Source organism: Pinus tabuliformis, chromosome Q, assembly GCF_031772625.1.
Source record: "Pinus tabuliformis cultivar Carrire ecotype Pingquan chromosome Q, CPIR1, whole genome shotgun sequence".
NCBI lineage: Eukaryota > Viridiplantae > Streptophyta > Pinopsida > Pinales > Pinaceae > Pinus > Pinus tabuliformis.
In genome coordinates this window covers 999,288,471-999,413,983 of record NC_142296.1, presented here as the reverse complement: position 1 = coordinate 999,413,983, position 125,513 = coordinate 999,288,471, and the positions used below count along the sequence as shown (strand labels likewise).

At 40.8% G+C, this 125,513-nt stretch overlaps 2 protein-coding genes and 6 non-coding genes across 8 annotated transcripts; 3 read left to right on the top strand and 5 right to left on the bottom strand.

The window, feature by feature from the left end:
* Positions 1-18,280: 18,280 nt before the first annotated feature.
* On the bottom strand, positions 18,281-19,453 carry LOC149222843 (uncharacterized). The gene has a single exon (XM_089387691.1). The coding sequence runs from the start codon at positions 19,451-19,453 to the stop codon at positions 18,281-18,283; it is 1,173 nt and encodes a 390-aa protein (XP_089243817.1).
* Positions 19,454-22,482: 3,029 nt separating this feature from the next.
* LOC149222842 (U2 spliceosomal RNA) lies at positions 22,483-22,679 on the top strand. The gene has a single exon (XR_016249853.1). It is a non-coding gene; the product is annotated as a U2 spliceosomal RNA (small nuclear RNA).
* Positions 22,680-28,301: 5,622 nt separating this feature from the next.
* LOC149222841 (U1 spliceosomal RNA) lies at positions 28,302-28,461 on the bottom strand. Its single transcript, XR_016249880.1, has one exon. It is a non-coding gene; the product is annotated as a U1 spliceosomal RNA (small nuclear RNA).
* Positions 28,462-53,632: 25,171 nt separating this feature from the next.
* LOC149222840 (uncharacterized) lies at positions 53,633-54,805 on the bottom strand. The gene has a single exon (XM_089387690.1). It carries the CDS (start codon positions 54,803-54,805, stop codon positions 53,633-53,635), a length of 1,173 nt encoding a protein of 390 aa, XP_089243816.1.
* A 3,029-nt stretch (positions 54,806-57,834) lies between these two features.
* On the top strand, positions 57,835-58,031 carry LOC149222839 (U2 spliceosomal RNA). The gene has a single exon (XR_016249852.1). It is a non-coding gene; the product is annotated as a U2 spliceosomal RNA (small nuclear RNA).
* Positions 58,032-63,655: 5,624 nt separating this feature from the next.
* On the bottom strand, positions 63,656-63,815 carry LOC149222838 (U1 spliceosomal RNA). Its single transcript, XR_016249810.1, has one exon. It is a non-coding gene; the product is annotated as a U1 spliceosomal RNA (small nuclear RNA).
* Positions 63,816-80,468: 16,653 nt separating this feature from the next.
* On the top strand, positions 80,469-80,665 carry LOC149222837 (U2 spliceosomal RNA). Its single transcript, XR_016249835.1, has one exon. It is a non-coding gene; the product is annotated as a U2 spliceosomal RNA (small nuclear RNA).
* Positions 80,666-84,228: 3,563 nt separating this feature from the next.
* Positions 84,229-84,388, bottom strand: LOC149222836 (U1 spliceosomal RNA). The gene has a single exon (XR_016249892.1). It is a non-coding gene; the product is annotated as a U1 spliceosomal RNA (small nuclear RNA).
* Between the last annotated feature and the right edge of the window lie 41,125 nt (positions 84,389-125,513).

Genomic DNA, 125,513 nt, shown 5'->3' with positions numbered 1-125,513 from the left:
CAGGACCGACATTTCCATGGAATTCATAGTGGACCTTCTGAAAACAGACAACCAATATGTCACCATGGTGTTCTTCGACCACGTTTGCAAATGTGCTCCCTTTTGTACCCTATCGGACCCATTTACACCTTCTGTGGTTACTCATGTTTCTGTGGACCCAATGTTTAAGTTGCATGCCATCACACTTTCCATTGCATTGAATTGAGATCCCGCACTCACCAACAATTTCAAGCAGGATTCGTTTAAACTTTAGGGTACTCAATTGAAAGTGAGCACTGGTCGTCATCCCCAAATTGATAGCCAGATAGAGGTGGTCAATGAGTGCGTGGAAATTATTTGAGATGCTTTGCCTCGAAAGGGCAACACCAATGAGAATGATGGCCACCCCTTACAGAATTGTGGCGTAATACCTCTCATCACGGTGCTACCTCAATGACGCCATGTGTTGTTGCCTATGGCCAAAAACTCCTAGCAGTGGCTTCCTATTTACCAGGCCCACCCTAGCTACAAAAATTTGACTTCACGCTTCACACCAAAGAAGCCATTCTTCGCCCGCTACGGGACAATTTGGTTTTACCCCAAAATGGAATGAAGTGGCGAGATGACTAACATCGCTCGAAGAATGCGAATGGGTGTTTCTATTTGGACGAGGCAATTAGCTCTGATGTCTTTGACAATATAAGTTCCAAGTCTAGTGATTTCCAATTTTCTCATCTTGCCCTTAGTTTTACTGCCATATATTGGTACAAGGTCTCCATTCTTGAATTGCTCATTTCTTATATTTGATGATGGCGAGATTTCAGTGTGTCTTTTGTTTTTATAGGCATTGTAATGCATGTTGTGAAGTCGTAATGTCTATTGGTCTATCTTCCATAGGCGCCATCATGTCAAGTTTAAGCACGCATGTATTTTTTTTTATCGGAGGCATCGAGTGCCACTACTTTTTGTCCTTGCGTATTTTGAAATGGGATATGGCATGTTTGTTCTTGTGGGTTTCCCCATATGCTCTTAAGAATCTCAAGTCTTTGTCATCCTATTTATCCCTGCTGATGTTTCAAATTTTGGTCGGCCTCTTCATCGAAATCTCGTTGGAAGACGTTGCTACTCCTTTGGCCTAAGGGTGACAAAGAGAGCTCTTTATATGTTGAATGATGAATTCTTGCATTAATATCTTAATGGTATTATTTAAAAGTGGGTCCCTTTGTTAGGCACCTGTACTACTAGTGTAACCCCCTATTGTTATTTGTACAACCCCGTTATTATATTGATTTACCCATGCAGTCCCCATATTGTTACTAATGTGCCCCATAGAAGCCCACTATTGTTATTGTTGTGCCCTTACATTATTATTGTTATGTCGTCTCCGATTATATTATGACCCCTTAGACTCCTATATATAGAAAGGAGGTCTTGTCATTTGTGTGATGTAAAGGAGGTTGCCCCCTCGAAGAGGCTGAATTCTAAGGTGTTTATCTCACTTTTCTATCTTTTTTTGAGTTGGTTTCATAACACCTTTGATAACATATTATTAACTAGCACTTGCGCCATATGTTGCAAAGGAAACGCCGTAAGGCAATAGATAGAATATAACACTAATTAATGCTTCTTTGGCAACTGTTGAAAGAGAAAAGGCAAGGACTGTGATATAATGAAATCTTACTGCTTCCTTGGGCCTTAGAAATCACGAATCTTATGTTGTAGAAAACAAATCATGATTCCTATGTAAGGCAATAGATAACATATAACACTAACTAATGCTTGTAAGGCAATAGATAGCATATAACACTAATTATTGCTTCTTTGACAACTGTTGAAAGACCAAAAAAATAGAAGGACCATGCTATAATGAAATCTTACTGCCTCCTTGAGCCTTACAAATCATGAGTCTTATGTTGAAGAAAACAAATCATGAGTCCTTTGTTGAAGAAATAGATCTTGATTTGCTACCTAAGGTTGTTTTGGTACAATTCGTCCATATTTATTCTTGATCACTTCCTCGTGCTAGACAACAGTACAAAGAAATTTTTTATAGTTTAAAACATGTGTGTACAAAGGACTATAACAATTTTGTAAATAAATTTTGAATTTCTCCAACAATTTGGAAAAGGAAATATATATTTTTTGTAGGGCATTATCCTACCTACAAGTCTAAGACTTTTTTGTTTTTGTTTTAGGGAACTCATTTATCTTCCTCAAACACATACAGTTTGAAACAACGACCAGAAATCTCAAATTATAAGCCAAAATTAGAATTTTGGTTGTAAATGAATGAAAAAAAAAACTAAGATTCCACATGCAACATAACAACAAATTGGTTTTCCCCCGGATGCGGGTGTTTAAAGCGATGGGACGGGAGTTGGAAGCTGGCCACATTCCGCTCCACGGGCATCACGTGGCACTCCATGCGAGAGGACGACGCGTTCAATCCTGGTTTAATACAAAGGGACGGGGGACGGCAGCAGTGAATGCCCGGAGAGTGCACTCGATCCAGAGCATTGCTGCAGTAATGGCGGATGGGAATTCGAGGTGGGTAGGTGACGATGAAGAGCTTATATCAGGTTTGGAGCAGGGAATTTTGGTCGTGTTGCATTTGTTTGGCCTCTCTGTCGTTGAAGCGGTCCCTTCTCATGCGGTTGGGTATACCGCGGAGCTGGTTCTGGTAATCGATAGTCTGGTTCACTTGGCAGTTTGCAGGGAGTCTCATATCATTATGGTGAAACCCAGACAGAGATTGCTGAGTCGTCGTGGTTCTTCCAGAGGCGGGGGTTCGAGCAGACCTGTGCGAGATGAAACGAGGCATTGCTGCCACTGTAATCTGGCAAGCTCCATTGGAGCCATTCCCCTGCACTCTGGCCAACATATGGATGCCGGGGCATCTAGCTCGGCCTCCTTGCCAGCCTTTGGCTCCACTATTTTCAACTTCACCAGCTCTACGGCAAACCCGAGAATTAGTGCTCATGTTTCCATTCTATTCATCGAGAACCCTCCTGAGGTGGATGATCTCATAGAAGCTCAGGAACATGGGATGCAGGACTACCATGGGGATGCAGAGCAAGCTCCGACAGCTGAGTTGGAGCAGGAAGATAAGAGCCGGGCCAACGTCGAGGAAAATTCCAAGCATTCCCAGAATGCTCCTAATGCTACTACTGGGGAAGCGGAAGCGACCTCGCCTACTCATGCTGTGCCGGATTGCTACGGCTGGTACCCAATTGTGGAAGAGCAACCAGATGAGCCGAGTGAATAATCACGTCGGCACCCTCGCTCCACCAGGTCGCTCCAGACTCAGTTGCTGTCTCCTGGTTTGTTGTTGTTTCAGTCTATGTTTTTTTAGGATGTCAAAGCTGTTGGTTTTCTGTGTCAATGATGAAAGTACTTACTGTTTCCCCTGCGCGGGATGACTTGAACAATTCTTTTTGTCTAAGACCCCTGCGAGGGCTTGCTATGAGGAATTATGTCTGGGTCTTTGTCAGGCTAAGTTTTTGTCTATGTCTGGTGGCCCTCGAGGGCAAGAGAATACTGGTCCTACCTTATGTAATTTTGCACTCTGTATATATTTAATAGATTAGACTTGTTACCGAGAAAAAAAAAACAACAAATTGGTTTTACTCCCAAGCCAATTCGACTACCCAATTGGTGCAATTTGGTAGATTAGGACTTAAGATAGATCTATGTTTATATTTGCATATCTTCCTAAAGCCTTTAGATCTATGATTGACCATGGTTGATCTTCATATTGAAACAATGTTTGTCACAATGAGACGTTGGAACAGGCAACTAGTCTTCTTCTTCACATTGGACCATGGTTGACCATGATTATAGACACGAGGGATTTATATTAAACCTTACGATTACTATTATAAACCATGTGAATAATATTATACCCTAGGAATTTGAACCCTTGGATTAATAAACCCAAGGGATTGAGACAATATTTTTCATATTTTGATATTAGAACCAGAGGGATTGAGACAATCTTTTTCACAATATGAGGTCGGACCATGGTTCACCATTACTGATTTTCATATTAAAATAATCTTTGTCATAGTACAACGTTGGACCATGGCTAACCATGGTCGACCATGGTTAACAATAATGAACCATAGTTGACCACACTTGACCCAATAACATGGGACCCTAAGATAAATATTATAAACCCTACAACGTTGGACCATGGCTAACCATGGTCGACCATGGTTAACAATAATGAACCATGGTTGACCACACTTGACCCAGTGATATGAGACCCTAAGATAAATATTATAAACCCTAAAATAAACACAGTTGACCATGGTTGATTTTTATATTGACACAATCTTTGTCACAATATGACGTTTGACCATGGTTGGCCATGATTGATTTTCATATCGAGAAAATCTTTGTGATAATGCGACATTCGACCATGGTTGATTTCAACCATATTTCAACTATTTTGTCTCTATAGTTAACCATGACTTCATTATGGTCACCATTGAAATGGTGGTTATGCCTATTCGTGCCCATCCACTATAGGCGTCCATGGTCAACAATGGCCATGATTATTTATAATAACTAATTACTTAATTATTATAATTATAAATAAAAATAATTAATATTAATCTCAATATATATATATCATAATGGTAATAAATTAAGATTATAAGTAAAAATCAAATTTATTTTCAAAGCAACGGTAATTCCTCCTTGCCTATAGATGTTTCAAACTGAAATTTTATGCTTATGGACATTACATTTAGAAAAAATATTGTATATTGTTTTCTTAATAAATATCGTTTTTTTTCAAAAATATTTGAAGTTTCTATATTACATAACAATTTGAATAATTATTATTAATGGCAATAAATTATTAAATTAACAAACAAACAAACAAAAACATTTTTTTTTATTATAATAAAAATTATAATTAACAATAATAATTAGTATATCAACCACATTTATTAATGTGATTGTGTTAAGTTGTTAAGTCATTATATTGTTCGTTCTAATTTATTTTTTTAAATATCATATATATATATATATATCTTAATTATAAGTATTTTTACTTTTATTTTTGTTGTTATTGTTTTTTTCTGTGGATACTATTAATAATTCACAAATCTAGATTAATAATTTGCAAAATCAACCAAGATTTAATTATCTATGGTTATTTTAAATAAGTTATAACAATTTTCTTTAATTTTAGCATCTTGAAAAATATAATTTATATGGCTTCCTTAATTATATTTCCATGCTTATTATAATTGACGCTATATAATAACTGCTCTAATTTGTGGATTGATACATAAATATCATTTTCCTATGAAATAGGTTAAGAATTAACCAAAAGAAAACATAAATATTTTGTTAAACACAACATTATATAAGTTCGCTTCTGCATTTCTACTGCCCATGCTTCTCAGGAGTCTCGATTCTTCGACCTACTACTGCCTTTTTTAATGTTTATCCCCTGTTGTGTGTCTGATAAAGATATTTTACTTGATTTTGTGGTGCAATCCATTCTATATCTATCTATAAGATTCTAAAATATCCTTGAAATTTACAGTAAAAATAAAAATAAGTGTAATTCAACCTCAATATTTTTATTTCCCATGGCCATATTACGATACATGGAAGAAACGAGTAGAGGAAATATTGGTATGGAACAAAATCCGAACACATGTCTCCAAGAAAAGAACCATGTCTAACCAGAATAAATTACTCTTAAGTTGCCTTTTCTCTGTAAACAATAAAAGAACAGAACAAGCTCTTCAGTAAGCACACATTCCAGGAATTGGGCTACAAATCTTAAAGAAGAAAAATGAAAAATTACCTCGAAGATGCCATGGATCATATTTGTAGAGGTCCACATCTGCTATTACTTGAACAGGGGGTGACTGAGAGGTTGCTTTCTTGCACAAGTAATGCACTACCAGCTCTCCCTCTATAGGGAAGAATCTGAATCCAGGAGGAATTATCTAAGTTTGCTTCTGCATTTCTACTACCCATGCTTCTCAGGAGTCTCGATTCTTTGACTTGCTACTACCTGTTTTTAATGTTTATCCCCTGTCCTGTGTCTGTTAAAGATATTTCGCTTGATTTTGTGGTAAAGATATTTCGCTTGATTTTGTGGTGCAATCCATTCTATATCTATCTATAAAATTCTAAAATATTTTTGAAATTTACAGTAAAAATAAAAATATAAAAGTAAGCGTAATTCAACCTCAATATCTTTATTGCCCATGGCCATCCATTCTATATCTATCTATAAGATTCTAAAATATTCTTGAAATTTATAGTAAAAATAAAAATATAAAAATAAACCTAATTCAACCTCAATATCTTTATTGCCCATGGCCATATTACGAGACAGGGAAGGAAAGAGGAGAGGAAATATTAGTATGGAACAAAATCCGAACACGTGTCTCCATGAAAAGAACCATGTCTAACCAGAATAAATTACTCTTAAGCTTCCTTTCTTGTTTGTAGGCCTATTAAGATCAGCAGGACGGTATTCGTACATGAGCAAATTGGTCTTTGAGTCCATGGATCATATTTTTATAGGTCCACATCTGCTATTACTTGAAGGGGGAGTGACTGCGAGGTTGCTTTCTTGCACAAGTAATGCACTACCAGCTCTTCCTCTGTAGGGAAGAATCTAAATCCCCGAGGCATTATCTAAGTTCGCTTTTGCATTTCTACTGCCCATGCTTCTCAGGAGTCTTTATTCTTTGACCTGCTACTGCCTTTTTTAACGTTTATCCCCTGTCCTGTGTCTGATAAATATATTTCACTTGATTTTGTGGTGTAATCCATTCTATATCTATCTATAAGATTCTAAAATATTCTTTAAAGTGAACATAAAAATAAGTGTAATTCAACCTCAATATCTTTATTGCCCATGGCCATATTACGAATTACGAGACATGGAAGAAATGGAGAGAGAAAATATTAGTATGGAACAAAATCCGAACACATGTCTCCAAAAAAAGAACCATGTCTAACCAGAATAAATTACTCTTAAGTTTCCTTTCTTCCTTGCATTTCTTGCTTGCAGGCCTATTAAGATCAGCAAGACGGTATTCGTGCATGAGCAAATTGGTCTTTGAGTCTTTGGGTGCCTTCCCAAAATAGAAGACGAGAGACTTTTTGATGCGGCACGCCTACTCTTTTCTTTCCTCGTTTAGCAGTGATGGGCTTATAAGAACCAACAACTTTCTAGTATCCAGAACTAGCCGCCCTATTAGGCTTTGACCCATTTTGGTACTTTCTATCCGGGGAGTGAAGAAGTACGATTCCTTCTATCCAACAAGGCTTTCTCTGTAAACAATAAAAGAACAGAACAAGCTCTTCAGTAATCCCCGAATTATTTCTATTTACACATTCCAGGAATTGGGCTACAAAGCTTACAGAGGAAAAATGAAAATTTACTTGGAAGCTTCCATGGATCATATTTGCAGAGGTTCACATATGCTATTATTTGAAAAATTACTTGGAAGTTTCCATGGATCATATTTGTAGAGGTCCACATTTGCTATTATTTGAACATGGCGTGACTGCGAGGTCGCTTTCTTGCACAAGCAATGGACCACGAGCTCTTCCTCTGTAGGGAAGGATCTGAATCCCAAAGGGAAATGTAAGTTCACTTCTGCATTTCTACTACCCATGCTTCTCAGGGGTCTCAACCCTTTGACCTGCTACTGCCTTTTTTATTGTTTATCCCCTGCCCTGTGTTTGATAAACATATTTCACTCCGTCTTGCCGTGTAAGCCATAACCAAGCTTGCGGTTTTTTCCATAACCAAGCTAGAAAGTTTTTCAAAGGATGGCTGAGGCCATTGGGTAACGAATTGTAACCGATAAATAATAGTTTTCAATCAATCTGATGGCTGAAACCATTTCTATCGTCTAACATGAAAATCAATGACTCAAAATTATACAAGTGGCATAAGAAGGGAGTTAATTTCAAAGGGAAACGCCTTACGACGTAACAAGGGGCATCAAAACCTTATAATGATATTCCCATAAATAAACCTACTTGTTGTCTCTGTGATATAGTCCCAAACTAGTTCCATTTCCACCCGCTTTGTTCATGTCATAGTTCTACTTTTTGTCAAGTTTAAGCACGCATGTATTTTTTTGTTGTCGAAGGCATCTAGTGCCACTGCTTTTTGTCCTCGCGTAATTTTAAATTTGATATGGCATGCTTGTTCTTGTGGGTTTTCCTACACGCTCTTAAGAATCTCAAGCCTTTGTCATCCTATTTATCCCTGTTGATGTTTCAAATTTTGGTCGGGCTCTTCATCGAAATCTCGTTGGAAGACGCTGCTACTCCTTTGGCCCGAGCGTGGCAAAGAGAGCTCTTTATATGTTGAATGATGAATTCTTGCATTAATATCTTATTGGTATGACTTAAAAGTGGGTCCCTTGATAACATATTATTAACAAGGGGCATAAAAACCTTATAATGATATTCTCATAAATAAACCTACTTGTTGTCTTTGTGATATAGTCCCAAAAGTAGCTCCATTTCTACCCGCTTTGTTCATGTCATGGTTCTACTTTTACGTCAGTCGCTTTAATCATCCTCCTCTCTTAAAAAATGGACCAAAAAAACTCAATTGCCCACATCTCAAATGGTGGCTATGGAAGAAGGGGTTATAATGCGGTCTCATATCTCTATAGAGATCTACCCACTCCTTGAGAATTACGTCAAGTACCTACACAAGTTCTATAGTCTTTGTAACCGAGGGGATTAGCTCGACCAGTTGTCACAAATTTTTTGGGCATTCCGGTAGTTTTGTGCCAGCAGGTGCTCAGTGTGAATCCCCTTGGGCGAGGTGTACTAGTCTATGCCAATGGGGTTACTAAGGAAGTCGTCCACAAATGTGAGGAAGCATCCTTTAGGTTTCCCTAAGAAGTCACCAACGAAAAATAAAGGCATGCAATCTCTATGCAGATTAGACTACCACGTTATTACATGGGTGATATGGTTTGGATCATTATATTAATTTCCATCCATCTTGATGCTTTCAGAGTTGGAGAAGTGGAAGAATCAACTCACGGGACTATTTTTACGGGTGGTCCCATTTCGAAAAATTTCAAGTCAACAACTTCTAGAACCATTTTCATGCGTTAAATGAACACCTTTTGTCGTCCTGACCTTACTATGTGCCCATATTCCATAATATACATGCCAATACCTTTCTAATGGCGCAAGAATCGCCTCAATCGGAGCTTGTACGAGAAAGTTATGCAGGTCCGGTAATGTCCACCCGAAACCTCACCGTGTGCTCATTCGTTGATTCCCAACTTTCATGACCAGGGACACATCTCCTCAAGGTATCATTCGCTCCCAATTGTACAAGTTTCCATGAGTCAATGTGTAGCAAACAACATTCAAAACGACGCACATGTCTTATGTTATTTCATGTCTAAGTTTACTTGGCTATCACGAAAGAATGAAATCTACACTAGATCCTCTACGAAATATTTGACTTCAACTACATGTGCACATGGAATTCCATCATCTATATCGTTGGTTCTTCTCTCGAGTTCATTCTTAGCAAGTGGTCTAGGTTGTGGCAAAACTTACGCGTCTGTGCGAGAATTTGAAAGTTGAATTCTTGGAAGAGCAAGAGCCACATGCAAAGGTGGTCATGATGCACTCACTTGTTCACAAGGTAAATCGGTGTAACTTGATACGCATGGACAATAAAAGAGTGCCACGAGATGTAATGTTATAACTCATGCAGAGAGAGTGATGTTCCAAGGCCACCTCTTTTTATCGTCAAATAGTTCCTTTCTGCCTTATTCATTTTTTTATTGACATAACGATGTGGATGCCAATATTTCCCTCCTCGGTTTGAGGTAGGATGACACAAAAAACACTATTTGTGGCATCAACTTGCGCACTAAACGACTTGTTTCAATCATGAATTCTTAGAGTAAGAGCCTCGCCTAAATTTTTCTTCAACAAATCAAGGGATTCTTGGGAATCGTTTGAGAATGAAAGTTCAACATTTTGTTGGGGAAGTTCATCCATAAATAAAGTGACGTCATAATGACACCTTATGAACTTCCTATAGTGTGTTTTGTTCTCGATGATATTCAAATTTTCAAATTTGCTTCTGGTTTGTTGGTGTGATCTTCATGTTAGCCATGTCATAATCTAAACCATCATTGCACCTGGCACGACCAATTAGGATGCCTTTGTATACTTTTTTATTCAACAAAGAAAAAACTAACAACTTTATATTAAGATGAGGTTGTTTACATGTAGCATGTGTCAAAAGTCCACCATTTCCAGCATACATCCTAATCCGCAAAAATATATTCTAGTCACAGATCTAAACTAGCTATGTTTGAACAAACACATTTGCTCAAATTTTGTCACTCGTACAACATAACAATAGAAAGCCATAAAAAACAACTCTAAAGAAAAACAAACATATCCACATCATGAAAAATATTAGCTTATGTGAAGTAGATCTTCCCCGAACCCTAAAATGTGTTGTCTATGAAGGCCGATTATAAGATCTCCTCGGGCAATTGGGGATGCCCCTCCTTAAATTTTGCATCCACAATTCTATTTTTCTCCCTGTGTATATGAGAGAAGTTCACCCCCTTAAAAAAGTACCTCCGAATTCTTTGTAACCAGCTTGTCATTAATGGAGGATTGAAAGAAGATTGCTTTGCTACCCACTAAATAATCACCTTAGAATCTCCAAATACCTCCAAAGTCTCTTTAGATAGCCACTTAGCAGAGTATAACAATCCCCATAATGCAATAATCTACGCACGAGTGTTGGAAACTTCACCCCCATGCCAACAAAAATGATAATGTGCACGAGGACTAACAATGATGTGTTTGCCACAACCACATTTGTTATTCTTGGCAGCTCCACCAAAAAACCCACCCGGACAACAACCACCGATATTCCTGAGTCATAGATGTCTCTAAGAGGCCTTGTCAAGAACATGCCCAAATTCTCTGAAATAAGCAAAAAAGATAAATAACAGATACTATTGATATTCTGAACCTGCACTTAAAAAACTCATGAATTTCGACATCTCCAAATACCCCAGATGATAAATAGAGGCAAGGAATGATATCCTTTACATTCGTACATCCATTCCTACAAGCATAATTCCAACGTAGATGAGTTCAAATCAGCGAAAATGTTTAACTATGCGTCACATCAAACCAGATAGACACCACGAACTGACATTTAAAAAAAAATGTGCCACATCTTCCAGGTCCGATTTGCGCAAGGTACATCTGACAGGACCACAGAATCCCCCCCCCCCCCCTCGCCGACAAAGATTGTCCCAAGTGAATATCTTGTTATGCCAAGCTAACCAACCAAATCATTTGAGCTTTAATGAAATGTTCCAACTCCATACCTTTTTGAACCATCTTTTAGACATAGAAAAAGGAGACGTCAATGTGATGTGCAAATATGCTTCCTCAACTAATACTTGTCCCAGTAATGTATTTCCATCCCACGAATAAATATCCTCACGACCACTTAAACATATCTCATTTGTATTAAGATTGTACACATATATGTCCCAAGCCATAGCCAGTGTATCAAATAAGCCAAGGTCCCACAAACCAGGCCACATAGGATGGAATATAAAAGGGCTGGTTGGGACCTGCAATTGGTTAATGTAATAAATACCGAGATTGTGAAGATGTTGAATGAGTGGGAAAGGTAATATATGCTCACCGACAAAACCATAGATGGGATCTAGACCGGTATCCACCCCGAAAATAGACCCAATATGCCATTTTAAGTTCCCCAAGAGCCAATGTTTAATTTTCATCTTGCGCCGCCAAATGTATGAGATAGCACCTGGGACACCAGCCCCATCCTTAATCCAAGTTACCAAAGACTGGTTTTTCAGATACTTATCCTTAATGATTCGTTTCCAAATACCAACACGATTTAAAGAACGCCACAAACTCTTCATTGATAAAACCCAACTGGATTTTCCAATATCCATGATTCCCCAACCCCCACCCTCCTTACTTGAGGTTATATCCTCCAGTCAAACAAGTTGAATTTTGTAACCATCTTTAGTACAAGCCCAAATGAACTTAGACATAATGGATTTAATCCTCTCGATGATGTATTTGGGCATCAGATATAGATGCAACCAATATACTGCAATACTCTGCAAAACCGCTTACACCATAATCAACCTTCCGCCAATTGTAAGCCACTCGTGTGACCATGATAACAACCTATGCTCAAATTTTCTAGTTATCCAAACCCAATATTTAATGCCATAATTATTAGGTGTGAGGGAGAAACTAAGATACTTAAACCCTTTGCACAATGAAACCTTCTCAGCATCAAATAATCTCGTTGTCTCCAAAACATTGGCCTCTGCCTGAGACGAAGAAATCAACTGAGATTTAGCTTTTCTCATGTATAGACCCGTGGCATCACCAAAAGTGCATATAATATTTTGCAATACATGTCATTCCATAACAGAAATATTCCCAAATATGAGGACATTCATATTAATTTAACATATTAATATGAATGGAATAGAATGTCAATAGTGGAGGAAGATATAGATCGAATCCTCCCGGTCAACTCTCCTCCGGTCGCGGCCAAGTCGCGGCTAAATTTTATAGGCCAGACGCCGTTCTTGAAGGAAATCCAGCCACAAGAGGACGCGACGGTGGAGGTTGATGAGCAGACATCAGCCCTCATCATCAATGGAGAGCAGGAGTGTAAGGACCTGCAGTCCTTGTCATGCCCACCGGCACGGAGAGCGACTCGGTTGGTGAGCAAACGAGTTGGGGAACATAAGCGAAGGCAAGTTCAGACTTAAAGTGCGCGAAGGTATATTATAACACGCATGAAAGAAGGTTGAAGAACGTATGTATACGATGGATGAGCGTGGGAAATCCATCTATGAAGCTGACGGTTGGAAGTTATGGTTGACGGCGTTGGTCGACGGGCCGACCAAGCCACAAGCATGAACATAAACGTTGGTTGATGAATTGAATGGGTCAGCCAAGGGAATGGCATAACCGTTGGACATCGTACATATTGTATGCGAGTTTGGCTCATTTGGCAAGCGAACGAACTCGCTCATCCAACAAGGAGAAGTGCGTAGACAAAGAGTAGCCGCAGCAATAAAGGGAAGACGCAGAACAGTGATGCGCCCAACCTTGGGCGAGGCTACACGAAGAGGAACGCATTGTCTTGGTTTTGGGTGAGGGCGCGGGCAGAGGAGCGCCCACCGGTCGGAGTAGGGCGTGCACGAGTGTGGGCGCCCGATTGTGCAAAGGAGTGCCCGATGGTTGAACAAAGGCAAGTTCAGACTTAAAGTGCGCGAAGGTATATTATAACACGCATGAAAGAAGGTTGAAGAACGTATGTATACGATGGATGAGCATGGGCAATCCATCTACGAAGTCGACAATTGGAAGTTATGGTTGAGGGCGTTGGTCGACGGGCCGACCAAGCCACAAACATGAACAGAAACGTTGGTTGATGAATTGAACGGGTCGGCCAAGGGAATGGCATAACCGTTGGATAGCGCACATATTGTATGCGAGTTGGGCTCATTTGGCAAGCGAACGAACTCGCTCATCCAACAAGGAGAAGTGTGTAGACAAAGAGTAGCCGCAGCAATAAAGGGAAGACGCAGAACAGTGATGCGCCCAACCTTGGGCGAGGCTACACGAAGAGGAACGCATTGTCTTGGTTTTGGGTGAGGGCGCGGGTAGAGGAGCGCCCGCCGGTCGGAGTAGGGCGTGCACGGGTGTGGGCGCCCGGTTGTGCAAAGGAGCGCCCGACGGTTGAACAAAGGCATGGGCGCCGGTTTGTGCGAGGACTTGGCACGGGTTCTTGGGAAGCTCGGGTGAGCGGTCGCCCGTCGTGTGAAGACAAACGCAGAGGTGGAGAAGGGGACTTGGGTGAGGTCGTCCATCGTGCGGAGGTAAACGAAGGGTGTGTTAGTGACTTTGTGGAGTCACCCGCTCGTCATGCACGAAGAAACAAGATTCGGTTGTGAAGTGCGGAAGGCAGCTCGTGTGAGGGCGCGCCCGCCTGACTTGGGCAAGGAAATCTTGGTTATCACACGGAGGTGTGATGAAGTTGTAAATTTGGCTAAGTATGAAACTTGGTGTTTCCAAGTATACTTGTAAAGCATTGTAACTTTGTAAAGTTGAATAATATATTATTCAGGCAGACTCATTGTTTAGGGAGTTGCCCCTCCCTTTATACTGTGCAATTGTGTTCTCTTGTATAATTGCTGATGTTGATGAATGTGTATGGGTGTTCATTGGTATAAAGGAAGCATTAATAATTACTTGGTTGCGAAACACAAACTAAATAGGACATATGGTTAGGCGTAGTCCACGAACATAAGTATTGGTGAAAAGAAAGTGTTCGGTGGTGCCGCACCTCGCCAAGCGCGGTTGAAAGACTATCGAGGCTCCGGCATCGTGACAAGGAGGGTCCTATTGGGGGACAACGATCTACATCGCATTCTTGGTGTTCTCGTAGGGGAGCGTCGCAGTCTCCGACTTCTCGAGATCCACAATAGAGATGCGGTTGCCCATGGGCGTCGGACGCTATTTCATAGGATCGCATTTTTGCCCCTGTATGGGGCATGGAGCAGGTTCTTAACCTGTAATTCATGCCTCTCTCTCTCTCTCACAGGTAAACCAATCACAATGGGATTTTGTAGGGCTCTCTGAACCGAAAGCTTGCTTCATTAGGGTTTTGTAAAAATGGTTAGCAACACATTTTTGAAACAACGCAGATGTGAAAATTACTCACGAGCAGAGTTTTGAAAGTGTTGTACATTGCACACGAACTTAAACTTTGACTAGGCTTCTGTGCGAGAGAGCTTAAACTTTGACGAGTGTTTTGTGTGAGTGAAGCACCGAATAGATTAAGTGTTATAACCCAAGAACTGACTTAATAAGTGTATAGCTTTAACTCTTCTGCTAGTTTAGTTTATGGGAGTATTAGTTTAGTTTGTAACGTTGAATTATATATATATATATATATATATATATATATATATTCATCGCAGCGAAATTAGACCTTGATATACCTTTCGTGAATAGCCAAAATCAAATCATGATATACTCTCCACAAGTAGTTAATATAAATGTCTCAGTGGATTAATCTTTCAAAACCATTAATAAATTTGTTTTATGTTAACTTGGTAGTAAACTCATTATGCTTTCTCAAAGACAACTAAACACGCTATATTGTATCATAATCAACAACTACAACATGATCAATACGTTAACGCGGTGGGTGATTAAATATGGAAAGGCCAACATAACCATAGGTTGTTGATTAAATTTGACTAAGTTAAGACACATCCCGGTGAATTTGACTTCAATGAATGGGTAAGCAATGATCTCCATTGATTATGTCCAATGGCATTAAACATCACATTGAAGGATTTTTAGATAGTGTAATTTTTTCCTTTATATTAATATATAAATTATTATTATGTTACGATAACATCCACCACAAGTTTAATATAACATGGAAAGGGAAAAAATAAAAATAAAAATCTTTAGTGATTCTTTCCCATATAATTAATTATTTTGATTTTTCAGACAGAAAATAAGGATATATTATATTAAGGAAATATAATGAGCAGGTACATTTAAAGCCAAAAACATTCGGCCAGCTGATACATAGGCCCTGAAAATGAGCTGTTACCTGTTCTATATGAGGAATCCAGAGAAAACAAAACATAACCTTGACAAACATCCAAAAAGGGAAAAAAGATCCGGAGGAAGAAGTTCTGCATAATGCGCATAAAACTTATATGAGAAGAAAAGATAGACCCTGATAAATAAAACCATGGAGAGAGGATCCAAAATTATTCAGGCTTGTTGAAGCAGAGCAGATATATCAACCAGAGTAGAGGCGATAGGGGACTTGGAATCCTGGAAGATGCAGGCGTTCCTCCACTTCCAGAGACACCAACACGAGATGATGAACAGAGATCTCCATTCTGGACGCTGGGCACTCCACCACATGAATCCCTCCTGTACAGAAGTGAAAATCTGGAAAGGAAAACCATGAGTAGCGGAAAGATCATACCATATTTGCGCCGATACAGGACAGAGAAAGAACATATGAATATTAGTTTCTGAAGCCTGGCAACACATGGCACATCTGCCTGGACCAGACCACCCTTTTCGTTGAAGAACCTCCCCTGTGAGGTTGCGATTGTAAAACATCAGCCACGAAAATAATATTGCCTTTAGCGGGCCGGTGGCTTTCCATAATTTCGTTGGAAAGATAGGAGAGGGACATGGCTGAAGGTCTTCCAAAGCGGCTTCATATAATTCCTTTACCCGAACTAGCTGTGATGAATTCAACGCTGACCAAACCAATTCATCTCTGGACCCTGTCTGTTTTATACCCCTGTCAGTGTAATGCTTGACTGCTGCCTCCCAAATCTGTCGCAGAGGGAGAGGCAAACGTAGTTCCTCTGCATCCTTCCATATTGGCGATGTTGAGGACCATGACCGAATCAGTGAACTCCATGTGAAATGACCCCTTGTTTTCAGAAGAGAGATGAGATCAGGGGTAAGCTTTGTTTCCAAACCACAAACCGTGGCATCGAAGCCAATAAGGATGCTGGAGCCTGAAGAGAAGCGCCATCAAAGAAATTCGAAAAAGAGATCCTGGACCTTCCTAAATCCGCGCCAAATAGATGACCCCCTTTCCAGACCGAGAGATTTCTTCCTGTACCAATATACTATAGGCTTGCCTTTTAAGTATTTCTGATTAATAATTGAGCTCCATTTGCCTTCTCCACAGATGCCTCTATGGAGAGAATTACAGAGGAGGGCCTTACCGAAATAGCGCATCTGTAAGAGACCCCATCCACCAGATTTCTTCGGCCGAGAGATTGATTCCATTTTAACTAAGTGGATCTTGGAACTGTGAGAACGACCACCCCATAGAAACTTTGCAGATATTGAGGTCATTTTTCTAACAGTGGAAGCAGGCAAAAAATATAGATGAGCCCAGTACACCGCTAGCTGAGAAAGAATAGATTGAACCAATATAAGTCTGCCTCCCAAGGATAAAAATCGCATATCCCATCTGGAAATTTTTTTATAGTACCGATCCAGCAGCCAAGACCAATCTTGTCTACGATTCCCTTTAGGCTTGAGGAAAAAGCCCAAGTATTTAAAACCGGCTGAAATTGAAGCCAAATTAATACCGAATAATGCTGCTATCCATAGCGCTAAATCCATATTTGATTCGTTGTGATACAAAAAGGATTTGGCCTTATTGATGACGAGGCCTGTAGCAGATTGGAACTTTTGAAAGATACCATGGAGGCATGACCAGCTTGATTTAGAGAGCATGGCAAATGTCAGAATGTCATCGACAAACAGATTGTGAGAGAGAGAGATATTTTTGCATATCTTGATCGGAGTACATCGATGGTCATCAACTGCTTTGTTGATCTGTGTGCTGAGGGAATTCATGACCAAGATGAATAGAAGTGGGGAGAGAGGACAGCCTTGGCACAGTCCTCTCTCAGCCTGAAAAAAGATGAGGGGGATCCATTTATAATGACTGAGTATTGAACATTCTTGACGCAGGCCATCACCCAATTAATTGCTTGAGACCTCAGACCTATCTTTGCCAAGAGGATACGAAGGAACCCCCAATCCACACAATCATACGCCTTCTCCAAATCGACTTTTAAAATAGCAGCATCAATGTTTTTTGTTAAGACAGTGTATAAGCATTCCTGAGTCGAGGCAACTGCATCTAGAATGTTCCTGTGTTTTAAAAAGGCATGTTGATCCCTGGAGATGAAGGAGTTGAGGACCGGCTTCATTCTTTCTGCTATAATCTTTGAGATGATTTTAAAGAGAATATTACATAGTGCTATTGGCCTGTAATCAGCAAACGACTCAGACCGCTCCTTTTTAGGGATAAGTGCAATGAAAGTAGCTGTAAGGGCGCTGTTTATATTCCCCGACATGCGGGAGGCATCCACCATCCCCAGCAGATCGCTTTTGAATATGCCATAGAAATGTATGAAGAATTCGATCGGCCAACCATCCGGCCCAGGACTTTTGTCCTTTTGAAGCTTTTTATAACTCCATGAAGCTCCTCGTCCGTGATAGGCTTTAAAAATTCTTCATTGGCGGCTTCATCAAACATAACAGGGACCTGATCTATCATCCCGAAAACATCATTTATGTCATTTGGCCGCCTCTTGTACTGCTTGTGGAAAAACCTTGTAGCCTCCATCGAGATATCCTGTTGTGAATATTAGAAGCCTCCATTTCCATCTTCGATCTTCCAGATCGAGTTCATGTGCCTCCTTGCATTTGCAAAGTTATGGAAAAACTTCGTGTTGCGATCGCCCTCCTTAAGCCAAGTCGCCCTGCTTTTAAGCCTCCAGGAAAACTCTTCTTTTAGCAGCAAATCTTGTTTCATTTTCTCACAGATTCTGATATGATTTTTCTGTTCGAAAGACATTTGATCAAAGCGAGCCGAAGTAGCTGATATCCTTAATTCTGTTTTAATATCTTCAAGCGCCTGTTTATCCTTCGCCCTCTTCTTAATTATCCAATCCTTGGCCGCTCCCCTGAGCGTTTCAATCTTTTCACGGAAGGTAGAGAAAGAAGTCCTCTCCTCTTGTTTTAATTCCGACCATTTTTTGGTTATCAGATCATTGAAAGACTCATCGGTGAGAAAGATTCTGTTAAATTTGAATGAATAGCCCAATTTGAATTCCGAGTCCCTCCATTCAAGGAAGATGGGGCGATGATCAGATGTATAATCGATACCTGTGCTGGCGACTGGCATACCCCATTGGTCGATAACTCGAACCTTAATGATGAATCGGTCAAGACGCTTAGCAATGAACGCCCGACCAACTCTGTTGTTATTCCACGTTGGAACCATCTTAGAATGAATTACGTCGACGAGATTCCTGTTTAGGAGTTCCAGCCGTAGACTATCAGCAACAGGGTTGGTCTTCCTGCAAAAGCCCCAACATTCATTAGAGTTCAGAGTTACATTAAGATCCCCAGCAATCAGTAAGGATTCAATGTCTAGGGCGTCCGATGCAAACAACAATTCCCAGAATGAGGATTTGTTCTTATAAGGCGCGTAGATGTTCAGAATATTTATGATTTTTGGACGGCCTCTGACCGAAGCTGAGATTAGAATGCCTGCACAACATTTGTAGGCTTTTGCTTTGATCCTTGCCGGGTTCCATAACACCGCCAATCCCCCGGACAATCCATCGGCATCTGAAGCAACCATATGCCAGGACGAGAACATTCTTCTGAAGTAAGCTATTGAAACCTCACTTGAGTGCATTGTTTCCTGAATGAATATGATTTGAGAGCGAGCAGATACAAATATCTCCTTTAGCGTCAAGAATTTTGGGGTGGCACCCAAACCCCTGATGTTCAGTGAGGTCAGAAAGGTCATTTTGATGGCTGTCCAGCCATGCATGCTCTAAGAGGCTGTGGAGAAGTAGATTCATAGATTGGAACTTCAACAAGAGAGAGATTTGTGATGCCAAATTATGTAGCAATGGTCCTTCCTCTAAAATGACGAGAATCTCCTTTTTTCTTCTTCTGGACAGTTATATTCTTAGCAGAATTGGGGCTGATGGTGGGGAAAGAGGGCTTATGGATGGTTAAAGGCTCGAGAATCGGTGGATTCCTCTGGAGGAGAAAGTCTATGTCACTGTCGGATTTGTTCACCGGCGATTCTGTCGGGGAATTATAAGGCGTAGGGGTAGGCATGGGCTCCTTTCCTCGAGAGAGACCAGTAGGGGGCGTAACTGATGAAGGAGTCGATGAGCTGAGCAAAATAGGGTGTGTTCCAACCACAAATTCACCTTTTTTCATGGGTGATGGAGAGGGCACCGGATTGTCTTCTGATGGCTCAAGAATAATGGGGCATTCCAGAACCGAAGGAGTCACATCATCAGATTGTTCTAGGGGGAAGAAATGAGAATGTGAAGAGGCCTTGACCTGAGAAGGCACATGAATGGGGGAGCCTTCCGAGTCATCTGATCGTGCTTCTGCAGCTGATATTCTTCCCCTGTGGAAAGGGCGGCGAGATATTTTCCGGTTGTTTTGAAGCCTGCAATTTTTGTTGACATGACCTGTGCGATGACAAAGAGAACAACGAAAGGGAATACCCCAGTAATCTAATCTTTGGCATATTGAAGAACCTTCCCAAGTAATCTCTATGTGCTCCGGATAACCACCCTTATAGGGCTTTTCAATCAGGATCCATGCGATCCTTTTGTCTTTCTCCCCCCTTACCCATGGATCCACATAGATAGATTTGCCAACCGAATTACCGATCTCCATAAGAGTTTCTACAGACCATAATTCCAATGGAAGATTGGGAAGCTTGACCCAAATCATACAGTTTGATGGAGTATTTTTGAGTGGGTCAAAGCCCATATACCATCGGGACAAAGACAAGAAGCTCCTTCCGAAGACCCAAGGTTTATTGAGAATCATTTCTAGATCAGATATTTTTAAGAAATGAAAGGAAAACCAGTCTTTCATCAGCCGAGAAATAACTTGAGTATAACCAATCAGAGGGAGCCATTTAGATGTTAACCATGCTCTTATATCGACCTCTGACATTTCCGGGAAATGCCATTTCCCAATGAGGGCAAGCTTTAGAAGGTTGTCAATACATTGAGACAGGGTCGCACCGGATACAGAAACTGCCTTTGGAGGTGGAATAGTTTTGACTGGGTTCCATGTCTTCTTGGAGCGTTGTCCCTTACCAGGTTCTATATTACCTTTAGGGGATGCAGAGGTCTTTTTGTCCGATGCCCGCACTGTCTGTACAGGTGGAGAATCGGCCTGATATGAAGATTGTATCATTTCATCCACCGTGGCCTGCCAGCTAGGATTAAGGACAACAGATTCACGTGCTTTTTCAGCCGCAATGGCAGCAGAGAAGAGAGCTCGCGTGGCCGGGGAATCACTATCGGCCGAAATTAATGAAGCAGATAGGGAGCTGAGAAGGAGTGAAGCAAGTGGTACTAGCAATCAGCAAATGAGCCTAGTTGACAAGATCCCCAGAGGGAAAAACTATAGGAGAAAGTACAATGGGGAGAGTTCCCAAAGATCATGTCAGGATCACTGGATTTGGATTTATTGTAAATTCAGGACAATTGCATCCGAGCCCCTATAAAGAAAACTATAAGGACAAGAGGAAGTACAATTCTAGGATCATCTAGAGTTAAGAGGATGGCAGACGATGACCAATACCGCCGTCAAAAAGACATTTTGCCTTGGATCGAGAGGCTTCTGAACAATTAGATAGGATTTACTACTCTGTAATGGACTAGTGGAGTAAATGATCATCACAGAGACCGGAATTCACATTTGAATCTGGAGACCAGAGACCTACCGGCAGGAAGTTCCGGCGAAAAAGTTACCAACACCCAGTACGCCAATGGGACTCGATCGTGGCTCTAGACAGTATTCTATAGCGAAAACCAGGCCAGATTTCGATTTTATAAGCTGTAGAACCAGGGACAGAAAGTAGACTTGCTCCGCCACCACCCTATATGTTGACGCGCTGTAACCCCTACAAAAAATCTTTATACTACAGACCAAAAGATCTATGCTGATGGTTGGCCATTGCACTGACAACAACAGCAATATACCTGGATTATACACCACCACCTCCCTATTCGGAAACGAAGGTCATGACAAGGACTGTCGACGTAAAAAGAAGCTTTGAATCTATTCAATAAAGCTCTCAGCATGATTATCAAATAAACAAAGGATAAGTCATCCACAATCTGAAAGCATGGAATCTTCTAAGAGGAAATCTTCATGATGAGATATAGAGAAACTAATCAAGAATCTTTGCAAGTTAACTAAACAAGAGGCAAAGATTTAGGTTCTACCGCTATTTTCCATGGTTTCATGCATGGATACAGCCGGCGTCAAAACGACCAAGGCATTGAGAAATGGTGACCCAATGCCTTAAGGATTGGATGGGGAAATGGAGCCCGACACCTGTTTGGCTGCTCTCGGCTCCCCTGTCAAAACGCGCTCCCTGCTCCGGAAATCATCAGAGGGACTTCGAATCCAATCCTATTATGATATTTAGTTAATTTTATTTATATATAAAAAGCAATAAATATCATATTTGTACTTTCTAGATAATTTTAATTATAACATCCATCTGAATTCCGGGGTAAGCTCGCAAACCTCTTTTAGGGTGCCAATCTGGCAAACCTCTTCTAAGGTGAAAAGAGATTTGATCCCTCAAATCGAAAAGTAAAATAGATCTAGGGAGGTGAAAATGGTGAGAATATAGAAAATATAAGTTTGATATTAAAAAGCATGTCTATTTAAATGGTAAGGGGTATCCGAAGAAATAGAAATGAGTTATCCCACATGGATGGACGAGTGGGATAGAGGAGAAGGGGAGCAATAGAAATAGAACCGAAAGAGAAGAGGAAAAACATACCTTTCTCGGCCTTTTGGCTAAGATCAAGTGTAGTATCTGTTCTTATCAGTTTAGTATCTGATACGTGGTTCATAGAACCACATGATATTAAATGTATTTTTCTAGGGGGAGGGCCCACTTACAATAGCTTGCTGTTGGGGCTCTCGGGCGTCGCTTGTGCGTTGCACTACAGAACCAGCCTGGCGCACCCCACCAAGACAAGACCAAATAAACAAATTATTGTTGAATGTTTATGTAATGGTTTGCTAGGATTGAACAACTTGTATTTACCGTGAATGAAATGAAATTTTGTCTTCGGTTGATTAGCCGCGCATTGACTTGATCAGATATCGTGTTGTTTTCCGCGCCCAAGTCCAGTAGGTATTATTATGGTGTATAACTGTCGCTCATTTTGGGTATTTTCCAGTTCTTCCCCGTTTGCAGCTTTTCGAACTTCGCTGTCACGCTCTGATGTCAACCCAGCAACAGTCTGTAGAGCCTTTGACGGTCCAGCTATCTATCTCAATTCCATAGTGGTCCAGCTATCTCAATTCCATAGTGCTCAATCGCATGGTCCAGCTATCTCAATTCCATAGTGCTCAGTCCTTGTCCTAAATCCAATATGATCTGATCGATCTACAGACTCAATTCTTGAACTGTTGTTCTTTGAAGAACGCAGTAAAATAGCTCTGAAGGTGGATATATACCACTGATAAGTTTTATCAACTCCCTAAGCTTTTAACGCACTTTCTCAATGTTGTGCCCTGCATGGAAGCGTTTTCCGATCTGAATTGGATTTATATATATATCTATATGTATATCAGCAGCGATTTCAACTATGGCTTGCCTACTTTGCAAAAGGGATGTCGTGTATATTCCAATGTCACTAACAACATGAGCAGCAGTCTGGGAAACGTTGAAAATTTAATTTTGAAATGTGACAATGTGGGTGAGTACATTTCTAGAGAGTTCAGGGAGTTTTTTTCATTGTCAATGAGATGATGTTGCGAAGAGGGCGGAACAGTCAATGAGATGACGTTGCGACGAGGGCAGAATAGGGATTGATTTCTTAGGGAGAGTGCAGGGTGCGTGCTCAAAAATATATATACAGCATTGCTGAACTCATTTTGGGCAAAAGAATGTGAAGTTCACTTTGATTGGTAAAGATTTAGATGCTCTGTGCTCTGACTCTATTTGGTGCAGCAAGGGTGATTGGACAAAGACCGCTCCTGCCTACAGAGCATCACGCACAGTTCAGTTCAGTTCAGTGGGAAGTTGGGTGGGACACAAACTCAAGCATGTGCATGTGCTCAAGGAATAATAATAGAAAGAAATAAACACAACGGGTTTTCCTTTCTATTTTATTAGTTATCCTGGTAATGGAATAATAATAGAAAGAAATAAACACAACGGGTTTTCCTTTCTATTTTATTAGTTATCCTGGTAATGGAATTTACAATGCTTGCACTTGCAACCTCCAATGGCTGTTGCTGTTACAACAATAACAATTAAAACCACAGCACGACCAAGTCCTTTTTTTCTCGCAACTTACCCCTAGGCCTGAGTCTCGGTCGCACTCACATTCACTGTTCAAAACAGCTGTCAATGGCTCCTTTTGAAACTAGGAAAATCTATGGTTACCCTGTTTCTGCATTTTCTCCTCTCCACAGGCATAGGATTGCTGGACTCGTTTTGGGCAAAGGCAGATGACACTTTGAACAACATCATCCAAACCCGATGGGCAAATAGGAATGAGAATTTGCAACTTTGGTCTTGGGCCCCTCCTTTCAAGGTAACAAAAATCAATTGTGACATTGGAATGCATGAAATATTGCCGAGCCAAACGTTTGCAAAACTGTTCTCTGCTCTTCCACTGTTCTGTTAGCCCGTGTTTCACTTGAACCACGTTGGCTCAAAAAATAGATATAACATATATTTCACGCTGTAGAAACCAGAAATCCAATTACTATATGTCCAGTTGTGAAAGTCTCCGTTCTAAATTCGATTTCGATCTTGATGGCTCTTCAAGAGGTTGCCCTAGCAATGCAGCTTTTGAGTTTGTAATGAGGAATCGCATGGAAGAACCAGCCTATGTTGCTGTAGGGAATATGGTCTAACCTGCCAAGGATTATGTCGACGTTGTGGCATCCAAGAAGGAACGGAAGCGTCCATAAATTTGTTTGAATGTGGAAGCATAAACCTGAAAGGGGACTCAAAACTCAAGCGTGAGCAATTAAGGAATCGAAAATCTTCCACGGACCATTGGAGGTTGGAGTCCATTGTCGCCTTCCCTCATAGCCAATTTGAAACTCAAACAGGTAAGGAGCGGGAAAGACGGGTGCAAGAAGATATCCAGATTTGGAGCATCCTGCGGGGGATACGAAAACACAAAAATCAACAACTCCACATCGAGAATCATGCATAGAGAGCATCATATAGGAATAATGTGGGAGGATCAAGGAACTTTAATGATGACAATTCAAGCCGTCAATCCACCTTGTCACAAAATGAATCCATCCATCATGGCACTTGAAGAACATCTGCATGTGAGAGGTGTGGAAACCCCTTGATCAAATTAATCATCATTGGAATCCAAGTACAATGGATGATCCTATCTAGGTTTCTTTAGTGCACTAGTAGAAGATTGCTACCATGGAGGATCCTATCTAGGTTTCTTTAGTGCACTAGTAGAAGATTGAGTCTTCCTCCCTGTTTGACCCAGGTTTTTGTGATTGCTGTCATGGAGGATCCTATCTAGGTCTCTTGCAAATGATCCAGTCTTCCTCTTCCTCCAGGCATCCGCTACACCCGTTTGGCCCTCGGAAGCATCCCTTCCTTATTCCTACTTGAGATAGAAATTTATTATTTGCTGCCGACAAACAGAGCGCTGCTACTCCTAGCCACAGTTGTGGGAGCTACACCTCCTTGGGCTTGTCATTTGACGACACCCAATCTTGATCTTGATCGGTTTGTTAGGTCTCCTTCCTTCGGTTACCGAACACCTTCATGTTTGGCGAATTGAAAAGTAATTGGACAGGATTAAACCTCCTCCACACAGTGTCATCCGAAAATTTCTCTCAAAAGTAATTGACTTGATATGCGTTGGTTGCTACCGAGCTCGAAACATGCCATCACCTTTGGTGAATCGAAAATAAATTTAGGGGATGGGATAGGAATATAAAACCCCAAATTCTTGTATTTCTATTTTTCAAGGTCCCCTCATTCAGGGTGCAGCCTCCATTTGCAAGACCGACGGCCTGGCCTATCGGTTGAGAAACCTCTGGGCCTGGAAGAAGGCAAGCCTCTTGGAAACGAAGGGTCTCTTTTCGAATTCTCGCGATGATTGATGCCAAGTTGCCAACTTGTTATTTGTTATTCTTTTCTAGGTCCCCTCATTCGGCATTGTGTCTCCATTTGCAACACTGTTGGCTTGTCTGTTGAGAGGAGTGATGCCAACTTGTTTAGTACATTTTCCAAGATCCCCTCATTCAGTGTGGTGCCTCCATTTGCAACACTGGCGGCTTGTCGGTCGAGAGCACTCGGGGCCCTGGAACGAGGTTATTGAGAGCCCTCGGGCACTTGGAAGGAGGTTATTGAGAGCCCTCGGGGCCGGAAGAAGGTAACCTCTTGGAAACGAAGGGTCTCTTTTCGAATTCTAGCGATGAGCTTTTAAGAGGGAGCATTTTTAGGGTTCAAAATGTTGATAATTATGCTTGAATCGCCAATGACGATCAACGTCCTCACTCTATCTGCGTACAACGATAACAATCCATGAAGTAGAGCACATGCCTCTGCCGGGTTGTTTTTATGTTGTCCCTGGGCCCCACTCATAAGTCAATTTCCCCCTCCCCGCCGAGAACAAGAACAGAGAAATATAGGAACTTGAGAATGTAGGGATAGTAGCATGGAGGAACGGCTCCAAGAGGCTATGATCACAAGGAGCCTTCCACGGCGAATGGTAACAACAACGAAACCCTCTTGAATGCTACAATTAAACTCAACCTCACTTGTAACATGACAGCGGCAGGGGACATGGCGACCAAGGATTTAACCTCCAATGCCGTTGGGGGAAGAGGTCAAGTGTTTTCAACTCCCAGAGCCTAGACCATAGAGTGCCATATAACCATAGTGATGAAATTGGCCCCCGCGCCCTAGGTCATGGGTTTAGGGAGTGGTAAATTCAGATCTCCCCCATACAAACTAGTGAAGCTAGGCTGGGTTTTCCCCATACAAACTAGTGAAGCTAGGCGGGATTGAAAACCTCTGGTGCATGATTAAAAAAGGAAAAGACATGTTTAATTGAACAACATATTCAAATAGAGATAGGTGAAACCCCTGATACGATAAAAGGATAGTTTTATTAATGCCCCACAAATGACCCAAAGCTAGGCCAATGGGGGTGTGGAAACCCGGAAAGGTCCTCTCATTCAAGCCATCCACTAAATTATTCAAGTCATCCACTAAATTATAGTTGCTTACCGCGCAAGAAAAAAAATCCTGCAAGGATCTCCAAGATTTGACCCTTTCCCCAATCTTGGAAAGCTCTTAATGGTAAAGTAAATCTCCAAAATTTGACCTTTCCCCAATCTTGGAAAGCTCTTAATGGTAAAGTAAATCTCCAAAATTTGACCTTTCCCCAATCTCGGAAAGCTCTTTCCAAGGAGTTGAGAGAGAATTTCAATAAAGTTTCTTTTCAACACGTTTGTAGAGTCGGGAGGAAGAAGCAGAGTCCCAACTCTCGGCCATTGTCAGATGCTTATATGACTATCGGATGCTTAAATGATTAACACCCAATGAGGAGGCTAGCCCCAGCAACTGCAGGACAGACGCTGATAAATCTATCAATGGCGTGTGTGGTGTGGGGTTTATTATATATGTTGGAACACCAATATCAACCTGTGAAAGGGATGGCTTCTGCTCCAACAAACAGTAACAAGAAGATTAGCACCAATATCAATCTGTGAAAGGAATAGCATTTGAACAACAAACAAAACAGTAACAAAAAGATTAGCTCCAATATCAATCTGTGAAAGGAATAGCATCTGAACAACAAACAAAACAGTAACAAAAAGATTAGCTCCAATATCAATCTGTGAAAGGGAATGGCATACCTCCAATATCAATCTGTGAAAGGGAATGGCAGCTGCAAACAAACAGTAACAAGAAGATTAGCCCCACCAATATCAATCTGTGAAAGGGAATGGCAGCTGCAAACAAACAGAAACAAGAAGATTAGCACCACCAATATCAATCTGGGAAAGGGAATGGCAGCTGCAAACAAAAAGTAACAAGAAGACTAGCACCAATATCAATCTGTGAAAGGGAATGGCACATCTGCAAACAAACAGGAACACAAAAAGTAACAAGAAGACTAGCACCAATATCAATCTGTGAAAGGGAATGGCACATCTGCAAACAAACAGGAACACAAGAAGATTAGCACCCAATACCAATCTCTGAAAGGAATGGCATCTCAACAGCAAACAGTAACAAGAAGATTTAGGACGGAATCGCGTAGCATCCCTCTCCTCTCGCCTCGCAGCAGCAGAGCACTCCGCTCGCCTCTCAACTATGTATGTAGTCATGGAGTAAGACCTCCGATAATTTATTCAACTGGATTTACAAATAGTTTGATTTAAGGCACCTGCTGCCACTAATTAATTTAACTGGACTTACAGACTTAGATTTAAAGAAGCTCCCGTAGTTTGGAGTTAATTTAATTTGATTTTACCTCCGCTGTGCCACAAATTATGACGTGCACTCTCCTCGATGGCAGACTTAGATTTAAAGAAGCTCCCGTAGTTTGCAGTTAATTTAATTTGATTTTAATTTTTGTGTGGAGGCCGCGCGAACGCGAGCCTCCGCTGCCACAAATTATGACGTGCACTCTCCTCGATGGGAGATGCTAGGTAAACCCCCCTCCCAAGTGCAATGGAAGTGGTCTTTCTAGGCCATCGACCTTCTTGATCATCGATTGACCCCGCCCAGGTAAGTATGTTTTGATCATTTCCATCTTACCCCTCTATACCTCCTCCTTTCCTTCCGTGCATCCCCACTTTGAATGTGGGATATATATATCCACCACACAATAATGTCTTAATCCATAATTAAAAAATACACACTCAGTTGCTTAATTTCATCCTTATTAATATTCACACTCAGTTGCTTAATTTCATCCTTATTAATATTCACACTCAATTGCTTAATTTCATCCTTATCACTATTGGTGGTGTTGAATGAAGAATTTCATCCTTATTCTTATTGCTCTTCTTGATAATTTCATCTTTATATTTTTCTTCACGCTCAATTTGTTAATTTCATCTTTATATTATTCTTCTCGTTGGTCATATTCACGCCCAGTTTGTTAATTCCATCCTTACATCATTCTTGTTGTTGTTGATGATATTCACTCACAATTTGTTAATTCCATCCTGATATCATTCTTGTTGCTGTTGATCATATTCACTCACAATTCGTTAACGCTTCTATTATTCTTCTTGTTGATCATATTGACGCCCAATTGGTTAATTCCATCCTTATATCATTCTTGTTGTTGATGATGATATTCACTCACAATTCCTTAATTTCATCCTTACATTATTCTTGCTGTTGATATTCACCCTCAATTTGTTAATTCCATCCTTATTATTCTTTTTGTTGTTCATCTCCATTAGTGAAAGTGGGTAGGTCACATGGTGCACTCTCAATTCGTTAATTTCATCCCTGTTATTATCGCCGTTGTTGATACCCCTTAGTGAAAGTGGGTAGGTAGCATGGCCTTCATTGAGGTTCAAACCTTGCCCGATGCTTGTTCTTACCATTGTGGACATGCGTCCATGTACGGAATAATTGTTGCGGCTACGTGTAAGATATTGTCTGTAACTTTGGAATGATGTTGTCGAGTAGGCCTTTTCGGCTTTAAAAACAAGTGCCTTTTGTATGGAACGATGTTGTCGAGTGGGCCTTTTCAGCTTTAAAGGAAGCCATGTGCAATGCACCCACTTTACTAGTGCCCAATTGCGCTTGGAATGTGGTGCATCAGGTAGGGGTGTGGGCGTTATGTTGATGCAATTGACAAAAACATGGGCAAGTCCACCTATGAGAAAAGAGATGATGGCCATCTTTCGCGTAGTCGAGACTTGACACCCATATCTTATATGGAGTTGCTTCCAAATCGAGATCATCGTCATAGTTTGAAGTATTTTCTCGACGATAGGTTACCATCCTTGGAGAAACACGGATGGGTCACTAAGATGCATCGGCGTGATTATGAGATCATATACAACAAAGGCAACGAGGCATCTGCTTTATTGCAGAAATATGAGGAGAAAGGATCTCTCTTTGCCTTATCCTTACAGTACTTGATTGCCTCGTCAACGCTTGTCAAGAATGGCTCGATATTGACATGGAGGTTCAATTCATCCAAGTGCTTCAGGAGAATCCCAATCCCCCTGAGGGCTACACGCGGCAACACGATACCTTGAAGCATAAAGCGTGCATTCTTTTGATTCAAAATTGTGCTTTAAAACATTGCCCGTCTTAGAGGAGTTGTGTTCATCTCCCACCACGGTCACTTTGGCTTTCAACGTACCTACAAATCGACTACACGCTCTTCCTTGCGGGAAGGATTGAAAACACACATCTAGGATTTTGTACCTACATGTGGTGCTTGTTAAAGGAACAAGGGTGAGATGGTGAAGAAGCGCCGCCACCACTAGCAATATCAACCACCATCAGGACCGACATTTCCATGGAATTCACAGTGGACCTTCTGAAAACAGACAACCAATATGTCACCATGGTGTTCTTCGACCACGTTTGCAAATGTGCTCCCTTTTGTACCCTATCGGACCCATTTACACCTTCTGTGGTTACTCATGTTTCCGTGGACCCAATGTTTAAGTTGCATGCCATCACACTTTCCATTGCATTGAATTGAGATCCCGCACTCACCAACAATTTCAAGCAGGATTCATTTAAACTTTAGGGTACTCAATTGAAAGTGAGCACTGGTCGTCATCCCCAAATTGATAGCCAGATAGAGGTGGTTAATGAGTGCGTTGAAATTATTTGAGATGCTTTGCCTCGAAAGGGCAACACCAATGAGAATGATGGCCACCCCTTACAGAATTGTGGCGTAATACCTCTCATCACGGTGCTACCTCAATGACGCCATGTGTTGTTGCCTATGGCCAAAAACTCCTAGCAGTGGCTTCCTATTTACCAGGCCCACCCTAGCTACAAAAATTTGACTTCACGCTTCACACCAAAGAAGCCATTCTTCACCCGCTACGGGACAATTTGGTTTTAGCCCAAAATGGAATGAAGTGGCGAGATGACTAACATCGCTCGAAGAATGCGAATGGGTGTTTCTATTTGGACGAGGCAATTAGCTCTGATGTCTTTGACAGTATAAGTTCCAAGTCTAGTGATTTCCAATTTTCTCATCTTGCCCTTAGTTTTACTGCCATATATTGGTACAAGGTCTCCATTCTTGAATTGCTCATTTCTTATATTTGATGATGGCGAGATTTCGATGCGTCTTTTGTTTTTCTAGGCATTGTAATGCATGTTGTGAAGTCGTAATGTCTATTGGTCTATCTTCCATAGGCGCCATCATGTCAAGTTTAAGCACGCATGTATTTTTTTTGTCGGAGGCATCGAGTGCCACTACTTTTTGTCCTTGCGTGATTTGAAATGGGATATGGCATGTTTGTTCTTGTGGGTTTCCCCATATGTTCTTAAGAATCTCAAGTCTTTGTCATCCTATTTATCCCTGCTGATGTTTCAAATTTTGGTCGGCCTCTTCATCGAAATCTCGTTGGAAGACGTTGCTACTCCTTTGGCCTAAGGGTGACAAAGAGAGCTCTTTATATGTTGAATGATGAATTCTTGCATTAATATCTTAATGGTATTATTTAAAAGTGGGTCCCTTTGTTAGGCACCTGTACTACTAGTGTAACCCCCTATTGTTATTTGTACAACCCCGTTATTATATTGATTTACCCATGTAGTCCCCATATTGTTACTAATGTGCCCCATAGAAGCCCACTATTGTTATTGTTGTGCCCTTACATTATTAGTGTTATGTCGTCTCCGATTATATTATGACCCCTTAGACTCCTATATATAGAAAGGGGGTCTTGTCATTTGTATCATCCAAGAATTGTTCATTTGTGTGATGTAAAGGAGGTTGCCCCCTCGAAGAGGCTGAATTCTAAGGCGTTTATCTCACTTTTCTATCTTTTTTTGAGTTGGTTTCATAACACCTTTGATAAAATATTATTAACTAGCACTTGCGCCATATGTTGCAAAGGAAATGCCGTAAGGCAATAGATAGAATATAACACTAATTAATGCTTCTTTGGCAACTGTTGAAAGAGAAAAGGCATGGACTGTGATATAATGAAATCTTACTGCTTCCTTGGGCCTTAGAAATCACGAATCTTATGTTGTAGAAAACAAATCATGATTCCTATGTAAGGCAATAGATAACATATAACACTGACTAATGCTTGTAAGGCAATAGATAGCATATAACACTAATTATTGCTTCTTTGACAATTGTTGAAAGACCAAAAAAATAGAAGGACCATGCTATAATGAAATCTTACTGCCTCCTTGAGCCTTACAAATCATGAGTCTTATGTTGAAGAAAACAAATCATGAGTCCTTTGTTGAAGAAATAGATCTTGATTTGCTACCTAAGGTTGTTTTGGTACAATTCGTCCATATTTATTCTTGATCACTTCCTCGTGCTAGACAACAGTACAAAGAAATTTTTTATAGTTTAAAACATGTGTGTACAAAGGACTATAACAATTTTGTAAATAAATTTTGAATTTCTCCAACAATTTGGAAAAGGAAATATATATTTTTTGTAGGGCATTATCCTACCTACAAGTCTAAGACTTTTTTGTTTTTGTTTTAGGGAACTCATTTATCTTCCTCAAACACATACAGTTTGAAACAATGACCAGAAATCTCAAATTATAAGCCAAAATTAGAACTTTGGTTGTAAATGAATGAAAAAAAAAACTAAGATTCCACATGCAACATAACAACAAATTGGTTTTCCCCCGGATGCGGGTGTTTAAAGCGATGGGACGGGAGTTGGAAGCTGGCCACATGCTGCTCCACGGGCATCACGTGGCACTCCATGCGAGAGGACGACGCGTTCAATCCTGGTTTAATACAAAGGGACGGGGGACGGCAACAGTGAATGCTCAGAGAGTGCACTCGATCCAGAGCATTGCTGCAGTAATGGCGGATGGGAATTCGAGGTGGGTAGGTGACGATGAAGAGCTTATATCCGGTTTGGAGCAGGGAATTTTGGTCGTGTTGCATTTGTCTGGCCTCTCTGCCGTTGAAGCGGTCCCTTCTCAGGCGGTTGGGTATACCGCGGAGCTGGTTCTGGTAATCGATAGTCTGGTTCACTTGGCAGTTTGCAGGGAGTCTCATATCATTATGGTGAAACCCAGACAGAGATTGCTGAGCCGTCGTGGTTCTTCCAGAGGCGGGGGTTCGAGCAGACCTGTGCGAGATGAAACGAGGCATTGCTGCCACTGTAATCTGGCAAGCTCCATTGGAGCCATTCCCCTGCACTCTGGCCAACATATGGATGCCGAGGCATCTAGCTCGGCCTCCTTGCCAGCCTTTGGCTCCACTATTTTCAACTTCACCAACTCTACGGCAAACCAGAGAATTAGTGCTCATGTTTCCATTCTGTTCATCGAGAACCCTCCTGAGGTGGATGATCCCAATAATGGTTGACCACACTTGACCCAATAACATGGGACCCTAAGATAAATATTATAAACCCTACAACGTTGGACCATGGCTAACCATGGTCGACCATGGTTAACAATAATGAACCATGGTTGACCACACTTGACCCAGTGATATGAGACCCTAAGATAAATATTATAAACCCTAAAATAAACACAGTTGACCATGGTTGATTTTTATATTGACACAATCTTTGTCACAATATGACGTTTGACCATGGTTGGCCATGATTGATTTTCATATCGAGAAAATCTTTGTGATAATGCGACATTCGACCATGGTTGATTTCAACCATATTTCAACTATTTTGTCTCTATAGTTAACCATGACTTCATTATGGTCACCATTGAAATGGTGGTTATGCCTATTCGTGCCCATCCACTATAGGCGTCCATGGTCAACAATGGCCATGATTATTTATAATAACTAATTACTTAATTATTATAATTATAAATAAAAATAATTAATATTAATCTCAAATATATATATATATATATATATCATAATGGTAATAAACTAAGATTATAAGTAAAAATCAAATTTATTTTCAAAGCAACGATAATTCCTCCTTGCCTATAGATGTTTCAAACTGAAATTTTATGCTTATGGACATTACATTTAGAAAAAATATTGTATATTGTTTTCTTAATAAATATCGTTTTTTTTTCAAAAATATTTGAAGTTTCTATATTACATAACAATTTGAATAATTATTATTAATGGTAATAAATTATTAAATTAACAAACAAACAAACAAAAACAATTTTTTTTTATTATAATAAAAATTATAATTAACAATAATAATTAGTATATCAACCACATTTATTAATGTGATTGTGTTAAGTTGTTAAGTCATTATATTGTTCGTTCTAATTTATTTTTTTAAATATCATATATATATATATCTTAATGATAAGTATTTTTACTTTTATTTTTGTTGTTATTGTTTTTTTCTGTGGATACTATTAATAATTCACAAATCTAGATTAATAATTTGCAAAATCAACCAAGATTTAATTATCTATGGTTATTTTAAATAAGTTATAACAATTTTCTTTAATTTTAGCATCTTGAAAAATATAATTTATATGGCTTCCTTAATTATATTTCCATGCTTATTATAATTGACGCTATATAATAACTGCTCTAATTTGTGGATTGATACATAAATATCATTTTCCTATGAAATAGGTTAAGAATTAACCAAAAGAAAACATAAATATTTTGTTAAACACAACATTATATAAGTTTGCTTCTGCATTTCTACTGCCCATGCTTCTCAGGAGTCTCGATTCTTCGACCTACTACTGCCTTTTTTAATGTTTATCCCCTGTTGTGTGTCTGATAAAGATATTTTACTTGATTTTGTGGTGCAATCCATTCTATATCTATCTATAAGATTCTAAAATATCCTTGAAATTTACAGTAAAAATAAAAATAAGTGTAATTCAACCTCAATATTTTTATTTCCCATGGCCATATTACGAGACATGGAAGAAACGAGCAGAGGAAATATTGGTATGGAACAAAATCCGAACACATGTCTCCAAGAAAAGAACCATGTCTAACCAGAATAAATTACTCTTAAGCTGCCTTTTCTCTGTAAACAATAAAAGAACAGAACAAGCTCTTCAGTAAGCACACATTCCAGGAATTGGGCTACAAATCTTAAAGAAGAAAAATGAAAAATTACCTCGAAGATGCCATGGATCATATTTGTAGAGGTCCACATCTGCTATTACTTGAACAGGGGGCGACTGAGAGGTTGCTTTCTTGCACAAGTAATGCACTACCAGCTCTCCCTCTATAGGGAAGAATCTGAATCCAGGAGGAATTATCTAAGTTTGCTTCTGCATTTCTACTACCCATGCTTCTCAGGAGTCTCGATTCTTTGACTTGCTACTACCTGTTTTTAATGTTTATCCCCTGTCCTGTGTCTATTAAAGATATTTCGCTTGATTTTGTGGTAAAGATATTTCGCTTGATTTTGTGGTGCAGTCCATTCTATATCTATCTATAAAATTCTAAAATATTTTTGAAATTTACAGTAAAAATAAAAATATAAAAGTAAGCATAATTCAACCTCAATATCTTTATTGCCCATGGCCATCCATTCTATATCTATCTATAAGATTCTAAAATATTCTTGAAATTTATAGTAAAAATAAAAATATAAAAATAAACCTAATTCAACCTCAATATCTTTATTGCCCATGGCCATATTACGAGACAGGGAAGGAAAGAGGAGAGGAAATATTAGTATGGAACAAAATCCGAACACATGTCTCCATGAAAAGAACCATGTCTAACCAGAATAAATTACTCTTAAGCTTCCTTTCTTGTTTGTAGGCCTATTAAGATCAGCAGGACGGTATTCGTACATGAGCAAATTGGTCTTTGAGTCCATGGATCATATTTCTATAGGTCCACATCTGCTATTACTTGAAGGGGGAGTGACTGCGAGGTTGCTTTCTTGCACAAGTAATGCACTACCAGCTCTTCCTCTGTAGGGAAGAATCTAAATCCCCGAGGCATTATCTAAGTTCGCTTCTGCATTTCTACTGCCCATGCTTCTCAGGAGTCTTTATTCTTTGACCTGCTACTGCCTTTTTTAACGTTTATCCCCTGTCTTGTGTCTGATAAATATATTTCACTTGATTTTGTGGTGTAATCCATTCTATATCTATCTATAAGATTCTAAAATATTCTTTAAAGTAAACATAAAAATAAGTGTAATTCAACCTCAATATCTTTATTGCCCATGGCCATATTACGAATTACGAGACATGGAAGAAATGGAGAGAGAAAATATTAGTATGGAACAAAATCCGAACACATGTCTCCAAAAAAAGAACCATGTCTAACCAGAATAAATTACTCTTAAGTTTCCTTTCTTCCTTGCATTTCTTGCTTGCAGGCCTATTAAGATCAGCAAGACGGTATTCGTGCATGAGCAAATTGGTCTTTGAGTCTTTGGGTGCCTTCCCAAAATAGAAGACGAGAGACTTTTTGATGCGGCACGCCTACTCTTTTCTTTCCTCGTTTAGCAGTGATGGGCTTATAAGAACCAACAACTTTCCAGTATCCAGAACTAGCCGCCCTATTAGGCTTTGACCCATTTTGGTACTTTCTATCCGGGGAGTGAAGAAGTACAATTCCTTCTATCCAACAAGGCTTTCTCTGTAAACAATAAAAGAACAGAACAAGCTCTTCAGTAAGCCCCGAATTATTTCTATTTACACATTCCAGGAATTGGGCTAGAAAGCTTACAGAGGAAAAATGAAAAATTACTTGGAAGCTTCCATGGATCATATTTGCAGAGGTTCACATATGCTATTATTTGTAAGCCATAACCAAGCTTGCGGTTTTTTCCATAACCAAGCTAGAAAGTTTTTCAAAGGATGGCTGAGGCCATTGGGTAACGAATTGTAACCGATAAATAATAGTTTTCAATCAATCTGATGGCTGAAACCATTTCTATCGTCTAACATGAAAATCAATGACTCAAAATTCTACAAGTGGCATAAGAAGGGAGTTAATTTCAGAGGGAAACGCCTTACGACGTAACAAGGGGCATCAAAACCTTATAATGATATTCCCATAAATAAACCTACTTGTTGTCTCTGTGATATAGTCCCAAACTAGTTCCATTTCCACCCGCTTTGTTCATGTCATAGTTCTACTTTTTGTCAAGTTTAAGCACGCATGTATTTTTTTGTTGTCGAAGGCATCTAGTGCCACTGCTTTTTGTCCTCGCGTAATTTTAAATTTGATATGGCATGCTTGTTCTTGTGGGTTTTCCTACACGCTCTTAAGAATCTCAAGCCTTTGTCATCCTATTTATCCCTGTTGATGTTTCAAATTTTGGTCGGGCTCTTCATCGAAATCTCGTTGGAAGACGCTGCTACTCCTTTGGCCCGAGCGTGGCAAAGAGAGCTCTTTATATGTTGAATGATGAATTCTTGCATTAATATCTTATTGGTATGACTTAAAAGTGGGTCCCTTGATAACATATTATTAACAAGGGGCATAAAAACCTTATAATGATATTCTCATAAATAAACCTACTTGTTGTCTTTGTGATATAGTCCCAAAAGTAGCTCCATTTCTACCCGCTTTGTTCATGTCATAGTTCTACTTTTACGTCAGTCGCTTCAATCATCCTCCTCTCTTAAAAAATGGACCAAAAAAACTCAATTGCCCACATCTCAAATGGTGGCTATGGAAGAAGGGGTTATAATGCGGTCTCATATCTCTATAGAGATCTACCCACTCCTTGAGAATTACGTCAAGTACCTACACAAGTTCTATAGTCTTTGTAACCGAGGGGATTAGCTCGACCAGTTGTCACAATTTTTTTGGGCATTCCGATAGTTTTGTGCCAGCAGGTGCTCAGTGTGAATCCCCTTGGGCGAGGTGTACTAGTCTATGCCAATCGGGTTACTAAGGAAGTCGTCCACAAATGTGAGGAAGCATCCTTTAGGTTTCCCTAAGAAGTCACCAACGAAAAATAAAGGCATGCAATCTCTGTGCAGATTAGACTACCACGTTATTACATGGGTGATATGGTTTGGATCATTATATTAATTTCCATCCATCTTGATGCTTTCAGAGTTGGAGAAGTGGAAGAATCAACTCACGGGACCATTTTTACGGGTGGTCCCATTTCGAAAAATTTCAAGTCAACAACTTCTAGAACCATTTTCATGCCTTAAATGAACACCTTTTGTCGTCCTGACCTTACTATGTGCCCATATTCCATAATATACATGCCAATACCTTTCTAATGGCGCAAGAATCGCCTCAATCGGAGCTTGTACGAGAAAGTTATGCAGGTCCGGTAATGTCCACCCGAAACCTCACCGTGTGCTCATTCGTTGATTCCCAACTTTCATGACCAGGGACACATCTCCTCAAGGTATCATTCGCTCCCAATTGTACAAGTTTCCATGAGTCAATGTGTAGCAAACAACATTCAAAACGACGCACATGTCTTATGTTATTGCATGTCTAAGTTTACTTGGCTATCACGAAAGAATGAAATCTACACTAGATCCTCTACGAAATATTTGACTTCAACTACATGTGCACATGGAATTCCATCATCTATATCGTTGGTTCTTCTCTCGAGTTCATTCTTAGCAAGTGGTCTAGGTTGTGGCAAAACTTACGCGTCTGTGCGAGAATTTGAAAGTTGAATTCTTGGAAGAGCAAGAGCCACATGCAAAGGTGGTCATGATGCACTCACTTGTTCACAAGGTAAATCGGTGTAACTTGATACGCATGGACAATAAAAGAGTGCCACGAGATGTAATGTTATAACTCATGCAGAGAGAGTGATGTTCCAAGGCCACCTCTTTTTATCGTCAAATAGTTCCTTTCTGCCTTATTCATTTTTTTATTGACATAACGATGTGGATGCCAATATTTCCCTCCTCGGTTTGAGGTAGGATGACACAAAAAACACTATTTGTGGCATCAACTTGCGCACTAAACGACTTGTTTCAATCATGAATTCTTAGAGTAAGAGCCTCGCCTAAATTTTTCTTCAACAAATCAAGGGATTCTTGGGAATCGTTTGAGAATGAAAGTTCAACATTTTGTTGGGGAAGTTCATCCATAAATAAAGTGACGTCATAATGACACCTTATGAACTTCCTATAGTGTGTTTTGTTCTCGATGATATTCAAATTTGCTTCTGGTTTGTTGGTGTGATCTTCATGTTAGCCATGTCATAATCTAAACCATCATTGCACCTGGCACGACCAATTAGGATGCCTTTGTATACTTTTTTATTCAACAAAGAAAAAACTAACAACTTTATATTAAGATGAGGTTGTTTACATGTAGCATGTGTCAAAAGTCCACCATTTCCAGCATACATCCTAATCCGCAAAAATATATCCCAGTCACAGATCTAAACTAGGTATGTTTGAACAAACACATTTGCTCAAATTTTGTCACTCGTACAACATAACAATAGAAAGCCATAAAAAACAACTCTAAAGAAAAACAAACATATCCACATCATGAAAAATATTAGCTTATGTGAAGTAGATCTTCCCCGAACCCTAAAATGTGTTGTCTATGAAGGCCGATTATAAGATCTCCTCGGGCAATTGGGGATGCCCCTCCTTAAATTTTGCATCCACAATTCTATTTTGCTCCCTATGTATATGAGAGAAGTTCACCCCCTTAAAAAAGTACCTCTGAATTCTTTGTAACCAGCTTGCCATTAATGGAGGATTGAAAGAAGATTGCTTTGCTACCCACTAAATAATCACCTTAGAATCTCCAAATACCTCCAAAGTCTCTTTAGATAGCCACTTAGCAGAGTATAACAATCCCCATAATGCAATAATCTACGCACGAGTGTTGGAAACTTCACCCCGTGGCAACAAAAATGATAATGCGCACGAGGACTAATAATGATGTGTTTGCCACAACCACATTTGTTATTCTTGGCAGCTCCACCAAAAAACCCACCCGGACAACAACCACCGATATTCCTGAGTCATAGATGTCTCTAAGAGGCCTTGTCAAGAACATGCCCAAATTCTCTGAAATAAGCAAAAAAGATAAATAACAGATACTATTGATATTCTGAACCTGCACTTAAAAAACTCATGAATTGCGGCATCTCCAAATACCCCAGATGATAAATAGAGGCAAGGAACGATATCCTTTACATTCGTACATCCATTCCTACAAGCATAATTCCAACGTAGATGAGTTCAAATCCGCGAAAATGTTTAGCTATGCGTCACATCAAACCAGATAGACACCACGAACGGACATTTAAAAAAAAATGTGCCACATCTTCCAGGTCCGATTTGCGCAAGGTACATCTGACAGGACCGCAGAATCCCCCCCCCCCTCGCCGACAAAGATTTTCCCAAGTGAATATCTTGTTATGCCAAGCTAACCAGCCAAATCATTTGAGCTTTAATGAAATGTTCCAACTCCATACCTTTTTGAACCATCGTTTAGACATAGAAAAAGGAGACGTCAATGTGATGTGCAAATATGCTTCCTCAACTAATACTTGTCCCAGTAATGTATTTCCATCCCACGAATAAATATCCTCACGACCACTTAAACATATCTCATTTGTATTAAGATTGTACACATATATGTCCCAAGCCATAGCCAGTGTACCAAATAAGCCAAGGTCCCACAAACCAGGCCACATAGGATGGAATATAAAAGGGCTGGTTGGGACCTGCAATTGGTTAATGTAATAAATACCGAGATTGTGAAGATGTTGAATGAGTGGGAAAGGTAATATATGCTCACCGACAAAACCATAGATGGGATCTAGACCGGTATCCACCCCGAAAACAGACCCAATATGCCATTTTAAGTTCCCCAAGAGCCAATGTTTAATTTTCATCTTGCGCCGCCAAATGTATGAGATAGCAGCTGGGACACCAGCCCCATCCTTAATCCAAGTTACCAAAGACTGGTTTTTCAGATACTTATCCTTAATGATTCGTTTCCAAATACCAACACGATTTAAAGAACGCCACAAACTCTTCATTGATAAAACCCAACTGGATTTTCCAATATCCATGATTCCCCAACCCCCACCCTCCTTACTTGAGGTGATATCCTCCAGTCAAACAAGTTGAATTTTGTAACCATCTTTAGTACAAGCCCAAATGAACTTAGACATAATGGATTTAATCCTCTCGATGATGTATTTGGGCATCAGATATAGATGCAACCAATATACTGCAATACTCTGCAAAACCGCTTACACCATAATCAACCTTCCGCCAATTGTAAGCCACTCGTGTGACCATGATAACAACCTATGCTCAAATTTTCTAGTTATCCAAACCCAATATTTAATGCCATAATTATTAGGTGTGAGGGAGAAACTAAGATACTTAAACCCTTTGCACAATGAAACCTTCTCAGCATCAAAAAATCTCGTTGTCTCCAAAACATTGGCCTCTGCCTGAGACGAAGAAATCAACTGAGATTTAGCTTTTCTCATGTATAGACCCGTGGCATCACCAAAAGTGCATATAATATTTTGCAATACATGTCATTCCATAACAGAAATATTCCCAAATATGAGGACATCATCCACAAAAATGAGATGGGTAATAAAAATGTGCCTAGTAATCCCCATACCTGAGAATGACCCACGGGAGTGTGCCGTCGAAATCATTCTGCCCATGCCTTCAATGACAAGTAAAAACAATAGTGGAGAGAGTGAGCCCTGAGATGCCTTCAGAAAGCATAAAGGCACCCCATTTGTTAAGACACCAAAATTTGCAGTAGTTATACAAGCCATAATCCACTCAATCACCAATCTAGAGAGGCCAATCTTATGAAGCACCGAACGCAGAAACTCCCGATCAACACAATCATATGCCTTGTGAAGGTCCAGTTTCAATAATAAAGCATCATTTTTTGTCATTTTCATACAATGTAAACATTCCTGGGCAATGGCCATGGCATCCTAGATTTGATGATTTTTAAGAAACCTGAATTGTTCTGACGCAATATGTTTCTATAGGGTAACTTTCAACCGGTTAGCAATGATCTTAGAGATCATTTTATACACAATGTTGCACAAGGCTATGGGTCGAGAGCCCTTGAAAGAAATTGGGCCTGATGTACACTAATGGAACCAAATTGAAGCATCAAAGTGGGTGGATACACTGAAGGAGAGCAATACCCTTCCCGGATATAAGTGTCGTTGACCCCCAAATGACCAGCGAAATCCCTATCAACATGACTAGCACCCAATGAGGGGAGGGTGGAGAAAATAGAAGATACTCTGGAATTATCGATGCAAACCACAGGAATAATACAATATGTAGAATGGATAACATCCATCACCACAAAGTTGAGGGTAGATAAAAGGATGGCTTTGGATATTTGCCAATACACACCTTTTGTTTTTCAATGAAAAACACAAGCTCGATATTTGGGTTGCATTGCCTTGAACAAATTCAAGCGACTAATTTATTAAACTATCGATGCAAACAAATAAAAAAATTCCCAAATTTTTTGAATCTAAAACTAAATCGTCTTTGGAATTACTTCCAGTTATATTTCAATGTTTTCTTTGTTGTATTTTAGTTGACTCGGATACTCATCTCTCATCTGAGAGACACGGGTTCAACTCCAACCAAGATAATTTATTTTGCAAATGTTTTTACAATAATAAAAAGAGATGTTCCTTTTAAAGGCTCTTACAGCAAGGAAAACACTTAATCCAACGCTTTTGCAGTGATCGATAACTCTTCTCTATTAAATTGTTCGGGGAAATGGGAGCATTTTTTTCCTCTGTCTTCTTCACGTATTCTTGTAGCAAATAGTTGGATGGTGATGATGTTCATGTGCGATTAAGGAGATGTTTATTGATTGTGTTGGATACAAATCCTACTAGGAGGAACTTTGAATGACCATGTTCATTGTTTACTTCATCGTTTTTTGTTGTCAACGTGTTGTATCCCTTAAAATGCGTTGTCTTTTTAAGGTTAATCTGATCTTTTCAGTGTCACTGAGTGTGCACTTACATTTCACCCCTAAAAGCATATTGTCAGAATCTTAGTCTCAAGCTTGAACGTTGTTCTTTGAGAGTTCCATGTGAGTGATAAAGATTGAAGGGGTCTTTTACCTCTCCTAGTCCACCGATTTTATCTTCCCCTTTGGCCCGTTTTCCTTGAGTCCACGGGGATTTGGATGCACCAAGTCATTTGGAGATGGATTCCTTTTTGTCAAGGCCCCACGCTGTGATGCCTTATGATCACTGTCGGCGATGTGCACCACCGGTGATATTTCCTCGCAGTTGTACAACTACTCTAACCCAGACTGCACCTAACTTCTCATCCGCTTCAACAATTAGCCAATTTTTCATTCAAGTGTTATTATATTCAATTATTTCATTCAACAATTATACAATTATGTGATATTGTAACCTCAGTACAAGCAGCGGAATAACACTCATTAACAGTCTGCGATATCGTAAAGAACAATATGAACACAAGTATTTGTGACAGGAGGGGGCAACTCCCAAAACACTTCTCCCCTTTACTCTTAAACTTGAAATAATATTTACAGTGGAGATAGAAAGGGGCCAGCCGTGTCCAAACTCATGTGCTGCCCAAGTACAAAGAGTGGCAGTGGTTGGCCCAACCCAACTCACTAGTGAAAACTGCCAAGTTTCGCAACCAGGGTGTGTCCTACCCAAGGTGTGCACCTTTCCCAACAGAAACCCCAAAACTGGAGTCCCAAAACAGCCCAGAAAACCAACCCTCGGCCCTGCCCAGAAACCAGCTCGCTTGGGCGAGCTCTCCTCCTTTTGCGACGTGCCTTAGCTACGTTTTCAAATTATGCGATGTAAGCCCCGCGGTTCTGCGATATCAGACCCCTTACATTTCTGCGATATCACTGACTTTGTCCTTTCTGCGATTAGCTTTGTGATATTACTTATCTTGTGCGAACTTGCTTGCTACCTCCTCCAAGTGTCGAGCTCCTCATCTTATAGATGCTCTAGTCGTTTGATTTTACGTGGGCCCACGCCCCTTCACTTCTTGAGTCGACCCTTCATCTTGTGCCGGCGTGCCCCTGGGCCGACCTGCTTGTGGGTGTGCTGACACACCCCACCCTAGGAGCTTCGCCTACCGTGCTGCCCACGCTACCACCTCTGGTCACTTCTGTGTCGCACACTCCACATAGCGCTGCCTGCTCGCTCGCCCGTCACGCACCTGCTCGCTATGTCTCGATCGCACTTCCGCTACGCCTTGCACCATCGCGGCGCCCGAACGCCACACCTTGTGTGCGGGCGCGCTCGTGGGTACGGGTCCATCGAGTTAGGTTGTCGCTACGTTGTGATGTGCGCGTTCTCCCTTGCACGCTCTCCACTGTGGGCGGGCACTCTTCTTCATGTGCCCTTCGATATACCACATCGTGTGGGCTGGCGTGCCCTCGTGTCCTGCCTGCTACATCTCTCTCGGTGCCCCGCCTTCATGCGTGCGCCCCTCAACTCGTGCACGCTGCCCCTTGTGTCGACCTGGGCACCTCTCCTCCATGTGGGCGCGCTCGTCGCACTTGATTACTCTCATCGTACCTCCAAGTCGGTTTTTCGCCATCAAGTGAGCACGAACCATCAGGGACGCCCGTTGGCCTTGGTGCCAGCTCGGGGTCCTGACACTTTGCCATATGCGAAAGGAATATGAGCGGTCAAGTTGTTGATTACAGGTGGTAGGTGGTTGTGATTTGTTTTAGGGCCAATTTTACCCCGATGCCAGAACTTCTCGCTAATTTAACATATTAATATGAATGGAATAGAATGTCAATAGTGGAGGAAGATATAGATCGAATCCTCCCGGTCAACCCTCCTCCAGTCGCGGCCAAGTCGCGGCTAAATTTGATAGGCCAGACGCCGTTCTTGAAGGAAATCCAGCCACAAGAGGACGCGACGGTGGAGGTTGATGAGCAGACATCAGCCCTCATCATCAATGGAGAGCAGGAGTGTAAGGACCTGCAGTCCTTGTCATGCCCACCGGCACGGAGAGCGACTCGGTTGGTGAGCAAACGAGTTGGGGAACATAAGCGAAGGCAAGTTCAGACTTAAAGTGCGCGAAGGTATATTATAACACGCATGAAAGAAGGTTGAACGAACGTATGTATACGATGGATGAGCGTGGGCAATCCATCTATGAAGCTGACGGTTGGAAGTTATGGTTGAGGGCATTGGTCGACGGGCCGACCAAGCCACAAGCATGAACATAAACGTTGGTTGATGAATTGAATGGGTCGACCAAGGGAATGGCATAATCGTTGGACAGCGTACATATTGTACGCGAGTTGGGCTCATTTGGAAAGCGAACGAACTCGCTCATCCAACAAGGAGAAGTGCGTAGACAAAGAGTAGCCGCAGCAATAAAGGGAAGACGCAGAACAGTGATGCGCCCAACCTTGGGCGAGGCTACACGAAGAGGAACGCATTGTCTTGGTTTTGGGTGAGGGCGCGGGTAGAGGAGCGCCCGCCGGTCGGAGTAGGGCGTGCACGGGTGTGGGCGCCCAATTGTGCAAAGGAGCGCCCGACGGTTGAACAAAGGCGTGGGCGCCGGTTTGTGCAACGACTTAGCACGGGTTCTTGGGCAGCTCGGGTGAGCGCCCGCTCGTCGTGTGAAGACAAACGCAGAGGTGGAGAAGGGGACTTGGGTGAGGTCGCCCACCGTGCAGAGGTAAGCGAAGGGTGTCTTGGTGACTTTGTGGAGTCACCCGCTCGTCGTGCACGAAGAAACAAGATTCAGTTGTGAAGTGCGGGAGGCAGCTCGTGTGAGGGCGTGTCCGCTCGACTTGGGCAAGGAAATCTTGGTTATCACACGGAGGTGTGATGAAGTTGTAAATTTGGTTAAGTATGAAACTTGGTGTTTCCAAGTATACTTGTAAAGCATTGTAACTTTGCAAAGTTTAATAATATATTATTCGGACAGACTTATTGTTTAGGGAGTTGCCCCTCCCTTTACACTGTGCAATTGTGTTCTCTTGTATAATTGCTGATGTTAATGAATGTGTATGGGTGTTCATTGGTATAAAGGAAACATTAATAATTACTTGGTTGCGAAACACAAACTAAGTAGGATATATGGTTAGGCGTAGTCCACGAACATAAGAATTGGTGAAAAGAAAGTGTTTGGTGGTGCAGCACCTCGCCAAGCGCGGTTGAAAGACTACCTAGGCTCCGACGTCGTGACAGGTGGTATCAGAGCTAGTCTGAAGACTTGGAGGAGTCTTGCAGGAATCTGGGTGAAGTAGGTGTGTAAACACTTGACAATTTGTGTTTGAGCAGGGTTGCTCGTGATAGGTACTTGCAGGTGAAGGAAGCTGATTTCACATACAAGTGGGACAAGAGCTGGTTCATGTTTTGCAAGGAACTTGGAGAAGGCTGAAAGGCAAAGATGGTGGATGAACCTACGACAGGTGAATCTAGACATAATGCAGGTGAAGTCTTTCGATACAAGGTGTTGGAACAGATGGGTCGATGGAGTTCTAACTGGGTTTCGATGAAGGTCTAGAACATGAAGATTCAGGAAGGCTGTTCGAAACTAAGGAAGGAACTTGAAGAACTCAAGAGCCAATGCGAAAGTACGATGGATGGTGAACTCAAGGAACTTGATGAGGAGATCGACAAAGTGGTCTTGTTCTGCAAGAGCTCTTGGATGAAAGAGCCCGGTTAAGGAAGAAAAGTGCCATGATGGAAGTCGAAATCAAGCAAATTGAGGAAGAGATAAAGAAGAGTCTTCTTGGAAAGAAGATCGTTGTAATAGAGCAGGAAGAGCTCGACTACATTGACAGGCTGGGAACTCACTACCGAGACAATCCAGAGGATGTTTGGAAGCTTAGTTCTATGGAAGTAGTCAATGGATACTTGGTTGGTGCACTTGAGCAGAACGCGATGGAGGACAAGCTTGAAGGGAATAAAGCTAGACCAGGATCGAGTTGCTTAGAAGAGCCAAGCAAGGAAGTAAAGTACCTTAGGAGGAATGTCAAGTTGGAGCACAAGCCAATTGACACTTCTGAGGCCGAATTCTTGAAGAAGGTTGCTGATGTGAGACACAAGATAATGCCGACAGAAGGAGGTGATGCCTTAACGTTGAGTTTTGTGCGGGTGACCGTGAAGGGCAAGAGATTTGCAGCTTTGGTGGATACGGGAGCTACTCATAGCTTCTTAAGCAAGAAAGCAGCAAATCCTTTTGGAAAGAAAGCAAAGATGGAGAGGGAATGGAGTGTTTTCAAAGGAGTCAACTCTACCACGAAAGCTGTTGTTGGTGTGATGGAAAACACTCAGGTGAGAGTGGGATCGTGGTTTGGAAAGTTGGACTTGAGGATCGTGGACATGGATGATCATTCTATGGTGCTGAGGCAAGATTTCATGAGACTTGCACAAGCCATACCAATGGTGGACCGGGACATTCTCTTGATCATAGCTGAAGGAAGAACCATGTTGGTTCCGATGAATAGAAGGAGTTGCTTGGGGTATAGACCGAAGATGAATTCTATGACTTTGTATCCCAAAGATCTGACTGTGAAGCATGAGGATGTGGAGCAAAGAGGAATTGGGAGTATGACTCAAACAACGAAGGAAGGGAAGTTGATTGACTTCGTTGCAAGAGCGAGGAAGAATGAAGTAAGTGAGAGGGCAATCTCACGAACCTTGGAGCACTTGACAGAGACATCGTCTACTGATGATCTTCATAATGGAGTTGCAAAAGAAGGGAGTCCGAGTACTACTTCAAAAATAGTGGTTGGAGAAGATTATGAAGGTAGAGATCCGGCTGGCGTAGTGGATTTTTGCAAGTATGCTATGGGCATATATGACTTTCAGTTGACGAAAGCCAAGCTTGGGGAGCTTGGGTGTACATGTGAGGAGATTGAGGCTGTGCACAGATACTTGAGGACACAACATCAATCTGACACATGGGTGGATGAGAGTCAGGGAGGAAACTTCCTGGCCCTCCTTTCTCTATAGACAACCTAGGAGAAGGGTTGGTGTAGGGACCTTGTTTGGGAGGGGCTACGCCAACTTAGCAAGGGGCCTTGGGAGGAGGCTTCTTTATGATAGATTGCAGACTTGGATGCAGATGGCCAGATGTTGGGATGGAGTCTACATGGGTTGGAAATCATGGACAACTAGAGTCATGGACATCATGTTGGAGACATGGAGCATGACAGTTATGCAGGGACATTATGTAGAAGCATGTGTAGAGGTGTCATTCATGGACATTCTATGGGGAATGCCGAAGAAAAGGATGTTGTGCAGATGCTGTTGTGACATGGAAATGTATGAGCTGGTGGAGAGGTTGTACACTCTTGTGCAACAAGGCCATGGCTTGAACATGTTGCAGATGGGATGGAGTTTCCATGGACCTGAGCATGGGAATTGGACAGATTCTTGATGAGTCCGAGATGTAGCAGAAGTCAGGGAAAGGCTGATGGGGACATAAGGATGTGCATTCTTATGATTTGAACGTGACAGTTGGACTGATCACCCGACCAGTTCGAGTCATGAGGGGTACCAGTGTGCAGAAAGATGTGACTATCAGGACGAGGCAATGTTGGCACATGATGGAAGTGTGTTGGCATCTGATGAAAGACTACAGGATGAGGACGAGACATGATGGAGATGGTGGTTCTACATATGTGCATGGATGTTTGCAGTATGTGGAGGAGTTGATATCATGGATAAGGTTGTTCAGATATGGAAATCTTGATCTTGGTGGATGGCTACCAGGATGGTATGTTGTCGAGGACGACAACGACTTCAGGTGGAGGAGGATGTAAGGACCTGCAGTCCTTGGCACGCCCACCGGCACGGAGAGCGGCTCGGTTGGTGAGCAAACGAGTTGGGGAACATAAGCGAACGCAAGTTCAGGCTTAAAGTGCGCTAAGGTATATTATAACATGCATGAAAGAAGGTTGAACGGACATATTTATACGATGGATGAGCATGGGCAATCCATCTACGAAGTCGACAGTTGGAAGTTATGGTTGAGGGCGTTGGTCGACGGGCCGACCAAGCCACAAGCATGAACAGAAACGTTGGTTGATGAATTGAACGGGTCGGCCAAGGGAATGGCATAACCGTTGGATAGCGCACATATTGTATGCGAGTTGGGCTCATTTGGCAAGCGAACGAACTCGCTCATCCAACAAGGAGAAGTGTGTAGACAAAGAGTAGCCGCAGCAATAAAGGGAAGACGCAGAACAGTGATGCGCCCAACCTTGGGCGAGGCTACACGAAGAGGAACGCATTGTCTTGGTTTTGGGTGAGGGCGTGGGTAGAGGAGCGCCCGCCGGTCGGAGTAGGGCGTGCACGGGTGTGGGCGCCCGGTTGTGCAAAGGAGCGCCCGACGGTTGAACAAAGGCATGGGCGCCGGTTTGTGCGAGGACTTGGCACGGGTTCTTGGGAAGCTCGGGTGAGCGGTCGCCCGTCGTGTGAAGACAAACGCAGAGGTGGAGAAGGGGACTTGGGTGAGGTCGTCCATCGTGCGGAGGTAAACGAAGGGTGTGTTAGTGACTTTGTGGAGTCACCCGCTCGTCGTGCACGAAGAAACAAGATTCGGTTGTGAAGTGCGGAAGGCAGCTCGTGTGAGGGCGCGCCTGCCTGACTTGGGCAAGGAAATCTTGGTTATCACACGGAGGTGTGATGAAGTTGTAAATTTGGCTAAGTATGAAACTTGGTGTTTCCAAGTATACTTGTAAAGCATTGTAACTTTGTAAAGTTGAATAATATATTATTCAGGCAGACTCATTGTTTAGGGAGTTGCCCCTCCCTTTATACTGTGCAATTGTGTTCTCTTGTATAATTGCTGATGTTAATGAATGTGTATGGGTGTTCATTGGTATAAAGGAAGCATTAATAATTACTTGGTTGCGAAACACAAACTAAGTAGGACATATGGTTAGGCGTAGTCCACGAACATAAGTATTGGTGAAAAGAAAGTGTTCGGTGGTGCCGCACCTCGCCAAGCGCGGTTGAAAGACTATCGAGGCTCCGGCATCGTGACAAGGAGGGTCCTATTGGGGGACAACGATCTACATCGCATTCTTGGTGTTCTCGTAGGGGAGCGTCGCAGTCTCCGACTTCTCGAGATCCACAATAGAGATGCGGTTGCCCATGGGCGTCGGACGCTATTTCATAGGATCGCATTTTTGCCCCTGTATGGGGCATGGAGCAGGTTCTTAACCTGTAATTCATGCCTCTCTCTCTCTCTCACAGGTAAACCAATCACAATGGGATTTTGTAGGGCTCTCTGAACCGAAAGCTTGCTTCATTAGGGTTTTGTAAAAATGGTTAGCAACACATTTTTGAAACAACGCAGATGTGAAAATTACTCACGAGCAGAGTTTTGAAAGTGTTGTACATTGCACACGAACTTAAACTTTGACTAGGCTTCTGTGCGAGAGAGCTTAAACTTTGACGAGTGTTTTGTGTGAGTGAAGCACCGAATAGATTAAGTGTTATAACCCAAGAACTGACTTAATAAGTGTATAGCTTTAACTCTTCTGCTAGTTTAGTTTATGGGAGTATTAGTTTAGTTTGTAACGTTGATATATATATATATATATATATATATATATATATATATATATATATTCATCGCAGCGAAATTAGACCTTGATATACCTTTCGTGAATAGCCAAAATCAAATCATGATATACTCTCCACAAGTAGTTAATATAAATGTCTCAGTGGATTAATCTTTCAAAACCATTAATAAATTTGTTTTATGTTAACTTGGTAGTAAACTCATTATGCTTTCTCAAAGACAACTAAACACGCTATATTGTATCATAATCAACAACTACAACATGATCAATACGTTAACGCGGTGGGTGATTAAATATGGAAAGGCCAACATAACCATAGGTTGTTGATTAAATTTGACTAAGTTAAGACACATCCCGGTGAATTTGACTTCAATGAATGGGTAAGCAATGATCTCCATTGATTATGTCCAATGGCATTAAACATCACATTGAAGGATTTTTAGATAGTGTAATTTTTTCCTTTATATTAATATATAAATTATTATTATGTTACGATAACATCCACCACAAGTTTAATATAACATGGAAAGGGAAAAAATAAAAATAAAAATCTTTAGTGATTCTTTCCCATATAATTAATTATTTTGATTTTTCAGACAGAAAATAAGGATATATTATATTAAGGAAATATAATGAGCAGGTACATTTAAAGCCAAAAACATTCGGCCAGCTGATACATAGGCCCTGAAAATGAGCTGTTACCTGTTCTATATGAGGAATCCAGAGAAAACAAAACATAACCTTGACAAACATCCAAAAAGGGAAAAAAGATCCGGAGGAAGAAGTTCTGCATAATGCGCATAAAACTTATATGAGAAGAAAAGATAGACCCTGATAAATAAAACCATGGAGAGAGGATCCAAAATTATTCAGGCTTGTTGAAGCAGAGCAGATATATCAACCAGAGTAGAGGCGATAGGGGACTTGGAATCCTGGAAGATGCAGGCGTTCCTCCACTTCCAGAGACACCAACACGAGATGATGAACAGAGATCTCCATTCTGGACGCTGGGCACTCCACCACATGAATCCCTCCTGTACAGAAGTGAAAATCTGGAAAGGAAAACCATGAGTAGCGGAAAGATCATACCATATTTGCGCCGATACAGGACAGAGAAAGAACATATGAATATTAGTTTCTGAAGCCTGGCAACACATGGCACATCTGCCTGGACCAGACCACCCTTTTCGTTGAAGAACCTCCCCTGTGAGGTTGCGATTGTAAAACATCAGCCACGAAAATAATATTGCCTTTAGCGGGCCGGTGGCTTTCCATAATTTCGTTGGAAAGATAGGAGAGGGACATGGCTGAAGGTTTTCCAAAGCGGCTTCATATAATTCCTTTACCCGTACTGGCTGTGATGAATTCAACGCTGACCAAACCAATTCATCTCTGGACCCTGTCTGTTTTATACCCCTGTCAGTGTAATGCTTGACCGCTGCCTCCCAAATCTGTCGCAGAGGGAGAGGCAAACGAAGTTCCTCTGCATCCTTCCATATTGGCGATGTTGAGGACCATGACCGAATCAGTGAACTCCATGTGAAATGACCCCTTGTTTGCAGAAGAGAGATGAGATCGGGGGTGAGCTTTGTTTCCAAACCACAAACCGTGGCATCGAAGCCAATAAGGATGCTGGAGCCAGAAGAGAAGCGCCATCGAAGAAATTCGAAAAAGAGATCCTGGACCTTCCTAAATCCGCGCCAAATAGATGACCCCCTTTCCAAACCGAGAGATTTCTTCCTGTACCAATATACTATAGGCTTGCCTTTTAAGTATTTCTGATTAATAATTGAGCTCCATTTGCCTTCTCCACAGATGCCTCTATGGAGAGAATTACAGAGGAGGGCCTTACCGAAATAGCGCATCTGTAAGAGACCCCATCCACCAGATTTCTTCGGCCGAGAGATTGATTCCATTTTAACTAAGTGGATCTTGGAACTGTGAGAACGACCACCCCATAGAAACTTTGCAGATATTGAGGTCATTTTTCTAACAGTGGAAGCAGGCAAAAAATATAGATGAGCCCAGTACACCGCTAGCTGAGAAAGAATAGATTGAACCAATATAAGTCTGCCTCCCAAGGATAAAAATCGCATCTCCCATCTGGAAATTTTTTTATAGTACCGATCCAGCAGCCAAGACCAATCTTGTCTACGATTCCCTTTAGGCTTGAGGAAAAAGCCCAAGTATTTAAAACCGGCTGAAATTGAAGCCAAATTAATACCGAATAATGCTGCTATCCATAGCGCTAAATCCATATTTGATTCGTTGTGATACAAAAAGGATTTGGCCTTATTGATGACGAGGCCTGTAGCAGATTGGAACTTTTGAAAGATACCATGGAGGCATGACCAGCTTGATTTAGAGAGCATGGCAAATGTCAGAATGTCATCGACAAACAGATTGAGAGAGAGAGAGATATTTTTGCATATCTTGATCGGAGTACATCGATGGTCATCAACTGCTTTGTTGATCTGTGTGCTGAGGGAATTCATGACCAGGATGAATAGAAGTGGGGAGAGAGGACAGCCTTGGCACAGTCCTCTCTCAGCCTGAAAAAAGATGAGGGGGATCCATTTATAATGACTGAGTATTGAACATTCTTGACGCAGGCCATCACCCAATTAATTGCTTGAGACCTCAGACCTATCTTTGCCAAGAGGATACGAAGGAACCCCCAATCCACACAATCATACGCCTTCTCCAAATCGACTTTTAAAATAGCAGCATCAATGTTTTTTGTTAAGACAGTGTATAAGCATTCCTGAGTCGAGGCAACTGCATCTAGAATGTTCCTGTGTTTTAAAAAGGCATGTTGATCCCTGGAGATGAAGGAGTTGAGGACCGGCTTCATTCTTTCTGCTATAATCTTTGAGATGATTTTAAAGAGAATATTACATAGTGCTATTGGCCTGTAATCAGCAAACGACTCAGACCGCTCCTTTTTAGGGATAAGTGCAATGAAAGTAGCTGTAAGGGCGCTGTTTATATTCCCCGACATGCGGGAGGCATCCACCATCCCCAGCAGATCGCTTTTGAATATGTCATAGAAATGTATGAAGAATTCGATCGGCCAACCATCCGGCCCAGGACTTTTGTCCTTTTGAAGCTTTTTATAACTCCATGAAGCTCCTCGTCCGTGATAGGCTTTAAAAATTCTTCATTGGCGGCTTCATCAAACATAACAGGGACCTGATCTATCATCCCGAAAACATCATTTATGTCATTTGGCCGCCTCTTGTACTGCTTGTGGAAAAACCTTGTAGCCTCCATCGAGATATCCTGTTGTGAATATTAGAAGCCTCCATTTCCATCTTCGATCTTCCAGATCGAGTTCATGTGCCTCCTTGCATTTGCAAAGTTATGGAAAAACTTCGTGTTGCGATCGCCCTCCTTAAGCCAAGTCGCCCTGCTTTTAAGCCTCCAGGAAAACTCTTCTTTTAGCAGCAAATCTTGTTTCATTTTCTCACAGATTCTGATATGATTTTTCTGTTCGAAAGACATTTGATCAAAGTGAGCCGAAGTAGCTGATATCCTTAATTCTGTTTTAATATCTTCAAGCGCCTGTTTATCCTTCACCCTCTTCCTAATTATCCAATCCTTGGCCGCTCCCCTGAGCGTTTGAATCTTTTCACGGAAGGTAGAGAAAGAAGTCCTCTCCTCTTGTTTTAATTCCGACCATTTTTTGGTTATCAGATCATTGAAAGACTCATCGGTGAGAAAGATTCTGTTAAATTTGAATGAATAGCCCAATTTGAATTCCGAGTCCCTCCATTCAAGGAAGATGGGGCGATGATCAGATGTATAATCGATACCTGTGCTGGCGACTGGCATACCCCATTGGTCGATAACTCGAACCTTAATGATGAATCGGTCAAGACGCTTAGCAATGAACGCCCGACCAACTCTGTTGTTATTCCACGTTGGAACCATCTTAGAATGAATTACGTCGACGAGATTCCTGTTTAGGAGTTCCAGCCGTAGACTATCAGCAACAGGGTTGGTCTTCCTGCAAAAGCCCCAACATTCATTAGAGTTCAGAGTTACATTAAGATCCCCAGCAATCAGTAAGGATTCAATGTCTAGGACGTCCGATGCAAACAACAATTCCCAGAATGAGGATTTGTTCTTATAAGGCGCGTAGATGTTCAGAATATTTATGATTTTTGGACGGCCTCTGACCGAAGCTGAGATTAGAATGCCTGCACAACATTTGTAGGCTTTTGCTTTGATCCTTGCCGGGTTCCATAACACCGCCAATCCCCCGGACAATCCATCGGCATCTGAAGCAACCATATGCCAGGACGAGAACATTCTTCTGAAGTAAGCTATTGAAACCTCACTTGAGTGCATTGTTTCCTGAATGAATATGATTTGAGAGCGAGCAGATACAAATATCTCCTTTAGCGTCAAGAATTTTGGGGTGGCACCCAAACCCCTGATGTTCAGTGAGGTCAGAAAGGTCATTTTGATGGCTGTCCAGCCATGCATGCTCTAAGAGGCTGTGGAGAAGTAGATTCATAGATTGGAACTTCAACAAGAGAGAGATTTGTGATGCCAAATTATGTAGCAATGGTCCTTCCTCTAAAATGACGAGAATCTCCTTTTTTCTTCTTCTGGACAGTTATATTCTTAGCAGAATTGGGGCTGATGGTGGGGAAAGAGGGCTTATGGATGGTTAAAGGCTCGAGAATCGGTGGATTCCTCTGGAGGAGAAAGTCTATGTCACTATCGGATTTGTTCACCGGCGATTCTATCGGGGAATTATAAGGCATAGGGGTAGGCATGGGCGCCTTTCCTCGAGAGAGACCAGAAGGGGGCGAAACTGATGAAGGAGTCGATGAGCTGAGCACAATAGGGTGTGTTCCAACCACAAATTCACCTTTTTTCATTGGTGACGGAGAGGGCACCGGATTGTCTTCTGATGGCTCAAGAATAATGGGGCATTCCAGAACCGAAGGAGTCACATCATCAGATTGTTCTAGGGGGAAGAAATGAGAATGAGATGAGGCCTTGACCTGAGAAGGCACATGAATGGGGGTGCCTTCCGAGTCATCTGATCGTGCCTCTGCAGCTGATATTCTTCCCTTGTAGAAAGGGCGCCGAGATATTTTCCGGTTGATTTGAAGCCTGCAATTTTTGTTGACATGAACTGTGCGATGACAAAGAGAACAACGAAAGGGAATACCCCAGTAATCTAATCTTTGGCATATTGAAGAACCTTCCCAAGTAATCTCTATGTGCTCCGGATAACCACCCTTATAGGGCTTTTCAATCAGGATCCATGCGATCCTTTTGTCTTTCTCCCCCCTTACCCATGGATCCACATAGATAGATTTGCCAACCGAATTACCGATTTCCATAAGTGTTTCTACAGACCATAATTCCAATGGAAGATTGGGAAGCTTGACCCAAATCATACAGTTTGATGGAGTATTTTTGAGTGGGTCAAAGCCCATATACCATCGGGACAAAGACAAGAAGCTCCTTCCGAAGACCCAAGGTTTATTAAGAATCATTTCTAGATCAGATATTTTTTGGAAATGAAAGGAAAACCAGTCTTTCATCAGCCGAGAAATAACTTGAGTATAACCAATCAGAGGGAGCCATTTAGATGTTAACCATGCTCTTATATCGACCTCTGACATTTCCGGGAAATGCCATTTCCCAATGAGGGCAAGCTTTAGAAGGTTGTCAATACATTGAGACAGGGTCGCACCGGATACAGAAACTGCCTTTGGAGGTGGAATAGTTTTGACTGGGTTCCATGTCTTCTTGGAGCGTTGTCCCTTACCAGGTTCTATATTACCTTTAGGGGATGCAGAGGTCTTTTTGTCCGATGCCCGCACTGTCTGTACAGGTGGAGAATCGGCCTGATATGAAGATTGTATCATTTCATCCACCGTGGCCTGCCAGCTAGGATTAAGGACAACAGATTCACGTGCTTTTTCAGCCGCAATGGCAGCAGAGAAGAGAGCTCGCGTGGCCGGGGAATCACTATCGGCCGAAATTAATGAAGCAGATAGGGAGCTGAGAAGGAGTGAAGCAAGTGGTACTAGCAATCAGCAAATGAGCCTAGTTGACAAGATCCCCAGAGGGAAAAACTATAGGAGAAAGTACAATGGGGAGAGTTCCCAAAGATCATGTCAGGATCACTGGATTTGGATTTATTGTAAATTCAGGACAATTGCATCCGAGCCCCTATAAAGAAAACTATAAGGACAAGAGGAAGTACAATTCTAGGATCATCTAGAGTTAAGAGGATGGCAGACGATGACCAATACCGCCGTCAAAAAGACATTTTGCCTTGGATCGAGAGGCTTCTGAACAATTAGATAGGATTTACTACTCTGTAATGGACTAGTGGAGTAAATGATCATCACAGAGACCGGAATTCACATTTGAATCTGGAGACCAGAGACCTACCGGCAGGAAGTTCCGGCGAAAAAGTTACCAACACCCAGTACGCCAATGGGACTCGATCGTGGCTCTAGACAGTATTCTATAGCGAAAACCAGGCCAGATTTCGATTTTATAAGCTGTAGAACCAGGGACAGAAAGTAGACTTGCTCCGCCACCACCCTATATGTTGACGCGCTGTAACCCCTACAAAAAATCTTTATACTACAGACCAAAAGATCTATGCTGATGGTTGGCCATTGCACTGACAACAACAGCAATATACCTGGATTATACACCACCACCTCCCTATTCGGAAACGAAGGTCATGACAAGGACTGTCGACGTAAAAAGAAGCTTTGAATCTATTCAATAAAGCTCTCAGCATGATTATCAAATAAACAAAGGATAAGTCATCCACAATCTGAAAGCATGGAATCTTCTAAGAGGAAATCTTCATGATGAGATATAGAGAAACTAATCAAGAATCTTTGCAAGTTAACTAAACAAGAGGCAAAGATTTAGGTTCTACCGCTATTTTCCATGGTTTCATGCATGGATACAGCCGGCGTCAAAACGACCAAGGCATTGAGAAATGGTGACCCAATGCCTTAAGGATTGGATGGGGAAATGGAGCCCGACACTTGTTTGGCTGCTCTCGGCTCCCCTGTCAAAACGCGCTCCCTGCTCCGGAAATCATCAGAGGGACTTCGAATCCAATCCTATTATGATATTTAGTTAATTTTATTTATATATAAAAAGCAATAAATATCATATTTGTACTTTCTAGATAATTTTAATTATAACATCCATCTGAATTCCGGGGTAAGCTCGCAAACCTCTTTTAGGGTGCCAATCTGGCAAACCTCTTCTAAGGTGAAAAGAGATTTGATCCCTCAAATCGAAAAGTAAAATAGATCTAGGGAGGTGAAAATGGTGAGAATATAGAAAATATAAGTTTGATATTAAAAAGCATGTCTATTTAAATGGTAAGGGGTATCCGAAGAAATAGAAATGAGTTATCCCACATGGATGGACGAGTGGGATAGAGGAGAAGGGGAGCAATAGAAATAGAACCGAAAGAGAAGAGGAAAAACATACCTTTCTCGGCCTTTTGGCTAAGATCAAGTGTAGTATCTGTTCTTATCAGTTTAGTATCTGATACGTGGTTCATAGAACCACATGATATTAAATGTATTTTTCTAGGGGGAGGGCCCACTTACAATAGCTTGCTGTTGGGGCTCTCGGGCGTCGCTTGTGCGTTGCACTACAGAACCAGCCTGGCGCACCCCACCAAGACAAGACCAAATAAACAAATTATTGTTGAATGTTTATGTAATGGTTTGCTAGGATTGAACAACTTGTATTTACCGTGAATGAAATGAAATTTTGTCTTCGGTTGATTAGCCGCGCATTGACTTGATCAGATATCGTGTTGTTTTCCGCGCCCAAGTCCAGTAGGTATTATTATGGTGTATAACTGTCGCTCATTTTGGGTATTTTCCAGTTCTTCCCCGTTTGCAGCTTTTCGAACTTCGCTGTCACGCTCTGATGTCAACCCAGCAACAGTCTGTAGAGCCTTTGACGGTCCAGCTATCTATCTCAATTCCATAGTGGTCCAGCTATCTCAATTCCATAGTGCTCAATCGCATGGTCCAGCTATCTCAATTCCATAGTGCTCAGTCCTTGTCCTAAATCCAATATGATCTGATCGATCTACAGACTCAATTCTTGAACTGTTGTTCTTTGAAGAACGCAGTAAAATAGCTCTGAAGGTGGATATATACCACTGATAAGTTTTATCAACTCCCTAAGCTTTTAACGCACTTTCTCAATGTTGTGCCCTGCATGGAAGCGTTTTCCGATCTGAATTGGATTTATATATATATCTATATGTATATCAGCAGCGATTTCAACTATGGCTTGCCTACTTTGCAAAAGGGATGTCGTGTATATTCCAATGTCACTAACAACATGAGCAGCAGTCTGGGAAACGTTGAAAATTTAATTTTGAAATGTGACAATGTGGGTGAGTACATTTCTAGAGAGTTCAGGGAGTTTTTTTCATTGTCAATGAGATGATGTTGCGAAGAGGGCGGAACAGTCAATGAGATGACGTTGCGACGAGGGCAGAATAGGGATTGATTTCTTAGGGAGAGTGCAGGGTGCGTGCTCAAAAATATATATACAGCATTGCTGAACTCATTTTGGGCAAAAGAATGTGAAGTTCACTTTGATTGGTAAAGATTTAGATGCTCTGTGCTCTGACTCTATTTGGTGCAGCAAGGGTGATTGGACAAAGACCGCTCCTGCCTACAGAGCATCACGCACAGTTCAGTTCAGTTCAGTGGGAAGTTGGGTGGGACACAAACTCAAGCATGTGCATGTGCTCAAGGAATAATAATAGAAAGAAATAAACACAACGGGTTTTCCTTTCTATTTTATTAGTTATCCTGGTAATGGAATAATAATAGAAAGAAATAAACACAACGGGTTTTCCTTTCTATTTTATTAGTTATCCTGGTAATGGAATTTACAATGCTTGCACTTGCAACCTCCAATGGCTGTTGCTGTTACAACAATAACAATTAAAACCACAGCACGACCAAGTCCTTTTTTTCTCGCAACTTACCCCTAGGCCTGAGTCTCGGTCGCACTCACATTCACTGTTCAAAACAGCTGTCAATGGCTCCTTTTGAAACTAGGAAAATCTATGGTTACCCTGTTTCTGCATTTTCTCCTCTCCACAGGCATAGGATTGCTGGACTCGTTTTGGGCAAAGGCAGATGACACTTTGAACAACATCATCCAAACCCGATGGGCAAATAGGAATGAGAATTTGCAACTTTGGTCTTGGGCCCCTCCTTTCAAGGTAACAAAAATCAATTGTGACATTGGAATGCATGAAATATTGCCGAGCCAAACGTTTGCAAAACTGTTCTCTGCTCTTCCACTGTTCTGTTAGCCCGTGTTTCACTTGAACCACGTTGGCTCAAAAAATAGATATAACATATATTTCACGCTGTAGAAACCAGAAATCCAATTACTATATGTCCAGTTGTGAAAGTCTCCGTTCTAAATTCGATTTCGATCTTGATGGCTCTTCAAGAGGTTGCCCTAGCAATGCAGCTTTTGAGTTTGTAATGAGGAATCGCATGGAAGAACCAGCCTATGTTGCTGTAGGGAATATGGTCTAACCTGCCAAGGATTATGTCGACGTTGTGGCATCCAAGAAGGAACGGAAGCGTCCATAAATTTGTTTGAATGTGGAAGCATAAACCTGAAAGGGGACTCAAAACTCAAGCGTGAGCAATTAAGGAATCGAAAATCTTCCACGGACCATTGGAGGTTGGAGTCCATTGTCGCCTTCCCTCATAGCCAATTTGAAACTCAAACAGGTAAGGAGCGGGAAAGACGGGTGCAAGAAGATATCCAGATTTGGAGCATCCTGCGGGGGATACGAAAACACAAAAATCAACAACTCCACATCGAGAATCATGCATAGAGAGCATCATATAGGAATAATGTGGGAGGATCAAGGAACTTTAATGATGACAATTCAAGCCGTCAATCCACCTTGTCACAAAATGAATCCATCCATCATGGCACTTGAAGAACATCTGCATGTGAGAGGTGTGGAAACCCCTTGATCAAATTAATCATCATTGGAATCCAAGTACAATGGATGATCCTATCTAGGTTTCTTTAGTGCACTAGTAGAAGATTGCTACCATGGAGGATCCTATCTAGGTTTCTTTAGTGCACTAGTAGAAGATTGAGTCTTCCTCCCTGTTTGACCCAGGTTTTTGTGATTGCTGTCATGGAGGATCCTATCTAGGTCTCTTGCAAATGATCCAGTCTTCCTCTTCCTCCAGGCATCCGCTACACCTGTTTGGCCCTCGGAAGCATCCCTTCCTTATTCCTACTTGAGATAGAAATTTATTATTTGCTGCCGACAAACAGAGCGCTGCTACTCCTAGCCACAGTTGTGGGAGCTACACCTCCTTGGGCTTGTCATTTGACGACACCCAATCTTGATCTTGATCGGTTTGTTAGGTCTCCTTCCTTCGGTTACCGAACACCTTCATGTTTGGCGAATTGAAAAGTAATTGGACAGGATTAAACATCCTCCACACAGTGTCATCCGAAAATTTCTCTCAAAAGTAATTGACTTGATATGCGTTGGTTGCTACCGAGCTCGAAACATGCCATCACCTTTGGTGAATCGAAAATAAATTTAGGGGATGGGATAGGAAGATAAAACCCCAAATTCTTGTATTTCTATTTTTCAAGGTCCCCTCATTCAGGGTGCAGCCTCCATTTGCAAGACCGACGGCCTGGCCTATCGGTTGAGAAACCTCTGGGCCTGGAAGAAGGCAAGCCTCTTGGAAACGAAGGGTCTCTTTTCGAATTCTCGCGATGATTGATGCCAACTTGTTATTTGTTATTCTTTTCTAGGTCCCCTCATTCGGCATTGTGTCTCCATTTGCAACACTGTTGGCTTGTCTGTTGAGAGGAGTGATGCCAACTTGTTTAGTACATTTTCCAAGATCCCCTCATTCAGTGTGGTGCCTCCATTTGCAACACTGGCGGCTTGTCGGTCGAGAGCACTCGGGGCCCTGGAACGAGGTTATTGAGAGCCCTCGGGCACTTGGAAGGAGGTTATTGAGAGCCCTCGGGGCCGGAAGAAGGTAACCTCTTGGAAACGAAGGGTCTCTTTTCGAATTCTAGCGATGAGCTTTTAAGAGGGAGCATTTTTAGGGTTCAAAATGTTGATAATTATGCTTGAATCGCCAATGACGATCAACGTCCTCACTCTATCTGCGTACAACGATAACAATCCATGAAGTAGAGCACATGCCTCTGCCGGGTTGTTTTTATGTTGTCCCTGGGCCCCACTCATAAGTCAATTTCCCCCTCCCCGCCGAGAACAAGAACAGAGAAATATAGGAACTTGAGAATGTAGGGATAGTAGCATGGAGGAACGGCTCCAAGAGGCTATGATCACAAGGAGCCTTCCACGGCGAATGGTAACAACAACGAAACCCTCTTGAATGCTACAATTAAACTCAACCTCACTTGTAACATGACAGCGGCAGGGGACATGGCGACCAAGGATTTAACCTCCAATGCCGTTGGGGGAAGAGGTCAAGTGTTTTCAACTCCCAGAGCCTAGACCATAGAGTGCCATATAACCATAGTGATGAAATTGGCCCCCGCGCCCTAGGTCATGGGTTTAGGGAGTGGTAAATTCAGATCTCCCCCATACAAACTAGTGAAGCTAGGCTGGGTTTTCCCCATACAAACTAGTGAAGCTAGGCGGGATTGAAAACCTCTGGTGCATGATTAAGAAAGGAAAAGACATGTTTAATTGAACAACATATTCAAATAGAGATAGGTGAAACCCCTGATACGATAAAAGGATAGTTTTATTAATGCCCCACAAATGACCCAAAGCTAGGCCAATGGGGGTGTGGAAACCCGGAAAGGTCCTCTCATTCAAGCCATCCACTAAATTATTCAAGTCATCCACTAAATTATAGTTGCTTACCGCGCAAGAAAAAAAATCCTGCAAGGATCTCCAAGATTTGACCCTTTCCCCAATCTTGGAAAGCTCTTAATGGTAAAGTAAATAACCAAAATTTGACCCTTTCCCCAATCTTGGAAAGCTCTTAATGGTAAAGTAAATCTCCAAAATTTGACCTTTCCCCAATCTCGGAAAGCTCTTTCCAAGGAGTTGAGAGAGAATTTCAATAAAGTTTCTTTTCAACACTTTTGTAGAGTCGGGAGGAAGAAGCAGAGTCCCAACTCTCGGCCATTGTCAGATGCTTATATGACTATCGGATGCTTAAATGATTAACACCCAATGAGGAGGCTAGCCCCAGCAACTGCAGGACAGACGCTGATAAATCTATCAATGGCGTGTGTGGTGTGGGGTTTATTATATATGTTGGAACACCAATATCAACCTGTGAAAGGGATGGCTTCTGCTCCAACAAACAGTAACAAGAAGATTAGCACCAATATCAATCTGTGAAAGGAATAGCATTTGAACAACAAACAAAACAGTAACAAAAAGATTAGCTCCAATATCAATCTGTGAAAGGAATAGCATCTGAACAACAAACAAAACAGTAACAAAAAGATTAGCTCCAATATCAATCTGTGAAAGGGAATGGCATACCTCCAATATCAATCTGTGAAAGGGAATGGCAGCTGCAAACAAACAGTAACAAGAAGATTAGCCCCACCAATATCAATCTGTGAAAGGGAATGGCAGCTGCAAACAAACAGTAACAAGAAGATTAGCACCACCAATATCAATCTGGGAAAGGGAATGGCAGCTGCAAACAAAAAGTAACAAGAAGACTAGCACCAATATCAATCTGTGAAAGGGAATGGCACATCTGCAAACAAACAGGAACACAAAAAGTAACAAGAAGACTAGCACCAATATCAATCTGTGAAAGGGAATGGCACATCTGCAAACAAACAGGAACACAAGAAGATTAGCACCGAATACCAATCTCTGAAAGGAATGGCATCTCAAGCATCTCAACAGCAAACAGTAACAAGAAGATTTAGGACGGAATCGCGTAGCATCCCTCTCCTCTCGCCTCGCAGCAGCAGAGCACTCCGCTCGCCTCTCAACTATGTATGTAGTCATGGAGTAAGACCTCCGATAATTTATTCAACTGGATTTACAAATAGTTTGATTTAAGGCACCTGCTGCCACTAATTAATTTAACTGGACTTACAGACTTAGATTTAAAGAAGCTCCCGTAGTTTGCAGTTAATTTAATTTGATTTTACCTCCGCTGTGCCACAAATTATGACGTGCACTCTCCTCGATGGCAGACTTAGATTTAAAGAAGCTCCCGTAGTTTGCAGTTAATTTAATTTGATTTTAATTTTTGTGTGGAGGCCGCGCGAACGCGAGCCTCCGCTGCCACAAATTATGACGTGCACTCTCCTCGATGGGAGATGCTAGGTAAACCCCCCTCCCAAGTGCAATGGAAGTGGTCTTCCTAGGCCATCGACCTTCTTGATCATCGATTGACCCCGCCCAGGTAAGTATGTTTTGATCATTTCCATCTTACCCCTCTATACCTCCTCCTTTCCTTCCGTGCATCCCCACTTTGAATGTGGGATATATATATCCACCACGCAATAATGTCTTAATCCATAATTAAAAAATACACACTCAGTTGCTTAATTTCATCCTTATTAATATTCACACTCAATTGCTTAATTTCATCCTTATCACTATTGGTGGTGTTGAATGAAGAATTTCATCCTTATTCTTATTGCTCTTCTTGATAATTTCATCTTTATATTTTTCTTCACGCTCAATTTGTTAATTTCATCTTTATATTATTCTTCTCGTTGGTCATATTCACGCCCAGTTTGTTAATTCCATCCTTACATCATTCTTGTTGTTGTTGATGATATTCACTCACAATTTGTTAATTCCATCCTGATATCATTCTTGTTGCTGTTGATCATATTCACTCACAATTCGTTAACGCTTCTATTATTCTTCTTGTTGATCATATTCACACCCAATTGGTTAATTCCATCCTTATATCATTCTTGTTGTTGATGATGATATTCACTCACAATTCCTTAATTTCATCCTTACATTATTCTTGCTGTTGATATTCACCCTCAATTTGTTAATTCCATCCTTATTATTCTTTTTGTTGTTCATCTCCATTAGTGAAAGTGGGTAGGTAACATGGTGCACTCTCAATTCGTTAATTTCATCCCTGTTATTATCGCCGTTGTTGATACCCCTTAGTGAAAGTGGGTAGGTAGCATGGCCTTCATTGAGGTTCAAACCTTGCCCGATGCTTGTTCTTACCATTGTGGACATGCGTCCATGTACGGAATAATTGTTGCGGCTACGTGTAAGATATTGTCTGTAACTTTGGAATGATGTTGTCGAGTAGGCCTTTTCGGCTTTAAAAACAAGTGCCTTTTGTATGGAACGATGTTGTCGAGTGGGCCTTTTCAGCGTTAAAGGAAGCCATGTGCAATGCACCCACTTTACTAGTGCCCAATTGCGCTTGGAATGTGGTGCATCAGGTAGGGGTGTGGGCGTTATGTTGATGCAATTGACAAAAACATGGGCAAGTCCACCTATGAGAAAAGAGATGATGGCCATCTTTCGCGTAGTCGAGACTTGACACCCATATCTTATATGGAGTTGCTTCCAAATCGAGATCATCGTCATAGTTTGAAGTATTTTCTCGACGATAGGTTACCATCCTTGGAGAAACACGGATGGGTCACTAAGATGCATCGGCGTGATTATGAGATCATATACAACAAAGGCAATGAGGCATCTGCTTTATTGCAGAAATATGAGGAGAAAGGATCTCTCTTTGCCTTATCCTTACAGTACTTGATTGCCTCGTCAACGCTTGTCAAGAATGGCTCGATATTGACATGGAGGTTCAATTCATCCAAGTGCTTCAGGAGAATCCCAATCCCCTTGAGGGCTACACGCGGCAACACGATACCTTGAAGCATAAAGCGTGCATTCTTTTGATTCAAAATTGTGCTTTAAAACATTGCCCGTCTTAGAGGAGTTGTGTTCATCTCCCACCACGGTCACTTTGGCTTTCAACGTACCTACAAATCGACTACGCGCTCTTCCTTGCGGGAAGGCTTGAAAACACACATCTAGGATTTTGTACCTACATGTGGTGCTTGTTAAAGGAACAAGGGTGAGATGGTGAAGAAGCGCCGCCACCACTAGCAATATCAACCACCATCAGGACCGACATTTCCATGGAATTCACAGTGGACCTTCTGAAAACAGACAACCAATATGTCACCATGGTGTTCTTCGACCACGTTTGCAAATGTGCTCCCTTTTGTACCCTATCGGACCCATTTACACCTTCTGTGGTTACTCATGTTTCCGTGGACCCAATGTTTAAGTTGCATGCCATCACACTTTCCATTGCATTGAATTGAGATCCCGCACTCACCAACAATTTCAAGCAGGATTCGTTTAAACTTTAGGGTACTCAATTGAAAGTGAGCACTGGTCGTCATCCCCAAATTGATAGCCAGATAGAGGTGGTTAATGAGTGCGTTGAAATTATTTGAGATGCTTTGCCTCGAAAGGGCAACACCAATGAGAATGATGGCCACCCCTTACAGAATTGTGGCGTAATACCTCTCATCACGGTGCTACCTCCATGACGCCATGTGTTGTTGCCTATGGCCAAAAACTCCTAGCAGTGGCTTCCTATTTACCAGGCCCACCCTAGCTACAAAAATTTGACTTCACGCTTCACACCAAAGAAGCCATTCTTCGCCCGCTACGGGACAATTTGGTTTTAGCCCAAAATGGAATGAAGTGGCGAGATGACTAACATCGCTCGAAGAATGCGAATGGGTGTTTCTATTTGGACGAGGCAATTAGCTCTGATGTCTTTGACAATATAAGTTCCAAGTCTAGTGATTTCCAATTTTCTCATCTTGCCCTTAGTTTTACTGCCATATATTGGTACAAGGTCTCCATTCTTGAATTGCTCATTTCTTATATTTGATGATGGCGAGATTTCGGTGCGTCTTTTGTTTTTATAGGCATTGTAATGCATGTTGTGAAGTCGTAATGTCTATTGGTCTATCTTCCATAGGCGCCATCATGTCAAGTTTAAGCACGCATGTATTTTTTTTGTCGGAGGCATCGAGTGCCACTACTTTTTGTCCTTGCGTGATTTGAAATGGGATATGGCATGTTTGTTCTTGTGGGTTTCCCCATATGTTCTTAAGAATCTCAAGTCTTTGTCATCCTATTTATCCCTGCTGATGTTTCAAATTTTGGTCGGCCTCTTCATCGAAATCTCGTTGGAAGACGTTGCTACTCCTTTGGCCTAAGGGTGACAAAGAGAGCTCTTTATATGTTGAATGATGAATTCTTGCATTAATATCTTAATGGTATTATTTAAAAGTGGGTCCCTTTGTTAGGCACCTGTACTACTAGTGTAACCCCCTATTGTTATTTGTACAACCCCGTTATTATATTGATTTACCCATGTAGTCCCCATATTGTTACTAATGTGCCCCATAGAAGCCCACTATTGTTATTGTTGTGCCCTTACATTATTATTGTTATGTCGTCTCCGATTATATTATGACCCCTTAGACTCCTATATATAGAAAGGGGGTCTTGTCATTTGTATCATCCAAGAATTGTTCATTTGTGTGATGTAAAGGAGGTTGCCCCCTCGAAGAGGCTGAATTCTAAGGCGTTTATCTCACTTTTCTATCTTTTTTTGAGTTGGTTTCATAACACCTTTGATAACATATTATTAACTAGCCTTAAATGAACACCTTTTGTCATCCTGACCTTACTATGTGCCCATATTCCATAATATACACGCCAATACCTTTCCAATGGCGCAAAAATCGCCTCAATCGGAGCTTGTACGAGAAAGTTATGCAGGTCCGGTAATGTCCACCCGAAACCTCACCGTGTGCTCATTCGTTGATTCCCAACTTTCATGACCAGGGACACATCTCCTCAAGGTATCATTCACTCCTAATTGTACAAGTTTCCATGAGTCAATGTGTAGATAACAACATTCAAAACGACGCACATGTCTTATGTTATTGCATGTCTAAGTTTACTTGGCTATCACGAAAGAATGAAATCTACACTAGATCCTCTACGAAATATTTGACTTCAACTACATGTGCACATGGAATTCCATCATCTATATCGTTGGTTCTTCTCTCGAGTTCATTCTTAGCAAGTGGTCTAGGTTGTGGCAAAACTTACGCGTCTGTGCGAGAATTTGAAAGTTGAATTCTTGGAAGAAGAGCAAGAGCCACATGCAAAGGTGGTCATGATGCACTCACTTGTTCACAAGGTAAATCGGTGTAACTTGATACGCATGGACAATAAAAGAGTGCCACGAGATGTAATGTTATAACTCATGCAGAGAGAGTGATGTTCCAAGGCCACCTCTTTTTATCGTCAAATAGTTCCTTTCTGCCTTATTCATTTTTTATTGACATAATGATGTGGATGCCAATATTTCCCTCCTCGGTTTGAGGTAGGATGGCACAAAAAACACTATTTGTGGCATCAACTTGCGCACTAAACGACTTGTTTCAATCATGAATTCTTAGAGTAAGAGCCTCGCCTAAATTTTTCTTCAACAAATCAAGGGATTCTTGGGAATCGTTTGAGAATGAAAGTTCAACATTTTGTTGGGGAAGTTCATCCATAAATAAAGTGACGTCATAATGACACCTTATGAACTTCCTATAGTGTGTTTTGTTCTCGACGATATTCAAATTTGCTTCTGGTTTGTTGGTGTGATCTTCATGTTAGCCATGTCATATTCTAAACCATCATTGCACCTGGCACGACCAATTAGGATGCCTTTGTATACTTTTTTATTCAACAAAGAAAAAACTAACAACTTTATATTAAGATGAGGTTGTTTACATGTAGCATGTGTCAAAAGTCCACCATTTCCAGCGTACATCCTAATCCGCAAAAATATATCCCAGTCACAGATCTAAACTAGCTATGTTTGAACAAACACATTTGCTCAAATTTTGTCACTCGTACAACATAACAATAGAAAGCCATAAAAAAAAACTCTAAAGAAAAACAAACATATCCACATCATGAAAAATATTAGCTTATGTGAAGTAGATCTTCTGCGAACCCTGAAATGTGTTGTCTATGAAGGCCGATTATAAGATCTCCTCGGGCAATTGGGGATGCCCCTCCTTAAATTTTGCATCCACAATTCTATTTTGCTCCCTGTGTATATGAGAGAAGTTCACCCCCTTAAAAAAGTACCTCCGAATTCTTTGTAACCAGCTTGTCATTAATGGAGGATTGAAAGAAGATTGCTTTGCTACCCACTAAATAATCACCTTAGAATCTCCAAATACCTCCAAAGTCTCTTTAGATAGCCACTTAGCAGAGTATAACAATCCCATAATGCAATAATCTACGCACGAGTGTTGGAAACTTCACCCCCATGCCAACAAAAATGATAATGTGCACGAGGACTAATAATGATGTGTTTGCCACAACCACATCTGTTATTGTTGGCAGCTCCACCAAAAAACCCACCCAGACAACAACCACCGATATTCCTGAGTCATAGATGTCTCTAAGAGGCCTTGTTAAGAACAGGCCCAAATTCTCTGAAATAAGCAAAAAAGATAAATAACAGATACTATTGATATTCTGAACCTGCACTTAAAAAACTCATGAATTTCGGCATCTCCAAATACCCCAGATGATAAATAGAGGCAAGGAACGATATCCTTTACATTCGTACATCCATTCCTACAAGCATAATTCCAACGTAGATGAGTTCAAATCAGCGAAAATGTTTAACTATGCGTCACATCAAACCAGATAGACACCACGAATGGACATTTAAAAAAAAATGTGCCACATCTTCCAGGTCCGATTTGCGCAAGGTACATCTGACAGGACCACAGAATCCCCCCCCGCGCCGACAAAGATTGTCCCAAGTGAATATCTTGTTATGCCAAGCTAACCAGCCAAATCATTTGAGCTTTAATGAAATGTTCCAACTCCATACCTTTTTGAACCATCTTTTAGACATAGAAAAAGGAGACGTCAATGTGATGTGCAAATATGCTTCCTCAACTAATACTTCTCCCAGTAATGTATTTCCATCCCACGAATAAATATCCTCACGACCACTTAAACATATCTCATTTGTATTAAGATTGTACACGTATATGTCCCAAGCCATAGCCAGTGTACCAAATAAGCTAAGGTCCCACAAACGAGGCCACATAGGATGGAATATAAAAGGGCTGGTTGGGACCTGCAATTGGTTAATGTAATAAATACCGAGATTGTGAAGATGTTGAATGAGTGGGAAAGGTAATATATGCTCACCGACAAAACCATAGATGGGATCTAGACCGGTATCCACCTCGAAAATAGACCCAATATGCCATTTTAAGTTCCCCAAGAGCCAATGTTTAATTTTCATCTTGCGCCGCCAAATATATGAGATAGCACTTGGGACACCAGCCCCATCCTTAATCCAAGTTACCAAAGACTGGTTTTTCAGATACTTATCCTTAATGATTCGTTTCCAAATACCAAAACGATTTAAAGAACGCCACAAACTCTTCATTGATAAAACCCAACTGGATTTTCCAATATCCATGATTCCCCAACCCCCACCCTCCTTACTTGAGGTGATATCCTCCAGTCAAACAAGTTGAATTTTGTAACCATCTTTAGTACAAGCCCAAATGAACTTAGACATAATGGATTTAATCCTTTTGATGATGTATTTGGGCATCAGATATAGATGCAACCAGCATACTGCAATACTCTGCAAAACCACTTACACCATAATCAACCTTCCGCCAATTGTAAGCCACTCGTGTGACCATGATAACGACCTATGCTCAAATTTTCTAGTTATCCAAACCCAATCTTTAATGCCATAATTATTAGGTGTAAGGGAGAAACTAAGATACTTAAACCCTTTGCACAATGAAACCTTCTCAGCATCAAATAATCTCGTTGTCTCCAAAACATTGGCCTCTGCCTGAGACGAAGAAATCAACTGAGATTTAGCTTTCCTCATGTATAGACCCGTGGCATCACCAAAAGTGCATATAATATTTTGCAATACATGTCATTCCATAACGAAAATATTCCCAAATATGAGGACATCATCCACAAAAATGAGATGGGTAATAAAAATGTTCCTAGTAACCCCATACCCGAGAATGACCCACGGGAGTGTGCCGCCGAAATCATTCTGCCCATGCCTTCAATGACAAGTAAAAACAATAGTGGAGAGAGTGAGCCCTAAGATGCCTTTAGAAAGCATGAAGGCACCCCATTGGTTAAGACACCAAAATTTGCAGTAGTTATACAAGCCATAATCCACTCAATCACCAATCTAGAGAGGCCAATCTTATGAAGCACCGAACGCAGAAACTCCCGATCAACACAATCATATGCCTTGTGAAGGTCCGGTTTCAATAATAAAGCATCATTTTTTGTCATTTTCATACAATGTAAACATTCCTGAGCAATGGCCATGGCATCCTAGATTTGATGATTTTTAAGAAACCTGAATTGTTCCGACGCAATATGTTTCTATAGGGTAACTTTCAACCGGTTAGCAATGATCTTAGAGATCATTTTATACACAATGTTGCACAAGGCTATGGGTCGAGAGTCCTTGAAAGAAATTGGGCCTGATGTCCACTAATGGAACCAAATTGAAGCATCAAAGTGGGTGGATACAATGAAGGAGAGCAATACCCTTCCCGGATATAAGTGTCGTCGACCCCCAAATGACCAGCGAAATCCCTATCAGCATGACTAGCACCCAATGAGGGGAGGGTGGAGAAAATAGAATATACTCTGGAATTATCAATGCAGACCACAGGAATAATACAATATGTAGAATGGATAACATCCATCACCACAAAGTTGAGGGTAGATAAAAGGATGGCTTTGGATATTTGCCAATATACACCTTTTGTTTTTCAATGAAAAACACAAGCTCGATATTTGGGTTGCATTGCCTTGAACAAATTCAAGCGACTAATTTATTAAACTATCAATGCAAACAAATAAAAAAATTCCCAAATTTTTTGAATCTAAAACTAAATCGTCTTTGGAATTACTTCCAGTTATATTTCAATGTTTTCTTTGTTGTATTTTAGTTGACTCGGATACTCATCTCTCATCTGAGAGACACGGGTTCAACTCCAACCAAGATAATTTATTTTGCAAATGTTTTTACAATAATAAAAAGAGATGTTCCTTTTAAAGGCTCTTACAGCAAGGAAAACACTTAATCCAACGCTTTTGCAGTGATCGATAACTCTTCTCTATTAAATTGTTCAAGGAAATGGGAGCATTTTTTTCCTCTGTCTTCTTCACGTATTCTTGTAGCAAATAGTTGGATGGTGATGATGTTCATGTGCGATTAAGGAGATGTTTATTGATTGTGTTGGATACAAATCCTACTAGGAGGAACTTTGAATGACCATGTTCATTGTTTACTTCATCGTTTTTTGTTGTCAATGTGTTGTATCCCTTAAAATGCGTTGTCTTTTTAAGGTTAATCTGATCTTTTCAGTGTCACTGAGTGTGCACTTACATTTCACCCCTAAAAGCATATTGTCAGAATCTTAGTCTCGAGCTTGAACGTTGTTCTTTGAGAGTTCCATGTGAGTGATAAAGATTGAAGGGGTCTTTTACCTCTCATAGTCCACCGATTTTATCTTCCCCTTTGGCGCGTTTTCCTTGAGTCCACGGGGATTTGGATGCACCAAGTCATTTGGAGATGGATTCCTTTTTGTCAAGGCCCCTCGCTGTGATGCCTTATGATCACTGTCGGCGATGTGGCCACCGGTGATATTTCCTCGCAGTTGTACAACTACTCTAACCCAGACTGCACCTAACTTCTCATTCGCTTCAACAATTAGCCAATTTTTCATTCAAGTGTTATTATATTCAATTATTTCATTCAACAATTATACAATTATGTGATACTGTAACCTCAGTACAAGCAACAGAATAACACTCATTAACAGTCTGCGATATCGTAAAGAACAATATGAACACAAGTATTTGCGACAGGAGGGGGCAACTCCCAAAACACTTCTCCCCTTTACTCTTAAACTTGAAATAATATTTACAGTGGACATAGAAAGGGGCCAGTCGTGTCCAAACTCATGCGCTGCCCAAGTACAAAGAGTGGCAGTGGTTGGCCCAACCCAACTCACTAGTGAAAACTGCCAAGTTTCGCAACCAGGGTGTGTCCTACCCAAGATGTGCACCTTTCCCAACAGAAACCCCAAAACTGGAGTCCCAAAACAGCCCAGAAAACCAACCCTCGGCCCTGCCCAGAAACCAGCTCGCTTGGGCGAGCTCTCCTCCTTTTGCGACGTGCCTTAGCTACGTTTTCAAATTATAAGATGTAAGCCCCGCAGTTCTACGATATCAAACCCCTTACATTTCTGCGATATCGCTGACTTTGTCCTTTCTGCGATTAGCTTTGTGATATTACTTATCTTGTGCGAACTTGCTTGCTACCTCCTCCAAGTGTCGAGCTCCTCATCTTATAGATGCTCTAGTCGTTTGATTTTACGTGGGCCCACGCCCCTTCACTTCTTGAGTCAACCCTTCATCTTGTGCGGGCGTGCCCCTGGGCCGACCTGCTTGTGGGTGTGCTGACACACCCCACCCTAGGAGCTTCGCCTACCGTGCTGCCCACGCTACCACCTCTGGTCACTTCTGTGTCGCACACCCCACATTGCGCTGCCTGCTCGCTTGCCCGTCACGCACCTGCTCGCTATGTCTCGATCGCACTTCCGCTACGCCTTGCACCATCGCGGCGCCCGGACGCCACACCTTGTGTCCGGGCGCGCTCGTGGGTACGGGTCCATCAAGTTAGGTTGTCGCTACGTTGTGATGTGCGCGTTCTCCCTTGCACGCTCTCCGCTGTGGGCGGGCACTCTTCTTCATGTGCCCTTCGATATACCACATCGTGTGGGCTGGTGTGCCCTCGTGTCATGCCCGCTACATCTCTCTCGGTGCCCCTTCTTTGTGCGTGCGCCCCTCAACTCGTGCACGCTGCCCCTTGTGTTGACCTGGGCGCCTCTCCTCCGTGTGGGCGCGCTCGTCGCACTTGGGCACTCTCATCGTACCTCCAAGTCGGTTTTTCGCCATCAAGTGAGCACGACCCATCAGGGGCGCCCGTTGGCCTTGGTGCCAGCTCGGGGTCCTGACACTTTGCCATATGCGAAAGGAATATGAGCGGTCAAGTTGTTGATTACAGGTGGTAGGTGGTTGTGATTTGTTTTAGGGCCAAACTCTATTTTACCCCGATGCCAGAACTTCTCGCTAATTTAACATATTAATATGAATGGAATAGAACGTCAATATTGGAGGAAGATATAGATCGAATCCTCCCCGAGCTCTCCTCCCGGTCAACCCTCCTCCGGTCGCGGCCAAGTCGCGGCTAAATTTGATAGGCCAGACGCCGTTCTTGAAGGAAATCCAGCCACAAGAGGACGCGACGGTGGAGGTTGATGAGCAGACATCAGCCCTCATCATCAATGGAGAGCAGGAGTGTAAGGACCTGCAGTCCTTGTCATGCCCACCGGCACGGAGAGCGACTCGGTTGGTGAGCAAACGAGTTGGGGAACATAAGCGAAGGCAAGTTCAGACTTAAAGTGCGCGAAGGTATATTATAACACTCATGAAAGAAGGTTGAACGAACATATGTATACGATGGATGAGCGTGGGCAATCCATCTATGAAGCCGACGGTTGGAAGTTATGGTTGAAGGCGTTGGTCAACGGGCCGACCAAGCCACAAACATGAACATAAACGTTGGTTGATGAATTGAATGGGTCGGCCAAGGGAATGGCATAACCGTTGGACAACGTACATATTGTATGCGAGTTGGGCTCATTTGGCAAGCAACGAACTCGCTCATCCAACAAGGAGAAGTGCGTAGAACAAAGGGTAGCCGCAGCAAACAAAGGGAAGACGCAGAACAGTGATGCGCCCAACCTTGGGCGAGGCTACACGAAGAGGAACGCACTGTCTTGGTTTTGGGTGAGGGCGCGGGTAGAGAAGTGCCCACCGGTCGGAGTAGGGCGTGCACGGGTGTGGGCGCCCGATTGTGCAAAGGAGCGCCCGATGGTTGAACAAGGGCGTGGGCGCCGGTTTGTGCGACGACTTAGCACGGGTTCTTGGGCAGCTCGGGTGAGCGCCCGCCCGTCGTGTGAAGACAAACGCAGAGGTGGAGAAGGGGACTTGGGTGAGGTCGCCCATCGTGCGGAGGTAAGCGAAGGGTGTCTTGGTGACTTTGTGGAGTCACCCGCTCGTCGTGCACGAAGAAACAATATTCAGTTGTGAAGTGCGTGAGGCAGCTCGTGTGAGGGCGTGTTCGCCTGACTTGGGCAAGGAAATCTTGGTTATCACACGGAGGTGTGATGAATTTGTAAATTTGGTTAAGTATGAAACTTGGTGTTTCCAAGTATACTTGTAAAGCATTGTAACTTTACAAAGTTGAATAATATATTATTCGGGCAGACTCATTGTTTAGGGAGCTGCCCCTCCCTTTATACTGTGCAATTGTGTTCTCTTGTATAATTGCTTATGTTAATGAATGTGTATGGGTGTTCATTGGTATAAAGGAAACATTAATAATTACTTGGTTGCGAAACACAAACTAAGTAGGATATATGGTTAGGCATAGTCCACGAACATAAGTATTGGTGAAAAGAAAGTGTTCGGTGGTGCCGCACCTCGCCAAGCGCGGTCGAAAGACTACCGAGGCTCCGGCGTCGTGACAGGTGGTATCAGAGCTAGTCTGAAGACTTGGAGGAGTCTTGCAGGAAGCTGGGTGAAGCAGGTGTGTAAACACTTGACAGTTGGTGTTTGAGCAGGGTTGCTCGTGACAGGTACTTGCAGGTGAAGGAAGCTGATTTCACATACAAGTGGGACAAGAGCTGGTTCATGTTTTGCAAGGAACTTGGAGAAGGCTGAAAGGCAAAGATGGTGGATGAACCTACGACAGGTGAATCTAGACATAATGCAGGTGAAGTCTTTCGGTACAAGGTGTTGGAACAGATGGGTCGATGGAGTTCTAACTGGGTTTCGATGAAGGTTGAGAACATGAAGATTCGGGAAGGCTGTTCGGAACTAAGGAAGGAACTTGAAGAACTCAAGAGCCAATGCGAAAGTACGATGGATGGTGAACTCAAGGAACTTGATGAGGAGATCCGACAAAGTGGTCTTGGTCTGCAAGAGCTCTTGGATGAAAGAGCCCGGTTAAGGAAGAAAAGTGCCATGATGGAAGCCGAAATCAAGCAAATTGAGGAAGAGATAAAGAAGAGTCTTCTTGGAAAGAAGATCGTTGTAATAGAGCAGGAAGAGCTCGACTACATTGACAGGCTGGGAACCCACTACCGAGACAATCCAGAGGATGTTTGGAAGCTTAGTTCTATGGAAGTAGTCAATGGATACTTGGTTGGTGCACTTGAGTAGAACGCGATGGAGGACAAGCTTAAAGGGAATCAAGCTAGACCAGGTCGAGTTGCTTAGAAGAGCCAAGCAAGGAAGTAAAGTACCTTAGGAGGAATGTCAAGTTGGAGCACAAGCCAATTGACACTTCTAAGGCCGAATTCTTGAAGAAGGTTGCTGATGTGAGACACGAGATAAAGCCGACAGAAGGAGGTGATGCCTTGACGCTGAGTTTTGTGCGGGTGACCGTGAAGGGCAAGAGATTTGCAGCTTTGGTGGATACGGGAGCTACTCATAGCTTCTTAAGCAGGAAAGCAGCAAAGTCTTTTGGAAAGAAAGCAAAGATGGAGAGGGAATGGAGTGTTTTCAAAGGAGTCAACTCTACCACGAAAGCTGTTGTTGGTGTGATGGAAAACACTCAGGTGAGAGTGGGATCGTGGTTTGGAAAGTTGGACTTGAGGATCGTGGACATGGATGATCATTCTATGGTGTTGAGGCAAGATTTCATGAGACTTGCACAAGCCATACCAATGGTGGACTGGGACATTCTCTTGATCACAGCTGAAGGAAGAACCATGTTGGTTCCGATGAATAGGAGTTGCTTGGGGTATAGACCAAGGACGAATTCTATGACTTTGTATCCCAAAGATCCGAATGTGAAGCATGAGGATGTGGAGCAAAGAGGAATTGGGAGTATGACTCAAACAACGAAGGAAGGGAAGTTGATTGACTTCGTTTTAAGAGCGAGGAAGAATGAAGTAAGTGAGAGGGAAACCTCACGAATCTTGGAGCACTTGACAGAGACATCTTCTACTGATGATCTTCATAATGGAGTTGCAAAAGAAGGGAGTCTGAGTACTACTTCAGAAATAGTGGTTGGAGAAGATTATGAAGGTAGAGATCCGGCTAGCTTAGTGGATTTTTGCAAGTATGCTATGGGCATATATGACTTTCAGTTGACGAAAGCCAAGCTTGGGGAGCTTGGGTGTACATGTGAGGAGATTGAGGCTGTGCACAGATACTTGAGGACACAACATCAATCTGATACATGGGTGGATGAGAGTCAGGGAGGAAACTTCCTGGCCCTCCTTTCTCTATAGACAACCTTGGAGAAGGGTTGGTGTAGGGACCTTGTTTGGGAGGGGCTACACCAACTTAGCAAGGGGCCTTGGGAGGAGGCTTCTTTATGATAGATTGCAGACTTGGATGCAGATGGCCAGATGTTGGGATGGAGTCTACATGGGTTGGACATCATGGACAACTAGAGTCATGGACATCAGGTTGGAGACATGGAGCATGACAGTTATGCAGGGACATTATGTAGAAGCATGTGTAGAGGTGTCATTCATGGACATTCTATGGGGAATGCCGAAGCAAAGGATGTTGTGCAGATGCTGTTGTGACATGGAGATGTATGAGCTGGTGGAGAGGTTGTACACTCTTGTGCAACAAGGCCATGGCTTGAACATGTTGCAGATGGGATGGAGTTTCCATGGACCTGAGCATGGGAACTGGATAGATTCTTGATGAGTCCGAGATGTAGCAGAAGTTAGGGAAACGCTGATGGGGACATAAGGATGTGCATTCTTATGATTTGAGCGTGACAGTTGGACTGATCACCCGACCAGTTCGAGTCATGAGGGGTACCAGTGTGCAGAAAGATGTGACTATCAGGACGAGGCAATGTTGGCACATGATGGAAGTGTGTTGGCATCTGATGAAAGACTACAGGATGAGGACGAGACATGATGGAGATGGTGGTTCTACATATGTGCAGGGATGTTTGCAGTATGTGGAGGAGTTGATATCATGGATAAGACTGTTCAGATATGGAAATCTTGATCTTGGTGGATGGCTACCAGGATGGTATGTTGTCGAGGACGACAACGACTTCAGGTGGAGGAGGATGTAAGGACCTGCAGTCCTTGGCACGCCCACCGGCACGGAGAGAGGCTCGATTGGTGAGCAAACGAGTTGGGGAACATAAGCGAACGCAAGTTCAGGCTTAAAGTGCGCGAAGGTATATTATAACACGCATGAAAGAAGGTTGAACGGACATATTTATACGATGGATGAGCATGGGCAATCCATCTATGAAGTCGACAGTTGGAAGTCATGGTTGAGGGCCTTGGTCGACGGGCGACCAAGCCACAAGCATGAACAGAAACGTTGGTTGATGAATTGAACGGGTCGGCCAAGGGAATGGCATAACCGTTGGATAGCGTACATATTGTATGCGAGTTGGGCTCATTTGGCAAGCGAACAAACTCGCTCATCCAACAAGGAGAAGTGCGTAGACAAAGAGTAGCCGCAGCAATAAAGGGAAGACGCAGAACAGTGATGCGCCCAACCTTGGGTGAGGCTACACGAAGAGGAACGCATTGTCTTGGTTTTGGGTGAGGGCGTGGGTAGAGGAGCGCCCGCCGGTCGGAGTAGGGCGTGCACGGGTGTGGGTGCCCGGTTGTATAAAGGAGCGCCCAACGGTTGAACAAAGGCATGGGCGCCGGTTTGTGCGAGGACTTGGCATGGGTTCTTGGGGAGTTCGGGTGAGCGGTCGCCCGTCGTGTGAAGACAGACGCAAACGTGGAGAAGGGGACTTGGGTGAGGTCACCCATCGTGCGGAGGTAAACGAAGGGTGTCTTAGTGACTTTGTGGAGTCACCCGCTCGTCGTGCACGAAGAAACAAGATTCGGTTGTGAAGTGCGGAAGGCAGCTCGTGTGAGGGCGCGCCCGCTTGACTTGGGCAAGGAAATCTTGGTTATCACATGGAGATGTGATGAAGTTGTAAATTTGGCTAAGTATGAAACTTGGTGTTTCCAAGTATACTTGTAAAGCATTGTAACTTTGTAAAGTTGAATAATATATTATTCAGGCAGACTCATTGTTTAGGGAGTTGCCCCTCCCTTTATACTGTGCAATTGTGTTCTCTTGTATAATTGATGATGTTAATGAATGTGTATGGGTGTTCATTGGTATAAAGGAAACATTAATAATTACTTGGTTGCGAAACACAAACTAAGTAGGACATATGGTTAGGCGTAGTCCATGAACATAAGTATTGGTGAAAAGAAAGTGTTCGGTGGTGCCGCACCTCGCCAAGCGCGGTTGAAAGACTATCGAGGCTCCGGCGTCGTGACAAGGAGGGTCCTATTGGGGGACAACGATCTACATCGCATTCTTGGTGTTCTCGTAGGGGAGCGTCGCAGTCTCCGACTTCTCGAGATCCACAATAGAGATGCGGTTGCCCATGGGCGTCGGACGCTATTTCATAGGATCGCATTTTTGCCCCTGTTTGGGGCATGGAGTAGGTTCTTAACCTGCAATTCATGCCTCTCTCTCTCTCTCTCTCTCACAGGTAAACCAATCACAATGGGATTTTGTAGGGCTCTCTGAACCGAAAGCTTGCTTCATTAGGGTTTTGTAAAAATGGTTAGCAACACATTTTTGAAACAACGCAGATGTGAAAATTACTCACGAGCAGAGTTTTGAAAGTGTTGTACATTGTACACGAACTTAAACTTTGACTAGGCTTCTGTGCGAGAGAGCTTAAAATTTGACGAGTGTTTTGTGTGAGTGAAGCACCGAATAGATTAAGTGTTATAATCCAAGAACTGACTTAATAAGTGTATAGCTTTAATTCTTCTGCTAGTTTAGTTTATGTGAGTATTAGTTTAGTTTGTAACGTTGAAATATATATATATATATATATATATATATATATATATATATTCATCGCAGCGAAATTAGACCTTGATATACCTTTCGTGAATAGCCAAAATCAAATCATGATATACTCTCCACAAGTAGTTAATATAAATGTCTCAGTGGATTAATCTTTCAAAACCATTAATAAATTTGTTTTATGTTAACTTGGTAGTAAACTCATTATGCTTTCTCAAAGACAACTAAACACGCTATATTGTATCATAATCAACAATTACAACATGATCAATACGTTAACGCGGTGGGTGATTAAATATGGAAAGGCCAACATAACAATAGGTTGTTGATCAAATTTGACTAAGTTAAGACACATCCCGGTGAATTTGACTTCAAGGAATGGGTAAGCAATGATCTCCATTGATTATGTCCAATGGCATTAAACATCACATTGAAGGATTTTTAGATAGTGTAATTTTTTCCTTTATATTAATATATAAATTATTATTATGTTAGGATAACATCCACCACAAGTTTAAGATAACATGGAAAGGGAAAAAATAAAAATAAAAATCTTTAGTGATTCTTTCCCATATAATTAATTATTTTGATATTATATATGAAGTTTCATATTTTTAATTGTAGATAATATTATGATATTTAGTTAATTTTATTTATATATAAAAAGCAATAAAGTTCATATTTGTACTTTCTAGATAATTTTAATTATAACATCCATCTGAATTCCGCGGTAAGCTCGCAAACCTCTTTTAGGGTGCCAATCTGGCAAACCTCTTCTAAGGTGAAAAGAGATTTGATCCCTCCAATCGAAATGTAAAATAGATCTAGGGAGATGAAAATGGTGAGAATATAGAAAATATAAGTTTGATATTAAAGAGCATGTCTATTTAAATGGTAAGGGGTATCCGAAGAAATAGAAATGAGTTATCCCACATGCATGGATGAGTGGGATAGAGAAGAAGGGGAGCAATAGAAAAAGAACCGAAAGAGAAGAGGAAAAGCATACCTTTCTCGGCCTTTTGGCTAAGATCAAGTGTAGTATCTGTTCTTATCAGTTTAATATCTGATACGTGGTTCATAGAACCACATGATATTAAATGTATTTTTCTAGGGGGAGGGCCCACTTACAATAGCTTGCTATTGGGGCTCTCGGGCGTCGCTTGTGCGTTGCACTACAGCACCAGCCTGGCGCACCCCACCAAGATAAGACCAAATAAACAAATTATTGTTGAATGTTAATGTAATGGTTTGTTAGGATTGAACAAGTTGTATTTACCGTGAATGAAATGAAATTTTGTCTTCGGTTGATTAGCCGCGCATAGACTGATCAGATATCGTGTTGTTTACCGCGCCCAAGTCCAGCAGGTATTATTATGGTGTATAACTGTCGCTCATTTTGGGTATTTTCCAGTTCTTCCCCGTTTGCAGCTTTTCGAACTTCGCTGTCACGCTCTGATGTCAACCCAGCAACAGTCTGTAGAGCCTTTGACTGTCAGCTATCTATCTCAATTCCATAGTGCTCAAGCGTTTGGTCCAGCTATCTATATCAATTCCATAGTGCTCCAGCTATCTCAATTCCATAGTGCTCAATCGCATGGTCCAGCTATCTCAATTCCATAGTGCTCAATTCCATGGTGCTCAATCGCATGGTCCAGCTATTTCAATTCCATAGTGCTCAGTCGTTGTCCTAAATCCAATATGATCTGATCGATCTACAGACTCAATTCTTGAACTGTTGTTCTTTGAAGAACGCAGTAAAAAAGTTTTATCAACTCCCTAAGCTTTTAACGCACTTTCTCAATGTTGTGGCCTGCATGGAAGCGTTTTCCGATCTGAATTTATATATATATGTATATCAGCAGCGATTTCAACTATGGCTTGCCTAATTTGCAAAAGGGATGTCGTGTATATTCCAATGTCACTAACAACATGAGCACTCCTAGCCACAGTTGTGGGAGCTACACCTCCTTGGGCTTGTCATTTGACGACACCCAATCTTGATCTTGATCGGTTTGTTAGGTCTCCTTCCTTCAGTTACCGAGCTCATGTGAACTGACTCGACGTGTGTCGAGCTGGAAAACAAACACCTTCATGTTTGGCGAATTGAAAAGTAATTAGACAGGATTAAACATCCTCCCCACAGTGTCATCCGAAAATTTCTCTCAAAAGTAATTGACTTGATATGCGTTCGTTGCTACCGAGCTCGAAACATGCCATCACCTTTGGTGAATTGAAAATAAATTTAGGGGATGGGATAGGAATATAAAACTCCAAATTCTTGTATTTCTATTTTTCAAGGTCCCCTCATTCAGCGTGCAGCCTCCATTTGCAAGACCGACGGCCTGGCCTATCGGTTGAGAAACCTCTGGGCCTGGAAGAAGGCAAGCCTCTTGGAAACGAAGGGTCTCTTTTCGAATTCTCGCGATGATTGATGCCAACTTGCTATTTGTTATTCTTTTCTAGGTCCCCTCATTAGGCATTGTGCCTCCATTTGCAACACTGTTGGCTTGTCCGTTGAGAGGAGTGATGCCAACTTGTTGTTTAGTACATTTTCCAATATCCCCTCATTCAGTGTGGCGCCTCCATTTGCAACACTGGCGGCTTGTCGGTCGAGAGCCCTCGGGGCCCTGGAACGAGGTTATTGAGAGCCCTCGGGGCCGGAAGAAGGTAACCTCTTGGAAACGAAGGGTCTCTTTTCGAATTCTAGCGATGAGCGATGCTAACTTGCTTTTAAGAGGGAGCATTTTTAGGGTCCAAAATGTTGATAATTATGCTTGAATCGCCAATGACGATCAACGTCCTCACTCTATCTGTGTACAACGATAACAATCCATGAAGTAGAGCACACGCCTCTGCCAGGTTGTTTTTTGTTGTCCCTGGGCCCCACTCATAAGTCAATTTCCCCCTCCCCGCCGAGAACAAGAACAGAGAAATATAGGAACTTGAGAATGTAGGGATAGTAGCATGGAGGAACGACTCCAAGAGGCTATGATCACAAGGAGCCTTCCACGGCGAATGGTAACAACAACGGAAACCCTCTTGAATGCTACAATTAAACTCAACCTCACTTGTAACATGACAGCGGCAACCTCACTTGTAACATGACAGCGGCAGGGGACATGGCGACCAAGGATTTAACCTCCAATGCCGTTGGGGGAAGAGGTCAAGTGTTTTCAACTCCCAGAGCCTAGACCATAGAGTGCCATATAACCATAGTGATGAAATTGGCCCGCGCGCCCTAGGTCATGGGTTTAGGGAGGGGTAAATTCAGATCTCCCCCATACAAACTAGTGAAGCTAGGCGGGATTGAAAACCTCTGGTGCATGATAAAAAAAGGAAAAGACATGTTTAATTGAACAACATATTCAAATAGAGATAAGTGAAACGCCTGATACGATAAAAGGATAGTTTTATTAATGCCCCACAAATGACCCAAAGCTAGGCCAATGGGGGTGTGGAAACCCGGAAAGGTCCTCTCATTCAAGTCATCCACTAAATTATTCAAGTCATCCACTAAATTATAGTTGCTTACCGCGCAAGAAAAAAAATCCTGCAAGGATCTCCAAGATTTGACCCTTTCCCCAATCTTGGAAAGCTGTTAATGGTAAAGTAAATCTCCAAAATTTGACCCTTTCCTCAATCTTGGAAAGCTCTTAATGGTAAAGTAAATCTCCAAAATTTGACCCTTTCCCCAATCTCGGAAAGCTCTTTCCAAGGAGTTGAGAGAGAATTTCAATAAAGTTTCTTTTCAACACGTTTGTAGAGTCAGGAGGAAGAAGCAGAGTCCCAACTCTCGCTCACTGTCAGATGCTTATATGACTATCGGATGCTTAAATGATTAACACCCAATGAGGAGGCTAGCCCCAGCAACTGCAGGACAGACGCTGATAAATCTATCAATGGTGTGTGTGGACAGTCAATCTATCAATGGCGTGTGTGGTGTGGGGTTTATTATATATGTTGGAACACCAATATCAACCTGTGAAAGGGATGGCGTCTGCTGCAAACAAACAGTAACAAGAAGATTAGCACCAATATCAATCTGTGAAAGGAATAGCATCTGAACAACAAACAAAACAGTAACAAAAAGATTAGCTCCAATATCAATCTGTGAAAGGGAATGGCAGCTGCAAACAAACAGTAACAAGAAGATTAGCCCCACCAATATCAATCTGTGAAAGGGAATGGCAGCTGCAAACAAACAGTAACAAGAAGATTAGCACCACCAATATCAATCTGTGAAAGGGAATGGCAGCTGCAAACAAAAAGTAACAAGAAGACTAGCACCAATATCAATCTGTGAAAGGGAATGGCACATCTGCAAACAAACAGGAACACAAGAAGATTAGCACCCAATACCAATCTGTGAAAGGAACGGCATCTCAACAGCAAACAGTAACAAGAAGATTTAGCACGAAATCGCGTAGCATCCCTCTCCTCTCGCCTCGCAGTAGCAGAGCACTCCGCTCGCTTCTCAACTATGTATGTAGTCATGGAGTAAGACCTCCGATAATTTATTCAACTGGATTTACAAATAGTTTGATTTAAGGCACCTGCTGCCGCTAATTAATTTAACTGGACTTACAGACTGTTAGATTTAAAGAAGCTCCGGTAGTTTGCAGTTAATTTAATTTGATTTTAAATTTTGTGTGGAGGCCGCGCGAACGCGAGCCTCCGCTGCCACAAATTATGACGTGCACTCTCTTAGATTTAAAGAAGCTCCGGTAGTTTGCAGTTAATTTAATTTGATTTTAAATTTTGTGTGGAGGCCGCGCGAACGCGAGCCTCCGCTGCCACAAATTATGACGTGCACTCTCCTCGATGGGAGATGCTAGGTAAACCCCCCTCCCAAGTGCGATGGAAGTGGTATTCCTAGGCCATCGACCTTCTTGATCATCGATTGACCCCGCCCAGGTAAGTATGTTTTGAACATTTCCATCTTACCCCTCTATACCCCCTCTTTTCCTTCCGTGCATCCCCACTTTGAATGTGGGATATATATATCCACCACACAATAATGTCTTAATCCATAATTAAAAAATACACACTCAGTTGCTTAATTTCATCCTTATTAATATTCACACTCAATTGCTTAATTTCATCCTTATCACTATTGGTGGTGTTGAATGAAGAATTTCATCCTTATTCTTATTACTCTTCTTGATAATTTCATCTTTATATTTTTCTTCACGCTCAATTTGTTAATTTCATCTTTATATTATTCTTCTCGTTGATCATATTCACGCCCAATTTGTTAATTCCATCCTTACATCATTCTTGTTGTTGTTGATGATATTCACTCACAATTTGTTAATTCCATCCTGATATCATTCTTGTTGCCATTGATCATATTCACTCACAATTCGTTAACGCTTCTATTATTCTTCTTCTTGATCATATTCACGCCCAATTGGTTAATTCCATCCTTATATCATTCTTGTTGTTGATGATGATATTCACTCACAATTCCTTAATTTCATCCTTACATTATTCTTGCTGTTGATATTCACCCTCAATTTGTTAATTCCATCCTTATTATTCTTTTTGTTGTTCATCTCCATTAGTGAAAGTGGGTAGGTAACATGGTGCACTCTCAATTCGTTAATTTCATCCCTGTTAATATCGTCGTTGTTGATACCCGTTAGTGAAAGTGGGTAGGTAACATGGCCTTCATTGAGGTTCAAACCTTGCCCAATGCTTGTTCTTACCATTGTGGACATGCGTCCATGTACGGAATAATTGTTGCGGCTACGTGTAAGATATTGTCGGTAACTTTGGAATGATGTTGTCGAGTAGGCCTTTTCGGCTTTAAAAACAAGTGCCTTTTGTATGGAACGATGTTGTCGAGTGGGCCTTTTCAGCTTTAAAGGAAGCCATGTGCAATGCACCCACTTTACTAGTGCCCAATTGCGCTTGGAATGTGGTGCATCAGGCAGGGGTGTGGGCGCTATGTTGATGCAATTGACAAAAACGTGGGCAAGTCCACCTATGAGAAAAGAGATGATGGCCATCTTTCGCGTAGTCGAGACTTGACACCCATATCTTATATGGAGTTGCTTCCAAATCGAGATCATCGTCATAGTTTGAAGTATTTTCTCGACGATAGGTTACCATCCTTGGAGAAACACAGATGGGTCACTAAGATGCATCGGCGTGATTATGAGATCATATACAACAAAGGCAACGAGGCATCTGCTTTATTGCAGAAATATGAGGAGAAAGGATCTCTCTTTGCCTTATCCTTACAGTACTTGATTGCCTCGTCAACGCTTGTCAAGAATGGCTCGATATTGACATGGAGGTTCAATTCATCCAAGTGCTTCAGGAGAATCCAAATTCCCCTGAGGGCTACACGCGGCAACACGATACCTTGAAGCATAAAGCGTGCATTCTTTTGATTTCAAAATTGTGCTTTAAAACAATGCCCGTCTTAGAGGAGTTGTGTTCATCTCCCACCACGGGCACTTTGGCTTTCAGCGTACCTACAAATCGACTACGCGCTCTTCCTTGCGGGAAGGCTTGAAAACACACATCTAGGATTTTGTACCTACATGTGGTGCTTGTAAAGGAACAAGGGTGAGATGGTGAAGAAGTGCCGCCACCACTAGCAATATCAACCACCATCAGGACCGACATTTCCATGGAATTCACAGTGGACCTTATGAAAACAGACAACCAATATGTCACCATGGTGTTCTTCGACCACGTTTGCAAATGTGCTCCCTTTTGTACCCTATCAGACCCATTTACACCTTCTGTGGTTACTCATGTTTCCGTGGACCCAATGTTTAAGTTGCATGCCATCACACTTTCCATTGCATTGAATCGAGATCCCGCACTCACCAACAATTTCAAGCAGCATTCGTTTAAACTTTAGGGTACTCAATTGAAAGTGAGCACTGGTCGTCATCCCCAAATTGATAGCCAGATAGAGGTGGTCAATGAGTGCGTGGAAATTATTTGAGATGCTTTGCCTCGAAAGGGCAACACCAATGAGAATGATGGCCACCCCTTACAGAATTGTGGCGTAATACATCTCATCACGGTGCTACCTAAATGACGCCATGTGTTGCTGCCTATGGCCAAAAACTCCTAGCAGTGGCTTCCTATTTACCAGGCACACCCTACCTACAAAAATTTGACTTCACGCTTCACACCAAAGAAGCCATTCTTCGCCCGCTACGGGACAATTTGGTTTTAGCCCAAAATGGAATGAAGTGGCGAGATGACTAACATCGCTCGAAGAATGCGAATGGGTGTTTCTATTTGGACGAGGCAATTAGCTCTGATGTCTTTAACAATATAAGTTCCAAGTCTAGTGATTTCCAATTTTCTCATCTTGCCCTTAGTTTTACTGCCATATATTGGTACAAGGTCTCCATTCTTGAATTGCTCATTTCTTATATTTGATGATGGCGAGATTTCGGTGCGTCTTTTGTTTTTATAGGCATTGTAATGCATGTTGTGAAGTCGTAATGTCTATTGGTCTATCTTCCATAGGCGCCATCATGTCAAGTTTAAGCACACATGTATTTTTTTTTGTTGGAGGCATCGAGTGCCACTGCTTTTTGTCCTTGCGTAATTTGAAATGGGATATGGTATGTTTGTTCTTGTGGGTTTCCCCATATGCTCTTAAGAATCTCAAGTCTTTGTCATCCTATTTATCCCTGATGATGTTTCAAATTTTGGTCGGCCTCTTCATCGAAATCTCGTTGGAAGACGCTGCTACTCCTTTGGCCTAAGGGTGACAAAGAGAGCTCTTTATATGTTGAATGATGAATTCTTGCATTAATATCTTAATGGTATTATTTAAAAGTGGGTCCCTTTGTTAGGCACCTGTACTACTAGTGTAACCCCCTATTGTTATTTGTACAACCCCGTCATTATATTGATGTACCCATGCAGTCCCCATATTGTTACTAATGTGCCCCATAGAAGCCCACTATTGTTATTGTTGTGCCCTTACATTATTATTGTTATGTCGGCTCCGATTATATTATGACCCCTTAGACTCCTATATATAGAAAGGAGGTCTTGTCATTTGTATCATCCAAGAATTGTTCATTTGTGTGATGTAAAGGGTGACGTAAGCGGTACTGGAGTGATGTCAGTGGGGTGGAGTGACGTCAGTGGAATCAGATTGACATCAGCGGGTGGAGGGCGGTAAGCGGTTTGATCGCCCTGCTTTTGGGGCTAAGTGGTTTTGAGCGTAGGGCAAGCGAGCACGTTGGATGGGCGACGTGTGGCAGAGGTACGGTGGAAAACCACCGGGCGATCGCGAGTTAACGCGTGGTCAAAAGGGGGGTCACGATATGTATGTTAACCGTTGGATGAACGAGTGGGGATCGGATGGTGGACGGGCGTTGGAGATGGGGGGGAGTTAATTTGCGGGCCCGAAACAAAATAAATAATGTTTAATCGTATCGGGGTGATGTGATTGGTTTGCGGGGTAGTTATTAATTAACCCGGATGGTTAATTAATCCCACATGGCGCGGCGGGAAAGGTTTTTTAATAAACTTCAAATAAATTTATCAATCCCTATTAAAACGGTGTTTATGGTCGTATTTCACCCGGGGGCGGGATATGTAATACTTGAAGTTTTATATGTAGTTAAATAATACATGAAGGGTTGAGGTTTATATGGGATTTATATAATACGTGTTAAAAATTAATATGATTTATGAAATGAAAGCGCCAAGTTTAAAAACAGTTGTCCTTTGTGGTTAAACTTAGGCTTTGAAGGGGAAAAAGGGGGTTTTTATATGAAAAATGCTCATTTTTCCTAAGAAAAATAGGGTTTTTATTTAGGCAAATTTTATGAAATGGACTGAATGATTTATGAGTGATATTAAGCACAGATCTTAATACTTTTGAGGGAGTTACTGAATGATTAGGAAAAAGTGTGAAGGGGAGTTAGTTATGTAACCTTGCTTCGCTTGAGCTGCACCAAGTATAATGTCTGCCTTGCACTTGTGATAGAGATAAAGATTAACACATTTAGAGACATAATTTATCACAAGTATCATTCTGCAACACCATCTACCTACCCTGCCTACTTTGGCCTACCATTTTTTCTTCTTTATTTGGGTGCAATTAGACTGGCAAACCCTTATCAACTTTCTTTTTTTTCATGGTAAGCCTACATAAGTTTGCACTTATTACATCCAAGGGCTCAGATTTAACTGTTGAGTTCTTTTTTATTTACTATACCTGTCTACTTATCTGCCAAGATTAAACAGTTTGGTCAGATTTTATTCTCTATCTCTAAAACAGGAAATTCAAATATGAACTAGCCAAGATTAAGCTGTTTGGCCATTCATCAATTGTGGCATAAATTAACAAGCTGCACACAATGCTTATTACAGAAAATAAAAAGTAGTGGCATTTTGGACTTGCACACTTTCCTGGTCTATTTTTGTTTGGGGTTCATTTCTTTCACTTTTTTGACCATTTTATTCCTTTTTTTACCCTTTGATTTTTCTTTTAGGGCATACCCTCTTTACATTTTTTACATTTTTTTTATTTTTTTTCATTTTTTGATAATATGGAAAACCTTTGCAACAAGGAAATGGATTAACATATTACAGAGCTCATCAAGTCAATCATGAAATATGACACCTATTGGTATAAAAGTATAACAGAATATATAAGTGATTGCTTTTAAGAGAACATGCGTATATACGCGCTTACTATGCATAATACCCGCTTACAGTTCTCAAATTACAAAATCATTTAATTGAATCGCTATAACACTAAACCACCCACTAAATCAAATACCGAACCATTCACAAATCATTGAACCATACCCAGTCACACTTTTGTAGCAATATCACTGATCAACATTTCAATCCACAACTAAATTAACCCAGAGACCACTGCCAAATATAGATCAAGACATCATTGATAGATATAAAAAATAGAACATACATCATCAACTGTAAGAAGCAATGAAAACCATTACTAGATCTAAATCAGAATATATACGCGACAATTATTAGGCGGAGCAATGTATATACACGCTTAACATGTGTAACACTCGTGTACAGATCTCAACATATTTAAAAACATATCTCAGAATATGTAAGCGACTCAACAAAAACAAATCCATTTATGTACCCGACTACTTAGAAGCAAACCAACGTACATATCTTAAATCATTGAGACATACCTTCGCTGTAACCACAACTCACATGGCACAACCTTCACTGTCACATATTCAGATCATAACATCATTACAACCACAGATCTATCAATGTTAGCTACAAGCATAAACATATGAAGCTAGTGTATTCATTAGTCTTTACTACAATTTGAGATCTATTAGATCTCAATCGTCTCCTTGCTCCTTGGTTCACACCTGTTTCAGATCAAATCACATATATGAATAACTCATTCAATTGCACACACAACACCTTGATCTCCATCCCCTTATATACCTTTTTCCTTAGACAATACCTTGGGTAAATTCTTTGGTAGTGTCGTTAGTGTTTGTTGACGAGATCAAATGAATGTTGTTGCTCCTATTAATCTAGGCCAATCCCATGATAATGACCCCTGGTATCCAGATTTCCATGGTTCATATTCTGTACGCAACTTTTACTTACAAGACATGTGTATGCACGTGACCCTTCTTCACAAGAACCACATATAATTTCTCAAACTTCACTTTTGTCATCCATCTACCACCATTTCTCTATCCATAGCATCTGTACCAATCTACATGAGTTCCACAATCATCATATTATTACAATGTTAACATCAAGTACATCTTTGTCAAATACGTTTCCATCCAGACAAACACATTGACCATAATGCCAACCATGTTAGGTGCGATATCACGGGTATGAAAAGGTAACGATGTGATGCTATAAAAGGTCATGGAATGAGTCATTGGGAGTTCACGTCAACCACCCCCGAATTCTCGCTAAAGTTTCTGATGAATTCCAACATCGGTCAAATGGCTAGAAAAGGGGACATATCCGATTATGTCGAGTTGGAATCTGTGTCAACTAAAGTAGAAGGGATCAACGCTCTGAATGAGTTGAGAATATCGAGTTGTTACCTTTTCTCTTGTTCCCATCGACATGATAACACACACGTCACCTTGTTCATCACATTGGATTTTTAATTGAGGCCTGACCAGAATAAATAAAACGCTCGCCAACACGTACCTTTGCGTTGACAATTATTCTGCATGTAACAACTAGAGCCCCAACTCGCCACGTGTCCTTATTAGTACCACGTTGACATAATAGTTGTGGGAAATCCATATCGATATTAATGCAGGAATTACGCTCCTTGTGATAACAAATCAAAATGATGCGTTGATAAATTGATCACCCAATCCATGAAACGATGCCCGAATCCACCCCATGACACTCCAACTATCAGTTAATATTTTTGGACTCCAATTCAACATAATATTAGGATTTTTTTTTTGAATATTCGATTTAATCAGTTCTTTTTCAGTGAGAGAGTTTTTCATCCCCGTTGAAAGATTATCATACAATATATATGGCCGAAGCCAGCAGATTTTTTACATATCGCCGAAGCGAGCAGATTTTTACGGCATAGCCGTTACAAATATCGCTATAGCGTGGGGGTCATCAACAAAACAAATAAACGCCTCCAGCAGAAATCGAACATGGCTGGAGTGCGAAAGCCATCCACCCCAGCCATCATATCATGCACGTCATGTACTTAATCAGATCATACCCCTACGTGGCCTGCATACAATTTCGTTGACTTTCACGTCCATTGTTTACAAAGCAAACCACGTAAATTAGTGGATTCACCATCATAACAAATGCATTGAACCACAATCTTTTGGATTCAAATATCCACCACAATTTCGATGATCTATTTTTCTTTTAATAGATTCTTCTGGTTTTGTAGATCTAAAAAATGTTTTGGCAACAAGTTGAGGTGTGCCAACTCGTTAAAACAAAAAATAAGAAGTCAAAACGCCCATTACATTTTCCCAAGATCAGATCAACAAAGATTCAACCCAATAACTTATTTTTGGGAATAAATCGAACGACTCGTGAATTTGTATTTAGATCATACGAGGAAGGATATCGAGCACACCGATGGACTCTGCAAAAAATCAAAATGAAATTGATCATCCATCGAATTGATTACCATTTTTTTGTAGGTTGCTTTATAAATAGGAAATTATGTTTTTAATGTAAACAATTCAAGAACTTAATGGTTGTTATTGGTGTGTGATTAACATCTTGAGTATGAGGATCTATTTGTTATAGATTCAGTTGAATGTGAAACCAAAATGCTATGTTGGATGATGCAGAATGGTTGAAGCAAATATTTTGTTAAACACGATCAAAAGATAATTGTAACACTTTCAAAAAAAGGAATTTCATAGAGTAGATTTTGGGCATCAAGGCTCTGGAATTGGTCCTTGAAGGAACCAATCGAACTTTACCGTGAGATTTGCAATATCTTTTCCATATCGTGTTTAAGTAGACGGGGGGATCGATTGATCAACAATTTTGCAGAATGAGAGGAATTTTAGTGCGTTGTTGTAGTCAAAGAATTCTCTGAAACTGAAGAAAATGACAATAATTTTTCTTTTTTCTTTGAAGGGGAGAGGGAAGGAACCATTCTTTACACTTCAACTGTGGATCATATTCTCGTTGTAATTATTTTCCACATGTTTGGATTGTATTTGCAATATGTCCCTTTATAATGCAATTTGAACATTTATCAAATCTGATATTTCGCGCATGTCTATAGCTAATCCATGTGTTTGATCGTGTTAAAGAATTGCAGATCAATCTAATGCGTAGGGAGATATTCAGGACAATATTGTTAATGTCTTGTCTTGTTTTCTTGAAAAGTTGATGAGTTTATATATTGTAGTAATTTAAATGTCTTAAATTACTAAAAATATCATCACTCCCTTAAGAATTAGATTGCCCTTTCTTGAGTTATTCCCGGGATTGTATGAGTTTGGATCTAATAGATAGTAGTGTTATGCTTTATTTATTCGAATATTTTAACGCAAAATTCATTAAAGCGAACTTAAATGTTTTTCAGTTTGTTTAGAAGAAACAATGATTATGATTGTGTCCTTTTTCGTTTCTCTTCAAATTTACTTTGCATTGAAAGGCCACTTATCAATTTTTATATTTCTTTTCGTAATTTTTTATGATTTTTCTTCTCACTAACGTGTTTCACTTCTAGTGAGGACTTTAATGAATTTGTTTCTCACAAGAGGAAGAAACACCAAGCTAACAGAGCCTCAAAACTCATTAAGAGAGGTTATTTAAACGAATTAGGTTGTTTGATGAACTTCATTCCAAACCATATCTCCTTTTTAACATGTCCAAGAGACCCATCAAAAAATGGCGCTAAAAGTAAAGTATTATATCATTTATTCCACGGCCTCTAATTTTAGATTAAATCCTTGTTCTTTGTGGCATCTCAACAGGCACTATAAGGCGGGTTAGAGGACAAGTTGACCTACTTTGAGTCAATCTCTTTTAATTGGCTCATATAAACAATGGCTCCTGCCCAGATCATTGTATTGGAACATGCTTTCAATTTTCATTTACCCAATATTCCCAACGAGACAATTTCCCTATTGCCAAGACTCACTTTTGATGGTGAAGGGAGCATATCTACAAAATATCATATTTATAAATTTTGTTCCAAGTGTTTAAATCATAATATTATTAATCTTAATATTGTTTGCAGATTATTCACTCTCATTTTTCGTGGTTGGGTCAAGTATTGGTTTGAATTTTTTTTGGTTAATTTTGTTCATTCCTGGTCTGAATTTGTAATTGAATTTTTAGCTAATTTTAGAAATGTTTATTATGATGAATTAGGTGAAGAATTGAATTATTTAAGGAAAGAAATGGTGAATAATTAAAAAATTTCACAATTAGGCTCATACATTTTTGTACTAGATTTCCCTTGGAAGAAATGCCTCCTGTCCATGAATGGTTTTGGTATCTTGTTTGTCTTTCAAATGAACAAGATTAATTAATTGTTAACCAATCTGAATTAGAAAGTGATACCCATTCACATGTTAGTTTGAATTTTCATGATGATCTTGAAGATCTAGAAGTTGTAGAAACACCACAATATTTTACGACTTCTTTCATTCTATTAGATCAGGAGCAACATGATATTTTAGAAGATAAAATTAACGCTCCTTATAATACTTCTTCATCGTTATCTTCTTCTGATGAGGAAGAAAATTTAAATAGAGATAGATGTCATTCCCTCCAATATGCTACAATTATTTCAGAAGTGAAAAAGAATGAATGTGAATTTTGTAATCATGTTATCGATAAATATTATCCTAATTTATTTGGACAATTTCAAGATTAATTGTCGGGAGATGCCATCATTAGTCAAAATGTTTACTCCCCATTATTAGCTTAATCATGTTGTGACAATAAACATGACTTACTCTTAGATAATATTTCATGTTTAGATTTTTCAAAGGAGCATGCAATGGAGGTTGATCAGTGTATGCGAGGAGAGGAAAAAAACCCACAAGTAGAGTCATATGAACCTACCATTTCAAGAGATGCATTTCATCTTCTTTATTCTTTTACATGTTGTTCATTGTACCCCGAAATATTTGATAATGCTATGCAACCACACATTTTATATTATGTTGAATTTATTTATGCATTGTAAAATTGTAATCAAGTGCAAATTAATAACAATTCTCATATAGAAGATAAAGGAGAGAATAATATTTCATCCCACGAACCCGTCACTTCTTCTTCTGATCAATTTCTGTAGGGGGTGAAGAAGTAATTTATATATGTCTAAAATTGTGTCCTCTATTGATTTACCTCAATTTTTGTTTGAAGAAGATTCTTGTTTTTATCATAATAAATTATTTGAGATTGAAGATTATAATTAATCGAATATTTTTACTAGTTGCCATCACGATATTAGTTACAAAACTTATACATCAAATGATGATGATTCAAAAATATTGGTTAAGCTAGTTTCTTCATCTCAAATTATTAATTTTGAAATATGAAGGCTCAATAAGAATTATCAAGAAAGAGGGACAATTACTTTTCAGTTTAAAACTATGAAAAGTTCTCATTTTCTTAATGTAATCTATGAAATGGAGCCTATTAATAATACTAAGATTATTTCCTGGATGCGGGTGTACATAGCAATTATTAAGGGGGAGGCAGAATGGGATGGAAAGTGGCCCTGCCACATGGCCATCTGTAACACTGCACTCCAATCTAAAAAATGGATTAACGTCGGTCATAAATGGTGTTAAAGCTGGCGTTGCCTTCAATCCTCCTGCATCTACCCGCCTCGGCTCAGCTCCATGGTGACCTCAGGTGAAATTAATTCCAACACCCCTGTCTCTTATTCTTTGCCCCTGCAATGCCAATGCCCCCAGGCTGCCGCTGCTCCAAGCTCTCGAACCGCCACAGGTAGACGATGCAGCATCCTATGTTACACTGATTTTGGCCCAGGACTTCATTATACTCAAAGCTTGCTCTGCAATCTCATCATCCACTCGGCATCTATAGATAATCCTCCCTCTGAACCATACCCCGGTATAAATTCTCCTACTCCTGGTGTCAACATGCCCAGAACTCGCCATAGAATGCGGAGTCGCAGAGGCAGCAGCAGAGGAGGATCGACGCGACCCCCTCCATCTCCGGCCTCTGAAACCACCTCCTCTTCAGCTCATCAAACTACAAGTCGCTACCCAAACACTCATAGTGGCAGAGGCCATTCATAACCTATCCACCTCCATCCGACGCCCCCCTGCTTCACCACCCAGTGGAATTCCCTCAAATCCACAGCCGCCCCTCCACTCAGCCCATTTCCTCTACCGCGACTCCCTAAACAAACCCGTCATTACTGCCACCATATCCATTACCTTTCACGAGGAGGAGCAAGATACAGAAGGTGGTCGCCACTCCAGAATGACGCCTGCCAGAGTCGAGGGGAGCTCACATTCCATCACCTTCCATGAGGAGGAGCAAGCCACAGAAGGTGGTTGCCACACCAAAGCGGAGCCAATGATGGCCAATAAGAGCACTCACTCTGCAGGAATGAAGCAAAATGGGAAGGAGACGGACCAGGAACATCATGAAGATGAAGACATGGATCCTTACCGTTGTTCTGTCGAGGAGGAACAACCAGCAAAGCAGGCAGATGACACTAGGGCTTCGAAGAAGGCAGATGATGACATGGAGGATTAAAAGTGCTTCGTTATTAAGGAACACTTGTCGTCTCCGCAAAGCACCTAATCAGCCACACAACCCGCCACGTGTTGACTATTCTCAGGTTCTGGGAATTATGCTATTTGGTTCTTTTATGGGGTTTTCAGGAAAACTTGCTGTTACTTGGTTACGTGGTAGATTTTTTGTTTTTCTCTAAAAAAATATTTAAAAATTGTGCGTAATTGCTAGTTTCCCCTGCGTGGGCAGCAAGATAACACTAGTAATCGCATTTTTGATTTGGACTGGTTTCCGATCATGGGCAGTCCAGACTTTGTTTTGTTGTTTTTTGCCCTACACTTTGGCATGGACAAGCACAGGCTAAAGCCTCAATGTACCATATTTTTACAGTAATAGAATTTAGCTTAATTAAAAAAAAAAAAAAAACTAAGATTATTTTACAAGTTTTTTTTCATTACAATTATCATCAGGAGCCATTTTTATCTGTAAGCTTTTTTAAACAGTTCTATGTTAGTACATCTCAGGATATAGGCTTTTGATAGAGTCAGCTGGCTTTACATCAAGATGATTCTCATCCATCTGGGCTTCCCGCATCAGCTTATCACTTGGATTATGGCATGCATTACTTCACCAACTTATAGTATTCTGATTAACGGCGCTGCATCCCATTTCTTCCACTCAGAGAGGGGACTCCGTCAGGGATGCCCCCTTTCCCCCCTCTTGTTCCTATTGGTAACAGAAGCGCTCAGTCGACTCATCATTTCTGCAAAAAGGGAGGGAACTATCCGAGGCTTAAAGATCTCAGAAGCATGTTTTCTAACACACCTTCTGTTCGTGGACGATGTCCTTATTCTCCTTGATGGAAGTATCCGGGACACCTCATCCTTCAACAGAATCCTTAAACTATTTACTCATGCCACGGGAATGGTGGTAAATCAGGAGAAGTCCTCCATCACTTTGGTAGGTACTTCTGTAGCTGAATCATATTTGGCTATGCAGGCTTTTCCATTTATCACTCAGCCTCTGGATCGAGGTCTTAAATACCTTGGATATTGGCTAAAGCCTACAAATCAAAAAATAGCTGACTGGGTGTGGCTTGTCACCAAGATTGAAAAGAAAATATCATGTTGGTACTTCAGATACCTCTCCAGAGCGGGAAGGTTAACTCTGATCAAATCAGTGCTGGAAGCGACCCCTGTTTTTTGGATGGCATTAGCATGGATCCCCCGAAACATCCTCTCAAAGATTCAGAGACTATGCAACAGATACTTGTGGGCTGGAAAGGAAGAGAAGCGCACCTTTGCTTGGATCTCCTGGAGCAAGATTGCTCTCCCCAAGAAATGGGGGGGATGGGGATTAAAGGACCTGGCATCCTTTGCAAAAGCTCTTGCTGCAAAGATGGGTTAGGCGCTGCTGACTTCCCACAGTCTATGGACTGACATAGCATACCATAAGTACATCTGGCCTCTCGACATCATCGATTAGGCTAGACTTCCAAACTGGAACAGAACGGGCATCTCTTCCATATGGAAAGCCCTCCTACACTCCCTCCCCCTTCTCAGAAGCAATATCGTGTGGCGCATCAGAAGTGGAAACAGAGCTCGCATAGGTATGGACCCATGGAGTGGATGCGGAGGTAGACACAGGCTTCCACCGGATTTGATTGCCCTCCTAAACTCCCGTGGCATCAGGGTGCTTGCACAGATTGCTGATCCTGAGGGCTCTGACATACTACACCAGGCTTGGAAATCTGGCACTCAATTAGATATCCCGATCAGATGGCACGAACCCTGGAAAGAATATTGCGATGCCCTCTCTGAATCCCATATCAGAATTGTGGAAGGGCCGGATGAACTCATCTGGCAGATTGCTGATAGTGGGATTTACTCTCCTCGTGAAGGATATAAACTCATCATTAACCACAGAAAGCCGGAAGTGCTAGACAGATGGTGGCACCAGATATGGAAGGTAACTGCATCGCCCAGATCCAAATTATTTTCTTGGTGTGTCCTCCGCAATCGCATTCCCACTGATGAATACCTCAAGCGTAGGGCAGTATCGGGACCCTCGCGTTGTGTGCTGTGCAAAGCAGACACAGAGACCACTGAACACTTATTCTTAAGATGCCCCATTGTTATACAAATATGGCATAATATCAAATTTCACATACAGTACACGGGAGACTGGTCTGGTACAGACCTTATCAGCGCTTGGATAGATTGGGGGAACAAACACAGTGGCTCGAAAATTGTAAACCTCCCTATCATTGTTAACTGGTCTATTTGGAAGTCCAGAAATACAATGATATTTGATGGATGGGAGGCTAGGTGGCCACTCGTTGAAGCTGGCATCATCACAGCATACAACGAATTACCAAATCCTCCTCCCACAAAACTGCGACGGCCGACCCCTCCTCCCAATATCGACATGGGCTCGCCATGGGCTTATTTCGACGGGGCTGCAAACGAACATGGCTGCGGAGGGGGTATCATTTTACACATATCCTCGAGGCACTTCTTTCATATCAAAGTAGGATTGGGGGCTGGCACAAACAATTATTCTGAGCTCATTTCTCTCCGACATCTGTTACATTTTGCACTCAGTCACCAATGCACCAGCATCAACATATTTGGCGATTCTCAGATTGTTACAAACTGGGTCAATAGAGTTACCACATGTCACTCACACACTCTAAATGTATTGCTTGATGAAGTATTTATACTAAAGGATGCTTTTAACTTTTTTCACATCTCTCATATATACAAAGAACATAACCAGACTGCTGACAAGCTTTCCAAGGAGGCCGCGGTGATGGAGAATGGGTTATGGGAAATCACTGAATTTTTGGATCAGCAGGAGCAGAAATACTACCATCGGCCATATATAGACCCGACATATCCTACTGCGGGTCAACAGGCGACATAACATAACAGTTTTTTGAGGATTTGACTGCACAACATGATATAATTTGAAATAGATTGAGGATTGCCAAAAATGGCACCAATTTTGCACAATTTTTGAAAATGTAACAGACAGATATACAGCACAGACATGCAAATTTTTTGTGAAAATGTACAGAACAGTTGGCATATGCTTCAAAGCATCTACATATGTAATCTTTCATATTTATAATGAAATATTACGGATTTTTCCAGTGGAAAAAAAAAAAGTACATCTCAGGATATGGTTTGAGATTGACTTGTTTATTTTTATTTTTGAAATACTCCAATCTGTCTTACTAATTGAGTAGTTTAGAGTAAGCTAATTAGGTTTTTTTTTTGTTTTTTTTTTATTGAATAATGTAGTGATGAGAACATGATAATATCAAGCTAAAAGTGATCCATCAACACGACACCATCAGGGAAGTTTAATTAACTCTCTTTCTTTCGCTTTCTATATTTTTGTAATTATGTTTTCGCCATTCTAAGGATGTGAAACAAGAATATGTTTAGTAAAAATAATAACTCATAATGTAACAACCCTAGTAAAAAATCCATGTAATAAAGTTAACAAAGGAAAAATAATAACCAAGGTAATTGGACATGTATTCCAAGTTGAATGTTGGGAAAAACATAGTGATGGGGATCACTTGTGATTAATTAATGACTATGGAAATGGGCAAAGGAAATGGAAAAGGCTTTGGAAAGGCAAAGTGACATTAATTGACATTTTATTTATGAAAATAATGGATATTAGGAGAAAAGGAAGGTGAAAGGTCAAATGTTGCATGTGAGGAGGAAATTGTAGGAAAATAATGGAAAATGAAGAAAATCGAGGCCTCTATTGTACTATGTAACAACCCCCCAGGCCCCCATTTATGAATTACAATAGCTAAGTTAGAGATATAAATGGGGACCCTTTTTAAATTTTTAGTCTTAGGATAATATAACCTAACTCTAAGAAATTGCCTTGAAAAATCTTGCAAAACAACCCAAGGATGAGATCCTTATCGCAAATCACAAATCGCACTTTTCCATGTGACTATCATAAAACACCTTTAAAAATCTACGATGCGCGATCAAACCTCTCGCTGTGATATCCCGATTATAAGCACCTTGTCATTTCATAAATCGCACTTCGCAAGTAATTAAGCTATGCTATTACAACGCCCATTAATGATTTGCGAAATGTGATATTGTGACAATCGCAATCACATTTCGCCTTATAGAAAGCACAACGCTATATTGTATATATTTGAAAATTGCGATGTGCCAATAAGAACGGTAAGCGTGTGAAATAATTGTGTTTTAAATAAAAAACAAACGAATTGACATGTTAGTAAATATTTAGCAGCCTAAGGAGAACTAATCATTTTCCAAGTTATGCGTAGTTAACGTTGAGTATCTCATTAAACCTTTCTCATGATCTAAGGTCATTTCAGAAATGCTTTCAATCTTAATTTCCCGATATTGTTTGCATTGATATATCTTGTCCATTTCAGGCACTCTACAAAAGACATGTCATTAAGGAAGGTGATGCAGAAACAGACAAAGTAGAGCATTACTGAATTCGAGTTTATAGAGATGACTCCCATATCTCTGATACATTCTGCAGATCTGATGGAGGAGCAACAGCTTGGGAGGTCATTTACAATAGGCTTGAGGACGAGTGTCCTGAGATTACTATTACACTGACTCAACAATACGTTCGAGGCTTCAATTCAAGGATGTTGCCTATTCTTTCTTGCATAGGATAGGAGAGAGGGCTAAAATCCTCCCATACATGGATATGATGAGGTGGGTGGTTGAAAACCTCACCATTAAAGATAGGCAATTCAGGAATTCAAGAAACGAACTCATGGGATCATTCAGAGCAGAGGACATGAAGAAAATGTATCATATACATGATCCTCAAGATATATATGATAAGACATACATGGCCAGCTTCGCAAAGAAGAACCTAGATCCCTTCAAGCTGATTCAGGGCTGGAGAGTATTGGACAACAAATTCAAATTCGACAAATCGGGTATGTATGTTATAGCCTATTTGGCAAACCCCTATAACTATGCAACTGCTATGTTATGTAAACTATATGGGTTGCACAATAATTCTAAGTTTTCCATAGAATGGATTCCTATTATTAATGCCTGCGTTAATTCCGACATCATGAATTGGGCCACCATCCTATCTGATAACCTAGCCACCATCATTATCGAATATCGATAGAAGAGAGCCTCCTCTCCAGAGAACCTTCCCCCCTTCTATTTTAGTGCCTACATTATGGAATCCATTTATTTCTGCGCTGCATTTCCGACCATGGGTTGGAAATGGACCTTACAGGACCCCTACCCTATCCACTTCAGTCATAAGCAAATATGGGAATCCCATTATATACCCCATTTGTATAAGATATGTCATTTTGTTGTTTTGCCCCTGCATCAAATAATTTTCAATAAGAAAGCCCCCAGGTTTCCTAAGAAGCCACAACAAACCTTCTAGCCGTCGGCAAATATTTTATTGAAGAATGGTTCACCTACATTAGGGTTTTTGGTAGCACAACTGACCCACATGTCCTTCCTTTATATGTTTTTTATAAATTGTTAGTAAGGGAAATCGCCCACCAGACCATGGGAAAAGTCCTAACTACAGTCCTCAAAGAAAACAAGAAGTTATCATGGACCTCTTTTCCTGTCAATTGCGGTTCTTTTGCTTTAACAAATTTTAATCATACCATTAAGAAGTCAGCAAACATGGAAGCCCTCAGGCTTCATACATTACTAAAAAGGAAATTCGACCCAAACAAGGTAGCACATAACATCACTATTGCGGTAAACCTCAAGCCATACAACCATGAGGATATTGATTTTGAAGACCTGTTACAATTAGCCAAGTCCTTCGAACAAGCATTCGAATTAGCTAAAGCGAACCTGAGTCCTGAAACTTTTGAAAGATTTCTGGAATTCATAAATGAAAGGCTCGCAGTAATCCCACTGCACTTGTTGAAGATCAAAGATAAGCCTACACCTAGTGTGACTGTTAACAGTGAAGGACCTAGTTCTCGCACAACGTCTCCGGTGAATACTGAGAAAACACCAGATATGGGGAAGGCCCAAGAGACTGATAATACAATAGAGTCCAGCTGGAAGTCAGCCGAGAAATAGGTTCTGAGCACCCCACCTAAAGAAATTAGTTTAGAGGTCAAAGGCAGCAGTGTTATATATCTAGGAAGGATAATATGGGGTACCAAGGGAGGTACCCAAGGTAATAATGTAATAATGGGATGGGTCATAGTAATAAATAAGGTGGTTAACCCATATTATGTAAGGGACCACAAGTAGTTAGTAATAATGTAATGGGCCCATGGTATTAGTTGATGGTATGAGGGAACCATGGTAATGATCCATGGTATTGTATGTATGAGGCCTATATAGAAGCTAGAGACTCCATGTCAAGGAATATTGTCAAGGATTATTGTATGAACATGCATATGGTTTGTGGAGTGTTCTCCTTCCTTAAGGAGTGAATGTATGGTGTTGCCCTACCTTAAGGGTTTGATCAATAAAGAATCATTTCATATTATTTTTGGGATTATTTGCATTATCTTATATTTTCATATCAGATCTATAACAGGTGGGATTAGAGCTCTTTCTTGGGCAAAAGTGGAGAATTTTTTTTTTTTTATTATTTTTTGCAAGATTTCGAGGGCGGCGAGTTTGCAGATCAGATCTATATGTTTTGGTGCAAGATCTGCAAAATCTAATTGCAGATCTGGATTCTTTGTGAAATAATATCCGATTTCAAAACAAAAATCGGTTGAATCGGAGCCGGATGAAGGAGATATCGCTGATCTAAAAATCAGTGGGGTTGCAGACAATTTTTCAGGGCAGCAAGTTTGCGGCATAGATCTGGACGTCCTGGTGCAATATCTACAAAATATAATTGTAGATCTGGATTCTATGTGAAAAAATAGCCGATTTCAAAAAAAAAAATTGGTTGAATCGGAGTCCGGATGAGGGAGATATAGCTGATTTAAAATCAGTTCTCTTTGCAGAAATTTTGGTGACGGCGGGAGAGTTGCAACACATATTTGAAATTCCAGTGCCTGGATCAAGATTACTATCACATGGGTAGATGCAGAATGATTGTTCCATTTCTGAAAACAGGTCATAATAGGGATTCTGAGCAATATTGACGAAACTGTGACAATTTCAAATTTTCGCCAAGTTTGTTCAAAACCCTCTTCATGGCGGGTCTAGGTTTTACAGGAAAAGATAATGGTCCTACTATTGAGGATTACATTAAAAAACAGAAATCATTATGGAAAAACAATTGGAAATGGTGGGTAGTGGAGCTATTTAGAGAGGAGGCAACCACATGGTGGGGATTACTTAACAAAACGAAGTGTTACAACCCGCCCGATGAAGAATTTGAAAAATTACTTTTAGACAGATGGTCTCATGCCAGAAAACAAGATAAGGAGAAACATGTGGGGCTATTTCATACTGGTATATCCTTATTGCAGGTTCATGGATTGATTCAAAAGAAGAAGATCAATGTTTCTATAAATCCTACTTGCAAGCATAATTTCATCAATGTTAATTTGGCAAAACAATTGCAAATTCCAGCAATACACATTGAAAACACACAAGTGGATAATGAGGATGTTCTAGTGTATAAGGATTTGAAGATTTCTATGGATAAGTATGTGTTGCATGGTGATTTTTATACTTCAGAGATGGATAAAATGGATGTTGTTTTGGGATATCCTTGGATGGAATCTGCGGGTACTATCAATATTAATGTGCAGAAGAAATTCCTGAAGCTCTGGTATAAAAAGAAGAAAATTACATTACAGGATATTTCCATCAATAAACAGGTAGAGTACATGGAAGCTGAAGCAGAAGATGTTCCAGGGACTGACATATCAGATGATGAGCCTTTGATGATCGACAATCAAACACAAATAGAGGCTGAAGCAGAAAAGGTTACAGGTACATTAGATGAGGGCTCAGTGGTTGAAGTCATATTGGAAAAGAAGACACCACAACAGGCACCACAGCAGGGTGAATTAAAGAAAAAGACACCGTGGGTTAAAACTTCAACATATCATCACCCACATCACCCCGCAAGAAAACAACCAACAAGATGGCAACCAATTAGCCACAAGGACAACAACCCCCGTATGACAGATAGCGAGGAGCGAAGATCCACCTACTACACATCAACACAGAAGAGCTGCCATGGTCAACTTCCATCTCAAGCGAGTGAGGCACCAGTGAGATCGAGGGTTCACCTTTCCCTTGGATGGCTAGATGCATGTGCATGGTACCAGTGGACTACTCTTTTGAGTAGATCTTATTATTTGTGTTCTTCCCATGTTTCAGGGACGAAACATGCTAAGGGGGGTGGAATGTTATATACCTAGGGGGGATAATATGGGGTACAAAGGGAGGTACCCAAGGTAATAATGTAATAATGGGAGGGGCCATAGTAATAAATAAGGTGGTTAACTCATATCATTTAAGGGACCACAAGTAGTTAGTAATAGTGTAAGGGGTCCATGGTATTAGTTCGATGGTATGAGGGAACCATGGTAATAATCCATGGTATTGTATATATGAGGCCTATATAGAGGCTAGAGACTCCAAGTCAAGGAGGATTGTAAATGATTATTGTATGAACATGCATATGGCTTGTGGAGTGTTCTCCTTCTTAAGGAGTGAATGTATGGTATTGCCCTACCTTAAGGGTTTGATCAATAAATAATCATTTCATTTTATTTCTGGGTTTATTTACATTGTCTTATATTTTCATATCAGATCTATAATATGTCTGGGTTAGATCTATAACAAGTGGTATCAGAGCTATAACAAGCAGTTTGGAGCAGGAGTGGGATCAATTTAATCAGAAATTGCAACTCTACATATTCAGGAGAATACAGAGTCCAAGTCTATGGACGAGCAATCCAAACCCATGGATAAGCAGTCCAAGCCTATGGATGAGTAGGCGACAACATCCCAACAAACTGAGATTATCCCTGCTCTGCCCACATCAAAGATCATCTTGAAAGTGACCGAAATCCCTCCACTTGATGTGTTCTATAGCCCACTCCACAAAACGGCAGTAAGAAGACAAAGAAAAAGGAAAAGGGTAGAAACGCCTGAGCTCCCACTTGGAAACAAGCCAATGGACATAGTTTGGAGGGACATTCCTTTCAAACAAGCTGAGAACTTGACTAGATTGTAACAGTTGACGGGAGCATCTGCAACGGCCACCATGGACAAAGCGACTGAAGTCTCTACTTTGTTGAGAGAAAAGGAGGAGAGGATTGCACAGCTCGAGCAACAGCTCGAAATAGAGAAAGCAAATGTGAACAAGCAAGCAGCTGAGCAGCTTGCCCAATTGCAACAGGGCATGCAATAGAGCATGGAGGTCCTGAAAATAAGCCATGAAGCCGATATATCGTCTAAAAACATGCAACTCCAAGAATTTTAGTAAGCCATAGAAAGATATAAGGATGTTCCCACTACTGAGAAGTTCGTTAAAGAGGCACTAGAACTGAATTCCCTCCTAATGAAACAACAGGAGAATTTCTGCCAAAAGATGTCACACATTACTCCTTATCTGATCATTAGCGACCAACTAACAGATAAGGCGATCGACCAGAGAACCGAGTTTATTGATCTCAACACCAGAATCTCAGAGTTCATTGAATGGCAGGAAACAAAAGATGGAAGGAAGGCCAATCTGCCTGAAATCGAGGAGACACACAAAGACATTCTTTTCACAGATTGGGATGCGAGAATCAAGCAAGCTGAGCTAGCAGTGGCAAGGGCAGCTGGGATATCGAAAAATATAATCAAGGCGGTGAACCACACTCTGTTTGTCGCCAACTTGCTAAAGGAAGGCAACCTAAAAGGAATGCCTGATTTGGGTGCTTTGCATAAAAGCTGTTGGAATTCAGAGGCACAGCAAATCAATTAAACACACAGCAGAAAAATAAACAAGCACATAAGACACAGCTTTTAACGTGGTTCACCCAACCAATCTGGGCTACGTCCACCAAACATAGGCATCAGGAGTTTATTAATCAAATTAGGAGATTACATCATGAAATCCTCACACTCTCTTGGCAAATCATCCGAATGATTGCCTGTTATATAGCATAGAGAATCTAACAGCCTCATAACTCCCTCACATCAAATATAGGAGGCATTAACTCCCTCCCAACAACCTGGAGCTAATCTAGGAACTGAATCCCTATTGTTGTCATCAGCTGAGATTTTTCCTATTTTGCTCAAACAAAAAATCTCAACAATCTCCACCTTGACAACAATTCGTCTGATGCCCTGTTATTATTATTTTATCTTTTCTGCAAGCCAAGAGAAGCCAAACACCAATGTAGCTTCTCCAACAAAACTGGTTTCGTGAACATGTCTGCAAAGTTCTCCTTTGTATGCACCTTTTCAAGAGAAACTCCCCTTTCAGTGATAACCTGTCTTACAAAATGATACTTGATTGGAATATGCTTTGATTTACTATGATAGGTCGGATTCTTAGCCAAATGTATTGCACTTTGACTGTCACAAAGTAACCTGATGTTATCCTGTAACCTACCAAACTCACCAAGCAAACCTTTCAACCAAACCACCTCTTTGCAAGCATGAGAAGCAGCAATGTATTCTGCTTCAGTAGTAGACAAAGCAACAATGTTCTGTAGCTTTGACATCCAGCTTATAGCTCCACCTGCAAGAGTAAAAACGTACCCTGAAGTTGATCTTCTCTTATCCAAATCACCTGCAAAATCGGAATCAACATATCCGCAAACAAATTCACTACTCTTATTGTAAGAAATACAATAACTACTTGTGCCTCTCAAGTACCGAAGCACCCATTTCACTGCTGACCAGTGCTCTTTACCCGGATTTGCCATGTACCTGCTGACAACCCCAACTGCATGAGAAATATCTAGTCGCGTACACACCATCGCATACATCAAACATCCTACTACATTGGCATAAGGAATTCGAGACATATAATCCTTTTCTTCATCTGTATTAGGACATAAACTCGAAGAAAGCTTAAAATGGGAAGCTAAAGGGATCGACACAGGCTTCACATTGTTCATACCAAACCTCAAAAGTATTTTCTCAACATACTTCTGTTGTGATAGCCACAGCTTACCATTGCCCCTGTCTCTGAAAATCTCCATGCCCAAAATCTGTCTTGCCGCTCCTAGATCTTTCATATCAAACGTCCTTGCCATCTGAGTCTTCAACCTGTTGATCTCTTCAATGCTTTTGCTTGCTAAAAGCATATCATCAACATACAACACTAAGATAATGAACATGCCATTATTTAACTGCTTAAAATAAACACAATGATCATATTCACTTCTTACATATTTCTGACTCAACATGAAAGAATCAAACTTCTTATACCACTGCCGAGGCGACTGCTTCAGGCCATATAATGACTTCTTGAGCCTGCAAACAAATTTCGCATTGCGATGCTGAACAAACCCTTCCGGTTGTTCCATATATATTTCCTCATCTAAATCACCATGTAGAAATGCAGTCTTAACATCTAACTGCTGCAACTCCAAATCAAACAAAGCCACTAATGCTAACACAACTCTAATTGAAACAATTTTAACCACTGGTGAAAATATCTCATGAAAGTCTATGCCAGCTTTCTGAGAAAACCCTTTTGCAACCAGTCTCGCTTTGTACCTGTCTTCCGTATCATTCACACCCCGTTTCTGCTTGAACACCCACTTGCATCCCACAGTTTTCCTGCCTTTGGGAAGTTCAACTAGATCCCACGTGCCATTCTTACCTAAGGCCATCATTTCTTCCTTCATGGCTGCTTTCCATTTGTCACTATTTAAACCTTCTACAGCTTCCTGATAACACAAAGGTTCATCATCATTAGCGATCAAAGCAACTGAAGTAACATGATCATCATACCTTCTCGGACGACGTTTGATCCTTGTAGACCTCCTTAAGAATGTTTCTGGTGCTTCCACAATTGGCTGTCTATTAACTGTAGGAATTTCTTCATGATCGCCATCTGAGACCTGTTCATGTCCTCCATCTGAACCCTGTTCATAATCTGATTCTGAAACCTGTTCATGACTGGAATCTGAACTATGGTCGTTATGACTATCATTAGAAATGCTGTCAAACTGAATATGCTGGAAATCAGATACATCATCCTGTTTCAATCTTCTATCTACATCTAACTGTACAAGAGAGGATTCATTAAACCTTACATCTCTGTTGATGATGATTTTGCGGGTAGTAGGATCCCACAATCTAAATCCCTTTGTTCCATCACCATACCCAACAAAGACATACCTTTTCGATTTCGGATCTAATTTAGTTCGCTGATGTTTAGGCACTAGAGCATATGCATCACAACCAAACACTCTGAGTTTAGAATAGTCACAAGGGTGTCCTGTCCATACCTCTTGCGGAACCTTGCAGTCTATTGCCGTTGATGGAGATCGGTTTATCACATAACAAGCAGTTGCCACTGCTTCCGTCCACAACTCCTTCGGCAACCCGGCGTTACTCAGCATACACCTTGCTCTCTCTAGAAGAGTCCTGCTCATGCGTTCAGCTACTCCATTCTGCTGAGGAGTATAAACCGTGGTCTTATGTCTCTCGATCCCTACATCCTTGCAATAGCTGTCAAACTCCTTGGAGGAAAACTCACCACCATTGTCAGTTCTTAAACATTTTATAGTTCTACCAGTGTTGTTTTCTACCAATGCTCTAAACTGCTTGAAAACTGTAAAAACATCAGACTTCTTTTTCAACATGAAGACCCAAACTTTCCGAGAAAAGTCATCAATGAATGATACAAAATAAGACGAACCACCATATGACGCTGTAGGAGCTGGACCCCAAACATCTGAATGGATATAATCAAGTATGCCTTTACTAGTATGTTTGCATGTTTTAAACTTTTGTTTACTTTGTTTACCAAACAGACAATGTTTACAGAAATCCAATTTTCCAGATCTTAGATTAGGAAGTAACTTTCGGTCAGCCAAAATTTTCAATCCTCTTTCACTCATATGCCCCAATCTTTGATGCCATAAGTGAATGGAACTACTGTCATGTTCAGACACAGACACATGATCTGACCCAGTTCTACCTTCTAACTGAAATAGATTTCCTACTTTCTTAGCTTTCATAACTAGTAAGATGCCTTTGTAAATTTTCATAACTCCACCTTGAATTACAGTTTTATATCCATTCGTATCCAGTGCTCCTAATGAAATTAGATTTTTTCTTAGATCTGGTACATGTCTCACATCAGTTAATATTTTGGTTGTGCCATCAAACATTTGTAGTTGTACACTTCCTATTCCAACAATACTGCAAGTGACATCATTACCCATGTACACGACTCCATCATCAACTGATTTATATGTTTTAAACCAATCTTTATGAATACACATGTGGTTAGATGCCCCGGAATCTAACAACCAATGTTGATCATGTTTTGAAATATTAACTGACAATACCTCATCACTCATACCTGAACCAGATACTGAACCTGTATCTGTGGTGTTGGCTTCCTTCTTTTCTGTCGAAGAGCCTTCTTTAGCAGCCTGCTTTCGCTTCCAGCAATCCTTTTTCAGATGTCCAGCCTTGCCACAATGCCAACACTTCATCTTTGGCTTCTTTCCTTTGGACTTTGAACGAGAGTCGCTATGCTTTCCCCCGGAGTGTCTCTCTCGTGAGCGACCTCTGGCCATCATTACCTCTGATGTAGAGGTGTCTGCATTCGACCTCTTCCTTGTCTCCTCAGCCAACAAGGCTCCAACAACATCGTCAAATTCAAGGATATCTGATGTACTAAAGCTTATGGAAGTAACAAAGTGATCCCAGGATTCGGGCAATGAACATAATAAAGTTATCGCCTTATCCTCTGAATCAAATTTCACATCTAGACTGTCTAATTGCACCAACAAGGTATTAAAAACATTCAGGTGATCAGCAATTGAAGTACCTTCTTTCATCGCAAACCGTAAAGCTGCTGTTTCAGGAGAATCCGATTTGTCAAAGATTTCGTCATATAGAGCTTCTCAAGCTTCGACCACAAGCCTGCGGCGATTTTTTCTGACACAATGTTGAACAGAACATCGTCCGCCAGACATAACCGAATTGCTCTCAGAGCTCTATCGTCCATCTCATCCCAATCATCCTCCGTCATGGAAGGAGGTCTTTTGTTTTTCCCCAACAGTGCTTTCGCCACACCTTGTTGAACCAGCAGATCGTGCATCTTCACCTTCCAGATCTCAAAATTATTCTTGCCATTAAATTTCTCAATTTCAAACCGGGCACTTTGAGTTTTCGCCATTTTGTATCAGCAAAAAACACAGTAATCTCCAAAACCCAACTTTTAATGAAGTTTGTGATTAAATACCAGCAATTAGCAAATTAAAAAACAAACTGCCTATGCCTTTGTGTTTACACCACAAAAAAACTGCCTTATTACTGTGCAAAATTCCAGTATATAGACTGAGTATCAAACTCAAGAGTAATACATCCCTTTCAGGCAAAATAATTTACTCTCTCAAAAGTTTCGGGCAAATAGTTTCACCGAACTGAACTTGGACACAACCTAACAGGATTATGTGATTTTGGGCCGACTGTTATTGACAAAATTCACATATGGACACAGCGCATATATTTAAACAATACCACAGTTTTATATCAACGCTGTTGCAAAAATATATATATCTACGCTGTTTCGATCATGATTTTTGTTTACAATACAAATTCGATTATAAGAAGTAAAGTTTATCCATGAAACATCGAATTTGGTTATGGTATTGGACATAGTTATACGCTCATCAAATCCCAATTCATATCCGAGACTTTTTTTCGAATTAAAATTCCAAATGGATGTCCATATCCACGTTATATATCCAATACGTGATATTCCAAATGGATGTCCGGTTATATATCCACGTTGTTTAACATATACATGCTGTTTTTTTTTTTTTTTTTTTAAATATCCACGCCGAACCAATTGCACGCACACAGCAGTGATATACATAAACCCACGCAGCAGTGAACCGTTTGGAAACAATCTATCCACAAAACAAATCCCTACAGGAATGATCAGAACTGAATATGCAACCCCGTACGCACACACTAGCACGCATTTGGTTTTGCGGTTTGGTTTTGCAGTTTTAAAAAAACAATGCGCACACACCAGCACGCATTTGAATGGTAATACGCAGTGTTTAATACGGAAAGCATACCTCAGCAGCGTATTACAGCGCTACCGCCACCAGACAAAGGTTCTCCATACACCAGCGCCTTGGTCCACCAGCACTCCGGCAACAGAAACCTCCACGCAACAGCACGCTGGTTTGGTGCCTCTCCTCCACGCACCAACAGCAACAGCAATACGCCCCTTCTGCTTCAAGCTCAGCTTTTCTCCAGGCAGCACCTCCAGCACCTCCAACATGCAATTGTTGGAATTCAGAGGCACAGCAAATCAATTAAACACACAGCAGAAAAATAAACAAGCACATAAGACACAACTTTTAACGTGGTTCACCCAACCAATATGGGCTACGTCCACCAAACATAGGCATCAGGAGTTTATTAATCAAATTGGGAGATTACATCATGAAATCCTCACACTCTCTTGGCAAATCATCCGAATGATTGCCTGTTATATAGCATAGAGAATCTAACAGCCTCATAACTCCCTCACATCAAATATAGGAGGCATTAACTCCCTCCCAACAACCTGGAGCTAATCTAGGAACTGAATCCCTATTGTTGTCATCAGCTGAGATTTTTCCTATTTTGCTCAAACAGAAAATCTCAACAAAAGCTGGTAGGAAAAGTTAGAGACTCAAAGAGAGGCAATCGCAAAATTGACCAACACCAACTGGGAGTCGTATTGGAAATACCTCGTAAAACCGCACAGCCAGATCATGACCCTTAACTACTCACTTCATTCGACTTAGCGAATGTTGCCACCTCTCACCGATGCAATTTTCGCAGGACAACTCAGGACACATTTTGGGGCACCTCCTCAACTCAAACCAATGACTGATATATGCGATTTGAAGGATAAGCTGGCAGACAACAAATCATCATCTTAGTTCTACTCATCAGGCCACTGTTTATTTTTAGAGTTAGTTAACTAGTTAGGAGGAAGGTTGTTTGAAACCTCCTCAATTTTTTGTATAATCTATTTTTGCACATTAGTTAGAATAATATTTATACCCTTCTCATGCATTTAGAGGAGGGTCCAAAATTTTATCAAAAACATTTGCAAAGAATGCACTTTTGTAATTTTGTGAATGCTTTGGTGAAATTATGGAACATGATCATTTCTTTTAGATATCAGACTACTTTCCTTTGTTGATGCACTATTGTGTTCTTGGGAGTTAATTTGATTTAAAGAAAGGAGTTAATCCATGTCATTAGTTAAATGAGCAGAACTTCGCACATATGGTACTATTATCTTGTATGATGGATTCTTTTTTCTTTTAATTAGTGACAAATCTTTACTTTCATGAATTGTATGTGAGATTTATCCTTTCTGTTAAGCGTTAATTTCACTATTGTATGATGCCTAGCTGAAATTGTTAATTTTCATATATACAATTCATCATATATATGATATATTTTATAAATTTCTTTAACTAACTATTTAGTCAAATAAATTATCTTATACACTATCTTTATTTATACGTGATTAATCTTTATTATCACATGTTAAGCAGATATCTATGTAGATCACATGCCACATAGAAATACCCTGGTTTGTATTAGAATTAGTTAGTTAGAAGATTTGCATGATAGAATAGGTCATTTAGATTATCATTATTCTATTGCAAACGCTCATGAACCACCCACTCTCATCTTAAAACCCACACTGGGAAATTGGTCCCATTATCCCCAGTCGGAGCCACCACTTTAAACGGAAAAGGAGCTGCCTTAAGGTCCGGACCGGGTTGTTATCCCCCATGTTGGGGCAGAAGAGATCTGAGGCCCTTCAACAGCCTCATAAATAAAAAGGCTTCTGAGTGTCAATGCACAACCTTTTTGTTAGTCTTAGGTAGGAGCTCTCTCATACTCTTGCACACTTAGAGTTTTATTGGAGCATTCTTTGAGGAGAGTGCCATACTTTGGATTTGGAGCAAGAAGGAAAAAGAAGAGCAGGAAAGGACAAGAGGACATCAGGATCAACAACAACAATGAGTTTTTCTTGTAGGTACCGAGTTGCATGTATGATTTCCTTATTAGTTTTGGCATGCATGGCTCATACATGTGGTTTTTTCGTATGATCAGTCATTGACATGGAGGTTTGCCTAGATTAGCAGTGGTTTTTCCTAGCCTTGCCATTTCCTGGATAACCATGGTGTTTTGGGTTTTCTTTCCTTCTTTTTTTCTAATTGGTTCTCATGTTCCTTATGGATGTGGGTTGAGTTACTAGTTCCTGGAGCCTTGGTTGAATAAACGCTCTGGAAGGCTTGTAAAAACTTGGGTTGAGTTACTAGTCCCAGAAGCCTTGGTTAGGAAAACACTCTGGAGCCCTTGGTGGGTTGAGTTACTAGTCTTGGAAGCCCTAGTTGGAAAAACACTCTAGATCTTGGCAGCAGCTGCACGTTAAGTTACTAGTCCTAGAAGCCTTGGTTGGAACAAATGCTCTAAAGCACTGGACAACTTGGGTAGAGACCAATCTGGTGATAGTTAGTGATGTCCGACGGTGAGGTCAAATCATTGGTTGAGGGTTGAGGTGGTTTAGCCTATGGAAGACCTGGTTTGTTTGTTTCATGAGATCCCACATTCATGCTTGGAATATGACGTGAGGGTGATTGGTTGAAAGAGAGATTTGGTTCAACCCAATATATGGTTGGGTGTTACGTGGAAGTCCCTGACTTGGTTGGATTTGCATATGTTAATAAGAGATCCTTTTTCTTTTGTATTTTATGAGTAAATGTGCTTGCCATTATGTGGATTTAATGGTTGTTTCCTCATGGATATATCTCTAGTTATTTGTTGGTTATAAGCATGTTTTATGATAGTTATGATATATGGCTCTCATAATGTTTTGGTTAGTATATGAAATTTTAATGAATGAATGAAATAATAGATAAAAATGTAGATATTGTGAGGATATATCAATCCTCTTTGACGATTCTCAGATAAGTATGAGATCCCTATGCTCAAATTTGTTGTTATGACTTGTAGATTTCATGTTTATGATATGTTTGATGAAATTACTATCATGGATAGTAGGGGTCAAATCAAGTCCTTGTTCAAGTGTTTGCATTAGTAACCTTGTTTCAATGTTGTTAATCATTTATGAAAGTTCCATGAAGTTCTGGGCAGTGACCAGTGTTTTAAAAACCGGCCAGTTCGAACCAATAACCAGTCAAACCGACCGATTAGCTAGCCCACCAGGTCAAACCAGCAGTAAAACCCGGTTTGACCCTCCATTTCACCAAAAAAGTGACCAAACCAATCCTAACCAACCGGTTTAGGATGAAAACGACCGGTTTGTGGTCAAACTGGCTGGTTAGCTGCCACGATGGAGGAGGACCCACGTAACACTATTGTCCAAGTGTTTAGGGTGTTTTGGAGGGAAAGTAAGGGTTCTTTCCCTCCAAAAACACCCTCTCCAAGCCTTTTAAAAGACCCTTCACCCTCTCATTTGTCTCACACATCTCATTTGGAGTATTTGTGAGTTTAATTGGGAGCTTGGGTAGTGTTGAGTTTTTCTGGAGTAGTGAAACAACAACGAGTTTAAGCTAAGTAGTAGTCATTGTGCCTCCAAAAGCCAAGGATACTGCATGGGCTCATTGTGATATGATTGATGGAAAAATGATCTACAAATATTGCCAAAAATCTATTGGAGGGGGTATTAACAGGTTCAAGCAACACTTGGCTGAGATAGGAGGCCATGTAAAGCCATGTGAAGCACCAAATGACTCAATAGGGCATATTAGGGAAGAATACCTTCATAAGTTTGAGACTCAAGTCACTGAATCAATAGAGAAGTTTGTGACTCAACGAGTTGCAAAGTTTGGGAGTCGAGACTCAACCAACTGAGTTTGATCATGATGACTCATGAGAAGTTTCAACTTTCAAGTGATAATGTTGATCACTATTATCATATCTATTATTATGTAGACTTGTAGTAGGCCACTGGCCATAGTTTGTAGGCTTTGTTTTTGCACTCTAGAGGTCATTTAGAGCCTCATTGCTTATGTATTTTGTCAATGATATGTATTGCACTCGGTGCCATTTTGATATATTCACCTTTACATGGTATATAATTGAGAAATCTTTGCATATTTTGTCTCTATTGGCTTGGTATCATGGTTTTAAATCTTAAAAATAGTTTTTTTAATTAAAAATTAATTATTTAATGTATTTTTTAAAAATCGGTTCGTTTAGACCTGACCAGTCCCAGTTCAAAACCCGGTTCATTAGGTGGACTGGTCCGGTCACTGGTTCCGGTTTTTAAAACATTGGCAGTGACCTGAGTCCTGGCTCTGAAAAAGTGGTACAAAATCATTTGGGGTCGTTGGCACTGAACTGCCTAAAAAAGGCCACATTCGCATGGATTCCTTGTTGTTGGAGTGACTGGAGGGTTACAGTCACATGCATGCCTTGTCATGGGAGCAACTAAGACTCTCGGTCAGTGAAAAAGAAAGTTCTCTCAAGGATTGGACACCTAAAGGGGTTGGTTGGCTCCTAAAAGTTCTGTAGCTTCTGAGGAAGGTTAGATTGGTCCTGTCATGTCGATTCCACTTCCTTAAATGTACATGGGGAGTTGAATCATATCATGGTAACTCTTTGTCACATGTTTACCCTAGTGGACCGGTTAGCTTGGGTAAATGTGGGAGGAGAGTGTTACATAGTGGTATCTAAGGCCTCATCAATAAAAAGGCTTATGAGAATCAGTTCACAACCTTTTTGTCAGTTTTAGGTTAGATCTCTCTCTCTATTCTCTCTCTCTCTCTCATACTCTTGCACACTTCGAGTTTTCTTGGAGCACCCTTATAGGAGAGTGGCATACTTGGGATTTTTAGCAAGAAGGAAAAAGAAGAGCAGGAAAGCACAAGAGGACATTGACATCAACAACAATAATGGGTTTTGCATGCAGGTACCAAGTTTCATGTATGATTTCCTTTCTAGTTTTGGCATGCCTGGCTCATGCATGTGGTTTTTGGGTCATGATTTGTCATTGGCATTAAGGTTTGCCTAGATTGACAATGGTTTTTCCTATCCTTTCCATTTCCTGGATAATCATGGTCTTGTGGGTTTTCTTCCCTTTTGTTTCCTGCTTGGTTCTCATATTCCTTATGACTATGGGTTGAGTTACTATTTCCTGGAGCCTTGTTTGGACAAATGCTCTAGAAGCCCTGTAAAAACTTGGGTTGAGTTACTAGTCATGGAAGCCTTGGTTGAAAAAAATCCCTGGAGCCCTTGGTGGGTTGAGTTACTAGTCTTGGAAGTTGTGGTTGAAAAAACGCTCTAGAACTCGACAACAACTGTGGGTTGAGTTACTAATCCTAGAAGCCTTAGTTGGAACAAATTCTCTGGAGCCCTGGACATCTTGGGTAGATACCAGTATAGTGATGGTCAGTGATGTCTAACCATGAAGCGGAATCACTGGTTTAGGGTTGAGGTGTTTTGGCCTTTAGAAGCCCTGGTTTGGTTTCATTTGATTTGTTTCATGAGATCCCACATTCATGCTTGGAATAAAGGGCGGGGGTGATTGCTTGAAAGAGAGATTTGGTTCAGGCCAATCTATGGTCGGGTGGTACGTGGAAGTCGCTGACTTGGTTGGATTTGAATATGTTAATAAGAGCTCCTTTTCCTTTGGTATTTTATGAGTAAATATGCTTACCATTATGTGGATTTAATGGTTGTTTCATCATGGATATATCTCTGGTTATTTGTTGGTTATAAGCATATTTTATGATAGTTATGATTATGGTTGTCATCATGTTTTGGTTAGTAAATGAAATTTTAATGAATGAATGGCATAATAGATAACAATGCAACTATCGTGAGGATATATCAGTCCTCTTTGATGATTCTCAAATAAGTATGAGATCCCTATGTTCATATATGTTGTTATGACCTGTAGATTTCATGTTTATGATATTTTTGACGAAATGCCTATCATGGATAGTAGGGGTTAGATCAAGTCCTTGTTCAAGTGTTTGCATTAGTAACTTTGTTTCAATGTTATTTATCATTTCTAGAAGTTCCATGAAGTTCTAGGCAATGGCTTGAGTTTTGGCCTTGAAAAAGTGGCATAGAATCTGGGGTCGCTAACACTGAACTGGCTGAAAAAGGCCACAATTGTATGGATGCCTTGTTGTGTGAGTGGCTGGAGGGTTACAATCGCATGCATGCCTTGTCATGGGAGCAACTAAGACTCTAGGTCAGTGAAAAAGTAATTTCTCTCAGGGATTGGACACTTAAAGGGGTTGGTTGGCTCCTGAAAGTTTTGTAGCTTTTGAGGAAGGTCAGATTGGTCTTGTCATGTCAACTCCACTTCCTTAAATGTAAACGGGGAGTTGAATCATATCATAGTAACTCTTCGTCACATGTTTACCCTAGTGTACCGGTTACATTGGGTAAATGTGGGAGGAGGGTGTTATAGAGTGGTACCTGAGCATGGTTTTGTTCTCCTTGGGTGATGTCTAGTTTTCGTTCTCCTTGGATGAATGTGTTGTCATGTGTACATATCAGTTTCACATGTGCCCTTATGCTTGTGGTCTATGTGCTTGTTGTGTATGCATGGTGGTGGTCATGGTTGTCACTGTGATATCATGCAAAAGTCGATGGTGTTGTTGTCAGGATGTGTTTGTCATGAATGGATGTTAGTGTTTGTATGTATTGTGTATACATACGTGTTGTACATATGTTGTTATGCATGCATTGTGTCTGGTTGTGGCATCATGTGTGGTAACTAGATTATTATTGAGATGATGTTTATATACTGTGATGATTATGATTATAAATGTATTGCACTAATATGGTTGATCTTGTAGACAAGATATCCTCCCCTGAACTAAACTGAGGTATGTTGGTTTGTTTATGATTTGCTTTAGCTGACATGATATATCTTGTAGGAAGAGAATATCAAATATGGCTATCAAGATGGTAGACCACAACTCACAAGATTCTCCCTATAGATCAAATGAGCAACATGGTGAGGGATATTCTCCTGACATAGCAGACACTTTGAGAAGTTTGAAGGCATAAATAAGTAGTTGAAAAGAAGATAATAACCGAATCATTCAATCACAAGAGAGAGAAACAAGCGGAAGTCAATGTAGTGATTATTTAGAGTTTGTCAAACTTGCAAATTCAAGGGCCACTTCGAATCAATCATGGATAGGAGGATAGGACTAATGGAGCATATGGTAGCAGGTGACATGGTGGGCACAGGTTGGATAGATATGCCACGACCGTAGATGGTAGATTATAGGATACACCTGATAAACGAGGAAATGAACATGGGATTTAATTTAGTTATAGTTCAGACATGTATAATGGCCATCATCGCTATCATCCTGACAGGAGGAGTGATAGGGGCTATTTTTCGGATGACTTCAAGAAAGGAATGCCACCTACATTTGATGGGGGAATGAAGAAGTCACAGAACGCAGAAGCGTGGTTTCTTGGGATGAATAAGTTCTTCATATTACATGATTACTCAGAGAACATGAAAGCTAGGATAGAGACTTGTAGTCTTAAAGGTAAAGCAAACATTTGGTGGGAAGATGTAAAGAATGTTAGGGGAATTCGGGAAGAGGAGTTGACTTGGAGTGAGTTCAAGAGACTTTTCAAGAAGAAGTATATATGAGAGAGATATTATGATGATAAGGAAAAAGAATTATATGAGCTGAAGATGGGATCTATGATCAACGAGGAGTACACTAGCATATTTTTGGAGTTATTGAGATATGTGCCTTACCTCAAGGAGGAGAAGGCCAATATTTAGAGATTCATCAATGGTTTGTCAGTAGCATGCAAGGATATGATTAAGTTCGATGAGCCTGTATCATTGGAGGAAGCCATCGAAAAGATAAAGAATTGTTATGAGCAATCAAAGTGCAGATTTGAAACTAAATAGGATTGGAAAGGTAATGAAAAGAATAAAGGAAAATGGGATAAGAAGCGGATAATACCTTAGGACATAGGTAACAAAGAGAATGTAACACTTCTTAAGAAGTTCAATGCATCTGATAGAGGACGGGGACTTTGGTCTGAGGAGAAGAACAAAGGTGATGGTAGGAAGCCCTAGCAATGTTGGACTTGTGGAGGACAGAATCATAGAAGAGATTGTCCACGACATCAGGGTGGTAGACTGTAGATCTACAGTGCTCAGGAGGCATAGACAGTGGGGGATGTTGGACAAAGTATTCCTTGGATCTATGTAGCGCTAGATAACAGACAAGTATATCACTAGGTGTCTATTATCGAGATGGATAGTAAGATTTTTGATCAAGTTGCTTCTATTTTGACTGACCTTAGATCTAATTATATTTATGTTAATCCTGACCTAGTGGATAAGTGTGGTTTGAATAAAGAAGTGCATGCAAAATCTTGGTTAGTGCAATCGGCTACAAGTACAAAGAAGAGAGTTCATCTTTCGGTAAGAGCTTGTGCATTAGAGTTGAATGGTATGCCTACCTTAGTACATTTGAATTTATCTCCATTGAGATCATATAGTATGCTTTTGGGTATGGAATGGTTTTATCTTCATAGGACCAAAGTGGATTGTTATGACAAGGCCATTGAGTGCTTGGATGATAGTGGGGAAGAAAGAGTCTTGTAGGGTAAGAAGAAGGAAACATCTTTTAGAATGGTAACAACTATGCAAGCGAAGCACAGTTGCAGGAAAGAGTGTGTGTTATTCACAGTGCATATTTCTTGTGATAAAGATAAGGAAGTTGAGGATGCATTGAGGAGTTATCCAGTTTTACAGTAGTTTCAAAAAGTGTTTCCAACATAGATTTCAAAGTTTCCGTCTCAGAGGGAATTGGACTTTTCTATTGAGTTGGTACCAGGGGAAACACTAACATCAAAGGCACCATACATGATGAACACACCAAATTTAGTGGAGTTGAAGTTGTAGTTGAAGAAAATGCCTGACAGGGGATACATTAGGCCATGTGTATCACCTTAGGGTGCACCAGTGTTATTTTTGAAGAATAAGGATGGTACTCTCAGGTTGTGCATTGATTACAAGAAGTTGAACAAAGTGACCATCAAAAAAAACTATCCATTGTCGATGATTGATGACTTGTTTGATCATTTGAAGGCAACAATGGTGTTATCGAAGATAGATCTAAGATCAGGATACCATCAGCTATGCATTAAGGAAGAGGACATCTACAAGACTTCTTTCTAGACCAAGTATGGGCATTATGAGTTTGTTGTAGTTCCATTTGGTTTGACTAATGCTCCATCTACTTTTATGTGCTTGATGAATAATGTATTGCATCCTTATCTAGACAAGTTTGTTATTGTATTCATTGATGATATATTGGTATATTCTAAGAATGAAGAAGAACATGTTGAACATTTAGTAACAATATTGCAATTACCAAGAGAGCATCAGTTGTATGCTAAGCTCAGTAAATGCAGTTTATTTTAGACAAAGGTACATTACTTGGGACATGTGGTTTCCAAGGAAGGCATAACAGTGGATCCAGAAAAGATAAGGGCTATCATGGAGTGGGCAGCTCCTAGGAATGTGGATGAGGTAAGATCATTCATGGGATTAGTAGGTTATTACAGGAGGTTCATCAGGAACTTCTCACAGATTGCTTATCCTATTACATCGTTGCAAAGGAAAGGTAAGAAATTTGAATGGACAGAGGAATGTGCAACCAATTTTGAGAAGTTAAAGAAGTTGTTGACAAATGCTCTAGTTCTAAAGATTGCAAATCCAGACAAAGATTTTGTGGTATGTACAAATGCTTGCAAGAGAGAACTTGGTGGAGTCCTTATGTAGGAAGGACAGGTAGTATGCTATGAATCAAGGAAACTGAATGAGCATGAGCAAAATTATTTGACACATGATCTTGAGTTGGCAGCGATTGGAAGTGATCATCCATGCTTTGAAGATGTGGAGACACTCTCTTCTTGGAAGGTAGTTCATCTTGATGAGTGATCACATCAAATTGAGGTATATATTTGACCAACCTAATCTGAATGCCAGGAAAGCTAGATGGTTGGTCATGATCAATGAGTTCAACTTTGAGATCATGTACATCAAGGGGAAAGAGAACAAGGTTGAAAATGATCTTAGCATGAGAGTACAAGTAAATCACATAGTGGTTATGAGATCCTACGGGACAATTTACAGGATCAGATCTTGCAGGTAGGACGACAAGATGACAGGTATAGGGAGATTATGCACATGTTACAACAGGGTACAAGTGATCATGAGAGTACAAATTGCTCTTAGTATGAGAGTACAAGTAAATCACATAGCAGTTATGAGTTCCTACAGGACAAATTTACAAGATCAGATATTGCAGGTAGGACGACAAGATGACATGTACAAGGAGATTATGCACATGTTACAATAGGGTACAAGTGATTATGATGTGTATTATCATTTCACAACAGATGGTTTGGTCAGATTTAGGGACAAGATATATGTACCAAACAATAGTGAGATGAAGAAGCTTATCTTGAGGGAATTTCATGCTAAGCTATATTCAAGTCACCCAGGATATCAAAAGACATTGAAAACAGTGAAGACATTATATGATTGGCCAAATTTGAAGAAGGAGGTGGCAGAGTTTGTGGCTAGGTACTTGGATTGTAAACATGTAAAGACAAAATGTAAGCATCTAGGTGGATTACTACAGTCAATTCCGATTCCAAAGTGGAAATGGGAGGTCATTTCCATGGATTTCATTACAATTATTCCGAGGACATCTAGACAACATGATTTTATCATGGTTGTGGTTGACAAGTTGAATAAGGTAGTGCACTTCATTCCAGTGAAGTCTACACATTCAGCTAATGATGTAGTACAAGTTGTCATCAGAGATGTAATGAGGTTGCATGGTGTCCCAGGGAAGATTGTGTCAGATAGGGATGCTAAGTTCACTCCTAGGTTTTGGAAAGAACTATTTGCAAGTTTAGGTACAAAGTTGACCTTCAGTACATCTTATCATCCACAAACAAATGGACAGACATAGAGGGTAAACATGGTATTGGAAGACATGTTGAGGATGTATGTGATGCATCAACAATGGAGGTGGGAAAAGTATCTTCCACTGGTTGAGTTTGCTTACAACAATGGGTGTTAGGAGTCATCAAGGATGAGGCCATTAGAGGCACTATATGGGTGGAGTTGTAATACTCCCATAAGTTGGATTGATCCAGTTAACAACGTGTTGATATGACCGAACATGTTGGCAAAGATGGAACATGAAATGTAGGTAATCAAGAGGAATTTGAAGGAAGCAAAAGACAAACAAAAAATTTATGTAGATCATAACAGGATGTTTAAGAAGTTTCAAGTTAGGGAATAGGTGTACTTGCGCATCAAGCCTAAGAAGAGCTCCTTGAGGATTGAATCATGTGCCAAATTGACACCTCAGTTCTGCGGACATTTCAATATTCTTAAGAGGATTGGACCAATAGCTTATCGACTTACACTGCTTCCGACAGTGAAATACATGATGTTTTCCATGTGTAATTGCTTAAGAAGTATGTTAAAGATGTTGATCATGCGATTGACTGGTTTGTATTGCAGGTGGATCCAGAAGGAGAATTCCAACCGGAACCTCGGTGCATTTTGTAGAAAAGATGCTCATGCTCTGAAACCGAGAAATTGAGTAGGTTAAAGTGAAATGGAGGCACTTTGGGCCCAATGAAGCTACATGGAAGATGGTTGATCAAATGCAGGCCACGTATCCTTCCCTATTCACTGATTGAGCGAATGTTTTTGGCATATGTTTTGGTGTTATTTTTTTGTATATGCATTTTTTTATATGGATGTAAATAAAACCATGAGATGTGTTATAAAGCTCCAATAAGCAATATGGTTGTCATGTTGTTATGTTTCTCTTGTTGGTTTGCTTCTTAGTAGGATGATCATTGTAAATACTGCAACGAGCTAATTTATAAAGCTCCATGGGCAGCATGTTTTGTTTTTCAATAGTCTTGTTGGTTGTAGGTGTCATTGAACACCGAGGATGGTGCTCCCCTAAGGGGGAGGGTTCTGTAACAACCTTGGTTAAAAATCCATGTAATAAAGTTAATAAAGGAAAAATAATAACCAAGGTCATGGGACATGTATTCCAAGTTGAATGCTAGGAAAAAAATAGTGATGGGGATCACTTGTGATTAATTAATAGCTATGGAAATTGGCAAAGGCAATGACAAAGTTTTTGGAAAGGCAAAGTGGCATTAATTGGCATTTTATTTATGAAAATAGTGGAAATTAGGAGAAAAGGAAGGTGAAAAGTCATAGGTTGCATGTGAGGAGGAAATTGAAGGAAAATAGTGGAAAATGAAAAAAATAGAGGCCTCGTTAATAAAAAGGCTTTTGAGGATTAGTTCACAACATTTTTGTCAGTTTGAGGTTGGAGCTCTCTCTCTATTCTCTCTCTTTCATACTATTGCACACATAGTTTTCTTGGAGCACTCTTGGAGGAGAGTGGCACACTTGGGATTTGGAGCAAGAAGGAAGAATAACAACAGGAAAGTGCAAGAGGACATTGGGATCAACAACGACAACGAGTTTTTCTTGCAAGTACTGAGTTGCATGTATGATTTCCTTGCTAGTTTTGGCATGCATGGCTCATGCATGTGGTTTTTGGGTCATGATTTGTCATTGGCATGGAGGTTTGCCTGGATTGACCGTGGTTTTGACTAGCCTTGCCATTTATTGGATAGTCATGGTGTTGTGGGTTCTATTCCCTTTTGTTTTCTAGTTGGTTCTCATGTTCCTTATGGATGTGGGTTGAGTTGCTAGTTCCTGGAGCCTTGGTTGGAAAAATGCTCTGGAAGTCGTATAACAACTTGGGTTGAGTTACCAGTCCTGGAAGCCTTGGTTGGAAACGCTTTGAAGCCCTTGGTGGGTTGAGCTACTAGTCTTGGAAACCCTGGTTGGACAAATGTTATGGATCCAAACAACATGTGTGGGTTGAGTTACTAGTCCCAGAAGCCTTGGTTGGAACAAACGCTCTGGAGCCCTAGACAACTTGGGTAGAGACCAATCTGGTGATGGTCAGTGATGTCTAATCGTGAGGTGGAATCACTGGTTGAGGGTTGAGGTGGTTTGGCCCCTGGAAGCCCTGGTTTGGTTTCGTTTGATTTGTTTCATGAGATCCCACATTCATGCTCAGAATATGGCGTGAGGGTGATTGGCTAGAAGAGAGATTTGGTTCAACCCAATCTATGGTCGGGTGGTACATGGAAGTCCCTAACTTGGTTGGATTTGCATATTTTAATAAGGGATCCTTTTCCTTTAGTATTTTATGAGTAAATGTGCTTTCCATTATGTGGCTTTAATGGTTGTTTCCTCATGGATATATCTCTAGTTATTTTCTAGTTATAAGCATGTTTTATGATAGTTATGATGTATGGCTCTCATCATGTTTTGGTTAGTATATGGATTGTTAATGAACGAATGACCTAATAGATAAAAATGCAACTACCATGAGGAGATACCAGTCCTCTTTGACAATTCACATATAAGTATGAGATCCCTATGTTCATATTTGTTGTTATGGCTTGTAGATTTCATGTTTATGATATGTTTGACGAAATACTTGTCATGCATAGTAGGGTTCAGATCAATTCCTTGTTCAAGTATTTTCATTAGTAACATTTTTTCAATGTTATTTATTATTTCTGGAAGTTCCATGAAGTTCTGGGCAGTGGCCTGAGTCCTGGCCCTGAAAAAGTGGCACAGAATCCGGGGTCACTGGAACTGAACTTCTTGAAAAAGGCCACAATCACATGGATTCCTTGTTATGGGTTGGCTCCTGAAATTTCTATAGCTTCCGAGGAAGGTCATATTGGTCCTGTCATGTTGATTCCACTTCCTTAACTGTACATGGGGAGTTGAATCACATCATTGTAACTCTTCGTCACATGTTAACCTCGGTGGGACGGTTAGGTTGGGTAAATGTGGGAGGAGGGTGTTACACATAAAATTCTCTTTCGTTTCACATAAAATGTAGTTCTTATGGATCTCTTAGTCTTGAAGTTAATATCATAACTGCACATTTAATTTTGGGTTCATTTTGTTTAGAATTTGATTTCTTTGGTGTGTAATAAAAGGTAAATCTATGAAACATCTCATACACAACTACATATTCATTACTATTTAAAGAAAATGATCCTCTTATCCCTCAAACTTTGATCATATTTTTTTTATCATCATTAATGACTTTCGATTTGATTGTTGTTCATTTATTCTTAGCCTACTTTTATGCTTTTACCTTGTTTCCTTTTGCATTTATAGGTTTCCCTGGTCCTTTTCCATAATTTGATTGAGGGTGGATTCCATCATTTTCGAGATTTCCTTGGCATATTCATTGGGTGAATAGTATATGCTCTACTATTTAAATCTGAAGTCTTATGTTTAAGGAAATCCTTAAGAAAGATGTTTCTTTTGTGTTGACACTTGAATTCTTTGATGGTTTATTCCCTGATTTTAGAAATATGTTATGGACTATGCTCAATCTCTGCCTGAATCATTCCATCATTGTTTATGAACTTTACTTTTATCCTAATGATATTGAAATACTTTACATAATGGTTTACTTTTAAGGTCGTGAGTTTTTGGAAACAATACTAACCAGTGAAGATCAGCCACTGTAAACTTTTTACACCATCCCTTTCT

Coding starts and splice junctions, on each gene's coding strand:
- LOC149222843 (XM_089387691.1), bottom strand. CDS start 19,453: ATGACCTTTCTGACCTCACTGAACATCAGGGGTTTGGGTGCCACCCCA.
- LOC149222840 (XM_089387690.1), bottom strand. CDS start 54,805: ATGACCTTTCTGACCTCACTGAACATCAGGGGTTTGGGTGCCACCCCA.